Source organism: Opisthocomus hoazin, chromosome 4 (genome assembly GCF_030867145.1).
Source record: "Opisthocomus hoazin isolate bOpiHoa1 chromosome 4, bOpiHoa1.hap1, whole genome shotgun sequence".
Classification (NCBI taxonomy): domain Eukaryota; kingdom Metazoa; phylum Chordata; class Aves; order Opisthocomiformes; family Opisthocomidae; genus Opisthocomus; species Opisthocomus hoazin.
Genome location: NC_134417.1, coordinates 76,438,016 through 76,548,694, shown reverse-complemented (window position 1 = coordinate 76,548,694; position 110,679 = coordinate 76,438,016). Strand labels below are relative to the sequence as shown.

Sequence of the window (110,679 nt, the reverse complement as noted above, 5' to 3'; positions counted from 1 at the left end):
GTATTAATAGCATTGATCAATCAAAGCTGGTAAAAGCAAAAGGTGGTATGAAATATCCTTCAGTCTGGCGAAGTGAGGGACTTCCTAAGTGCTTATTTTTTAATGACAGGTGATGTAAGAAGGCATGACTTCTTGTCATCCAGCAAGACAAGCCTGAACGCAACCAAGGGAATCACCCAGACTTTAACTACCAATGCAGTAACTGCAGTAATGACTTGCTACAGCCAATACGTGTCTGAAAACATTCAAAGGACTACAGAGCACAGAGACTATGAGCAGACAGCAGGAACAGAAACAGTTCGTATCACACAAGGGAACAAGTGAAGAGTTTTGGCACTGAAGAATGCAGTCCGCCCAGCGAGGTGCAGGGCTGGCATGGCAGAATACTTGCATGTGAACAGGCACCACCTGGAAGTCCCCACACCTACAAACTCTGCCCTAGGCTCCCTACCTTCTCATCTGACTTGAAGGAGGTCAGGGGAAGAGTTCATGAGCAGCAAAAGTAATGAGATCTGATTTCTTACAAAATTATGTGCTTTGTCCCTTAATCTTCTGCTGTCCATCTTCTCCATAACACATCCACTGGGCAAGGCTGAGGTTACTCATGTTCTAATCAGCCAGCACGCTACGAACAAAACACTTGGCTGGCTGGTTGCTACAGAACATCATCTGTGGCTCATATGCCTGCCTTTACCTCAGCAAGGGCATTAATTTTGCTTTGCCTTCCATTCAGCTTCCTCAGGTTTTACAAAACTTGTAGGAGCTTAATTATTTCCAAGACCACAACCCTCTGTAAAAAATGATTCAAATTTGCTATCAAGTTCAAAAATTACTTTGGAAAGAGGAAGAAGATGAGGACCAACAGATAAGAGACTGTGTGCTGTAAGTTTTTTTTTTTTTTTCTTTAGAAATAGAGTTTGATCTTGTAAGGGCAAACTGCAATACTATACCCTTAAATCCTGCAGAAAGCTACAACTCATCAGCTGAAAATAAAAGTAAGAATTAAAACTTGCTTGTATTGTTCAATCGCAAGGTGACAACAATCCCTAATACAATCTGAAAAACAAATGTAATCCCAGAATGTAGCAGTTGAGGAACATCCAAAAGATATGAAGACTATTAATGCCATTGTAAAGGGTCCTGGTGAAACGTCCTTAGAAATAGTGTCAAACCTATTTAAGAAAAACAAGCTCAGACTGGAACACAGGCAAATGAAGCATACTAAGATGGTATGAGAAATGAAGAAGCTGCAGGCCGAGACTAGGGGAACTAAACTTGTCTAGCCTAGCAAAATAAAGTCTAAGAGAAAATAATTTAACTCGAAACTGGATGCAAAATCTAAGGAGGAAAAGTAGCCACTGAAAATAAGGTAAAGGACCAGTGTTGGTGCAAGAACAACAGACAAACTATTCACACAAACTAAGGTTAGATATTAAATCAGATGGTTTCTAGTCTTTAGAAGTGTCAGAGCAGTCTTCCTATGAGTACAGCTGAGCTACAAACTCAGTATTTGCCCATCTCAAAGAAGAAAGGCAAAAGGCACCTCCAACCTCTAGACCATTCATAGTCCTTTAGCTTCTAATACGAGATTCCAGCACCATTCCTTACTGCTGGCTTGCAGTACATGTTCTGCTTTTTTGTTCTTTGATTTACCTGTCCCCATAGAAAGCTCCACTGGTAACTAAGTCTAAGCTACTTAAGCTCCTTTTTTGGAGCTTCATAATCCTTGCAGATGCATACTCTTTGAGGGCAAATCATCCCATTTATCTTCACTACTGAAATATCTTCCCTTCTTGCTGTTCAGTGGAACAGAGTGATCTCATTTAGGAATTCTATTTCTTACTCCACCGACTTCTTGCTTAAAATACTCAGCTCTGTGTGAAAACTCACTGTCTTCGCTCCGTATCACCCATGGTGGGGATACTTTTACTCCCTTTCACATATTGCTGTTTGCACCTTCTGCTCATCAAATTCAACTTTTTAATAGTCATTATTTCAGTTAAAAAGAAGATATTTAATCCTTTCTGGAAATGCCTTTATACATAGTATTCCATAAAGAAAAGAAATTGCATTAAGTCTTTAGCCAGAATGCTCTTTCATTTTCACCTAATCAAATGATTCATTTTCTATCCTCTCAAAGTTATGCAGTGAAACAAGAAAAGCCAATGCTATTCGTAAATCATTATTGTGCAGACTGCATGTACTTATCTGTAGTTACTGCTTGAAAGTTTCAGTAAGTAAAATGCATATGGACAATCATCTCAAAGAAAAAAAATGTATTAATGCCACACTGTTATTCTTTAAGATACACCCCACATATATTCCATGACCTTCCTCGTTATTACAGGTTTCTCACATAGCTGAGCTCTGAGTTGATAAAATAACTCTTGGCTATGTCAACTCTGTTGTTGCGACAGCTGATTACTTCTGTTGGACTGTCCTTGCAAGTATCATTTTTGCAAGGCTTCAAAGGACACAAACACAGCTTCCTAATCTCAGCTAGCGTACAACATGCAACCATTCCTTCCTACATGAAACCTGAGCCCATTTTTGTTAACTGGTAGGTATTTTGGTGGACCCAGGTAATGAAACTAGGGGTGATTTACAGCTGAGAAGGGAAATTGGGGAAAAGAGTTCTTATCTGCCCAGTGGGACAAAGGAGGAGACAGACAGGTGGGGGTGGAGTAGTAGCACCTTTGTAACCTAAAAATGTATCCAGAGTGATAGCTCACTCACATTATGGATCTAGAATACAGCTGGGGAAATAATACTACTTTCCATTCCATGCTTGGGGTGCTTATTTGCATGTTTATAGCATTGTGCTGTCCTCAGTACATGAGAGGACTTTATTCACTGGCACCACCCATCCATACTTCCTTTACTTCTTTCAAGAAACACTAGTCTCACATTGTATTTTCTTGAACAAAAACCATTTCCAGCATCCTCTGTCACACTGCCTTGAGAACTAAAAGCGATCAATGTTACCCTTATTAATTGAAGTTGTTTTCTTGTAATGGCTGAAAGCTAGGGAAAGGTTTAAGCTGTACTGGCTGAAATTCAAGTGAAAAAAGAAAACCGTGGTCTTCATTTAAACTCTTGTAGAAGGTAACTCTAACCAACCACGTTATTTAATTCCACATCAAAATCCTTCCGCTCCTCTCACCTTGTAAGGAGCGACGCCCTACCCCCCCAGCCCAGCTCCACCGGCCGCCCAGGCCGCCGCCCTGCCCCGGAGCAGCGCTGGCCCCCAGCCCCCCTTTTCCAGTCAGAAGCGTGCGCTTTGCACAGCGCAAGCCCTGCCGAGGTGCCCCTACCTCGGCACCGCCGGACTCTGAGGCACGCTGCGGACAGCGGCCGCCGCAGCAGCCACCCCGCAGTCCTCCTCCCGCTCTCCCGGCTCGCGGCCTTCCCCTCGGGGTACGGCCCGCCGGGGCACGCCTCCCGGCCCTTCCCCGCCGCCGGCAGCCGCTCCTGTTTACCCGGTGCTCCCGGTAGCGGCTGCCGCTGGGCCCCGTCCCCATAGCAACGCCGCCGCCTCGGCCGCGGCCCGAGCGGCGATAGCGGGAGCCGGCGCGGCTCACCCGGGGCAAGGTATGGGGGCAGGCGGTGAGGGGCGCCCATCCGCCCGGCTCCTTGCGCCCTCGGGGGGCTCCACGCTGCGCCGGGCTGCGGGATCCCTCCCACAGCAGCCCTGGACCCCAGCGGGAGGGCAGGGTGGGCACCCCGAGCTCTCCTCAGGGGCGAGGGCGGCCGGCAGCTGTCTCCCTTCGGTGGCTCTCGGCCCCTTCAGGCCGCACGGGCAGGTCTGACACCCCTTCTTCCCTCCATTTAAAGAAAATGTCGGGCGGGGGTATGTGTCTGTCCCCCTGTGCCTACGGGTTTTAACAGCGGCATCAGCTCGACGAGGAGCACCTGAGAGCCTTTTGTTAGCAGCTGTGAGAGAGACCTAATGCTGTCAGCTCCCTGAGTTTCTAATAGCACCGGGAATTAATTAACCGAGAGGAAGCAAGCTGTGCTTTCACCATATTTCCCTATTTCTTTAAAGATATTAATGGATTCTCTTTTTCAATTCTCCCTTCCCTACTTTGGGGACTTCAATGAGTTAAAAGAATCTAATCATTCATTGATAAGTTTATTTCAAATTACAACATTCGCAGCATATTGCATTTGTAATCCGAGGGCTCAGTTTGGTTTCTTCGCCCAGGTGCGCGTCTCTGAGGCGAGCCGAGGCCATGGGAGCAGCACTGGCGAGAGCGGCTCAGTGGACTGCTGCTGGCTCTGGAACTGGCACACTCGAAATCACCCCCTTGAACGAATCTCTTTTAAACCAAATTATCAAGTTTGCGGAGGACTTCAGCAGCAGACATCCTCAGGAAGCGGCGTTTGTCTTCAGAGAGCCCCTTGAGTGGAAAACGCGCTTGGGCCGTTCCGGGTTTGGAGAGGGTTATGAGATCGAGTAAGTCTGAGCTGCGGCATGTTTTGAAAGGTTGAAGGTGAACCATGAAGCAAAATTGTGTTCATTTAGCGTAAAGAAAGCCTTAGCGTATTTGGGAGGCTGAAATGGGTGGGGTTTTTATTGATGTATATTGAAAATTTTGAGTTAAAATCTGTAGGGTTTTTTGAGAGTTTGAGACTATTCTGTCTTGGTTGTGATACAGACCTGTTTAATTAGTGATTTATACAACCTGCACTGTCTATTGCTAAGACTTTTTTCAATGTGCATCTAACAGCGATTAACCCAGTGATTTCTGTCAGTGTTAGGAGTGGCTCCTGTGTGGTGGGTTGACCCTGACTGGCAACCAGGTGCCCACCGAAGCTCTGTTGCTCCCCCTGCTCAGCTGGACAGGGGGAGAAAAATACGATGAAGGACTCATGCGTCAAGATAAGGACAGGGAGATCACTCACCTGTTACTGTCATGGGCAAAACAGACTTGACTCATGGAGATTAATTTAATTTATTGCCAATCAAAAGTCAGAGTAGGATAGTGAGAAAGCAAACCAAATCTTAAAACACCTTAACCCCATCCCTCGCCTTCCTGGGCTCAATGTCACTCCCAAATTCTCTACCTCCTCCCCCCTCAAGTGGCACAGCGGGATGGGGAATGGGGGTTGCGGTCAGTCCATCACACGTTGTCTCTGCCGCTCCTTCCTCCTCAGGGGGAGGACTCCTCACACTCTGCCCCTCCTCCAATGTGGGGTCCCTCCCACGGGACACTGTTCGCTGTGAACTTCTCTAGCGTGCGTCATTCCCATGGGCTGCTGTTCTCCACAAACTGCTCCAGCGTGCATCTGTTCCACGTGGTGCAGTCCTTCAGGAACAGACTGCTTCAGCGTGGGTCCTCCACGGGGTCACAGGTCCTGCCAGGTGCCTGCTCCAGTGCGGCTCTCCACGGGGGCATGGCCTCCTTTGGGCACATCCACCTACTGATTTGCAGTGAATGAATTGATTTACCTCAGAAGTTTTCTGAAAGAAGTTTAAAGAAATTGTATGTGCTGTATCATGTGAAGCTTGAATAACAATCAAGATTCTTCTCTAAAATTTGCTGTTTGTTGAAGTTCTTATTTTGAAAACGTATAATTTAAATTTTCTAGTGGAGCAACTGTTCAGTCTGAAGCCAAAGATAAAGATGGCCAACCATTGCTTCTCCTCATGGCATCAACCCTGAGAGTTCGCAGTTTTGACCAGCTGTCCCGTATACTACAAACCGCTACAGAAAAAAAGCTAAAGGAAGCACAGGCATGCCTTGAAGGTTTCCATTCTTCTTTTTTATAATCATTCCTCTCTCTTAAAAAGTATGTATTCTCCTTCGACTCATGTTTATGAATTGTGAAGAGAGAAAGGTGTGCCTTCGTTTTAAGTGTGTGGGAAGGTGTTGATTCATGAAAGTGGCTAAAGGTGCTGATCCAGAACTTAAGGAAGTTTCTATTTCTTCTTTTGTTTTCACAGAAATCAATAACAAGGAAATCTGGAATAAAGTTAAAATAAAACTGTTGAATCTCATATACAAATTCACACATACTGAGTAATACCCCAGCTATTGTATCAGACAGTAGGTTTAAATTTCTGAAAAACAATGTGTTACTGGAGGCTAATAGCAGTTTTTCCTGCGTTTGTAGTTTAATCCTCTTTTAAAATGTTGCATCCTTAAAAAACAGCCAAAATTACATGCTTAAGACATTCTTACCTGCACAAGGTTCACAGTGAGCACTGCCAAGTCCTTCTCACAATGGCTTTTAAAATGAGTACAAGTACTTCTACTATGTTGTATTTCAAACTGAGAAGACCCTTGATATATTAAGCTGGATATCCTCTTCTCATTGAGGGTAGAAGAGATCAGTGATATTCTTTGGTAATATTGGTAAAAATTGCATCTGCAATACTAAAATATAAGTCACAGAATCACAGTTGTAGGGGTTGGAAGGGACCTCTGTGGGTCATCTAGTCCAACCCCCCTGCCGAAGCAGGGTCGCCTACAGCAGGCAAATGCTCATACTGGATCAAACATCAAATCCATTTAATCCAGGGTCCTGTCACTGACAGTGATCAACTGTGAATAATAGGGAAGAATAATATGGACAGGGTATCATGCAGAGGCATTCACAGATGCCTGAGGCGTCATTTGCAGGAACAAAGCAAAATGTTTTTGTAAAACCCATTGACATGCAGTTATGTCACTGTTTGCGGAAAAGAACAGCTGGCATAGCTGTGGAAGTAATGGGGCCATTGGGAATGCTGCTAGAAAACTTTAAAGATGCTCTTCAACATGAAATCATATTTCCAAAATGATCTCTTTTCAGTGAGTTAAACCCATTGATTTCCTGTTTTTGTGATCAGCCAGGCATATTTTCTGGAAAGGAGGCTGGCTGTTGATAAAGGGAAGTATTTAGTATTCCCTTCTTGGTTGTGAAGAACAATTTTGTTTGTTACGAAAAATTTCTTTTTTCTGCTTAACATTTTCATATTTTTAAAAGTGCGTTTCAAATTAGCACAGAGGGATATGAAAGAATACATCATCCAGTAATATTTGATGAATAGCTGCACATTATTGAAGTTCTTATTGTAAATTATTAGCATCAAAATTATTCAGCAATTGAGATTAAAAGTGTTTGTCTTGCCTAATCATTTTTAACATAATATCTTGTTACATGATTCTGTTTCATATTGACAGCTAACAGAGATCCTATAGTAAAAATTCTCGGCCCTGAATATGGGACTGTCGAAGGAGAAGATATGTCCATGTTACATTTACTTGACAAAGTGAAAAAAGATGATGACCCTGAAACAGAGATGAAAATGAAAATCAATCTTCTTCTTCATCAGCTGGATTTGCAACTGCTTAATAGTGCTCTAAAACACATTTCACAGTAAGTGCATTTCAAATGCAAGCTAAGCCTATCAGCCAGTGCATTTTTTTGTTTCACTGTTAAACCAGATTGGCTTCAACCCACAACATGTGCTTTTGATGTGACATAAAGAAATCTATTGAAATAACTTTCCCTGTTCACTAAGTTATTGAAAAAACATTTTTTTTCCGAAGATTTTGCTGTAGGTGTGGATATGCAAGTGTGTGCCTGTGAATGTGGTTTTTTTTGTTGCAGATGTTTTGCGTTTTGGTAGCAAATTGAATTTGTACAAACAACAATGTTACAATTACATATTTTCAAGGAAATGTTTATTTCTTCATGGAAGCATATTGGGTATTACATTGAGTCTGTTTTGTAGTTATAAGGACTTCATATTAGCTATGGAACTAAAATTTCACTAAACTAACCAATAAAATTAAGAAAAACATCGGAAGGTGACCCATTTCCAGATTTCTGTTGCTACTACTAAGATTCAATGTAAAAGAAAAAAATCGTGTAATATTATCTTCATTTCTCTGAGTACATCCTTTTGATGAATAGATTTTAGGCCCTTTTTTATTTAATTGCAGAGATGTAAGACTAAGTCCAGCTGCTGTAAATAATGAAGTGAATCTCCTCAAGAATGTCTCTGGGAAAGGAGAAGATACAGTACTGGAATCACTGGAATATACATCAGGTCCAGATCTGATCATATCTCACTTTTATATATACCCTTATGAAAGTACTTGACTTCTATGTGAAATTTGCTAAGTTAATTTCAGTAATGAATTTAAAGTACTTATTTCTTCTTTAAAGTTATAAAGTAAAATAAAACATTTTCAGATAGGGAATGCTGTTCTTCAGCCTTTAGTTATAGAAATAATCTCCAATCATATGAATTTCTTCAGTGGGAGGAGAGGAAGTAAACTGAGTCCCTGATGCTGAAAAGTACTAAGCACAGTTGCAGTTCTTAGCTGGGTTGGGCCACAGTTCACAGAGCTTTGCAAGATTAATCCCTGAGTATGAATTCTTAAGAGTAAGATATTGTTTTAGGAATTTTATTTGTATACATGTTATATTAATCATCAAACATAACCATTAAAAAATACTTTTAAACTGGATGAAAACATTAATGCTAATTGGTTACAGATTACACGTTCTCTAATGGATGCCGAGCTCCTCCCTGGAGGCAAGTGCATGGAGAAATTTGTTATTTAGTCATCAAACCACACGACACCGATCCTTTGTCTGTCACTTGCAGCACAGCAGGAGTGTTTTTAAATGGAGTAAGTAATAATAAAGGATTCCATGGAGTAATGAATATTTTTATGGGCTAAAATGAAAAATCCATCAGGTTTAGGGTAGTGGTGTTGAGGCTGTAGGAACCGCAGAGTTAGTTTATTGGTACAGAAGGAGAAGACACCGTAATAAATGTATCCTAGTTTTCCCATATTCTTTGAGTGTTTTTTCTGTGATTTTTATACTAGGAGTGTATTCTGCACGTTTTGCTAGCAGTGTTTGTTTAGTCTTTAAACATGTCCTAATAGTCCTTCACACCATTCTGTATTTAAAGGTACTGTGGGACTAGATGCCTCTCTAGTGCCTCATTGTGCTTGATCTAGTGTGTAATATTATTGTGTGTGGCTAATATAGCTTACTGTTGTCTTTTTATAAATGATAAGCAGTTTCTCGTTTCAGTGGAAGCTTTTTAGAAATTATTTATCTCTTTTCTTCTTCTTTTAATTTTGGTTACCTCTTTTCTTACGGATAGGTTTTATTCAGGCATGACAGTCACTTATGTGTGTTAAGCAATGACCAGAGCTCTTACATTCATTTTGAGGAGAGTCTGATGTCTGTCAGGCATAACTCCACAAAATGATTTCCTGAGAGTTAAAAAATCCAGGGAAATTTTGACTTAGCACTTTTTTAATGGATGAAGCTTATAAAGCTTCGGCTAGTCAGGTCACATTATTTTCTGATCCTTTTAGACATCTGCCATTCTGCACTGGAAGCTTGTATTGGCTTGGTTGTTTGCCATAAGCCATAAATTCTTTTCAGTGGAACTGCACACAGTACAATTAACTGATAGTAATTACTTGCCGAATTCTATGTAAGATCTTGATTATCTGTTGGGATCCATGCATGAGATGACCCATGCATCTTTACAAAGCATTATTGAAGTTTGATGGGCTCTGCTGAGCATGAGACCTCTGTACCCAATTCATTACGGTATGACCTCTGTGCACTTTAGCCCTATTTTATGATGCAGATTTTCCAACCCCGAACATTCTGTGATTCTGTGATTAAATTATCTGTGTAAAGCAATGCTGTTAATAATTTTAATGCTGTTCCTTTTTTAAGGGTCAGCTAAAGGCTAAAGATGACATTGACTATGAAAGAAAAAGTGATGTATATAAAGATATTGTGACATTTTTAAGGGAGAAATCAGATAGATTTGTAGAAAATATGGCTAAACAGGTATGTATTTACTGATACTGTGTGTATATTGTACTTTGTACAAATGTACATTGTACATTGGTAAGAAGTTCATTATAAACCTGTCTGAATGTTTGTGTTCTTTATCAAAGATAGATCTGTGATTAAATGAAGAATATTAAAGACTCTCGAAATGCATTTATTATTTTTCTTTGGGTTTGTTTCTACTAAATATGTTCCTTTCATAAACAGCAAATAATACACTATTTCACGTATTGTTCTATCATACCTTATTATGAGGTTTGATCCAACGTGTGAGGTCAGCTTCTTGCATTAAAAGTTTTGCTCATCTTCTGGTGTTATTCTTTATGGAGCACTGGAAATGTTAAAGCAGGAAAATACGATATCCTTATGGAAAAGGTCAACTTTTTATGACAGTATTTTTCTGTGATCAAAACCACTTGAATTTTTATCTGCATCCTTTCTAACCCAAATACAAATAATAGCCCAACTTTTTTTACGAGAATTGCCTGATTTAAATATCAGAGCTGAGAGTTAAGCATCCACCGTACACACTGTGTTGCTTCAGCTGCTGTAAAATGGAAGTGGTTTGGCTTTTATTTAGAGCTCTGTATTAGCTAGAATCACACAGTGCCACTACAATTTTAGTTGTTTCATCATTCCTGATAAAACCTCTTTTTTCAGATTTCTAGTGTGGTTATAACAGAATAATAACTTGGTGGTAAAATTCATTACAGGCTAAAACCTGTCAAAAGTTTTATTGTGGTTATTTATATGCAAATTAAGTTGTTGCAAGAAGGAAGTCATTAACCGGGATTTTTCTCATCCTTTAGTTCTGATCTTCTGGAATGTAGGGCTGAGGGTTTTTTTGGAGATACAGATATTTGACAGTTCTGAAAGAAAAGATCATTTCAAGTTGTACACATAAATACAGTAGATTATATTAACAGTAATGGAATTCAGTTTGTAAATTGTTCTGCTTGAAAGTGCAATACATTCCAAAATATGTTTCATTTATCCCATATGTAAGTATTTTTTTAATGTTATATCTATTGGTTTACATTTCATAAGTGTGACAATATATGAATGGTTTTAGACATAATTACTGGTTTAATGTATTTTCAAAGGGATTTGGCTTCATTTGATGGTCAGGTAAGGTAAAATATGGTAATATTTTAATTTTTTTTCAGTTTTAATCCTAAATGTTAATATAGATTAGTGTTAGTATTGATAATAGAGATGATACACATGTCTTTATTGGTTTTCTGCCCTTATGAAGATACTGTAGCTATTTGAGAAATGTGTGCACTTATTAAATAAGAGTAAATAGATAGAATTTATCCTATTTTCCTTCAGTTGTCATATTAATCACTTAGTATTCCCTGACTGTGTAAATAAGTTAAGAGTATAAATTATACCATTTTATTGGTTTAGGAATATCGTATCGTGTTGCCTTGCTGAAGAGCTGATTTAGTACATTCTGCATTCTAAAACTAGAATTCAAACAAGTTCATACAGTAGAGCTGCAGAGTATTTATATTTGAGGGACAATCTTCCCTCCTGTAGAACCCTGAAAAGCAGAGAAAAGCTGTATTTCCAAGGTTGCCTACATGAAATAAATTATGACTGGCAATTGTTCTGATTTATTTTCTGAGGAGTGGAGTGCTTCAAAAAGCTCATTACATACACATATATTGCAAACGCAATAAACTTTTGTAGTATCTTCTTGACCTTGTTTAAGCTAACATACAGAATTGCTGCATTGGCGTATAGTGCTGTAGGAAACATACTTTTTAACGCGCTTAGCTGGTCAAGCTACAGCATCAATTCCCCAGTGGTTTGTCTAGTTTGTCATGTGTTAAATGGTCTTGTCTAGAGTACATTTTCAGAATGAGAGAATTAGCATGAGTTAGTTTATGATTAGACAGTTGGGTCAGCAAGACTGGAGCAGCCAATTCACATTAGGGACTAGTCAAAAACAGACCATACTGTGACAGTCTCCTTAAAACTGCCTTGAATTAGATACATGACGGAATGTCTTCACCTATCCGGTAGTGACAGCTGCAATAATAAAAATAAGTAATGATCGTATGCAGTCTTTCCTGTAAAAATTGAATATATTCCAATAGAGAATAAGAGTTGACAAGAAGTCCTTTCTGTTCTGGATATTTTTGATCAGCCATGGTACTAGACACAGACAGCTGAAGAATTGGTAGGTGCCACTCATCTTGTATGTGACTTGTTCAACGATGTTTTGTTCTGAGAGACAGAAGAAGTAAAAACTGAAATGGAATGTGTTTATATTAGTTCCAAACTATATGAAATTAAGATACTTGGAACTGAAGTCTAGCAGTTTATCATATCCTATTTCCAGGTTTATGTTCATTATTTTTTGTGGGGATTTTTTGTTAGTCCTTTAAGTAGGGAAATAGTTTTTATATAAATGATCCATTGAAAGAAGAATGACTGACTTTGCAATTCTAGATCCTAAAACTCATTTGGAATTAGGTGCTATAAAAGTGCTTGTGTCACGAATTATTTCACATATTAGAAACTGAACAACCCCCAATATTCTTGTATGTTCAGGAAGTTCCAAATTTAGCTAGGTTATTTGTTTTAAAAACTTTAATATGGACACAGTAACAGCTACTTTCCAGATTAATGTTTCATTCTTTTCAAGGCAATCTGATTTTATCCTTGTAATCTAATTCTACATTTAATAAATACAATTTTTAAGCACAACATCCTGGAATTGTGCTTATAGGTTATTGTTTTAATATGCATTATTTATATAGCAATATGACTGACAAACCATGTCTTCTTCTTTTATTAGGAATATAATTTTTTTAATGAACCAGCGTATCAGAAGAATTATCAGCATATGGAAGTAGTTGATGCTAAGGTCTCTGGCCAATCCCAGAACCTTTATGATGTTACAGAAAAGGATGTATGTGAGAAAGTGAAAAGTTCTGCAGCAAGAAGGAGATCCGTTGACAGGAAGAAAATGGAACCATCTATAAAGTGGAAGAATACTAGACTTTCTGCTTCCCACAGATAAGTAGTTATCTTTATAAATGAACTTTCCTATAGATCTCTCTAAACTGTGCTAACAATTGGACTGCATATTACAGGTTTGCATTATTACCTTAAGTTAGAAGCAATAAAACAAAATGTATTACATGTTACTTTCTAAGAAGATAGTATGGACTTCTAAAGCGATTTCTCAGTTTTCGTCTGTTGTGCAACAACTTTGGTGATGTTATGTCATTTCCACAGCAAGGCAAAGAAATATCTTGCAACCATCTGCAGTACTGGTCCCCCAGGACTGTGATATTGTCATATTTTTGGTGTAAAATGCCCTTTAATGCAAGACAGAGTAGCCAGTCTAATTTAAACCACGCTTTCTGAGGGAGGCAAAAGAGATCCAGGATGGAAAATCAGGATGACTCTTACTTATGCTACCAATTTTTAATGCTTTCATAATATATGAGGCACTTTTCTAGCTCTGCTTAGCAGCAGTCTTCACTAATGAGATTATCTCAAAGTTTGGACACCCAAAAATAGAGTATATGTATATTGGATATTGTTGGGTATGTCTTCTGAAATCAGAACTCCATTCTGATATCAAGTTTCCTGATTTTGTGTTAATGGAGGAAGAAGAATGTCTGAAGGAAAGGCTTTGATTGTGATCCTACAAAAAAATGTCAGTATCTTCTCAAGTCTGCCAATTTGACATGTTGCAAGAAACAGTTGAAGTGATTTTGGATGTGACCTACAAGCATCAGTTAAAAAAAAAAATGTGGTTTTCCAGAGGCAAGAGCTTATCTTTTTCCTCAGTCATTGTTAGAATCTATATGTAGTGAAATTGGCTGAAATCATGAGTGGTATTCTCTTTTATTGTTGTGACTGTGATAGTATGACCAGCCCAGGCTCAAAAGAACATTTCGTTTTCACAACATCATTGTTAGTTAGGGATAAAAAAGCACAAGACACTGTGCCCAGCTAGGCCTAGGAATCTTCTTGGAATATGAGGAAAGCAAGATATATTGTATTCAGCATGATCAAAGCTATGGAACAGCTCAGTCAGTGTGTGGAAGAACTAGGCAGACCAGAGCTCTTGTGCCAGGAAAAAAGATGACCAGGGGACAATAAGACTGATACAAAAAATCATGACTGGATACGGTAAATAAGGAACAGATAGTCACTGTCCATTCCAATACAAGAATGAAGGGCATCAGATGAAAATGAGCCAGTGAGACCAGTTCAGAACAAAGCGAGAGACTTCTGCATAGAGCCCATGGCTAAGCTCTAAAATTCTTTGCAACAGGGTGGTAGAGGCCATTTGTTTATGTGAGTTCAAAAAGCAACCAGACACATTCATGGAAGAGATGTCCATCCAAAACTGTTAATGCAGGGATCATCAGGAGTTCCCTGAATCACAATTTGCTGAAGAATATTCTGGAAAAAATAATTTCCGTCTTCTTCCATTGTTCTTCTACTGTTACCTAGATAGCTGCTATTGGTCATGGTTGGAGATGGTATCCTAGGATAAATGGACCTGTGGTCTGTCTGCATATACTCATTCTTTGTTCTTGTATCACATACAGGTCAGCATAATATAATTTTTCTAATATTCCACTATTTTATTAAAGCAAAATGAGTCACTTAAGACACAGCATGCTTTCTGTTTAATGCAGTTTATTGTGCAGGTTCATAAGCTTATATGTACTGACATAATATGTGTCCAACCATAGCTTTTTCATTCTATGTATATATAACAATTTTTTTTTTAATAAAAACAAGTATTTTAGTGACAAGGCCACAAAAAAAGATGCTGAAGAAGAAGGAGGAAGTAATAGTATGTCTCTGAAAATCAAAAAGAAAGCCCATGGCATTGGTTCTGAATCTGTTAAAATACAACCAGCTTCAAAATGGTATGGGTTACGTATTTTTCTTCCTTCAATTTTTAAATTTTGATTTTTCATATCTACAGTAGTTATCACCATACTTAGTATTTGACAATGTCATTTATATTTTCCTTATTCTGTTGTTAGGCAGTGTTGTCATACCTGTTTAAAATGTGCTTGTTCATTTTAGTTTATAGCTGTTTAAAATGGGTGATGTTGTTTGTTTATTTTTAGTAAAACCTCAGGCAGGTTTGAAGACGTCAGTGAAAGTTCCTCGGACACTGAGGAAGATGAAGAACAACCTGTACGTCATCAGGAAGGAATCACCGATTTGCCATCAGAATACTGGGGAATTCAGAAACTTGCAAAATATTTAAAGGTAAATAAGAAGCATTGATAAATTTTATTTTAAAAAAAGCAACTTTTTACCTTCTACATCTGAGGACACCAGGCCAGCTCCTCATCCTTTCCACCTTCCGTATATTTTAGGATAGCCTTGCTATGTAGTAAGTTCAAATCCTAGAACTGTGGACTTTCCTGTTGTACACCCATTTTTCCTGCATTTTTTTTAATCTGCTGTTCTTGGCTTGTATAGACCCTTAGATTAAACCATCTGTTCAGTGTTAGTTAAAACTTAAGATGGTATAATTTCTTTATTAATTATTGAGTTTCTGTTTTGCTTTTTTGGGTGAAACTTTCCAAAAGATTTCTTTATGTGCATAGTAACTTTCAAGAGTTTTATTAAAACTGAATACTTGCCTAAAGTCTTTCATCAACTATGATTAATGCATGACTGAAGTAATTCTAACATGGTCTTGTGACTGGATAGATGCTGCTAGTGGACAAGAAAATGTATGATAAACAGGCATCCTCCAAAACAACAAAAAAAGTTTTTTACACAGACTTGTTGAAAATTTTTTGGAACCTATTAATATAGACGTTTAGAATTCTGTGTATGTCTGAAACACATAAAATAACCAACAACCCTCTACTATTCTGGAAAACTCTATGTTTTTCCCTCAGGAGAAATTACTTTACAAGTTTGTACTGGAATTTATGTACTGTAAGTTACTAATAAAAGCTCTGGTTTATTTGGTTTTTTGAGTAAAGCTACAGAGTGTACACATCTGACTGATAAAATGGTGGTGCTGGCATTTGATACAGCAGAAATACTTGTGAGGAATACACAGAGCTTTGGCTCCTTCTAGTCCTTTAACCATTGTAGAAGAGTAACTTAGTCTTTTAAACAGTTTTTATTGCACTCACACTGCTTATTCTCAGTTCCTGTATGTGGGACCTATGCTAGAGTTTGTAGCCAGAGACACAGAAAAGCGTGGATAATACAAGTCTCTCTGCAATTCTCTTTGCCTTACGTTTTCTAGGTTGGACCTCTTTATAATATTCTCGTCATTTTGGCTATGCTAAAATAACCGTTTGCAAGTGTAATTTGGTGTCACATTCAGCATGTAACTTGTGCAGCTATCTGCTAATGCTAAACACACTGTATAGACATTTTGCATGATATGATTGTTTCTGTTGTCATATAATTACAGTTCAACGTGTTGTTTTCGAATCTTTCAGTCTACTGATAGCTTGCTTCTGTCTGTCTTATGGACCACCTCTTTGTACTTCTCTGAGAGCTCAGAGAAATAACCATGCTACATTTTAGCGAGGACCCAAGATCCTCCTGGAGAGGATACTTGAAAATTCATTACTGTTGATGAACTCCCAGAAATCTTTTCATTAGCTCATTTATGAGCCACCCTCTCTACTGACAAGGCTCCTCTCTCCTCTTTACATAATTCTCAAGCTCCCTTTCCTCTCTAGATGCTTCATGTAGTCATGTTTAGATTTTAGTATTGGACTTGATTGAATACTGAATCATATCTATGCTTGCATGAAACCATTCTTAACAAAGAGTGAGAATGGCAAATAGAAAAATATATTTTTCATGCTCCTCTGTTTTAGAAATGGGTATATTTTGTTCCAACTGTCAACAAGCAAAATTACTTAATGGCTCAGAACTAGAAAAAGAAAGGGCAGCATTTCTGATCAAATTGTGAGTACCTGTTAGGAACTGTTTATAATACAAAATTCCATAATGTGAAGATATTTTGTTATGAAAATTCAAATGTATACTCGTTTATGTATGCATACACACCCGAGTCTTCCAATAGTTCTTTAAATTAGATAGATACCAATAGTTCTTTAAATTAGATAGATATAAATTAAACAAAGTACTAGAAGAGAGAATAGTTCTCTGTTGATTCTTAGCTACGTAAAGCAAGAAATCCCTAGTGTCAGATAAAGCTGAAAAGAGATGCCGCAGTGCCATACCACAGACAGTGGTTGAAATTTTTATTGATGGAGTGCTACTTTAGCTTGCACATGGAATTAATTTTAATTCAGCATAAATATTGCACTTCTGGCCAGACTTAGGAGATTTTTTGGCATTCTTATTGTTCATGTAGGCAAGTGCTCATGACACATGCAACATAAGGAAAAATAAATTTGTGACTGCAATATTTAAGTATCTACAAGCATATATATATAGAGGCACAAATTTGAGAGCGTTTGTGTGTCTTTAAAGGTTGTATACATTGTTTGCACATCTTAAAAATGTAATAAAATGCCTTAAATAATAGAAGTTTGAGATACCAAGTTAGAAAATATAAAAATCTGTATGTGGAATCATTTTTTGAATGTCTGCTAAAGTAGATGAATCAGAGCTCAGCAAGACTCTACAAAAGATTAATTGCAAATGCAAAACTTTTGTAAAACCAGAAAAATGCCTAGTTTTTATATCAATGTTAGATTGTTGTTGAAACTTAAAAAGGTGGTTGCTACCTGTATAAAGCAAACTTGCCAGATCCTGTGAATTGTGCCTGTAGACTACGTATTTGGATACCTCTTCATGTAGAGAAATTTCCAGTGCAGGGGAAACTCCCTTCTGACTTTTTGCCCTTCTCCATTCCCCCTCCTTTCTGGGAAAGAGCATCCATGTTGGAATTGCTCCACTGGGAAGCAGCTGCCTCTGTGGTCTGGCTCCTTGTCCTACCTTCAAGCTTCCCAGGGCTGTGGAACAGAAGGCACAGCATGTGTGCTCTTGCCATGTCTCCCCATTGACTTAAGAACAGGCAGCGAAAACAGAGCAGTGAGCTTGGTGATCACATCGCGTTAGGCATCTTTGGAGATAGAGGAGATAAAATTGGAATAAAGCGCTCTGATGTTCACGGTGAGATTAACTCAGGAGAGCGTGCTTCAGATCTCACATTATTTGTTAAAGTAGTACTTCTGAAGTATTACATTTCTAGGGGAAGGACTACATTTTATATGTAAAAAGTTTTAGGAATAGGGTGAAGTGGTCACATTTTACAATGATCTTTTTACTAGAAATGAGGAACATCAGGTAGAAATGCAGAATCTTCTCTGTGGCAGAACTGGGGCTGTTCACTGGAAAAAAAAAAAGGAAGAGAAAAAAAAGGTGATTGCTGGGCACAATGCTTTGTGCTGCTTGCCATTAAGCCCTGATTATTGCCAGTTTTAAGGTAAAATTGAGATGTTGAGAGATGAATTGGGCTGGTGACTGCGCCAGGAGTAACTCCAATCTCTAGAATAAGTCTTTAATCCCTTAAGCCCTTGTGCTGTTCAGTTTTGGTTCCCTGTAAGGGTGTAATTTATGTGTACACCTATGCCAGGGTGAGCTCTGGATAGATTTCTGCAGGACCGTATCAGTTACAGAATTCTTCCTTCAGTTTCTTACCCAGAAAGTCATTCTACTTTTGGCTATACTTCAGCGGTACACTAGTGAAACCAGTCAAGTTGCACACTTCATGTAAAATATCCGCTAATTTCGTACCCGTTTTGAATTGCTGCAGTTCAAACTACCTCATTCATAGAACAGCAGTGTGGTTTTTTTCTACTTTGGAAGCATAGGTGGACAAACCTGCTGTTTCTCCCCAGCTGTTTGCATCTTGTGCCAGGTCCAGGAGCTGGAGAAAGGCTGTGGTGCTGCACAGGAGCTAGGGTGGATGTACACTGGGTATGGCCTTGAGCACCAGCTCCTGGGTACCCATGTGTGCTGGTGCTCCATTGCAGTGGATGGCTGGGAAGGAAGGACATCTGTCACATGGATGAGGGAAATCTCCTTGACTGGACAAGGAAAAGGTTGAAAGAACTGCAGGATGCACTGGGTGTATTCAGGTCTGCTCCACAGCTGCACTTTGGCAGGACCTTTGGAAGACTGTTGCATTTGAGCAATATTTCTGTAGCTGGCAGGAGGCCCCTCTGTATAGGGCTTACATTGCATAAAGATGGCAAACAGACCAGGGAGGCAGGAATGTACAGGAATATTCCTTCTGGTCTTTGCCTTCTCCCTTTTCTTTCTGTCCAACTCCCTCTAAAAGTCTTTGCTTATTTCTAGGCAATTGGGTCAAGGAAATGAAAGTCTTAAGAGATCAAAGCTATGGGTCTGGTTCTTACGGGGTGTGTGTTGCAGTGAGTATTGGCTGGGCAAGACCTACTGCCCATGACTTCTGCTTCCCCTTTGCAGCTCGAGCTGAGCTGAGCCAGGAGGATGTAGTGTGGCAGCTGCACCACAGGCAGAGTTCATTTCCTCTTCTCAGGAAGCTCAACTTTATCAGTTAGGAAAATGCAGCTGTGTGTTGGCTTGCAGGAAGGAATAGTGGATTTCCAGCTGAGCTGTTTGTACGTGGAAGGCACTGGCATTCTTGGGGAAGAAAGGTACAAGTTAGAAATGCAGAAAGTTAAATAGACAGTGAAAAGATGCAGGGAGGCTCTGCCTGGAGCTAAGATGCAGAATCTGAAATGAGACGTTCATGTAGATACTGTTGATAGACAGTATGGGATAGTTTTATTCCCCAGGAAAAGACAGGGAGACATCTGGAGGCTGGACTTCGGGGGCCTGGGGCAAACCAGGGTGCAGGAAAGCCATGTATGCATGACAGATAGCAATGCAGACAAGGAAAGTCCAAACTATTACAGAAACAGGGACCCTGTTTCAGAACATTTGAGCACCAAATCTTAAATGGCAGCTGTGTGTGTGCAGGGAGTTCTTTTGCACTCTATATACAAGGTATGCAATGTGACATTTCTCTGCTTGGAGGAGGAAGAAGGAGGCAGTCAACAACTGCTTGCGCACTTCCCTGGTATGCATAAAGTCAGTCACAGTTTATCTCTAAGATGAGACTTGTCATATCTGTCTAAATTTTTAGATATCTGAAAAATAGGTATTTTCCTCATAATATTTTCTGATAGCAAACATCCAGCCTTTCAAAAGAAATTGTTACTTTCTTGTGCAAATGACAATTTTTTAGCAGTCCCAACCCTCCTGTGGTTTAATAGGTGGTATATACAGCAACTCTTTCATATGAACCAATGAAAATTTATGGCATTTGCGAAGACATTGGTGGGGCTTGTAGATTTTTCTCAAAATGTGTATGAAATAGAGGATAGACACAGTATTTTTTAATTACATAATGGAAGAGTATAGCTTTCCTAAGTTACAACAGTATTGAAATTGTTCCAAATTATTAAGATCACAGTAGTACTCATTATAAAAATTTAAATCAGCTTCCTAAACTATGCATGGATTAAGAAATCAATTGTATTTTGGGATTAGCAGAAAAGTTATTATTCTGTTTTATTCTAAAATGCAGAAACTCAAAAGAGACACAAACATATTAGCCTAAGGAATAAAATGGGTCTTTCGGTACTAATTCATTGAAAGTGAAACTACACATAAAGTAACTTTAAATTTTGTAAGACAAGAATAAGTAGTATTAGTGTTACAGTGTACCCAGTAGAGTACCATTTATTTTGTTTACTTATTTTACACACTGTAATACTGCTCAAAAGTTTTGTAGTAGTCATAGAAAAAGTCTAAAATCTCTGGTGTTTATGGCTATCCCTGAACAACGAACTACACAGAGAACTGCAAATACAAATTCTGAGGAACTCTCTGTTTCTTGACTCTGCTTCCATTTTCCCTGGAAGAGTTACTGGTGGGTAGAACTTTACAACTATAATTGGATACTTAGATGATTAACATAGAAGTTATGCATTTGGTCAGACATGTAACAAACTTAGAAATTATTTTGTGTGCAAAATTATCAAAGAAATTTGTCTGTAATCTTGAAATCTGGCCCTAGATGTGGAATAGAGGCAAATATTAGAATCTAATAACAGGAGTAAAAGTATCTAATCTATGCAGGAAATATATTGCACAGTACATTATTTTTTCCACAATCTGTGGATCAGAGTTAACTGTTTTTTTCTTTTTAATATCACGTTAGCAAAACTTGCCTGAGATCATATTTTAGCTACTAAGTACAGAGGAAGTATATATAAATGCACGTAAAATGTTTTTGTATATAAAATAATTTTGCCACTGGCTTTTCAGGACTGGCTAACTTTGCAGATACTTTATCTAACCTTATTAGTCGAGTGTCCAACAATAAAACTTTTCTCTTATGAAAGTATATGGTGGGGTAATAGAAGGAGCTTATGCAACTGAACTGAAAAATCAAGATGAAAAATAAATTCTGCTGTAGTTTGGCTAAGTGGTAGACTGTTGTTTTTCAGAAAATACCAAATGTATGAGACATAATCATGTGCCACCTGCTAGTGTTTCTAGGCACATGTTTGGCTAACCTGTCAGCCTTGGAAAGTAATCTCTTCATATCACTCTCTTCTCTGCTGTTCATGAACATCTCTTGTTCCCGTCTTCCAGTTTTAGCCAAGATTTTTTTTTTAAATTTCAGTAAAGAATGTGATTACTGAAAAAAAAAGGATTAAATTGTGGGAAAAATGCATTTTGAAGTTAAGATGTGTATTTTTTAACAACCTAGCCAGTGCTGATCATGAAAAAGAAACCTTTTTATGATAAATTTACTGGGTAGGAAATATTGGCAAATCATGAACTCTCAAATTATTGTTATAATTGGCAACTCTGAAGCACTTGCATTGCTCTCTCCTCAAAATACTGTACAAACAATCATTCCTCATCACAAGAGACATATAAAATTCATAACAGCCAGTTGATTTTTGACCATTAACACCAACTCTGATGAATTTCTGTGTAGTGGAGGTTTAATTAATGTCCAGAGGGTCACCCATTCCTAAGAGTTTCATAGCTGATTAGATGAAAGACAAGATAAAAATATAAGAAAAAAAAGGTAAAAAAAGGTAGAATTCGACAGAAAACAAGAAAGAAGAGATGATATGTCAAAAATGAAGGGCTGAGGAAAATGTAAAATAACTGGTGTTTGATTCTCACTGCAGGTTTGTGTTCTATTGTAGAAGCAGGTAATTAAATTAATGAACTACCTTTTGACAGCGTAACTACTGTACATCTAAAATAACTGTAAATTGCCACAGCTCTCTCAGTTTGACTTACAGTTTTACAATTTTTAAGATAATCAAATTGTTGGCTTTCTTAAGGAATTAGAACATGATTGTGACTGAAAGCTACCAAGAGTTTTAAGAAGCGAGAACATAATTCATCGTTGGTTTTAAGTGTTCCACATTGGATCTAGGCTCAGTTTAATCACAGCTTACTATACACACAGCTATTTCAGAAGCATGCCTGTGCTTCAGCCGTATCTTTGTCTGTGTTTAGTTTTCCTATGCTCTCACTAAGCTGAGTTTTGAAGTTTGTTTTATTTCTCCAGAGAACATTTTTCTCTTAGTTTTTCATAAGCTATTGGTATAATTTTGGGTTTATTTGCAAAATCTTTTTTTGGCTGGTTTCAAATCACACTGTCTTTTCTGTCTGCTCAATGCTTATGAAACTTCAGCAGCGTGCTAGCTCACCAGTAGTCTATACAGGCACAGGTCCTTCCTAGTTCAACCTCATTAACTTTTCTCCACAGATTCACTTCCACTGGTTTCCCAAATGAGTTGGAGCCATAAAAATAAAATATCTGTAATAACATTAAGGCTTTTATTCTCTTTTTGAGCCAAGTGCTAGGCAAAATCAAAATTGCTTAGGCAGGTCTGACACTGTCACACAAAGTCAGTAGTAAATCTGTATTATGGGCAGCACATGTCACATCTCCAAGTCTACAGTCAGAATTTAAAGTATCAATGTTAAATTACAAAACAGTAGTGCTGTTTGTGTAGGGGGTTTTAGTTAATTTAATCCTAGACCCTTTTCTTTTTCTCATTCAGTCCTCATTTCCTGCTAATTTCTGCATGTTCTTTTTAAAAATATATATGCTTTATTTTGCTTAGATGAAGTGGCCAAAGGCAGAGAGGGGGCTATGTACTTACTCTAGTGCTAAGACATAAAAGGCTATACCTAGATTGGGGTTCATCTCACCTAGCTCTAAATGTAAGCAGAGTAGATATGTGTAGCTGAGCTGGGCATTCAAGGCTAGCTTTATGATCAGTGGAAATAACAGCCATTTTTAGGATGTGATTCATCTGATATTTTAAGCATCTAATTCAGAGTGAGATGGATCACGTTTTCAACTTCGTTGTTGACTTGAATGTAGGGTGGCTGTAGATGACTCGGTCTTAATTATTAGGAATGTAGGATGTCTGTAGATTAGTGAATTTAGAGAGATGATTCCCATCCCCACAGTCTTGTGAATTTGAAGTCATCAGTGAGTGTAATGTAAGCAGATTTCTGAAGGCCTACTCTTATTCCACATTCTTTGGGTATTTGGAAATAGGGGTTTCCATGCTTTCTGGCCTTTTTTCCTTGGAGTGTTTTGTAAAGATCCGCCTTTTTGGTAACAGCCTTAGGAACTACTTGACAGTCCTCAGTTAATGGGAGAATTAATTGATGGGCATAGAATCACAGAATAGTTTGGGTTGGAATGGACCTTTAAAGGTCATCTAGTCCAACCTCCTCTGCAATGAACAGGAACATCTTCAACTAGATTAGGTTGCTCAGAGCCCCATTCAACCTGACCTTGAATGTTTTCAGGGATGTGTTCCATCCCTCTGATCATTTTTGTGGCCCTTCTCTGGACCCTGTCCAACAGGTCCATGTGTTTCCTGTGCTGGGGACTCCAGAGCTCCAGGTAGGTTCTCATCAGAGCAGAGTAGAGAGGCAGAATCACCTCCCTTGACCTGCTGGTCACGCTTCTCTTGATGCAGCCCAGGATACAGCTGGCCTTCTGGGCTGTGAGCGCACATTGCCAGCTCATGTCCATCTTTTCATCCACCAGTACCCCCAAGTCTTTCTTGGTAGGGCTGCTCTCAAGCCCTTCATGCCCCATCCTGTATTGATACTGGGGGTTGCCCCAACCCATGTACAGGACCTTGCACGTGACCTTGTTGAACCTCATGAGGTTCACACGTGCCTGCTTCTCAAACTTGTCCAGGTATCTGCTATATACCTATGCTCTAACTTTGGCCTAGCCAGCTTGGTGACTGTACTTGAGCTTTGTTTACATAGACAGTAGGCTTGTGATCAGCATCCTGTAGGTTTGTCTGCTTCTAGTTCTTCAGAAGGGTTTCAGTAGACCAGACCTACTGGCTTTGTACAGCTCTTTACCTTCTTATCACCATATGCTGCACTGTCTTTGGGGCTCTTCAGGGAGTGGGCTGCAAAGTATTGTCACATTTTTAGAACAGTTCTTCTGACACTATGTTAGTGAACAAAGAGAGACACTATCTGGATTCTGGAGAAAAGCAGGAGTAAATAAAGATTTGGAAGGAATTTGTAAGAATTAGCTGTCCGAAGAACAGGCAACATGTGGCGATTTTGTGAAATCTGACTGAGCTTAATGTTGACTGAGCAATGAGAAAAGCAAAGTAAAAAATCCAATATTTTCTACACAGATGAGAAGGACCTTATGTGCCTTCTAGTCACTAAAACATTCATATGTCCTTTCTTGGAGGAATCATATGAATCTAAGCTGCTTACTTACTGTTCTTTGAGAAACAGCATTTTTTTTCTCTTTACCAAGAATCAGTTTTATATCTTGGCCTTCTGAGTTACTTTGGTCTATATTAGCCCAACTAGCTGTTCTCACCTATCTGTATTGACACATAATACATCTGAGAGCTTGTTTGCTTGTTTTTCTTGCAAAACAAATTTAGCTATATTTAGCAGTTTTCCTGGAAGAACATATTTTGTTTAGTTAGTATCATTTAGCTAGTTGGTATCTTTTAGGAGGGAGATTGCACAGGCAGCATAAAGGGCATCTTTATGGATGGGAGGGAATTGGGAAAGAAGCTTAGCTCAGGGACACCATGGGCCCTAAATGTTTACTTCTCATGCCAAAGGGACATTTTGAAGGCTGTTGAAGATTAGTGTAGGGTAAGTTTGTCTTAGGGCTTGTGATTCGTGTACCATCATATATGACTTCAGCCAGACACTGAAGGCAGAATTGGAGGAAAGAAAGTGGATGAAGACCAACATCAGGTGGAAGAGTATACAAAAAACAATGTGCGCAGGTGACTGGGCTCAAATGTTTACATTTGAGGAGACAGCCCACTTGCAACAGGACAATATAGGACAGCAGCAATTTTATATTGCATAGAGTTAGTCCTGAATGCCATGGCCTGCTTGCCTTAAGCTTGATAAAAGGGCTCTTTGCTGGCCTTGCAGAAGTTTTCAAGTCTGCAACCAGATCTGTTCAGGACACAAAATATCCAGATACTTCTACATAATCAGTCATCTCAGGATGAAATGTCTGGACATAACTCTAATCAGCCTTCAAGAGCTGAAGGCATTGTATTGTTTTTATAGACACTACAGACTCACGACAGTATAGGGTATTCAGGCTTACCAACAATACAGGTATACTGCCAGCATTGATGTCTTCTATGCCTGAAGAAGACACAAATGCTGAAGACTTTGGTGTGGTGCACACACTCATTATATCCTATCTCAGTGTCCACGATGATCCTCCAGGCTCTGGGTTATTACAAAGAGGCTAGTCTTTTTATGTACATAGTTACTATCCCTTTAGAGCAGGCAGCAAGATGGAATATGAATATTTTCTTCAACCACACAGCTGAAAATGTTTTGTCAAGCTGTGAGTGGTATTGGCCATGTTTCTCATGCTCATCCGGCAGGCTGAGTACATGTATGATGATGCTGCACACTACTAATGCAGTTACTGTGGCAATGGAGTTCACATCCCAAAATGATTCATTACTTGATGGTAGAAGTTAGCATGACCAGTTTTATAGGGACTTGTCTGGCCTTTTGGCCACAGATGTAGGCATGCAGAAAGCTTTGCAAATCAATACCAGAGAGTGTTGAATGGAACAACTCACCAAGTGTGTAAGTCTCTGTTCTCCAGAGCAACCTCTTCTGAAAGCGAGGAGAGGGCAGGACAGTGACCAAGATACAGTATGTCATGATCCAAACAAACAAGTGAGCAATCTTCCTTCAGTTTAGGCTGAAGAAATGTGTGGCCTGTCACTTTCAAAACCATGGTCCTGTCATCAAGGATGCTGATGCAAATCACCTTTTCAGGGTCTCTGTCTGTGTTGGTGATAGTGGCAGTGTACTGGTAGAGAGCTAAGGTGGTACCAAGGAGAGTGGCTTCTCTTACAAAGAATGGTGGAAGATCATGGTTTGTGCATTAAATAAAGCAATGTGCATATTCTAAAAGAGCCTGTCATGGTGGGCAGAGAAGTCTAGCATGGCTGCTGAAGCTGAGTTCATTCATGCCGGAGTGTCAGTGGGAGACTATGGTGTGAGTTGGAGACAATCTAAGACTTATTGTAAATACAGTTACCTCAAGCCACTTTGCCAGATGAGCTGAAGTCTGAACTCTGGTACGGCTACCAAAGGTACTACAGGTGGCCTGTGGTAGCTAAAACCTAAACAAGACCTAAATTCAGAATGGCCTCAGTGCTCACACATTCTCTTGAATGGTGACGTTTTGTAGTAATAGTAATTTTTAGTGGATCAGTTAGATTAAATCCCAAATTAACACCCTTTGCAGTGATCTGATCTAGAAATCACAATGGGATTGTGGGTTTGTTGCCCACATTACAAACTTTTTCTCCCAAAATTTATCTAGGATTGAAAAGAGCGTAGTCTGTTGTCTTTACAGAATAGTTCAGATGCAACCGGAGAACAAATACACTCCTAAAATGAAAATTTCACAAATGAGCAGAAGATAAACTTGCACTGTTAAGATATTATATATTACCTTGGCCAGGTTTTCTGTGGTTTTTGGGTCAGCATTTCACTTCTCTCCAAGTTTGAGGATTGAGAAGGTACCGGGAAAAACATTCTACTATTCCTAGTCCACTAAAGTAAAAGTTCATATGTTTGTGCATAAACTACATTGACTCTTACCTCATCTGTAGTAGAATCCAATTATTGTGAATCAGAAAAGGAAAGCTAACGGAATACATGCATGTCTTGGGAGACTTCTCAAGAGGGAATCACCACTTGCCTAACAAACCCTTATGGTTCACTCTGAAAATAATAGACTTATTCTTTTGTTTAGAAACTCATTTCTTTTCAATTTCATAAAATATAGTGACAATTTAAATTCACTGTGTCTGGGTCATAAAGTATATGTCACTTCTGCCACTGTGAAGGGTCGGGGTCAAGGTATTAATCTGCAACTAAAACTGCAACTTCTGTGCATGGTTTTAGTCCAATGTCAACATTATGGATTTTGTGATTTTGTGATTTTATGATGCCTGTGATTTTCCACTGGCTTTAGTTATATTAATCTGTATGGTTTACATACTGCCAAGCTGTAGCCAAAGAATGCCAGAAGATTCAGGAAATGGGGCAGGGAATTATTCCATAACTCAGTTATACTTGTCCATAACTCATCTCTTAACAAGTTGCAGCTTGTATGTTTTATAAACTGAAATGAAACATTGGAACTAGTATTTAAACCAAAACAAAACTGAGCATTTAGAGGCTCACTAGCATAGAAAAATTGCCTTGCTGAAGCATGTTATGCTGCAGTACTCAGTATTTCATTAAGCTTTATCAAAATTTATTTGAATTTTATTTTCCGGCAGAAAATTACAAAATAGTCTGTGATTTGAGAGAGTCAAATTCAACAGAAAATCAAGAAGTCACAAAAGTGTGAATGAAGAATTCTATTTTATATTTTACTATTTATTTTTGCCTTCTTCTTTTATAAAAATGGCAATATTTTAATAATTTTTTGGGCTGGTATTCCAGCTAAACAATGTTTTTGTTCTAGGATTTTTTTCATTCTGTTAATGAATTTTAATTAAATAATTTCTGGTATGACAATAAATATTTCTATAATTTGACCTACTTTCTTTTGGATATCACATAAGAAAATTTTTGTTTGTTCAGTATTTTCTAAAAATACATTGACTTAGTATGTTCAGTCCTAATTTGTTCAAGTACATTGTAATTGCAATTCAGATTATATATATTCATAATCAAAAGCAGGGTGTTATTATGCATAAGAATGACAAAACTGCCCACAAGCAGCATTTTTCTTTCCTGTTAGTCATAGGCATACTGTCACACACATACACATTAAGGTATCTATCCAGGACTTACTTAATACAGTTAAATAAAATGAATTTTTACTATGGCAAAATAAGTTTCAGCCATAGGTCTAAACAGAAAAAAACCCCAACAAATTGACATTGCCATGCAAAGTAAAGCAATATTTCATTTTCTAGTCACATTCACTCATATTCACTCTAAATCCAAATCCAAATTAAATAAATTAATAAACTCCAAATAGGTACCATATTTATAGAGATGTTTGTGAGCCAAAAGCTGTATAATTTTCATTTTATTTAATCTTGCTTTTTCTCAGGAAACTGAAATGCACTATAACTTTATTGTAATGTTTATATTTTTCCCATGCATATATGTGCGTTTTATTACAAATTGGGCAACACATTTGGAATCATCTTCTTCATAGTCTTGTTAGTATTTTTATTACTTGTGCTCCAATAATGCCTTTAGATTTCACTTGAAAGTGGGGAACAAAGATACTGGGAAAAGGTATCTGGCCAGTAGCAGGCAGGAATTTTGTAAAAGAACACAGGAACCACTGGTTTCCTGAGTCCAGATATGGTGCCTTTCCCGTAAAACCATCCTTTCTCTGGTGTTAATTGTGACAATTCTGAACTCTGATATAGGTCTTTGCTGTAGGAAGATCAGTCAAAGTGGCATAATTATGCCACAGATGATGTCAGAGGGTTCAAGCAAAAGGAACAGGGTAATGCATGCCATAAAGTGGACTGTCCAGGTTAGGTATTCCATAGGTCTCCTGTACAGTCTCAGCTATCTGAAAAGCTGAGATTTCCTCCTGCTGGCCGATCATCTGCAAAAACTCTAGCAGAGTTTACACTTTCCAGAGATGAGGAAATTTTGTATCTTTCAGTCCCAGTCTACTGAACTAAGATCATAGTTTCAAAATTTAAAGCTTTATATTTGCTAGGAAGGGTTTTAATTAGGGTGGGAAATGTGATATTGAAATCTTAAGCCTGTATATTTTATTACCTATTATCTGTATCTATGATCTTATTATCTATTTTGGGTCAATCATCTTTTTTTTTAAAGAAGAGAAGGAAATATCTAATCAAAACCATTTAATACTTACAAAATTTCATGCTAATAAAAGTTGACAAAAATAAATAATAGAATATAGGGCTAGAGCAGGATTCAGGAGGTCATTTCATCCATCTGCTTGCCTCCAAAACAGCATCAATTCTGTGTGTGTCTTCTGGACAAATATTTCTTTAACTTTTCTATCCTGTGATGGAGATTTTATAACTGCGGTAAGCAATATATTCCAAAATTCAAATATTCTTGCCATTAAAAATGCTTTTCTAATAACTAGCATAAATCAGTCCTGATGTGATTTAACTTCATTATTTCATGTCCTACCCACAATGGACCTGGACAACAGATGACTGTATAGCTGTTCTTTAAACTCCCTTGTTATTCTCTTTATCTCTAGGTAAATAGCTCCAGTTCCTTCAGTTTTTCTGTGTAGATCGTACTTTTGAGATGCTTTGCTGTCCTTCTATGGTCTTTGTCAAGTTGTTCAGTGTCTTTTCTGAAGTATGATACCTAGAAAGGATGTGGTACTTAAACTGTGGTTTTATCAGTGCCACACTGAAAAGGATGATTTCTCCTATCTTACAGGTTACAAATCTCGTTATAAGCCTCTCTGTAAAGTTTGCTTTTATTTCTGAGAACGTTGTGATATTGATAGGTAATACCTATGCTGTATTCCGTTGTGAACACCAGATTTTTTCTGCGGTTCTGCCAACTAATATCTTTGACATCAGCCAGTTCTCTCAGCACTGTAGAGCGGATTCCATGAAGTTCAGCTGGTATGAAAACATCAAAGTTATCTATGTCCGTAGCATAAACAGTGTTTACTACATCATCACTGACATTAAGTGTACATTGCTAAAGCATAGTAAAGACTAATGCATAAAAAAGACCCATTAATGCTTTTGGCCTTCTTGGTTGCATTTGTCGAAAGCTGGATTTCGACTAACAGTTTTCTTCCTCTTGATTATCGTGGAAGTATCAAACAAAATGGTGGTTTCAACTTGTTTGTCCCTTGGTAGTTTTATTTTGGTTTGTGTCCTTATATGCTTGTGTTATTCTTTTGTTTTTATTCTTAGTTATTTGATCTTGTTCTCAGTCTCTGTATGCTTCCTGAGTTTCAGCCAACTGAAGAGCTCATGATTTTGCCTGATTAATCTCTTTCTACACTTCCTGTTCTTCACCCTCAATGAGATTTTTGCTTTTGTACTCTTCATGTAGTTCTTTTAAGGCACTGATGACTCTTCTGAACTTCCTGTTTGCTCCTTTCCCATAACATCATGCCTTCAGGTTTCCTGAATTTACATAACAACAATGGAAGAATTTCTGGCCTCCTACTAGCTTTTATTTAATTGCTATTGGATACACTGGCATTTACAAACATTCCTCTACCTGTGCAATGTGCTGGGCAACCAGCCTTCAAATGCCCTGACTTACGTTTGGAAACAAGATGATTTCAGCTGCTTTAGGAGGTAATGGCTGAAAAATAAGCACAAATCCACCTTTGCCAGTTCTTTTCACTGTAAAATTCATTTAATAAACTTACAGAGAAAAAAGTGAAATGCCTAAGAGTATTAAAATACATCCCTGCTGCTAATTTTGTTTTCTTTTCACCACTGGAACTCTCTTGTGGCTTAAGAGGCCCTAGGATGACCTTAAATACTAATTTTAACAAACATTAGCACCAGCAGCTGAGTAGGTAGCTATTTTCTACATTTTTCTGTTGTTGAGGAGCCACCATTACTTGAGATCTTTGACCACTGGAGCGGAGGAGAGGCATGCTGTATTTGAATGCGTTTCTGTCAGAAGATGTCAGAAAGTACTTGAATACTTCAGAAGCAGAGTCCAGCATTCCGCAACATCCTAATGACGAATTTCTGAAGGCCACAGAATTTTTAAATGGAGAAAGATAGGACATTAAACAAGCCAGTGAAAAGGGGTCCTGGATGGAGCCAAATGTTTATGCGTCTTGCTGTGCCTTCAGAATGGACTAACCAGTGTATACAGTCATACTTGGAGAAACATCACCGAATAAGGATGTTTCTAGTATAGTGGTGACTAAACCTAGCACTGTTCAACAGTTCTGTCAGAGTTCTGTGTGTGAATATGAAGTCACTCTTGAAAACCAGAAATGGCGAAGTATGTGCAATAACAGGGCAGGCTCTCAAAGGCAGATCTGAATTGCTTGGCAGGGTGTCTCCATTCAGATTGAATGTGCTTCACAATGCCCAGGTGCAAAATTAAGTAGATGAGAACACAAAATTCAGAACGTGCCTGTACAGTGGAGAGGCTGTCTTCTGGAAAGAGTTACTCTAAAAATCTTAAAAGTTAGCATGCAAGCAACTGAACAGTTGCTCAGTATGTCTGTGGCAAAGACAATGAATGCTCTTTTTTATAATCAGGAGCAGTGTGTAGGCTTAGGGAAGTAAGGTGACCTTGTTATACAGCACTGGTAAGACTGATTTTGGAGGCAGTGAGTCTTGTTCTAGTGCCCAAATTTTCCAAATACATTGAAAAGAAGTGGTGAAGTCAGGCAAGCTCATTATTTTAACAGTAAAGATGGTTAGCCTTTAGAATTCCCATTTCTTGACATCTTTAAATCAAGACTGAAGTCATGGCCCAGACAGATGCAAAGTATGCGTTAGTGAGATGCTAGTTTTTGTGGTACACAAACAGAAATAGGTGAAAGTGTAATGACCTATATTATGAAGGCAGTCAAACTATCTGGGCTAATCCTTTTTACATTAAATCTTGATTTATGTTTTGAAGAATGAAAAGATACTTCAGCAACCTTTGCATGACACTGCTATAGCTTTCACCATTCCTCAAATGCCCTTTTCAGTTGTGGAAAGAATATCAAGACAGGCTCCGCACCCTGCCCTACTGTAATGGAGAAATTTTATGGGCAGGATCTCCTATCTTTTTCTTTTCTTCCTCCCATCACAGAAGGTGAGATTGGACTCACAGAAACCAAATTTGTGTACAGTCTTATCATCATCTAAAACAGCTTTTTATATGTACATTAAAAATTTTAACTAGATTAATCTGTGAATTATTGTATTATAAAAGTGGTCTGTTAAACACCTTAAAATTAAAAACAGAAGACAAGCTTTGCTACCTTACAGTTCTGTAATTCTCAGTTGTAAGCTCTGAGTGTCATATTAGAAGTGTTATACATACATTGCACAGAAGATGTTTTACTGATAGTGTAGTAGTGATACTGTTCTATTTTCATTTAATTTGTGGATATATACGTTATACTGTATACGAAGAGAGGCACATTTTTAAATAAAGCTGTGTTTAATTTCAAGCTTTAAAATTGATTGTTGATCTGCCAGTAGAGTTTATTTTGCATCGAGCATATCCAATTTCAGATGGTATAAAAACATGATGCAGATTTTCTGTCAACTTAATGGAGAAGTAACTATTTCCATGCATGTTAAAATCTATGATGTAAGTACTGCAAAACTAAATTTAATGATAACTTCAAGAAACAGAAAATAATTGTTGAAACCATCAGTAATATTTCTTATTTCGTAGAACTGATGCTTCAGCACATATGAAAAATATTTTGTTGTGGTTTTACTTTAAAAACAATTGAAGTGGTATGTGCATTTTTGAAGCCAAAAAAATAAAAGATATGTCTATATTTTATATACAGTTCTATTTTTTATTTAATGTAAGAGAATTATAAGTTGTTTATTTTTTAAAAACCTGCTCCATATTAAATGTCATATGCCAACCATTATGCATGTAAGATAAGTGACTTTCTAATTACTACGTTGTGTGTAAATGTAGTTTCACTGCAGGAGAAGGACTCCTCAAAAGAAGAGACTTTGCTTGTCGGGTTAGCAGTATACTTCTTACATTCATGTAAAATAATAAAACAATGTTTTCTCTTTAAACACCAGTTGCAAAATTTTTATAATACAAAATAAAGTAAATCTCAAAGTCTAAGCTATATGAAAAGACCACAAACTTCTTAAAAGGACAGCTGTGTGTCCTTTTGAGCTACAGAATATTCTGTGTAGTTCTGGGATTGTATCTTACAGGTTTTTTTAAAAATCGTTTAGACTTTGATATGTGTGGTTAAACTGATTTCTCTAGGAAAATATTTGAGAAATTGCTGTGATATTTTATTCCTTAGGACATATTTTACAAAATATATCAAAATATGTTCTTAAAGCTAGACATGTTTCATTTTCTTCTGAAGTCGAGATGATAATGATGAAGATTATAAGAAGGTAAAATGAAAAAAATTGAGACTCTTCCTTTAGGACACTATATGTTACAGAGGTTAAAAAATTACCTTTATATTTAAACAGTCTAATGTGGGGAAGTTCTGTGGATATCTGTTGTTACAATAATTTACATAGAAATTAGCTATGAAACTCCATCCTTAGTGATGCTAATCACTTCATTGATTAGCAGAAGTGTTTTGTCTGATGTAAATTACTGATCTGAAACTTTGTCAAGTATTTTTCTCATATTCCTTTTGGATGTATTTTCTCACTTGTGATGCTCTACTACATTTATGGTATCTGTTGAAGAGCATGTTAAATTTGAAGACTTTTTTCTGTGTTTGTCTTAATGTTAACGTTTACATTTAAGACATATGCTGCAAAATGATATGTTTTTGTTAGACCTACTTGTTTATTAGCAAAGATTACTCAGTTTTTCAATATTGTGTATTTCAGTGTGATACACACAGTTGAGCAAAATATTTTCCTCTGGAAAGGGTTGGCTCAAAGTCCTTTACAGTTTCAAAAGTGTACTTTGAAAACGATGGGCTTGGGCAGCATAGTTCAGATCTGGATGAGAGCCAAAGCTTCCCTGGAATTCAGAGGCATGTGGGAGGTGGATAGTATAGTTTGATTTACTGTGTGCTCTGAGTTGTAACTTCCATATTAGCACCAGTTGGCATTGCTCATGCACTCCAGCTTCTGTTGCCGCTACATAGTAGCTCAGCACTCCTAATTTCTGTGCAGCTGGGTTCATACCTGATATGATTAATAGTAAATCTATATTATAAGTTCAAAAGAATCCATTGTTATCATATGGTTTAACTTTCTGCATACCACAGGGTGCATTCTTTGATCTGTTTTGTGCTTTTATTCGAGTAGCTGTGACTGAAATGGAGCTTATCTTTTAGAAAGACATGCAATCTTGACTGAAAAATTGCCACTGCTGGAAACTTATCATCACTCTGAGTAATTTCTTCCAAAGGATAATTAACCACACAATGGAGAACTTGCACTTTACGCATGGTCTAAATTTTAGTACCTTTAACTTCGGCTCGTCAAACCTCTGTGCTAGACTGTAGAGCTCTCTGTGATCACATTTCTCTTCCTCATAGATTTATTTATTCACTATGAATAAACCATACCTTGATTAACTTTTAAATAAGCTGAATAGTGCTTCTCATGTCTGTCTTAATGCAACTATTTTCCAGGCCTTTGATTGTTTTTATTTCTCTTCTCTGAATCATCTCCATATTTTCCCTTGCCTTCTAGAACTGTGAAAAGGAAAATTAGACACAATTTCAGCAGTAGTTGCACAAGTGCCTAAAAAGAGATAATAGTTATGTCCTCTTCAGTACTTTCACTTATACATCCCAAAATTCATCCTTTTAATCAAATGTTACACTGTAATCTCAAATTCATGTTCAATATCCCAAGTCTTTTTGTATGCTCTGATTTCCAGGACAGAACTCCTATATTGAGCTATATCCTGTTTTCATTATTTGTAAGTGTATGACCTTAAATTTAGACATAAAAGAAACTGTATTGGGTAGATCAAAAGACAATGTATCCCAATAACCTGACTGCAACAGGAGGGGAGACACGATAATCGGCAGTTTTCTGTGGTTAAAGCTCATCTTTTGCACTCCAGATGTCCTGACCTCTGATTTCCACAAATGTGGGAAACTCGACTGCCTAATTTATAGTAGTGTGAAACTCTGTTTATATTTTACCAAGGCAAAAGAAACCCAGGACCCTAAATGAATGCCCAGGGCGAAGTAAGAACAGGGCAGACACACAGCTTTCTAATACTCTCCAAGCCCTCACTTGTTTTTAGCTCAGGAAGTTGAGAATTGAATGAGATAATTATGTTTTTACAGACCTTCAATGAAATCTTTTAGCTTTCACAAAATGTTTTCATAACTAGGTCCACTAGTCTGTTGCCGCATTTCAAGAAACAACTCACTTTATTTCTTTTTAACCTGAATCCTATTATATTATATACCTCATTATTATAAGAGATTATATCTGCATTAAAAGAGACATTGGAAAGTCAATCCTCATCTATCCTGCTCAATGCCATCCCTATCATTGTAGACCTCTTCAGGCATCCTTCTTGTAGGCTGAAAAAACCTTGAATTATCTTTGCTGCTCTTCTCTGAAACTTTTCCAGTGCTGTAGTAACCTTCCTGAAACTGAGGCTGTGGAACTGCATGAAGATTTTAGGGTGAATGTGAACCATGGATTTATACAGTGGTATAGTGACACTCTTTGTTCACTATTCCTTTCCAAATAAGTCCTAATATTCCATTTGTTTTTCGATTGCCATCTACCCTAACCCCATGATATCATTTCTAATTTTTAATGGTTAGCTGAAAACCTATCATTTTATCTGCAGAGTTAGGATTTTTTCTTCTGATGGGCTTCTCATTTTGTCATTTGCAATTTTATTGCCCTCTTAGTAAGTTCTTCAGCATTTTGTCACAACTGACCCTGAATCATGATATCATCAACAAACTTTGTCACATAAGTAGTCCTTTCTGTTTTTCCGTGTTTACGAGTATGTTGAATTGTGCAACTTAAACACACATCCATGGAGCTCCCCTAAATCACATCCCTTTATTAAACTGACTATGTGCTCTTGTCCCCAGTTTCTATCTTTTAGTCATTCTTTTCAATCCATGCAATGACCTTTCCTCTTATAATATAGTGGTTTAGTTTCTTTAAAAGGTATCAGGGAGGGACTTTTTCAAAATCCTGAAGGAGTCCAGTTAGACATATCAACTAGATCACCACTGCCTCAAGCCTGGTAAGTTTTGTAAGGTAGGACTTCTCTTAACAGATCCATGGTGATGCTAAGTATATCATATTGTTGCAAGAATATCGTATTCAGAGAGCTGTCTGCTAATTCTGTTCTTTATTGCAATCTACCAGTTTGTCCAGCACAGAGATTTGGCTAAAAGGCCTTGGATAAGCCTTGAACTCTTTTCAAAGTTGACATCACTTTCGTTGTTTCCTAGGACGTTAGTAACAGGGCAGTTTGAATCAAGAGGATACATGCCACTTCCACTGAATCAAATATTTTACCCCATTTGCTTTATATCTTAGTTGAATACTATCTAATAATGGCAATTTATCGTTGTTCACAATGTCAGGATTTTTTTATAAAAACTTTCTACAGTGACTTCAGTTTCAGAAAAATCCTCTGAAATGACCTCCATAGTGGCCTATGGCCATACCACCCTGAGAACTCCCCATCTCGGAAGCTAAGCAGGATCGGGCACGGTTAGTACTTGGATGGGAGACCGCCTGGGAAAACCGGTAGCTGTAGGCTTAAAATTAAGGAAGAAATTCTTTACAATGAGGGTTGTGAAACACTGGAACAGGTTGCCCAGAGAGGTAGTGGAGGCTCCATCCCTGGAAACATTCAAGACCAGGCTGGACAGGGCTCTGAGCAACCTGATCTTGTTAGCAGTGTCCCTGCTCGCTGCGGGCGGGTTGGACTAGATGACCTCTAGGGGTCCCTTCCGACCCAAAACTTTCTATGATTCTATAATGGAAGATTCCAGTTGGAATCTCTTTGATTTCTTCCAGAGTGAACATCAATGCAAAGAATGCAGATAGCTTCTCTGAAATATCTGCATCTTCACTGTGTGTTCTTTTGCTATCAGCATGCACTCATACAAAACTCACAATAATCGACTGCCTGATTTGCTAGCCCATTCACAGGAACCCATATCAGTAATTTGTCACCTGTGCTATTCACTCTCATTTCAATCTATATGCCATTTGCAGACTTTATGAAGAATTTAATTTCTTACTATGTCTGTGTTATTTAACATCATAGAATCAAAATAATTTAACATGTTTCTTCATTAGTACTACTAGTAGAAGAGATTTTTATATTAAATGCACTTCACACATTTTGTTAATTATTTACTTTATTTTAGAGAGCTAATCCAACAGCTACTGTAATCGCATTGTGTTCAATGAGAGATTTCAATCTGGCTCAAGAAACTTGTCAGCTGGCCATCAGAGACGTTGGATGTCTTGAAGTGTTAATTAATTTACTTGATACAGAAGAAATTAAATGTCAGGTAAGTAGCTTTGTCGAATAGAGCCATGAATATGCCTTTTCTACTAGAATATTTTTTCAATTTTTGAATTTATAGAGTATAAAGAGAATTTATTTCTTTTCTCATTTCTGTATTTTCTTGAGTTCAAGGATTTTTAGGAAAAAATCAAATTCTTTGACTTTCAGTTTTGTTCTTCTGATTCCATTTATAAGATAAAATGTTTTCAATAACCCAGCATTTTAAATAATTTTTCTGTTTATGTATACTTAAATAATGTTGAACTTCTGTTACCTTCCATTATTTAGATTGGTTCATTAAAAATCCTGAAGGAAATTAGTCAAAATACACAGATCAGACATGCAATTGCAGATCTGGGAGGCTTACAGATCATGGTGAAAATATTGGACTCTCCAGATAAAGATCTGAAATGTTTGGCAGCTGAAACAATTGCTAATGTTGCTAGATTTAAAGGAGCACGAAGGACAGTAAGGCAACATGGAGGAATCAAGAAATTGGTGAGCAGACATTGTAATTTGTACCCTTGTCATATGCATATTTTTGTCAAAAAAATGTGTCCTGCATTGTATATGTGATTCTACCATCATTAAAAAGCAGTGTAATATCAAAGTTCCCTGTACATAATTAAAAAAAAAAAATGGGTTTTTTTAGGTTGGGCTGTTGGAAAGTATTTCAGTGGGATCAACTGGTCCAACACTACACCAAGCAAAAGATACTGAAATAGCACGCTGTGGGGCTTTGGCACTCTGGAGCTGCAGCAAAAGCACCAAAAATAAAGAAGCAATCCGTAAAGCTGGTGGCATTCCATTATTAGCTAGATGGCTCAGATGTTCACATATGAACATCTTAACCCCAGTAGTGGGGACGCTACAAGAATGTGCCTCAGAGGTAAGTAAACACATATAGCAAATTTCTAGTCATTAAAACAATTGGCTACTAAATGGAAGCATTACGTTTTCCTGTCATTTAAACCAGGGTAGTTATCCCATCGAGAAGTAGATGCTTTGTGTGGTCAAAGTATTTTTGAGAAGATCACAGCTTCTAATGAAGTAAAGAGCACATGTTTTTTATTTGAAAGTGTAGCAGTAGTTTGTGAAAGAAAATATATAGACATTAAATCCTTAATCATTTTCTTTTTTTTTCTCATTTTTTTCACTATACCTGACAAATCTGGCAAATGAAGATGCTATATTCTGGTTAATCAGTACATTTAAATTCTACAAAGCTAACCTGCAGGTGTGACCAAGATGATCCAATGAAGTGTAGGGCAGTGTGATTTACAATGTCCTTGTGAATTGGGTGAGATGGTGTATGATCAATTGCAAAAAGAAGAAGGGAATATGTGTGATTTCCTTGGCAGGTGTCACAACTTTGAGTATATTCAGTTTTTAAATTTGAATACAAGTATTCTTTGCCATTGCCATATAAGATGAGTGGTTATTTCTCTATTTGTGGAATCATATTTGAAATTAAGGTGCATTTCACTGAAGGTCAAAAATATACATAGATTCTCCTGGTGAATTTGAGACCTGGAAGACATGATTTTTCAGAAAATTTTACATCATAAAACACATTGTATTTTCAAAATTAGCTTCTTGAACTACACAGGTTTATGCATGCTCCACAAGACAGCAACCTGCCTGATTTTAGCTTCAGTAAGTCTTTCTTGAGAAGGTGAAGTTTTTGAGGATTTCTTACCTGGCAAATTTGGAAATAACACTAAATGCATCTCTGAGACAGAAGTTTCCCCTTTGTTAAATAGTAGTCCGCTGTTACAACGTGTGTGGGTTAAAATTTGGAAGAAAAGATCACTAAAATTTTTAATTCTAAGAACATGTTTTTCTAACCTTGTCCTAGGACTAGTTCTCTTTTTTTGGCTGTTGGCTCTCGATAAAATGAGTGGGTACTTCTTGATCCTATTCTGAAGCATCTGTTTCTTGGCTATGAGTAGGGAGTCTAGACACCTTTCAGAAGATTCTGAATTCTGTTTAAGCCAGGTGACTACAAAATAGGCATTTCAGCACCTGGTTTTACAGGTGATTTGAAGAGCACTGTAGAGAATTTATGCATTTGATTAACTTTGAGAACATGAATAGTATTTTCAAGGAAATGCAGGTGACTGGTGCTTAAAATAAAGTACAAGGCTTCTCAATATCAAAATGTACAATTGTAGCACTGTATTATTATTGTAACTAGTGTTATTAACTGTTAATATACAGGATTTAAAAGATGCAGTTTATCTTTTTAGCCAAGTTACAGACTTGCAATAAGGACAGAAGGAATGATTGAGAACCTTGTGAAATATCTGAGTAGTGAGGATGAGGAGCTTCAGATGCATTGTGCAAGTGCCATATTTAAGGTAATTTTATTATTATAATCAGTAGATCAGAGCCAGGATTAGCCCTTTGTTTTCATGTGTTTGTCAGTTTTAATATTTCTTAGTTTTACTATTTGTCTAATGTGTAAGAAATTACTGTATAAAAATGTTGGTGGTCTTTGGATAATTCTTATTAGACTATTTTAGCTGCATATTTAATAATATAATGAAGTTCCTACTTGCTTTTCTTGTGTGCAAGCCCTGCAGTGCACAGGTAGCCAGTGGAGAGAGGCAGGGCACACTGTGCAAAGAGCTGCTTTGCTTTCTTATGTTTGTTTGCCCACAAGGTAGACAATGTGACAGTATAAGCACTGCTGCATATACGGTAGCAGTTTGCTGTCAAACTCTCTTAGTGAGTCATTAGCATATTCAGATACTTTAATAAAATGTTTATGTTTTCTTCTGTATTAGTTTTTACGAGTTATAATACACTTGATTTTTGAAGACTTTCACTTTTTTTTTTAAATAGTGTGCAGAAGATAAAGAAACACGTGACCTGGTCAGACAGTATGGAGGTCTACAACCACTATCTGTTCTGCTTGGTAACTCTGAAAACAAACAACTTTTATCAGCTGTGACAGGAGCAATCTGGAAATGTGCAATCAGTGGAGAAAATGTGTCAAAGTAACAATTTAATTTTACAAACATTTATTACATTATCATGTTTTGATTTTATGGGCCTCTATTGTTTTCAAATTTGTTATGTCATGATTCTTCAAAACCCTGTTTTATAATCAGTTGGGCTTTCAACTTAGGTTTTATAGTACTGAAAAAATTACCACTTGACCTCATCAGGGTACAGTGGAAACAGTGCTGAGTTCCTAGAATCTTAAGAGTCAGTGGGGACAACTGGTACCTCTAAAGAATAGTTAAGAGATAGGACACTGAGTCTGGAGGCATACTGGCACATAGTAGACATTTGACGTGGGTGTATCTGAGATCCCCACTCTTCTCTGTAGCTTACAAACTGGAATCACTGCTGCATGGTAGAGAGACTAGTTAGCACACTTAGCTTTAATGTCTTAAGTCAAGAGCAACAGAGAGCAAATTACCTTATTCTAGGGTACATATCTAATACACATTAGTCCACCTACTTCAGAAATATACTGGAATCTAGGATAATTAGCCTAGATCCCTCTCTCCTTGACTACAGAAGGAGCTCAGAGAAGTAGCTCAGTCTGGACACCCAGCTTCTAAATGAGTGATATTGACTGATGAGAATTGGACCATATGTGCCTACAACCACTTGGTACTGGGGTCCTGAGTGATTATCTGAGAATGTGACAGAAGTTAAAACCTTCCATCTTTCATGGAACAGCTTAATGATGAGAATACTTAACCCCTCATCTAAAATCCATTTATCAGATTCGTGCACCGTACCGCAAAAAAAAAAGCCTGCTCCACTGGAGTAAGTGCTAGGCTTCCTGCTGAATTTATGCTGCTCTGTACAGAGGAATGTAAGACTCATAGGCTGGAAGAAGTATCAGTAGCGGGTAACCTCTTTCTGCAGCCCTAATTTTAGTGTACTTTGCTGGACAAGTAGACACAATAGATAACTGCTGGAAAAAATCAGAAGGAATGCCAGTAATAAGGGTTTTCAGTCTGGCTTTTTACTGTCCTAAATGAGTTCCCAAACTCTTGATATACAGAGCCATGGTCTTTCTGTAGTCTACTGCTGTCCTACTGCTTTTGCATTCTTGGTTGCACAGTAACCTGCTTTTCAAAAGGGTATATCCTTCTTTTCTGTGGGCTTTGGGTTTCTGCACAGAGGCATCCTGGTTCTGAATCAGTCAGTGATGAGATGGACAGAATGGCGCTCTCTATACTAGTAAACTAAACAGGGCCAAACCTTTCAGGGTGCAAGCAGTATGTTGTGAGTATCCATACTGTTTAACTGCTAGCACAGTCCCTTATAGAGTTTGGCCTGTGTCAGCAAGCGCTCTCCCAGACAATGCCCACACACTCCTTGGGAACAGTGCAGGCCAGAGATTGTTTCTATTAGGCAGAATGGGTGAGGCCACCCTGAACAGTGAGGATAAGAGATTTTACCTATATGGATGCTATGTTGTGCCTCTTGTCCTCAGGGCTAGAGAATGAGCCCTCGCCTGTATTATTTGTTACTGTAGCTGTAGCCAATAATTCTGTCCAAACGCAAAGAGGTTTTTACTGGGCTACTCACATATCTTTGGCAAGTGCTTGACACTCCACAAAGGTTACTAGCCAGGCGCAGCTCCAGGCTTGAGCTGAATTCATGTATTATGTAGTGCTGAGTCCGAAGCAGTAAACCCTATCAAGATGGGAGGGCACAACAACAGGGAGGGAGGATAATATGAAAACACGTGAGTAGATCTGGATGAATGAGCTTGAGTCTGGCATGAAGCTAGAACTAACAAACCCTGCTGATTCCTGCAGGGCCACTTAATTATCTCCGAACTATGCCACAGTATTTCCTATACCTGAAGTACATTGCTGAGATGTTGTGCTGACTCAGCAATGAGCCGATGCAGGTGCCTGGGCCTGACCAGCTCAGGTTCCAGATGGACGCAAACAGCCGTACTGCTTCTGGACACAAGATGGCCCGAGCCAACAACTCTGTCAGTGTGGCCTGCCAGTTGCAGAGCCAGCTCTTATCGTTCCATTTGTGAAGCAGTTGATATGCAACACAGCTAAAGTAGCCAGAGAAAATCAGGGTTTTTCTTTAAATTGTTTGCTTGCTTCGTTGCTCCTTTTCCATGCTGTTGATTTATCTTGAAAAAAAATTACAGGGATACTTCCAAATTGTAGTGAACAAGGAGAGGAAGGTTCCTCTTTAAGCAAAGGCTTGAATGATGAAAAATGACAGTTTCTCACTTCTCAGTTACTTTAATTGCTATACTGATAAACCAGCTTTGAAAGATTAACTTTTATCAAAACAGTTCTAGTTCTGCCATCAAAATCTCAAAAATACTATTTTTTTTGTACAAAAGAAAAGCCACATCTGCAACTGGTTCCTGGAAAATACAGAGTATTTATAGCTCAAGTAGACACTTCCAGAAGCTAAGGGCCATGGGGGAAGCACCAATGAGGACTCTCTACCCTCAGAGAAATTATCTCTTTAGGGGAGGAACTACATGTATTTACACAAAGGTATAAATCAAAGCATAATTATTAGTTAATATGCAGGCTATATCTGGCTTGATACACCAAGTGGAATTGTCAAGGTGTATCATAGAAAATGTATGAGAGGGAGATACAGTGTTTGTTAAGTATTAAGAATCCTCTGAGTTCTGAACAAAATGAACTGAGAAGATGACCCCAGTACTGAGGAATAAAGTCCTGTTCTGAAAGATGAACGTTTTGTATGCATCTGTTTGTAGGACAGGACCTCCAGGATTTTTGAAAACATATTTTTGATTTTTGGTACCAAAAGTGCAATGAAGAATGAGGGAAGTATTAATACAACAGTCAACTTAAATTTCTGTCAACTTATTTCTTAATTTCAAAATGGAATCTAACATAGTACAATAGAAGTGTACTAGAACTATAGGTCTGACCTTAGGAAAATGCACATATTAGACCTGAAGTAAGTATAGAATGGGTCAGGGCAAACTTTCTAAAGTCTAACATTTAGTGAAAAGTAAGGGTGATCCCTTGGTCCGGAGGGGTGGAGGAGGGTCTGATACGCTGCTACCCTAGCTATTGGTAACATGGCAGGAAGAAGTACTGGAAGTTCAGATGCCACAGTACTTGCCAGTCTTCCAGTATGTTTTCAGCTATTTGTAAGTGTTGCATCCACATTTTAAGTTTTATTCCTAGATAGCTAAATTAGAGAAATGTATTTAAAAAGGTAGTGTAAGAGATTATGCTGTATGTCACACTTTCAAGAACTGGTTGGAGTGGTTTACCTGTATTGTGGGTTCTTCAACAAGATCATTTACATACAGCAATTAAACATTGTACTTGAATTATAATGATACTTTAATTATAAAATTAAACTTATAATAGTAACATACTGAAAATAACAACTTTGGCTTTATTGCTCTCTTTCAGATTTCGGGAATATAAAGCCGTAGAAGCTTTGGTAGGACTGCTTACTGATCAGCCTGAAGAAGTCCTTGTAAATATCGTTGGAGCACTGGGAGAATGTTGCCAAGAGCCAGTAAATCGAACAATTATCCGAAAATGTGATGGAATACCACTTCTGGTGAAGTTACTTACTGGAACTGATCAGGCACTACTTGTGAATGTCACCAAAGCAGTGGGAGCTTGTGCAACAGAACCTGAAAATATGATGTAAGCTATTCATATTCATAGCATTTTAATATAGAAAAAAATAATTTTTTAGTAATTCAAGCACAAATATAGTCAGTTCTAATCTGACTTTAAAAGTATATTTTACTTTTTGTTTTCCACAGGCCTATGTGGTTTAGTTACATCCTACTGTAAAATGTGCTGTATGTATAAAAAAAAATCATTAAGGAATTATATAGAACATAAGGCTTTTGCACTTTGGGGAAAATCAGATAAACCTTTAGTAAATTAATTTTTATTAAAGTTAAAATTCAAAGTTATAGAACACCATTTTAAAGTGCTGTTTAATAGGTACCTGTTTTGCCTTCTCCTTTTACATCTGTTCAAAAATCATAAATAGTAGCCTAAATTAGAGAAAGTAATTCTAAAAAGCAATGTGTACATTTACTGTCATGAAAAATAATTTTAATTTTTTCAAAGTAGAGTATTATTTGTATTTTATCTGTTTTTTCCCTCTCCATCATTCCTTTTATGAACTCAGACTTTTTTTGGATGCTTTTCTCCCCTCTTATTCCTTTGCAAAACCAAAGAAAAAGACTGTCTTTTTACAGAGAGTGTTTCTACTCTCTTTGGTTTTGTGATGCAGATTTCTGTAGCTTACAAAGATCCTTGAGGTTTATGATTAAGTGTTCCTGTTAAAATTTGAGGTTGGCATTTACTGTGCTTACTGTTCCCTTACAGAGATATTTACCTCAAGATTCTCAGCATATTTCCCTCTTTATACATAAGGAAGGTCCGAAAGAGAGTTTTATTAAGCCCCTCCTGTTCTGATTTGCATAATTCACTTGATATTCATACAGCAGCGCAGGGAATTCTTTTCCTGAATAGGGCTTTTGTTTTCATGCTTTGGCTGTCACCCAGTGGCAAAAGGCTAGATGGTACACAACTGTAAACATGGCTTGTATGAACAGTTAGTCATGTAGCATAAAAGCATAAATAAATGAAATCACTTTCACGACATGTATCACTAAAAATCAGTCTTTAGAGGAATGTATTAACTGAACAGAATTGACATTGTAAATCAACTGAAATTGAATGCTAATAAATATAAATCGGTATGTATAAAACCTCAGACATACTCCAGTACTCTGGTCTGTCACTTGTAGTATCCAGTATGGATAGCTTCGTACTGGAAAGTGGTCAGTATAAGCACAAAAAATAACACAAGTTGCTGCTAAAATTGTGATAGAACAGAGTCCATCTTGTTTTTAAGAAGGAGAGAGTACAGGTTGTTTGGGGCAAAATTGTATAGACTATGTGACGAGTGGACAAAGGAATCAAATGTCGAATTTGGTTCACATGAAATTCTCTGTTGAAGGTTCTCAACTTTTAAAATGTTTTTTAAAGATATTTTAAAACAATAGCAAGTAAGCAAAATCTTAGATCAGGAGTAGAATATACTTTTTACTACTATAAAAAAAATGTTACACAGAAAGTATTATTATTAGCAAGCCTGTGACATGTACCTGATGTATTGTGCTAGTTAGACTTACAGTACTAGAAGAGATAATGCTGCTGTCTTTTCCAAAGGCATAATTCATCCAGGTGCGGGTAAGTTTGATACCAATCCAGCAAAATATTTGAAAACAATGATTAGTTAAAACATTGACACCAGGCAACTGCTCAAGTGTTTAAATGATTTGCTTGGTTGAGTGCTCTGCCTCCCACAGGGTTACGAGCACTTCAGAGCACACAGACCCACACACACCCATCCTGGGACATCCATTCCTCTCCCTTCTCCTCATCTCAGACCAGTACAGCAGGAATTGAAATACTATCTCCTCATCCAAACTGTTCTCCTCCTTTTTGGGAAGAGTGAGTCACAAAAGACATGAAGGATACATAGTCTGTAGTACTACTTTGTTCCGTTTACAGAATTTGGGACTAAGACAAGAATTAGCCTTGTTAGAAACTACTGTGGAGTTCATTCTCTTTCTGTAAACATTTTCTGAAGTTCTTAACCAAAAGGACATATCTTAACAAGGATGTGGAGATGTGCCAAGATTGTCTTCTGGAAAGAAGCAAAGCAAAGCCACTTGTAGCCTATAAATAAACACAGATGATAAGAACTTCCGCTTGTAGGTTGATACTTAGATGTTTCTGGTCTTCCTGGTTCATCTGGCTGGATCCCTATTACATTCCTTATTTCATAATCACTTATTCCTCAGAATGGCTTGAAAGGTTCTAGGAGATCAGTTGTTCTCTACTGTTAGCTTTTCTCCTGACAAATTCTACTGGCAGGTCTTCAGGCTTATTATATCTTGTATAGGCAAGCACTGTTTAAAGAGTTACTTTTTTAGTTTGGTACTACAGAAGCTGAAAGCTATGATGATTTTTCTGGATTCTGCTATAGTTGGCTTTCATATGTACTAGAAACCCAGAACAAAACAGGAAAATTTAAAGGGAGTATCAAGCCCTCATAAGGATTGAGAATTTTCAGGTATATTCTTACATTTCAACAGCTGCATGTTTGTTTAACAAAGTGTGGCTTAGAGACTAAATATTCAGTTGAGCAGTCTTCTATTTTGAATGTGGTTATACCTGCAGCAGTAGGTATGTGGAAACTATACAGATTGAGAGTGGAGCGACTGTAGTTTCTGTGAATGATTCAAGGGTATGTAATGTAGAGGGTGGGATTAATATAAGAAGTAAAATATTATTATGGATTATAAAAACCTGAGAGTGTTCTATGAAGTAGTGCATTTAACTTCTGAGGGAAATATTGTAGATTTATCATATGTTCCATGGAGGAAGCCTGCACTGACGAAGAGACTAGTAGAATGGCATAGGTGAATCTACAGCTTCTGTATGTCTTTCATATATTTTATCTCTGCCATTTTTGCTAGTAGACACTTTAACTTCTACAGCTACTGAGTGGAAGGTACAACAGAGTTGCTTTTGTGCACCAAGCCTTTAAGGCAACTTCAGGCAATGAAGTAATTCTTATTGACTCTATTGAGCTATGTAAAATAAAGAGCAGCAGACAGCTTCTCTCACAGAAAAGAATAACTTGACTTATCTTAAAAAAAGCATAACTATGTGACTGAACTTTCTTACCATTATGCGGACAGCATGAAGCTGTTCTACATACTCAGTCTCCTTCACGACCACTGACAGAGATGCTGCTGCCTGTCTTTTATGTAAATTTGTCATTCTGAGGAACTTGTTACAAGTTATTCTTTTTCGCTTACTAAAATCAGAGGACTAGTGCTTAATCTTTAACTGTCACTAGATTTTCATTTGAAAACCCATAGACTTCATCTCTAGCATTCAAAACCAGGGGTTGAGAATCTTATAAACGAAAATGTACAGTTTAGCCAAACAGATGGAGTTTGAGTCATTGGTGTATAATACTATTTATCAAAGCAGTCTGCAACAACTAGTGAAAGTTTTAAGAAACATGCTAAATTGTGGTTTCAAAAGAGATGAGATTACATTCTGCCAGAATTAAACCCTGTAATCTTACCAGTGAGCACAGTACAGAGTCAGTATAACTTTGTTTATTTACATTTGTATTTGTGGTCTAAATTGGCAGGCAATTAAACTAGACTTCTCAAAAGTTCTGGCAAGTAACACTGTAACAGAGAAAGATGATAGATATGACAAACAGATGTCTAGGCTGTGTGTTTGCATGTGTGTTTAAGCAATACATGTTGAAGTTTCTGCTGGAAATGTTCAATATTAAGTTTGAATTTGAAAGAGAAATACTATTTCAGAGTAAAAGCTTTGCTAGTTTCAGATATATAAAAAAAAGCAAAGAAAATTTCTAGAATTGTGACCCATGTCTTGCACAGACATCTCATGATGTTCAGTGATGTCATGATATCAAGGTTCTTCAATGAAGTAATGGGAAAAGTCTTTATTAAGCAAGTGTTGACTATAAAGAGCCAACAAAAGTAATTAAAAAAAATTATCTTGTTAAATTATGCGTTAGCCACACCGCCCAAGTCACAGATGGCAGAGGCAGGGACTGGGAGAATGAAGAACCGCCCACTGTAGGAGAAGATCAGATTCGAGACCATCTAAGGAACCTGAAGGTGCAGAGGTCCATGGAACCTGATGAGGTCCATCCACGGGTCCTGAGGGAACTGGCGGATGAAGTTGCTAAGCCACTATCCATTGTAGGCGTGGGTTACGGACCCGTTGTAACGATGTGACCCCAATATGAGTATGATCGTACACCTTTATTAGTCAGCAAAACAAGGTTTATATAGCAAAACTATTACAGCATCCGAATGGTTAAACCCCCAATCCATATATAGGCAAAACTACTGCAACTCGTTGTGATTGGTGCAGAGCTGCATCTCGAAGTGAAAACAGTACTGTGGCAGGAAACAACAACGTGGCAGGAAGGAAGTGACAGTGTGGCAGGAAACGGTGATGTTCCCCCTGCTCCAGTGTCCTGAGCTCGTCGCTCTGCCTTCCCAGCAGGGTTCCGTGTCAGCCGCTCCCGAGGCTCACTTCCGGATCGGAACCTGGGTTGCTCAACAGCACCAAACTACGTCCCCTCTCGTCCAGCCAGGACTCCACAATCCATCACATTTGAGAAGTTTTGGCACTCCGGTGAAGTTCCCACTGATTGGAAAAGGGGAAACATAATACCTATTTTTAAAAAGGGTAAAAACAAGAACTGGTGAACTACAGGCCAGTCAGTCTCACCTCTGTGCCTGGCAAGATCGTGGAGCAGATCCTCCTGGAAACTGTGCTAAGGCACATGGAAAATAAGAAGATGATTCGAGACAGCTGACGTGGCTTCACTAAGGGCAAATCATGCCTGACAAATTTGGTGGCCTTCTACTACAGTGTTACAGCATTAGTGGATACGGGAAGAGCAACTGACGTCATCTACCTGGACTTGAGCAAAGCGTTTGACACTGTCCCACACTGCATCCTTGTCTCTAAATTGGAGAGACGTAGATTCAATGGATGGGCCACTCAGTGAAGAAGGAATTGGCTGGATGGTTGCACTCAAAGAGTTGTGGTTAATGGCTCGATGTCCAAGTGGAGATGAGTGGTGTTCCTCAGGGCTTGGTATTGGGACCAGTGCTGTTTAATGTCTTTGTCAGTGACATGGACAGTGGGATTGCGTGCACCCTCAGCAAGTTTGTCAACGACCTCAAGCTGAGTGGTGCGATCGACACACTGGAGGGAAGGGAGGGACCTTGATAGGCTTGAGAGGAGAGCCTGTGTGAACCTCTTGAGGTTTAAAAAGGCCAAGTGCAAGGTCCTGCACATGGGTTGGGGCAATCCCAAGCACAAATATAGGCTGGGTGGAGAATGGATTGAGAGCAGCTCTGAGGAGGAGGACTTCGGGGTGCTGGTTGACGAGAAGCTCAACATGACCCAACAATGTGCGCTCACAGCCCAGAAAGCCGACCGTATCCTGGGCTGCATCAAAAGCAGAGTGGCCAGCAGGTTGTAAGATATATTCTGTATTCTTGCATGTAAGATGTATTCTATATACACCGTACATCAGCTGTTCTCTGTGAAAATCAGGAAGATGTTTTGCTCATACACCTTGCAGCTGTCGTTTTGTAGGAGTCACATCAGCTGCATACCTCTTCACCTCTGCTCTAATCGTGTCTGGCTAGCACAGGAGTGCACAGTAGGAGTGGCTTTTCACCCCAGCTATTTCTAACTGCCGATACAAGTACTTTTAGCTATTTTGAGGAGCAGAGTAATCTACAGCTTGTTCTAAATTGTGTTAGTGATCAGATAAGAAGAGTCTACAACAAGACACAGAGCTTTGAATCAGAAAAGGTGGCCACTGGCCATGTTGGTCCACATCTCTTGTGAGATGCCTCTGCTGTGTTATGGTACAGAGTCACAGTAGTTCACAATCTGGACTCTTGCTTCTGAACTCTGCATATTTACATTATGTTATGTACTTACAGTGAAGCAACATACAGTACTTACTTAGAATAAAGTTTACATTTCTGCTTTGGGTGGCTTCCATACCTGTTAAAATTTTGACTGTTAATAGTGTTCTGTACATTAATTTTATCATCATAATGTCAACAAATTATTAGAAAATAGATCATTTAAGTGACTAACCACAGAATGACTATTGTACTAGCTATGGAGGAATACAGAATTGAATGCCAACCAAAGTAAATTTTAAGGTATGTTTGCTTGTATTTATTGTGGTAAGCAGCTTTGTTACAGCATCCTGCTAATAATGTTATAATAAATTTTGGGAAGAAAATTAGATACGAAAGCTACATACAAAGGCAAATCAAAATATTGTTTAGCATTATGCCATCAGGGCTGAAATTTTTAAGATTATGAGTGTGGGTTTTTTTGCTTATTTGTAAAAAAGCCTAGTTGTATATTTTTTGTCCACTTTAAAATGGAATTTCCACGTAAAAAGGAAACTAATGTCTAAGCACTTTTATAGAGGAAACATTTTTCAGGGCCATTTATTTTAGTGTTCCCCTTGCTTTTATAGCAGATACGCTCGTTTAACACCCAGTTTCTTCATCTGCTACATAGTGAAGTGAAACCATAGCAAGATAAAGAATTGAACTGTTTAGCAGCTTTTTCTTAATTGACAAATATATGTTCTCAGCAAGATGAAAATAAAATGGTTTGTGCTTGTATGGTGATTACACAGCTTCTTCCAGTATGAGAATTTAAGAGCATCCTTCTTGTATGCAGAGTTCTTTTCGTTCAAGTTAATCTAGTGTAACTGAGAGAAAGCAGTAATCAGTGATGAACAATGCAATTTGGAGATTTGTTTGTTTAGTCCATACTGGTTTTTAGTTTGGTTTTACACATGTTGAACATACAGAGGGCTACACTTTCAGATATTCTGAGTTGTTCTGTTGGGTCTAAGACAACCAGTCTTTCTGGTCTTCAAGCAAAAGGCAAAACTCTTTAGAAAAATAAACCATAGAGTGAGGCTAGTTTACCTTGAAAAGCTGAAGAGAAACCAAGAAAACTGAAAAGAAAATGAAGGTAAACTTTAAATTGTAAAGGAAGCTTTCAAAAAAATAAAAAGGAAGGATAAATCAGCCTAGAGGTTGTTTTGTTAAGTGTGGTGGAAAAATCTGAGCTCAGTGTTTGGCTTCTATCGCTTGATTTTTATATACTGGTTGGAGCTGGGTCATTTATATTTAGCCCCTCTTGGGAGGAAGTACCTCATGTTGGTAAAGGGTCAGTACTCTGCTTGACTAGAAGAAAGATGCATGGGTTCTTTTTTAATTAATTCAAATATAGGAAAAAATTCCTTGTGCTTTCTGAAATGACAGGAAAGTAATGTTAAAATTGCTTGAAAGTGTTTGGGGTTTGGAGGGATTTAAAAGCCTGTTTTGAAGGTTTTACTTAAGTCGTTTACTATGAACATACATATGTAATTGTGTAGTTTGTGATCACGCAGTTTTATTTTGTGTCATTGACTTCTAAATTTGTCCTTTGAATGATGATTTTCTTGCAGTTGATTTTGAGCCAAGTGTGTAAAATAAGCTGTATTAAAATTAGCAGATCTTAAAAGACTTACAGTGTCTTAGCTTAACCATAGCTTTGTGCAAAAAGTATTATTCTGAAAAACATAGTTGTTTAACCAGTTTGCATACAAGTGTTATGAATAAAATCCCTGGTTATTTCAGATAGAATTCATGTCCTTAATTATTTTTTCTGCTTCAAATGATGCTAGGATTACATACAAAGCTGATTTTTTAACATTTTCCTAGCAAACCTATATGCAGTTAACACAAATGAGATATTTTATCTGATGTTTTTAAGCACAGTCTGTATTTAGATTTCTCTTGTATTTACAATTAAAGATGTAGACTAATTTTATACAATTGAATTTGTACTTTTGAGGTTAGAAAATGAAGGTGCACTTGCTTTTCTTTCTATTCAGCTCATTTGCTTTGGGTTTAATATATCTTTTTGAAAAAAGGCATGTTTGTAAAGACTATCAAGTTTTGTTTGACCTTCTTTTCCATTTAAGGTATTCACTGAACCACAATGTGAAGTTAGGATCCCCAAGCCTGACTGATATGTAAACATAACACAGATGGTGTAGAGATGATTCTGATGATAGTTCATTTTTCAGATAGTCACAAAGATACTTTGATTACAGTGTGTTCAAGTAATTATAACATAGTGTTCAGTGTTAGACTCGTTGGTAAGGAACACATGGGAAACAAGTTACACGTTATTCGTACTGAACAAAGGATGCACTGTGGTGTGACCATTTTAATTTCTAATGCTGGATTAGAAACATAGTATTTTAAAATATGTCATAGAGTAAGGTAAATACATTAAGCATAGACTGAATAAAAAGTTAAGTACATAGTTTTGGGCATAAATATTTGTATTGGAAAGTATTTGTTACTAAATGAAAGAAGCCAGTATGCTTCAATTCAGATTTCACTTTGCATGCAGATCGTTAAAAAGTATGCTTTTTTTCACATTTATATGAATTCTCGTTATAATGTAGTTTACTTTATCTTCTATAAGCATTTTGAATGACAGTGCTGAGAAAAAAGTAAACATCATAAAAGATTTAGTTAGAAAACATATTCTGTCTCTACATCATTTGCTCACACTCATCTGTTATAATAAGTAATGTTTACTGAATATGTTGATGGTGATCAGCTGACAATAAAACACAAGCACTTAAATAAAGCAAGAAGTATGTTAAAGAAAATCGTATCAATATTTATTAAAGAAGTGTTCCAAAGAAACTGATATAATTTAAAATTTAACATTGTTTGCTCCATAATTAATTATATCTCTTTTTTGGTCTGTTTCTGCAATAGGATAATTGACCGTCTAGATGGAGTTCGTTTGTTATGGTCATTGTTGAAAAACCCTAATCCAGATGTTCAAGCAAGTGCAGCTTGGGCTATTTGTCCTTGCATTAAAAATGCTAAGGTAAGAAAGTATTTGAAGTAATAATTTGGTTATATATATACTCACATAGAATTTTTATATTTGGATGATTTCCAGCAATACTTTACTGTTTTCTATTTACACTCTTTTTATCTCATTCTGTTAACAGCTTAAAAAAATGTTGTATTCACTTTTCGACAGTGAACAGTCCTCCATCTAGCACTCATTATAGCATTGTGTTTTGCCTTTACAGTGTTTAGTGTATTTGGAAAATATATTTTAATAACTTATCAGGACCTGAATTTACTGTTCCAAAATAAAACATGCTGAAAATCCGACAATTCTGAAAACAGAAAGCTTCTGCTCACAAGCTATGAACAGCACAGGTAGTTGTAGTTGTTCTCCGCTATGAGGTACTTTAGCTATGTTCTCAAGAGACCATCATTTGGTTTCAGAGCGTATTTCAGACTCGGTGCCAATGTAATCCTCAGATTTTCTGCTGAGACTGCCAACAAAAAGTGCCAGTTGTGAATAGCGGTTGTTGTGCAGGTCAGTTGTGCACAGAAGACAGAGCTATTCATTTATTTCATGTCAGTTCCCAAGTAGAGATAAAATGGTAAGTATAAGCTGTAAGTCGTCTTCAATGAATTCTTACCACTGACCTGTGTTAAAATAAATGAGATAAGTTTTGGTTCCCATTAGAAGTTTCCTAGAATACTAAGTATACTTTTATCCTTAATCCTTGTACCGTAATACCTTCCGTTTCTAATTTACCTCCATATTCAATGCAACTTTTGCATCTTCTCTCTACTGTACCGCAAATATCTATCCTTCTACATATCATTTGAGATCCTGACTATGTAGAGAATGGAAATTCCTTCAAAGTGCTAGATATCCTTAGCATCCTTTGCGGGCAGTGTTTCCTTTATGAAATTGAGCACTGTATGATTGCTACTAATTTATATAGATGGATGGATGTAGATACAGATATAGAAATGAAAGTATTGTGAGAACATATGGTCTTCATTTTTATAACTTTAGCATTTTCTATTTCTTCACGATGGTTTCTGCAATAGCAGCTAGATTGCCATGTCTCAGACATGCTGGTTATCCTGAATTATCTTTCCATCTTTTTTTTTTTTTTAAATGTGCACTCTAGTATAGTAAAATTTTTCGTTATCTAGTGGTGGGGTGTATACATGTCTCCTCTGTCAAGATATGACTATACCTACCTCTCTTTTGAACAATATTGGTGTAACTGAATGTTAAAATATGACTTTATCTGAATACTGAGGTAACACTTATTATGTGTAACATTCTGTGACCTGTAGTGCCAGAGTAGAACTGCACATTGCTAGAGCTTCCATTAAAAGCACTTTTTCAGAAATTAAGGGGATAGAAGACAGCTACTGAAATTATAGACTACATGGATTTTTTTCTTGGGTTTTTTTTTTTTGCCGGGGTATTTGATGAGTGTAAGCTATGTACATCCTTGGTGTAGCTATCCTTCTTTCATCTCTCTTGGCTGCCTGCCCACATGCTGATCTGTGACCCCACAAAGAGTTCTTTGTGTGAGACTGAGGCAGAGTGGCACACTGAAACAAATCTACCAATAATACCCTTGCCTCTGACACTGAATGGAAAGAAATATGTATAAAGCACCGATTATAGCCACACTGTGGAAGTGCAGTAACTATTTCTGTCTAAACAACATTTTGATTTTTTTTTTATTCAAAGTTAATAGTATTCAACAATTTACACTATCTTCCAAGAAGCACAGTTTGGTTTATGCAATGCTTGATTCAAAAGCAGTAAGAAGTATATGACTTTAAAAGTATTATGTGCATTCTGGCTTTTCCAAGCCTGTATTTGGGACTGCAAACCATGTTCACATAGCTGTGAGCTTGGAATCTGGATTTGTTTTCTTTTTGTGTTCTTTTCTGGAAGCTATAGTAGTTCTCTTCTGTAGTGTAGAGGTTCAAGGATGAAATAGAACTTGTTAATAGTATCAGAAATGAGTTTTTATATCAATGTACTGCAACATCCATTTTTCTGCACAGACATTTTCTGTACATACAACTTAAAGGTTATTTTCTGTGATATTTGTGAAATGTTAGAAGCTAATCTATCATACTGATAAGGCTGCTATTGTCAAGGTATGTGAGTACATGATGCTGTCTCGTGCACTTACTCTCACCATAATCTGTTTAAGATTGGAAAGTCTACCATTTCTGTTTTACCATTAGCGGGGTAAGAGTCACAAAAGGCCAAGACTTGAATTCTTGAGATGTTTAGGTGCTAACCAGTTTTGAGCTTTTGGGTCTAACTAGTTTGCCTGCTGTTAGACAGGAAGTTAGTTTCCAGGGAGCAGAGCCTAAATTCCTGTAACCCTAGATTATATGTGTCGACAGTTACATTATGGTAGCTGATTCAGAGTACTTCCCATGGAACAGAATTGTATCAGTATGATATAGCTACGTAATGTCATTTGTTACAGCAATATGATACAGGTCAGTGATATTTGGTCCATGACAGATCAAAGTCTTTTTAAATAGAGGATGTAAACTGTACAATGTAGTATATAAGCTGTTACAGATCTGACAGCTGTAATATTGGTTAGGTATCAGTTATTACTTCTGTATGCCAGCATTAGTTCCAAATGTTTTTAACCTTAAGAATTTCTTGTAGAGTGAGGATCTTACAAGTAGGCTGGCAGTGGTATAATTTGGGTGGTAGAACTCTCCTGAGAAATTTTGCACAGCACCCGGTGAGGGCTACTTGTGAGTCTTAGACGAGTATCTCATGATTTTGGATAAATTAGTTCATACATTTCTTTAAAATATAAGACTTAAAGAGTCAAGAATGTCATTTATTCAAAGGAATTATCTTAAAATAAGCAGATTCTTATTAATTAGTTCCTTACTTCCAAAAAGAAAAGTACTGCAGGCACTATGGTAATGACAAAGTGTACATGCACTGTCCAAGAAACACAAATGATTATGAAAAATGGCTAAGAAAAATCTACTTGACTCTGTTGATGTTGGAACAGCAATATTTGCTTATGATGCTTCTTTGAAAAACAGCGTTTGTAGTGTTCTCCTGATGTACATTAGCTCAAACAGAAAAATTTAGAGAAACTCTACAAAGATGTTATTTGGGCTATTATAAAATTCATCCAAAGGCATTGTGCCAACAAGAGGAACACTGCCAGCTTGAGTTTTTATGAAACTACCTGTTTCCCCACAAAGTAACCTTTAAATAGTATGTCTTGAAATAAAAAAAAAAAAAAAAAAGTTGTAGAGGTCATTTTCCATCCCCATATTTAATAGAGTTTTGAGTGCAAACGTTAGAATAGGAATGGTAATACCAGACATCATCCTTTCCTCTGTCCTTTGTCTGTGCTTGCGTATCAGCTTTCAACTTTCAAAGTTTCGGTTTTAGGCTTTGTTATAGCTACAACTATACAGGCTTTCTTAAAGAGCTTCAGGAAGGCAGCTACGTATAAGGTCTGTCAAAATAATTTAAGTAAACAGTCTGAGACTGGAGATCTGAGGGAAGAGAGTGGAAAGTTACTCTATTTTCTTAAAAAGTACTTGTAAAATGACATCTCACACTTTTTCTAATAAAGTGTGATTTTTCTCCCCCCAAGTTATTGCATCCCTTTCAGCTCTGCAGTGGAACTTCATGGGTGTGATGGAGGATGATCAGCCATCTAAAGTGGTGTGTGTATTTCCTATGTATGGGGAAAGAGAATGTCCATGCTGACTCAAAAAAAAAACCAGATCAAAATTAAATCAAGTTTAAAAGGGAAAGGTCATGAAATTGATGTTTGTGAAGGTCAAGCAGTCTTCACTCTTGCAAAAGTATTATATACTGAGGAAGTGACTTCTACTGGAGCCAGCAGTCTGGAGTTAACCTGTGGGTGGAAAATATGCTGCTGCTGACCCATGCTATTTAGGATTCTTACACAGATTTTGCTTGTTATGGAAATTTTAATGTAACCATATGTATAAAACCACAGAGAAAATTTCTTTACTAAAAGTAACAAAGAAAGGTAGTTGAACTTGGAAATTTTTCTGATATTTAACAAATAGTAAAATTGTTTGCTGTTTTAAGTGATTTAAGATGCTTTGTTTACACATTTGACTAATTTAAAAATGTAGTGTATAAAGATCAGTCATGCTCTATAATGCACACTGTTGTTCATTTGTTTTATATTTTAAAAATTTTACTTAAGTAGTACCAATGAATTTTTGTTTATGTACCATTCTTTGGTTAAGTCTATAATGTGAAAATTCCCTGCCTGAGTATGTACAATGTTTTCCAGTTTCTTTGTTTTCCTTGCTATGCTTCTTGCAATTCTATACAGAAACTTTGGCAGTTAAAACTTCATGCTCTTACTGCTGTCTTTCCATTTTCCTATTTCTTTTCTCTAGACATTGTCATTTTTAACGTCAATCATACCTACTTCTCTGTATTTGATCTCATTTTAGTGCAGTTTTTAATCCCTGATATCTGGATGTAGACTTACAAAATATTTAAGTGTTTGTTATGAGCTAAACTTCAAAAGAGTACTATAAGAGAGACAAAAAGGAATTTTTGGATTGCCCCTGAGGCCCTCCAGAGCATCAGGGTCCTTGGAGATTTAGGAAGCCCAAGAAGTCAGACCTGGCTTGGTGAATCCGTAGCTGGATGCCATGCTTGCCAGGGTGCATGCAGAACCAGCCTGCCCAATGATTCTTGAAACAGGCTGCCTAGAAATTTAGTGAACCAACTATCACATGTTGTTTGGGCCTCTTATAGACATGTTATCCTGGCAATCCCGAATGGACTGACATAAATTGCCCTGAGGTCCTTTGACGTCTAGAAATATAGGAGTCCTTTTCCAGTAAAACACATAACCTGAAAGCTGGGAAGCAAAGGGAAACTTAAAGAGTCTAACCCACATCACCCTCACTGGGGACCCTCCGGTCCTAAGTTCCATGCAAAGAAGCTGCCTGAGAGCTTGGAGTCCATATGAAGCAAAAACGCTTAGGAGCTCTTGGAGACCTGGCTTTCCAGCTGTTTGGCAGGCCATCAGGCAAGAAGTCAGGCATTCTGTGAAAACCAGAAGCCAAGGAGCCTGGCAGGCTACTCACCAGCCATCTGGCTGACAAGAGAAGAGATGAAGAGGCACGTTGGTAATGTAGCCTGCCTTTCTGCCTGGTTTCTGTCAAAACTTTTCAAGAAGTTGTTGTGTTCTTATGGAAGGTTTTGGTTCCATTCCATTAGCATTTTCTGATGGAATACTGTTACACTGGAAAATATTTGACCAGCTTTCCTTGTATCTTAGTTTATAATAGCTACACATGCTAGTCAACAGCTTGTCATGTAGCTTCTGTACTTTTAAATTATACTTGCTAATTGGATTTTAAAAATCTATAAAAAGTCTAAACCCCATGCTCCATACATTTTTTCTCTTTCATCTCTTCTTTGTTTTTCCTTCTTGTCCATCTCGCTTTTTTCCTATCTTTACCCTCTCACTTGACACATGGGATTTCCATAGATTTTAAGGCAAGAAAGAGTACCGAGATCATTGTGTCTCATTTGCTACATAATATAAACCAGAAAATTTCAAGCAATCATTTTATCTAGTGCAGAAGCTGTTGATTGAACTATAACGTATTTTATACTTCATGCTTGTTGTTCAGATTCTCAGTGGTCTGTAATGGTAAGTGGTACAGTACGATATGATTGCCTTCTTATACACTACTCTAATTTATGGAACCATGCCAGAGTTGCAAAGGCACAAACAGTAATTGTTACAACAGTTTATTAGTTTGCGTTGTCACTGCATTGATCGTTTAGCTAGACTGTCCTCAGAACATTCCAATATGTCTATCTCATAAATACATTAATAATTATACGAAGTTTGCGAAGACACTTATTTGGATTCAGCTCAATCCAGATCCAATAGAAACAATGTTTAGTTTTTCTACTTATTTAGTGTTATCCATTTCTCATACTTCCATTATTAAAATGCTTTTTCAAAATAATCTGAAGCAAGTCATGACGTTTTCTCTCGTGTGGCCCCAAAGGACTTTGATATTAGTAGCTTCCCTTTTGCAGTGATAAAAAATATGATTTTGGCATTTACCCAGGACTGAGCTTCAGCAAGAGTTGTGAGGAGGGGGAGGAAGAGCAGGTGTAGTCCACCAGACTGAAAAGTAAGGAAAACAATAGACAAAAGGACTACTATAAGTTGCATGAGTGACTATGTAGACTTTTCTTCCCCGCCACTATCTTTTAGAGAACATGCATTGCGTGCTTTCTTGGGCTATATGCTTGGCTAGTGGACTTTGCTTTTGCTTTTTGAAGCTATCAATGGCAATATACTTGCCAAATATTTAACTGTGTGGTAATCAAATCCCTGAAGAGCCAGGAGTAAGGAATTCTGTGCTTCCAGGCTATAGAGTATCATTGGAGCCGTGTTAAAGCTGCTCTGCTTTGCTGCTCTGGCTTTAGCTGATTCAGTGAGGTGACGAGGACGGGAAAATCCATGTTGATTGTCTCCTGTTGTTTTCCCAACACATTGCATTTTCCCAACACAGAAGAAGAGTTGTGAGATGTAGTGAAGTAATCTTGTCTCACATTGTGTTTCTTCATCATTTCTGCTACAGTGGAAGCCTCCAAAGCTGTATAGACAGGAAAAAAATTAGCCTTTAAATATAATTTGATTAATATTACCATTGAGATGTTTAATTAAAAAAATGAATAGAAACTTCATGATATAAATTGTGTGTTTCCCTTTTTCACTCAACAGCTATAATATGGAAATTTGTCTGTTGCATTTCTTTATTTTGAACTTTAAATTGGGTTGTGCATTGGGATGATAAGTTATTCAGTTGGCAATAGGGAATGGAAATGGGCAGCTTCCTTCACTAAAGAAAAGGTAGTTTAAAGAAGACTCTTGATAACTGAAGTTTATTTGCACAGCCATACCATCACTTTTTCTGGGCAAAAGCAATTCAATTTGACAAATCAGCTTTGACACATTAAGCTTTTTAAGATGTTCTAAGAGTGAAATACTACTTGTTTTTAGTGGAGAAACTTTTATCTTTCAAGTGGAGTATTTTTAAAGATGAACACAATATGTTTTTTGTAATACAGTGTTTAGCTTTAAATCTTTCAAATAAAGAAACCAGTATATGCTTTGGAAGAAATAAGAAAGGAATTTAGTTACAAAAGAATTCAGAAGTTCTTTTACAAGAACTGTATGTCTCAACTTAAGGCTGATGAACTTTATTTACTTAATGAAAATAACCACAAAAAACATAGAATATGATGACAAGAGAACTCAAAAATCCCAAGTGTTCTTCTTGTATGAATACTGCAACAATCAAGTGATTTTTCCAAATCTGTCTTTCTGCAAATACCATAATGCTTTCTGCTCCTAATTAAAAAAAAAATGTGTAAAGCTGGTCTATCTCACAGTATTTCTGCTCTTGCAGAAGCCAATGTAGAAATAAGTGAAAAGGGCAAGTTAACTATATTTTGTTAATATTCATGCAGTTCAGCAAGATGAAAATATGTGATTAAAGAGTAGCAGAATGAGGCTCTTATTAGCACATCAGGTAACTTTGCTGGCCTCAGCATCTATGCCAGATAGGGGTTTTTTTTACTGCTTGAGATTGCAGACTCTTCCCTTGAATCCAATTTTTAAATAGTATTTATCATACTTTCTAAGGTTAAAAACTTTGCTGCCCACTAGTTAGAAGATGTAGTCATGTAAAGTCATGAAAAATCCTGTTACCTCTTCCCATCTTCTTCAGCCACTTAAAAGGTAGTTTAACAATCCATATTTTTTCATACCTGTCACCTCAGGTTAAATATTACATTATGTTATAATAAGGATGAAGATTTAAAATGAAGATATTTCCTGTTAATACAGTAATACATTCTCTCCCCCCCCCAAATTTTTTTAAACATTTTTGTTGCTTCTTTAAATGTCTTTATGTTTGGTCTCTTACTTTTTTCAGCTAAGGGAATATTATTGTTAAAACAGAAGCATTCAACCTATCATTAACACATACATCTGAGTATCTATTTTATTGCTTGTCAGTGATTTTATCAATATTTTTATCTATAAAGGCTGTTTCTTAGGCATTATTCTTACCATACCATTTTTTTTACCTGCCTAACTTGAACTGAGTAGCCTTGTTAGGACAACCAAGAGGTAAGATTTTGTCACAATAGGTAAGGGGGGAGTAAATTACCTAAATTCACTTAAATGCCTTTTGCTTTTCTTTCAAGTTGTTTTTTGTATAGCTGTATCCTAAGATGTTCTCTAAGCTTTTCAAAATACTTGAAGTCTGTTGAATAACTTCATACGTAACATTAAAGCAGGTAAATACAGTTTAATGGCTATATTAATAGATTAGAGTTCACAATATGTAAATGTTAATGTGTAAATGTAGTCTTGGGCTGGAAATGGAACAGATTCCATTTCAAGATCAGTGTCAAAATCATGTTATTACCGAACACTAAACCACCCAGACTCTGAAACAATGCTATTTACATATCTGCAATGAGGTTTGAGGACTACAGGTAAATATGAAAGCTTAACACACACTAATAGCTGGAAATTACAAACTCCTTTAGGTTAAGTCTCACAAAAAAAGCTCTGTGTCAATTAATTTAGAAGGTGGAATTTAAAGATTGCATTTTTTTCCTATATGAAACAAAAAGTAAAATAAGATTTCCAAAGATGTTATATATGAATTTTCTTCTTGTATGTTACAAAAATAAGTATAGATGAAAGTGCCTGGGAGTATTTGAAAACTAAAATCACAGAAATTACTTTAGACTTTATAGTTTGAGTAGCTATCTGGTCATTAGTACAAGTATACTCAAAGAACATAGATTCAAAAGAATTAAATCCAGACCTCTGCAATCACAGGCACAACTTCATATAATTTCTTTAAATATCTTTAAAGTATGGCAATTGTATATAATAAATACACCTTTCAGTAAAAAAAAAAAAAAAAAGAAATTTGCTGTACAAAGTAAGTATGTCATTTTGCTAAACGATACAAAAAAGATTGCATTTGCTGTTTAAATTTCTTTGGAAAAAAAAGATCGTGTATGTAGCATAATGGATTTTAAAGCTCTCATTTCAGTCCTTCTTTCTGCTCATTGTTCTTCAAATTTCTTACTTCTTTGCTTTTCTCTTTGTCTTGCACAGACCACCAGACTACACCCACAATCACATTTGGGAAACTTTCCTGACATGTGGTTTCTGCAGTTTCCCTCTGCTTTTTATCACTGGTAGAAGATTCTGTCCTTGTGTTTAGCTGGTTGTACGGATCATTATTGAAACTCTTTCCTTCTACTTACTGCTGGATTGTTTATGTGTTATTCCATCAGTTTAATTGAACCATACTCCTTTACAAAATGTGGAAAGTGTAGCTTGTCAGAATAGAAATTTAACAAGCAGGGTTATAATCACCCGGAAAGAAAATACATACAGGTAGGGAAATATAAAATGTCCATACTATTTCATGAAGATGGGGTGCAGATTATCTTGTTTCTTCATGAAACATCTTTCAAGAGCATGAATGATAATACACAGATATCTGAACCATGCAGAAAAGTAGAAACATTCTCATGTATGGCAGGGCCCCTTTCAAAGCTTAGATACTTTACTGTAGAGTTTACCTGTTGAATGGAAGCCTTTCTCATTTGTTGAGCCAATGTTTAGAAACAAGATAATGCACACTTCTGTAGTAAGTCTCAAGAAATTGAAGTAAATGTAAAATCTCTCATTTTTTTCTCCTCCTGTGTCTGGTCATTTAGCTGTCCAGCCCTCTAGTACGTATAGGTAAGAAATTTCTGTGTGGAAGTCTTTCTCTGTAGCCCACTATCTACTGCCTTTGGTCAAATTTTAAAATTTCCAGACAGACATGAAAACTGATGCTAAGTATTGTTTTTATTCAGGTGATCATCTGTAGATACATTTACAGTGTGGTATGCATACACTAACAGTGGTAGCGAAATGTTTATGCTAGCATATCCGTGGGAAGCACTCTGTAAGCCCACCTCCCTTTACAAGGTAATAGAAGTGGCAGAGCACTGCCCTTCCTCCTCTGTTACTCTCAGTTGCTTTTCTGAGTCACAAACCTGTATTGTCCTTCTTCTGCATAAACATTTAGGTCCTCTTTTAGTTTCTGTAAAGACTTCTGTTATTTGTTCATTCTGTTTTTTTCAGGACTTCAACACCAAGTTTGCTCTTCGAGACTACCCTTTTTCCACATACTGTGGCTTCTGGTTTTCACCCTCATGCTGTATGGCTTTAACCTCTCCCTTGCACTGCCTGTGGTGGACTATGTTTCATTCCTGATGGGCCTACCCACTGCTGTTACTTCCTGTGGGAAGGAAACATCACAGCTAAGAGTTCTATTTAGCATTTAGACCCAGAACGAAAAAAGATGAACTGCAGCATGTTCTGGATTTTTATTTACCAAGTCCAGGAGCACTTTGATGGATTTGCTCAGCGCAGCCAACACAATACAACTGGACCCTACTCTGTTCATAAATAAGCCCCCCAAAAGAAATAAATATAATCAAAACCATTCTTGGTCTCAGGGTCACTCCCTAGCACTTGGAAAGTTCATACTATCCATGTTTACACTTTCATGAAGTCCTAAGACCTTTCAATCCAAAAGGATTTCAGGAGAGTGTCTGGTAGTTTTTATTCAAAAGTGCCCTATTGACCTGTTCGAAGGAAGCAAATGAAAGAAATTCCAGTTGCAGACCTTTCTTTCCATCACTGCACGTTTACCATCCCTGCAGTGCACAGGCTAAAATTCCTTTGATAGAAAGTTACTGCTGACCATTTGGCCAGTCACTTTTACTGTCTTTGCAGCATAATAACGGTTTGATACCAGGCCATCCAATACCAGCTGCAGAGGTGCCGCCACGATGTCACCAAGAATCTCCTCTGACCTATTTTGAGTTCCTGTTTTCAGTACTCTTCTTGAAGGGTGCGATTTGGGCACTAACGGCATTCTTTTAGTAAGTAGTTCCATAAAAATTAGAGGACCATCAAAACCCACCTGAAGTTCTTGCCCACAATGGTCTCCGACGTATCTATTTTGTAATCAGTAGTTCACGTGCTTTTTGTAAGTCTTATGTTTCTACGGAAATCTATAAGTTAGCCATAATTAAGTCATTTGCTAGTTTCTGTATTCATTGGACAAAGAACTTTAAGAGAACCACTCGTCTTTCCAGATCCACATCTGAAAGGTTGAAAATCTAACACAAAATGTTGGGCTGGATTATAGACTGTATAAAGAAGTCCTGATAAAACACAAATATCTATGCTTAGTATAGAAGTCCACTTAACTAAAGTAACTGATGGGCCCATTCCAGTCGAAATGATGATTTCTCCAGATTACATTGCAATTCTTGATATCCTCAGGTTAGGCACCTTAAGTTCCATCCACCCCTTTGATAATTATTATGTTTACAATGAAGTTTCTGAAAATGCTGTTGCATTTTGCAATGTTGCTCTGTATACCCAGGCATCCTGAGAACCCCTTCTAGATGGTTGTTGACAAAATGTTGCTTGGAGTTACCCACAGATTGAACATGTAAAAATTCATTCAAAGAAGTAGATGTTTTTCTGCTCTGGCATTGTTTCTGTCCACAAGGAAACTGAAAAGAGATTGTCTAAAATAATGTGACCTTACATGGTGGAGCATCTTACCAAAAAAGGAGATATATTTCTTTTCAAGTATCTCAGTTTAACAGAGTGCAATGAATCTTAGTGTACAGCGTTGGTTAGTGACTATGTAACTTAATCAGTTAAGAATTTGTGCTTAAACAATATTTAGATTTATACCCTGTGTGCTTTTAAGGGTACATGAGGTACTCTATGCTGCATGGCACTTAATCAGAAACTGCCAGTTCCCCTTTGCTTGAGGCAACCAAGTGAATTCCATACCTGTTAGTTCAGTCTCACAGTGCCAAAACTGCTGATTTTTTGTGTTTTACACATTGACATGTAAACATATGCTTGATAATTAGAGTTGACTAATAAACACAAGAGTGTGAGAACAACCAATGCTGTGTCAGACCAAAGATTTGCTGGCATAGCATTCTGCTTCACATACCAGCCTACAAGGGATGCCTAAGAAAGGTAGAAGAACAGGGCAAACTTGTAGCTGTGGTTCCCCTCCCCAGAATGCTCTCCCACCTGCAAGAAATCTGTGGCTCAGGACCTTTCTAAATCAGAGGGAATACTTTTATACTGAATAACCCTTAATGGATTTTTTTATTCCTGTGAACTTGTCTAGTTAATTTCTAACATATAAACTTCTAATAACCACTGCAATCCTGCTCCAAGGACTTCCAATATCTTAACTACGCTTTGTTTAAAAATCACTTCACTTTATTCTGAACCTTCCATCTGCTAATTTCATCTAATGTTCCCAGGTCTGCTCCTAGAAGAGAGATCCCTGTGTGCCCTTTCCATTGTACTCAAGATTCTATACACCTATCACACCACTCCTCGGTTTTCTCTTTTATAGCGTTGAGTGTCCTAGTTGGTTTGTCATCCCTCCTACAGAGCAGTTCCCTACCCTTGATTATTCTTCTTGTCTTTCTCCAAACCTTTCTAATTTTACTATAACTTTTTAAAAATGGAAAAGATGGACCAGATCTGCATATTGCGTTCAAGATTAAGGCACACTGTTTAGTTTTCCATTTCTTTTCTAAGTGCATACTTAGACATTTTTCCAGTCATGTTTGTGTCCTTTAGTCATATTTTACATTGATTGTTCATACTCAGACATGCACTATGGATGTCCCACAGTTGCTGTCATGACTTGCATTAACCTCCCCTCTTAAATACTCCTGAATACTCATTTGCATTGATACAAGAAAATAATGTTACCACTCATTTGTCTTAGCTGTCAGACTTAATGTAGGAAATAGAAGACACTATGAGAACCTAAGCAGGGGCGTCTGTTGCTGTTTTAGATGCCTTAAGGTTTGTGAGGCACCCACCTGGCAAATACGATACAGCAGATAAGGGAGACTTCCACCCTTCTGGAGTGACAGCCGGAGGCCATAAAGAATACCTTGTGGTATCTAAAAAGACACTCGATACCTTTATTTAGACATTGAATTTCTGCCTAGACAGTGGTATGTAAAACAGTCTAACTCTCATATGTCAATCAAGAGAGCTCTGAGTTCCAAATTAGCCGTATTTCTTGGTGACGGCAACACATCAATACTGCAGTTTTGAATAATTATGTTATGCCAATCTCTTTTTTTTAATATTTCCGTATAAATACTGATTAAATATTTAAAAATAATGTTTCTTTGGTTCTTATTTAGGATTCCGGGGAAATGGTTCGATCCTTTGTTGGTGGCTTGGAACTGGTAGTCAATTTGCTAAAATCGAAGAATAAAGAAGTTTTAGCAAGTGTATGTGCAGCCATTACAAATATAGCTAAAGATGAAGAAAATTTAGCTGTTATAACAGATCATGGAGTCGTCCCTCTGTTATCCAAACTAGCAAACACAGTAAGTAACATCTAAACATACCATACCAAATATCTGAATTTCTTATGTCAGAGTGCATTATACCCAACTAAGAGGTTGTGACAAGAGCAGTAGATTTTCCAGCAGCTACAAGGAAGAACTGTAGAATCCTTCCTCTGTGAGATGGATATTGGACATGAAAACACTCTGGCTGGTACTAAAGTTGCTGTGGAAGATGAGCTTCATTTTAATAGTCACTGTCACTGAATATTGCTTTTGAGAGATGCAGCTGCCATATGAAAAAAGCACAAAGGGTCAAGAGAGCAATAAACCTGAACCATGCAGAGGATGCCAGTAATGGGGCTATATGTCACATTTTAATTCTAATCTGATCGAATTTCCACTCAGTCTAAAAGCACCTTCAAAATAATACAAAAATTCACAGCACTTCCTACAAAGAGAATAATAAGGGACAATTAAGTCCATGCCAGGTCTTTCCAGTTTTTAATTGAACTGTAGTTAAGCTGGGATACCTTGAAGATGTTTGAAAATAGAATTCTGATTTCCTATGAAATTTTTATTGTATTATGTTGTCTTTAATTTATTATGTTTTTGCCTTCAGAGCAATGATAAACTAAGACGTCACTTAGCAGAGGCTGTTTCCCACTGTTGCCTGTGGGGGAGCAATAGAGTTGCCTTTGGAGAGACCAAGGCTGTAGCTCCTTTAGTACGTTACTTGAAGTCAAATGATCCATCAGTTCATAGAGCTACAGCTCAAGCATTATATCAACTTTCAGAGGATCCTAACAACTGTATCACGATGCATGAAAATGGAGCAGTGAAGGTGAGGTGGATGGTTTTTGATATTTGGAGTTTAAATTACTGAAGGGGTTTGGCATGATCGAAAAAAGGGATCTTTCATTTGAAATAGTTCTTGAATACTGCTGTGTACCAAAGATCTTCTGAACTTTATGCTAAAAATGTTTGGTTAAGTATTGAATTAAGGAACTGTATTTCAGTGCTAAAGATATTGGATGGCTGTTAGGTAGGTGGTTGTTGGGAATGGAGATAGGATGTGGACACTCACCTCTAGAGTACTTGACTTGACTCTGGCTTAGGCTGGTAGTGATGTTACATCAGCATTTCATTATTCTCAAGTGACTTTTGCAAAAGAAGCTGGATTATCTTAATGGATGGTTACCTAGTATGGCAGAAAGTCATCTAGGAACTAAGTGTAGCTGCATTTGGGGAGAAATTAAGACAGAATAATACAAAGGCTTAGTTTACCTGGAACTGTTTCAGTGAATTCTGCATTTACTTATAAAAATTCTTATTTTAGGAATGAAGTATAAACACATTCTGCAAAGACCTTATTCTAGAAAGAATTTTTCTCTCAAAAAGATTTTTCTAGCAAAGTTTTATCTCACTAGTTGAAGCCAGAAGAGTTATTCCTTTGGTACAGGAGACATGAGGAGTATGGCCTTAGAGGTGGAGATAGTAGGAATTACCAATTTTCATAAATATCCTGAAAGATTCACTCCTTGCAGACTTTTCATTTTACTTCATGTACAGGTAAACGTGTTGAAAGTAGGAGTTGAGTTATCACACAGTGTTATTATTAATGTTGATTTTATGCTTGCACTAATGATCGTGTACTTTATTGAGAGCAGTTTCAACTCTGGCATGATCTAATGGTCCTGCGTTATCATACGTTTGTCTGTGGTTGGCTGTATCTGTAGTCGGGTTAAAAAGATCCACTGGCCAAAAATGTTTAACGACTCAGTTTAAATGCCAGTACTTGAACTGACTCAAATCGAAGCTGCCCTTTTAGTGCTGGAAAATAGCATCTTGCCGTCACAGTTGCATTATACTGGCTATACAGCACAGAGGAGTGTATCCTGTACTACAGCTCAATTTGAAACTAGCGTCTGATGACTTTTTAAAGTTGCTTATCTTTCCATTCAGCTGACACAATGCATTTTCTGCCCTCTTGTTATCTGTTACTTTCATTCATTTTATTATGCAGGTTTTAGGTTTTGTAAGTTGTAGCACACTGGACATACTGTATACAGCTGACTGATGATAAACCTTTATAATAATTCTATCTCGGTCTAGGTTCATCTTTATTTTTCAGTCCTAGTTAAAATATTTAGATTAATTAAAAACATTTATTTGCACTTGCAGATGAATAAGGATGTACAAAAAATATCACAGGTGTTTAATTTTTTTATTGTTCACAATATTCTGGAATGACTAATATGTTAAGGGAGAGGAAAGAGAACTGATAAAAAGAAGAGTGAAACTACAAAGTAAAAGAACTTGGGTTATGTTTGTTGCATCTAACTTTTTTGTCTAGGGTGCACTACTCGTATATAAGAAACTTGTATTTTTGTAATGCAGTGGACGAGGGTTTGTATGTGGGTCCATCACAGAACCAAAGCTGGTGGGTGGCCTGAACATATGAGAGGATATACGACCAATTCTCATCATGTGTGCCAGCAGACACATGTATTTGTATCATATAAGCAGATGTACATTAGTAATATGACAGAAAGCAGCTGTATTTGGTCCATGTTGAGACTAACAGCTGGGGTAGCGGTTCTGCTGAAAAGGACCTGGAGAGTAGGTTCAGCTGGTGGAACGTGAGCCAGTAGGCTGCCCTGGGAGTGATGATGAGCAACAGGATCCTGGGTTGTGTTAGCGGGGGTGTAGCCAGCAGGTCAGGTGTGGTGACTTACCACTTACTAAATCACACTAGGAGTACTATGTTCAGTTTGGGCTCCAAGTCCAGCGGAGGGCCGCGAAGATGGTTGAGGACTGAAGCACGTGACTTGTGAGGGAACTGAGCTTGTCTAGCTTTGAGAAAGGAGGCCTTTGGTCAGCGGTGTCTAATAGCAGCCTACCAGTATCTAAAAGAAATTTATTGAGGGGACAAAGGCAGGCTCTTGACTGAAGTGTATGGTAGGAGGACAAGAGACAGTGGTCATAAATTGAATCTGATGTGTTCCATCTAGATATAAGGAAAATAATTCCACCATAAGGGTAACGAAACACTGGAACAGTTCCCTGGAGAGGCTGTGGAATCTCCGTCCAAGGGAATTTAGACTTGACTTGACAAAGCCATCAGCAACCTGGTCTGAATTCAGTGTTGACCCTGCATTGACTAGGAGGTTGGGCTAAATGACCTTTTGAGATACCTCCTGACCCAAATGATTCTGTGATTCAGATCATCTGACTTCTATTGAAAAAATAGGAAATATGGAAAATAATTACTCATCTTTGCAAACCACTTCTTCACTACCTTTTGATAATTAAGCAGTGTTCTCGAACTTCTCAATGGATTTTATTGAGCCATACCTACGGCATATTCAATTTGGGTAGGCAGCCATAGTTGTGATAATGAGCTTTCCCATTCAGTATGCAGAAACAGTCACTCTGTCTAATGTGGCAGAAAGCTACTTAGTCAGATGGGTATCGCAAAAGAGATGCTGTCAGAGGAACAGATTCTGTCACTCTATTGTTCAAATACTTAGGGAGCTGTGTAAGATAAAGTATCTGAATTCCACTGTGTGTCATTCAGAAATAAAATATTCATTCCATGAACAGAACGTTCCTTTGAATTTTCAGTCAGGGCTACAAATGTACGTGACAAAGAGATGCAGTGCTATCCCACATATCTTGAAGTATTTCAAAATTCCATGAGGTTTGACTAATCTTCCTCTACAGTTCAAGATCTGTTTTTTGGGGGAAAGCAGTCTGACTGCAAAGAAAACTGGTTCCGTAATGAATCTTTAAAATGCAGCCAAACCTGATCAAGAATTAAGAGGTAAGAGTGTTAAGATAAAAACACCTGTGACTGCACATTACCATGAAGGACCTGGAATAATTCTTCGTACCTGCTAAGTATCACAATATGCACAAGTCTTGGGAAGGATTTCTGGAAGTGATTCAGAATAGCAGTGAAATCACCTCTAACCTTAAAAGACTGCACTGTTGATTCATACCAAAAACTGTTCAGTTTGGTAGACTGGAATCTCTTCGTAGTCAGGAGGTGACTGTGAACCAAATACATAGCCGGGAAAATAAACATTTTGATTCCTTACTGTTCATTTTTCTTACTGGCAGTAAAAAATGAAATGTCCTTGGAAGACACTAATTTATCTGAAGGAGTAGTTCTTACTAGTCCCCCAAAAAGCAAAAATAATGGAAGTTTGGTGGAGTGTGTTTCCAGATAAACTAAATCAAACTAGTCAAACTGGTTTGATTGCAGTTATCCTGCTGTGATGTTTCCAGCCTGCTTATATGTTATGTTATACATAGAAAGGCAAAGCAGCAAAGCAAAGTGAAGCAACAAATAGGCCTTTTTGGAAGATGTATCAGACCATTGAGACATAGTGGTTCCTGTCCAGTGAGAATGCCCATATAATCAGTGAAGCATGGTGGGCAGTCTGAGAACATATGTTCTGTTGGGCCTGTGATACTTTCTCCAGATGTACTAGTCCAAGTGCTTTTATTCTGTGTTGCCAGAGCTGAGCAGATCATGAAGCAAAGCAACACGCGCACCATGACAACTCAGGGGGTGCAGCTGGCCAATCCACCACCACGTATGAGCTTGACTTCTATGCTGGTACTGTTGGAGCTGCCATCAAGAATCAATTCCCTGAGTTTCAGAAAGGCTAAAGAGGCATTCCCAGATGGCAGGGAGAGAGGGTGAAGGAGATTTAGTTGCTCAAATGCAAGAGTCAGTACAGTGCTGAATTTTGCCTGGTCTGTTCCGTTGGTCTGCCCAACACAGGTGAGACAGTAGTTGCAGCGCTGTGTCTGTGCTATTGGGTATCTTTGCACCATGCTTCTCAGTGACCACAGAATGTCTGGGTGCTTTTATTCTTCTAGCCTCTCCAGTGAACAGCTGACTGAAAGCATACTTTGTATTTATGTAGGTGGTTTTACGTACAGAATTTTCCAGGACCAATCATATTTTTGCTTCTGGAAAATTTGTCTGGGTTCTTTTGACATTTTTTCACCCTCTTACCAGTTACCTGGTGTTTCAGTAATCATACCTAGCTGGATTAATGTCACAGGTGCTGTAGTTCTGACTAAATTGCAATAAATGCATAATCCCAGGTGTTCTTCAGCACATGTTCAGGTGCTGTGTTCACATGCACAGAAAGTCTGATGCTTCTGGAAAACATTTACTCTGCATGAATGACACGGTTGCTGAGTGCTTGAATAGTTGGTCAGTGACTCTCTCAAAGCATCAGACTTTCTGACCATTCACTACACAATATGTATATACATGTTTCTGTCCAGGAAATGAGGAGTAAACATATATAGGGAAAGTAATTTCAGCCAGATTCTCATATTTCACATTTTGCCACTGCTGCAAACAACATTTGCTAATCATAAAGCAACAGGTATGTGCACACGGTTGTGAGCGAAAACCAGTATTCCAAGTTTTCACCTATTTGTAACTGCGCCCAAAATACATTCAGTTTTCTCAAGCAAGGCTATGTGATAAAAAGCCTGGGAAACACTGGTGTATGTCAGCTGCCATGTGAAGTTCTGAGTAGACAAAGAGGGTGATTTTGGAGGAAGTTTAGAAAGGCAGTTTATGAAGTTTTTCTTTTATGTTCAGTTCCACACTCAATATTCTTATGACTGGGAATGGAACAATGATTATGACCTGTGACAGATGAATCAATGCTTGCTTTTTACCAAACACCAGAAAATATTTCCTCTTTCTGAAGTAAAAATTCATGACTCTGCTGGAAAAGAGATTTGTATTTTCAAAGACCCAGTAATGACACGTGGGACACTAGAAAGCAGGAGACATTTTTAGACATTAGACTAAGGAACAGGCATCCACCTGAATTCCAGATTGGACATAGCTATCCACAAACCAAGCAAGAAGAGAAATCCAGTGGGGGACTGGCAGTTTATAGCCAAGATAAGCAGTGCCAGGCAATGTTCTTCACACTTGAAGTCTGTCACAGTTAGAGAGGAGAGAAATAGGAAAAGTCACTGACAACTGGAAGAATCCAGCCATCATCACATTCTTCATGGAAACAGCAGAAAATCTCCCTTAAAATGTTGCAAAGGAACAAAGATGTCTACCTATAGTTGACTGCTGCTGAAACCTTAGAACAATCAAGCTTGTTCATGAAAAGATCTCAAACTGTACACTAAAGAGTACAAGATTTTTGTAGGGATGCTTTTTTAAGGTGAATTGTAGAAAGATTGTTCTGCAAGGCACAAGCAGATGAGGAAGGGCAACTACTTTAGTAGTGAGAAGATTAGTCTAAACATGTTGTAAAAGAAGAATTCAAGTCGTCTGAAGATCCTGAAAGAATATTTAAATCATTCTCCCGGAGACCATGTCACCATGTCAAATTAATACAATGTTTCTCTGTGGTTAGTCACACTTTTTCTTGGTTAAGTTGGCAAGCTGTAGATTGGGATATGCTTCTAAAGTGAGTGAGTGAGGATGGTGGTGTGTGTAGGCACTTATGAAACTGCTCATAATATAACTTATAAAAGACTTCAGATATTTCGAAAGATTTGAAGTATATACAAGTGAAAAACATGTAACTGGTTATTTCTGGTCAGTCTTACTTTGCAAATGAAGAATGATAAAAGGTGATCTACTGTGGAATTTAATTTCTGCTATTGTGGAAGTTAATTTCTGACTTTGTAAGTTATATAAAGGGTTTGTTTTTGTGGAATATCATTATTATTTCTGTGTAAAGAAGAGCTAGGAGGTTTGAATGACCTCATCAGCTACAGAATTGGGGCCAGTTTTTTATAATGAGGCTAATGAGACCTCTGAGAAGATTATTAAAGTAAAGAAATAAAGTAAGAACAAGGGAAGATAAGCACACAAAATCAGGCTGTGGAAAAACAAAATTTATCAAAGTCATCATTCATCTTAACTTTAAATGTTTACATTGTGGACATGTCCATCTGAATTAGTTACCCAAATTCTTATAATAGTTAAAGAAGAGAAGTAGATTCTTTATTGTGTTGAATCTCCCTTAATTTAGACATTTATGCAAAGATAAGGCACCTCAGTCTCTACTGGCAGTATTTTCTGGTGTCCTTTGGTTATAAGGGGAGTGCAGGTTCAAAGCTGAGATCTACTCATCTGCACTGTAGGTAATTGTGCTTAATGGGGTGAATCCCATCCCAAGGCAATGGAGAGCTTGTTTAAATTACTGTACAGTCCAGTTCATTATTAGATAGGAAGGACAGAATTCTGAATAATAGTGCAATAATAAAGTGCTATTAAAAAATAATTTATTCTCTTCCTAGAAAAATACAGATGAGGTGCATTTATATGTTATGATGGTGATGAAACACTATCTGCCCAGCAGTAGCGGAAGCACACTTTGAACATGATCTAACAAAGCCAGATGTATTGAATTAGTAGATCTAACTAACTTGAATCGAGGGATTTTGCAAAAGATCTTTGGAGTATTACAGTTGGATTCCTTTCATCTAACTTTGGCCATTTTTAGGTCTGGAGCTTAAAGTAGTCTAAATGAAGACACCTTCCATTGTCAATGGAAAGAGAGAGAGGAACCTGCAGTCTTGTGCTAACCGAAAATAGATGCCCAAGATACCTGAAAGGAATAGACTCATGAAAGTGCCTAGTTTTCTCCACTGAGTATAGAAAGGACCTAGGTTACTAGCTCAGACTAAACAGCTAGCTTTCAGACAGCTGAATTTAAATTAATATCCTCCTGAATGTTGATTTTCAACAAGCCTTGCAGTACAGGGGAAGTTGCAGGGCTGGAAGAAAGGTAATGTGCCAATACTTAAAAAGCCTAAATAGGATTATAGTCCTGTAAACTGGACATTATTCTCATGTTAAATAATCATAAGTGCATACATTGTAATACTAGAAGGGATCATTTTAATGATCTAGTCTGACTAGCCTTGATCATACAAACCAGAGACATTGCTTCAATTTTTTTCTGTTTGGAATAGAGTATATCTTTTAGAAAAACACTGACTCTTTACTTAAAAAATTCCAGTGATGGAAAATCCACTAGAGCCATCATAACTTGTTCCAGTAGTTAAATACCTTCCCCATAAAAACATTTGCACCTTATTTGTAACCTAAGGTTTTTCTAGCTTTATCTTATGCAATTACCTGTATGATACTGTTGCGTCATAAACTGAAAAGCTTTACATAGCTTCTTTTCTCATATACATTCTTTTTGAGTAAGATCAAATTACTTGTCACACTGTCATCTTTTTAATTAGCTAAGCAAATGTAATCTCTGATAGAATTTCATCTTTTTAATTCTTTAATTATATTTGTGTGACAGTTCTGAATTTTTTTCTCTTTTGGACTGAATTTCAACATTCTTCAGAACAGAATTCAGTATCCTAGTAATATCTGTGTGAATACTTAAAACAAGTAAAATAGCTTCCCTGTTTCTATGTAAGCTCTGTGTGAACATCAGAGATTTTCATTATTCTGTTTGGCCACAGTATTGCCCTCGAAGTTCAGATTCGGCCAATTTTCTACTTTGATTTCCATGTCTTCTTGGAAACAGTTCCCCAGGTTAGACCTTCACATGCTATAATGTTGGCCTTCATGCGCAGGAGTAAAAAGTAGGTAATATTGTTAGTGTAAATAACCAGTGAATTTAGACCTTGTGATAGAAGTTGATTTTTCTTTTCAGGAGATTAAATCAGATTTGAATTGTTGTCAATACACTTTGAAAATGTCAGATGAGTTAGCTCTCATTTTTTTAAGAATAATTCACAATTTAAAAGCAGCCACAAAATGTATTTAAGTGTTTTATTGGTTTAGAGAGGAAAATTTTAAGAGATCAACATATTGACTCTTCTTGTCATGCCTTTAAAACAAAATATTGCCTTTCCACAACGGAAGATTCCAGGTTTGGCAGAGATATGATTAATTAGAAAACTGAAGGAGTTCACTGGCTGAGGAAGTATACTTTTGAGCTGCAACTCAATCATTGTAAGTAAAACATAAATACCAAATGCTGACTATTACCTTTTTGTGGAAACTGAGGAAACAGGACCACTGGATAGTAGCCAGTCACCCAGACTTTAAGGCACTTGCACCATATGGGAACCATAACTAGTGCTGTTGGCAGTTTTTTGCATGTGTGCGTCTGTGCTGAAGGCTACACGAAGTTAGAATAAATTAGCCTCTGTTGAGGTCTGCATTGTTCTGAGCAGCTTTTATTATCCGAACAAGTTTATTTAAATATAGTGTTGCTGTGCTGCACTATGAACAACTCTATTTTCTTCAGTTCTTATTCCATTGTACATACAGGACTAATTGGTTTTGGGCTGAAGGAACCATTAACTTACTGATTACAGTACGTATCTGAAATGCAGAAGATCAGACTTTCCATTCATGTTCTGGCATTTTTTAAATATTGAAAGTGTATAGCCAACCTACCAGTGCATAGAACTAATCTTTAGCCTTAGTCTGTGGTCTGGTTTATTGAATTATTTGCACACGTGGAAGTACTCTGTTTTCTTAATATTACAAAATATAAATAGATGCCTTCTAGAAGATCAATTATTGTAGCTTATAGGAACTTCACCAGGGATGCTGAAAACCTATTTTCAAGTGCTTGGTACAATAAGACAGGCAAAGCAGAGACTCATGCTCCTAAGACTGGGACTTGTTTTGCATATTCATACATTTGAAGATGTATTTTTCAATTAGTGCATCATATTTGTTCCTATCTTCTCATCAGACTATAGCCTCAAGAGATGAGTGGGATTTTCTTCAGTTAGTTTTTTGGGGGTTTTTTTTGCAAAGAAGGTGTAACTGCTATAATGTATTTTCTGAATTCTGTGATGAATTCATACATAAAAGGTATTTGTGTTTTTTGAGTTCTATTCTTAATGGTAGAAAGATTAATCATACACAGGCTCTTCCATTCCCTTGTAGTAATAAAAGATGTAAAAACACTTGGTTTAACCATGATTTATGAATGTTATTGTGAAATACAGATTTAATGCTTGGTGAATTCTTTTATACTTTGTTATAATGACTGTATTAAAAAATGCATTTTGTGTATTTTATTGTACAGAGCTTCCAGAATATTGGTCATTGTTTGCTAAAGTCGTAAATCCCTACAAGAAGTTTTGGCTAACCATTTTATGTGAAAAGACTTTCATAAGACTATCTCTGTGAAATAAATAGATGTGAATTACAAAATATGGAAGACAATTGCTAGTAATTTCTGCTGAAAACATTCTAAAAACAACTTTTTGCCACAAACCATATATATCTGAAGTTTAGAAAATGAAATGCAAAAGCCCTGACACCTACTTCTTTAGGATTATTTGGCTATGGTGTTGGTTGTTTTTTGTGGGGGACCTTTGCATTTGGTGAGAACACTGAATACAGAATATAGAGTTTTACATTATTAAGCAAGGCTGAAGAGAAGATCTTTATAAATCAATCAAAAATATTTCCTATAATATCTACACAATAATATTATCAGGGTAGAACAGTATGTGTTTGCATCTTTACAGATGTATATTTTTATTTTAAGTTTAGAAGAACCCACTTTTTAGCCATCACGGTTGGCTCTATGCAGGCTCCACAGTTCAGGCTGGAGATACAGTGCGTTTGGCACATAGTCCAAGCTGATGCCTGTTGCTTTTTAGAAATTAGTTGTTACAGTTCTTGGACATCAAGAAAGAGGGCACTAGATGGCAAAATTTCTGTATGTCTCAGCTACAGAAAGCATGCCCAGTCCCTTCACCCACAAATGCGTTGATCACATCACACTTTAAAATTTCAGGTATAAGAGGTTCCATAAACTAAGTCCAATACTGGCATATTTTGTTTCATTTCAGAAGGATTAATGAAAATTGACAGTGTTACACTACTTCAATTTCTATTGTCTTAGCAACTGCCAGGTGTGAACATTTTTCTTACAATTTCAGCTCCAGGAAACAGAAGTGAGTAAGTCTTTGCTTTCATAATAAAGGTAATTAATAAAATTTCACCATTCATAAGGTAGGGGTACTTACATGTAAAAGATTTTGCTTTTGCACCTTGCCCAAGGTAGAGAAGTTTGGCTTCAGTGTAGATTAAGCCTCAGATTTTAGATGATTTTTCAAAATTTCACATTACTAAAGTTTGTGATGCATAGCATGTATTCTGTTAAAATCTGGCTGATCTCAGATGGGAAAAACCAGCAGACTCAGGGAGATCAGCTTATCTTTGCCCAAACTCTGTGCTTCAGCAGACCTCTAATTTAGCAACATTTGGATAGCAAACCTAGAGGCTGGCATAAAGCTCCTCTTGGCACATTTTAAACATCTTTTAGTCTTATAAAAAGAAGCTTGTCCCACTAAGCTGTAGGTTTTTTGGAGCTGTTTAACAGTAGCTGTGCCCTGCAGCTCTTTTAGTGATAAATGAGCCGCTTCAAATAAGTGTAATTGCAGCCAACTGTGCAGAAGGAATCATTAAAAAAAAATTTAAATAGACATTTTTGAAGCTTAAAAATGCACAAACAAAGTATGTTAAACCAAAATATATGCTGCTCTTTAATGGAAAAGATTGCTACTGGCTAAGTCTGCCAGCTTCAATAGGTGTGCCAAAAAGCCAAGGAATCTGGCAGACTCCATTGATAGCAGTTCCATCTTTCATCTATATTTCTTTTCTGTATTTATCTTGCTTTAGAAAATGCAGAGAATGTCTTTTCCTTCCGACTTGGCACTATTTCCAAACCACAGAAATACACAGAGCAGCTTCTTGCAATTGTTTAGCTCCCTGCACCAGTCTTATCCTTGTGACTGAATGAAATGTTTCTTTCTAATTTGACAATAATAAGAAAGAAGAATATTAAAATATTTTAATGGTTGTGGAATGATATCTTATCTAAATTGACAGATATTAAAATTAGTTTTCTTAATTGTGAGATACTGGGCTTAATGTGCAAGGGCAGAATGCCAGGCGATTATTTTTGGCATTCAGCTCATCAAAAATAATTTCCTTGTATATAAGGATCTATTCAAAAAAGCCAAACATAAGAAATATGAATAACAACATAGATATATATATACACATACATATGTGTAAATTGAGGCTGAATCATCACTCAGGAGTCCTTAATGTACTGAACTATGCATTCATTATTGTCATCTATGAAAACTTCTTTTTTTTTCTCCTTCTTCCTGTAGAATCTATCACTCAGTTCAAATTGACTTAAAGCCCCAGTCACTGTAATCTCTTTTATGTTGCCATTTTATAGAATCATAGAACCATAGAATGGTTTGGAACAGAAGCGACCTTAAAGCTCATCTTGTTCCAGCCCCCCAGCGGTGGACAGGGACACCTTCCACTAGACCAAGTTGCTTAAAGCCCCATCCAACCTGGCCTTGAACAATTCCAGGGAGGGGTCAGACACAGCTTCTCTGGGCAACCTGTGCCAGTGCCTCACAACCCTCATAGTAAGGAATTTCTTTCTTATATCTAATCTCTGTGGTATCTTTTAAGTAATATGGCAGACCTTATTGCTGTCACTTTCAAGGCATAGATGCTAAGGAAAAGTCCTTTTGCAGTGTGTCGATTATGGCTCTAGTGTTCCTCATCAGTGTTCTGTACTTTGCCATAAAATTTAAAGGCCTAATGAGGCTGCCAGGGGACAGGAGGCTGATGAGATTTCTGTCACCAACTTCAGTGGGGGACTGGATCATGTTATGATGCAATGGGCATTATATAACAATCAATTGTATCTAATAGCTAAAATGTATCTTCTAGACTAGGAGTGAAGGTTCATACAATTTCATTTTATTGGAAATCTTATTTTATTTAATTTTGCATTTATCTCCAAGGATGTTAATTGGTTTTATTTACCAGCTTCTAATCAGTACAGGATTTCTTGTAACAGTTTATGAGAATTTTAAATCTCTAAAAGTTTTGAAGAAAAAATTAAGGTTGAAGTAAAATAATAGGGGTCAATATTGCTAGTTAATTACCAAAGGAGTCCGATTTGCTGCAGATTATACATTATCTTTGGATCTGGGGAAACTGGAAAGCTTCCACTACAAGAAAGGCATAGAGGTGCTGGAGCATGTCCAAAAAAGAACAATGAACTGATGAAGGGTGTAGAGCACAAGTGTTTTGAGGAGCAGCTGAGGGAACTGGGGTTTTTTAGTCTGGAGAAGATGAGGCTGAGGGGAGACCTTATCACCCTCTAAAACTACCTGAAAGGAGGTTGTAGCGAGGTGGGTGTCGGTCTCTTCTCCCAAGTAACAAATGGTAGGACAGGAGGAAACAGCCTCAAGTTGCACCAGGGGACGTTTAGATTGGATATTAGGAAAAATTTCTTCACAAAAAGGGTTATCAAGCATTGGAACAAGCTGCCCAGGGAAGTGGCTGAGTCACCATCCCTGGAGGTGAGGAGCCTCCCTGAGGGAGCTGGGCTTGTTCAGCCTGAAGAAGAGAAGGCTGCGAGGGGACCTAATAAATGCTTATAAATATCTGAAGGGTGGGTGTCATGAGGATGGGACCAAGCTCTTTTCAGTGGTGCCCAGTGACAGGACAAGGGGCAATGGGCACAAACTGAAGCAGAGGAAGTTCCGTCTGAACATGAGGAAGAACTTCTTCCCTCTGAGGGTGACGGAGCACTGGAACAGGCTGCCCAGGGAGGTGGTGGAGTCTCCTTCTCTGGAGATATTCAAGACCCGCCTGGACAAGGTCCTGTGCAGCCTGCTGTATGTGACCCTGCTTCAGCAGGAGGGTTGGACTAGATGACCCCCAGAGGTCCCTTCCAACCCCTACTATTCTGTGATTCTGTGATTCTGTGAGGTATTTAATAGATGTGTAGACGCAGTGCTCAGGGACATGGTTTAGTGGTGGACTTGGCAGTGTTAGGTTTACAGTTGGACTCGATGATCTTAAAGGTCTTTTCCAACCTAAATGATTCTATTCTAGTTAGAAAGTGAATTGAAGTTGTATCATCTAGTCTACCCATTGCATTTCTGCTGAAGATAAAGATAAAAATAAAAAAACCTCTCCATGACATAGGATTGAGAAAGCAAACACTCATAAAGGTGCTTCCATACTGCCATACAGATACGACAGTTACAGAATCACAGAATCACAGAATAGTAGGGGTTGGAAGGGACCTCTGTGGGTCATCTAGTCCAACCCTCCTGCCGAAGCAGGGTCACCTACAGTAGGCTGCACAGGATCTTGTCCAGGCGGGTCTTGAATATCTCCAGAGAAGGAGACTCCACAACCTCCCTGGGCAGCCTGTTCCAGTGCTCCGTCACCCTCAGAGGGAAGAAGTTCTTCCTCATGTTCAGACGGAAAAAATACTGGGTTCAGGCTAAGATACATAAATTAGAGTCTGTGACAATACAGAAAGATTAAAAATCTCCAGCAGGTATTTAGAACACCTAAAATCAGAATTGTCCTCTGGAGGTCCTGTCCTTCACCAATTCTTGCCTATTGCTTACCTTGTCAACAGATATGTGGGATGAATCCAAGTTTATTTGCTGTTTTTATCTCTTTACATTGTATCTGTGAAATCTGCACAAATCCAACAATCCTAAGATTGGATTGGCTCCTTTGCAGAATTCCAAAGAGAGGTAATTGCTGGACTCCAGAGGCATTATAGGCTACTGGAGTGTGTATATATCTAAAGAAGGTCTGTCATACTTTCATACTGGATTTGCTGGACATTCACTGTATAGAGAATACTTCATTAGTCTTTTGCTTCTCAAAGCATTTTGCCTTCTCATGAGTTGTATAGTGTATTCATGTGCAATAATGTTCTCGCTATTTGGAAGTTTTGAATTGACTTGGATTTTAAGAGAGCATTCAACAGCACTCTTCACCACAGGCTCTCAACAAAGTTAAACTGCTATGCGATGAGAAGGCAAAGTCCTGGAAAGGACAAATAATTGGTTAAAAATGAGGAAACAAAGTGTAGGAATTAGGATCAAGTTTTGCAGCCAAGAGATCTTGCCATTTGGTATTTCATAAATGATAATGGGAACTGGTGAATGGTGAGGTTGCAAACTTTTCTGACAATATGAAGTTCTGCAAGGTAGTAGAGATGAGAGCCAATTGCAAACTGCAGTTCATAGTGCTGAGCCATGGAGGTCACATCTCCTGTGCAAGTACATCACAGCTCAGTGCAAAGTTTTTACCTTTCATGAAAGCATTGGATTTACGACATGGGACAGTATGGCACACTACACATACAGCAGATGCAAAGGGACTGCCAATAACTATCTGTTAGAACTGAAAAGATGTCCATATATTTGGACAAGGCAATAAAGTCCTTGCAAATAATTTGGACAGAAAAATTTTCAGTGTAATGTACAGCTAGGGACACCCTGAAGCCCTGACTTGGATCTTCGGTTTGCTTCTGCTTGATCAGGCTGGTTTTGTTAATCTTTCTGCTCTTCCTCTTGTAATCCAAGAATTCTCATAAAATTTGCAGTTAAATGTAAGATTTACTTATCTTTAAATTTGTGTTGACTTCCTGGGGAGTGGGGGGGAAAAATGGTATTCTATTTAATCCTTCATCATCACGAACGCATACAAGGGAACTGTATTTTGAGAAACCTCTCTTTGTCAAATGCCAATATTGTGTGTAAATATGCTCCTGTTCAAGTAAGGATGTTAAGTTCCTTACTTTTGACATGATTCAAGCATGTGATGCAATGTTTTGATGAAAAAGTAGCCTCTCTGAGTTGGGAACTGAGTTTGAGTTGCTCATTGCAGGGGGGTTGGACTAGATGACCTTGAAAGGTCCCTTCCAGCCCAAACTATTCTATGACTCTGTGTTTCTGTGAAAAAGAGAGTACATTCCCCATGTAGGAGTAGTGCTTTGTCTTACACCAGCTTCCCTGTGTTGTTATAATTAGGTGGCAGTGTGCCCCAAGTATACTGCCCCAAGAATGTCCAACATGCTGTTAATAATGTTCTTCTGCTAACATTAGTGTTGTGAAATAATATTTTTGGTAGATATTTAACTAACCTTTCCAACCATTTCATCTTACCTGAGATACAAAGCAACCACCATACTGAGTTTTAAGTATTAATCATGATTCTTTTTACCTTTTGCAGTGCTAGCATTTGGCTGTAAGACCCACCTGATTTTTTTCTTTCTATATTAAAGCATAGATTTGCATGGTTTGGGGAAATTGATTTTCACGTCTTCCCCCACATGCTTTAACCAGCTTTAGCATAGTTTTTATACACGTGCTACAACCTCCACTCGCCCAAGCATAACTACAAGTTTCTTTTTATAAAACTAAAAAAGCCCAAGCATATGAATAACCCAAAAACATCCCCAAAACTCAAAGCTTGGAATTAAAGTTGAGCAATTACTCAATAAAATAGTTGAGGAACAAGTTTTTGCTCTAATCAGAGGGAATTTTTACATTTAACTTCTATAAGTGAATTTTTCATTCCTTACTTCATAGTTACATCTTTAGAGAGGGAAGGAAGCAGTGCAAGGCCTCTAGTATTTCCTGGCTGACATACACAAGTCAGGCAGGCAGGTATTATTGCTTGCTTGCAGACTACACAATGTCTTTAAAAATCTCTGATCTCACAAAGCTTCCAAAATCCAGCAGCCACTCGAGCAGTTTGTGGCCAGAGTGAGTCCTTGAGTGGTTTTGGGGGGATGTTTTGCTTCTTTTGAAAATAATATCTGTCTAACTCCGCTCTAGAGAACTATATGCAAATCACAAATACTTTGGTTGAATATGACCTGAATGGGGTGCTAATTCAAGCCACTTCTTACGTTTTAATCACCAAAAAACCAAAGTATTTATCTGTCACAATGTGTGCATGGTAATGGTTTTCCACAGCACAGACTTTAGGAAAGCATATAAATTTCCAGTGCTAGTAATATGTTTTGTGATCACTATATCACGCTCTGTTCATAAAGCAATGCTCAAGTGATTCAGAAATTTGGGTTGATTATAGGAAGTTGACTCCTCAGTATAAAATAATTTATTCCTTATGTTTTTCTCTAATAACAAAAAAGCAGTTTGATAATCTTGAGAAGTAACTTCCACTCTATATTCATTGTTGCTCTCAGTTTTTTCTGATATCATGCATTTAACTCTACAGATATGAATGAATATGTGGACTATACATGGACCTTCACCTATGAACAGCCTCAGCTCATTTCTTGCTTCATCACATTCATTTTCATATTTGTGTGAATAAAGCTGAGCTGTGTTCATACCATCTATACAATTACTTATGCTGTGTTCTAATTGAACATTTTCTGGCACATTTACTAGTCTAAAACCAGACTATAAGTTGAACAATACGACTCATCTTCCAGTTTATGTAAATGTATGCACTGTTGCCACCCACACATCTAAAAACATGAGATTATAGATCAGTCTTCTTGCATGCCACAATAGAAACAGCTTTAAAATATCCTAGCTTGTTATACGAAATAAATGCTATTGTATGGATCTACAGTGAGAACATCCTGCTTTTATCCCCAGGCTTTCATATGTAAAGTTTACTGGCAGAAGCACCTCACTGGTTTTGATTATAATTATCGTGTATAGACAGAGAGACAGACACTTAAACCATTGGACCTAGAGCTGTATTAACTTTAGAGATCAAAATCAATACTTGGAATTGAATACAGAAGTGAGTTGGAGGTCAGTTCACGCATACCAGTAGATCTAACATACTTTTAAAATGCTACTACAGTCAGGTTTTGTACCCTGTTCTCAGGATAAGATGCAACTGAAGATAAAACATTGCAAAATTTGCCACTAGTCTGGGAACTGTGGTGTCTGCAGTTCCATGTTGTCTTCAAAGACAGACTAGTTACAGTGCACTTCAGGAATACCAGACAAGCTAGAGAAAAAAAAACCACCATATTTTCAGAGTATAGCTGAGAAGTCAGGCAGAACCCTTCGCTGTGTGAGGGTTAATGGACAGCTTAAACCTCCTTTTTTCCCTCTGACTTGCTGCTGATAGTTTATTTGCAACTGCCCCCTCTTAACTTTCGTATAATCTTTGTATGACTGTTAGAGATAGACTGACAAAATGACAGTATTCATATGGACAGTAATGTTAACATATTTGGAAAACCAAAACTGAATTGGCAGTTCTTTCTCAATTTCCTATACCACCTCCTCAGGCAAGGTAAAAGTCATGGTCTTGTAAAATGAAAAGGGAAACAAAGTGTGAAAAAGCAGGTAAGTATGGAAAAGGAGCAGGAAATACGAAGAAGAAAGATTGATGAGGCTGGCAGCAGTGTAAGGGAAGGGTAGTCCCCAACATGTTGCTGAGCCAAACTAAATTATGGAAGGAAAGTAACTCTGTGACAGAATTTTACTGTTTTGAATGTCCGTTACGTAGTAAGTAAGCAGGCTCCTGTTTTAATCTTAATGAAATGAATTTGCAGTGAATTGAGAAAAGCTTTTTTAAAATGTCACTCTGTTGAGATTATGAAAAAGTTCTTTATTCTCTCTGTCCCACCGAAAGCCTTTTATATGTTAATCTTCTCTTGAAAACTACAATGAAGTAAAAATAAAATAGAGAAAGTGGTTCAAATAAAAATATGCTGCAAGACCCTGGGCTTCATCACTTCTGGATTATCAGATCTGCCTGTTGCTTTTTGTGGGATGAATTTCATATCCCATAAGGCTCTTTGTACATTGGAATGTTCATGAGGGTTGAATTCTTTCTTAATATTGCACCTAACTTCTTACAGCTGAATGTAGATTGAAACTATCTGCCTTTAAGGACTCCAATTGGTTAGATGTAATCGTACCTTTTAAACAAAGATTAGAAATCATTTTTATTACCAGCTATGTTTAGCTACATTACCTTTGCATGGTATGTTTATATGTAGTTAGACTTGCATCTGAAATTGTTGGAAATATCCCTCTGAAGTCCTACAGGTAACAACCTGAGATGGGAAAACATTTAAACTTCGTGTATTTTGAAGTGGCCTGCACGTCTACAGTTTTTAAATTATTTTACATTTCACAGTTTTGCATTTTGTTCACTTTCTCCTTGTCACTGATATTCAGAGTTCTTTGCCCGTTTATTATGTCTTTGCATAGAAGGGGGGCATCCTTGTCTAAATAATTATAGAAGAAATAGACAATTAATACAGATGAGGTGGAGAGAGAGCTGTAGGGTTTATTCATGTTTTGTAGATATATAAAAACTTGCAAGAATGCATGTGTACTTAAAGTGTGTACCGAACTGTATTTTTTTCTTGTATTTTATTAGTGTGTGCTTAAGAGGATTTTGTTTCAGGAGTGCTGTCCCCATTGTAGTAAGCACAATTCAGATGTGTTGGAGAAATAAGGTCCTTGTCCCAAATATCCTTCAGTTTAGTTGTAATACAGGAGGTGACTAAACAAAAGAAATAGATAGACAGATAGTAGGTAGGAAAAACAAAAAAATTAAGCTGTACCCAGAAGAACGTTAAATTTCAAATCTATCATGGTGTAAAATCAGTTGAAGTTCACTGGAGATGTGCATTATAAAGAAATAGTAAACGTGTCATGGTAGGGTACCAATAATCAGATGTTCAGAATACTTCACTGAGTCTATCAAGCCCTACTCTTCTTTCTGCCTAGTTTCCCAGAATTTTGTGGGATTCAGCTTACCAACAGCTGTTTTGTCACAGGCAGTCACACAGGAAAAAGTGACAACTTGCAGAGGACAAGTCACCTTTCAGAAGTCCTGAGATAGGTGAAATGGTTTAATATCTGGAAGTGCACCACAAACTGCAGACAAGTTTGTTCTGATCCCAACATGTCCTGCATGTGGAAAACTGCCAGGCGGAAAAGGACCTTGGGGTGTTGGTTGACAGCCGGCTGAACATGAGCCAACAGTGTGTCCAGGTGGCCAAGAAGGCCAATGGCATCCTGGCTTGTGTCAGGAATAGTGTGGCCAGCAGGAGTAGGGAGGTGATCGTGCCCCTGTACTCAGCACTGGTGAGGCCGCACCTGGAGTACTGTTTCAGTTTTGGACCCCTCACTACAAGAAGGACATTGAGGTGCTGGAGCGTGTCCAGAGAAGGGCAATGAGGCTGTTGAGGGGTCTAGAGAGCGTCTTATGAGGAGCAGCTGAGAGAACTGGGGCTGTTTAGTCTGGAGAAGAGGAGGCTGAGGGGGCACCTTATTGCTCTCTACAACTACCTGAAAGGAGGCTGTAGTGAGGCAGGTGTTGGTCTCTTCTCCCAGGTAACTAGTGATAAGACAAGAGGCAGTGGCCAGAAGTCTCATCAGGGGAGGTATAGATTGGATATCAGGAAAAATTTCTTTACTGAAAGAGTGGTGAGACATTGGAACAGGCTGCCCAGGGAAGTGGTGGAGTCCCCATCCCTGGAGGTGTTCAAATTACGTGTAGATGTGGCACTTCGGGATGTGGTTTAGTAGGCATGGTGGTGATGGGTTGATGGTTGTACTTCATCTTAGAGGTCTTTTCCAACCTATGATTCTATATTTGCAGAAAGTGCACAGGTTTGTCTGTCCCTGTACTCTTTCACTGGTTTTCTGAGGGAGGAAGGGAAAGATGAGAAAGAAGAGACAGCTCCTGGCCAGCCCGCTGACCACCACCACATTCAGGTGTACCTTAGCCCAAGCTGCATCCTTTGGACCTCCTCATCCCCCCAGCCATGCCTGAGTGACTCCCAGCATTTGTTATCCTTTTTCCATGGCTGCCAGAATGGAGATGTGTTTCGTGGGAGAGAGCAGAGGAAAGACAGGAGTAAGAGGAAGGGCAAAGAAGACAGATGCAATCTACCTAGAATTTCTCCCACCCCAGCCAGAGAGCTTCAGTTCCCACCTCTCTACGTTCAAAGTGAGTGAACTGGGCTACACTAGGGGCTGCTATGACTTTACTGCCAGAGAGCAGAGACCTTGTACGAGGGGAGTCAGCACAGTAGTTGTCTGCCCTGCCCATCTTTTGCTTTTACTGGAATTTCTTGATACTGGATTTTGTATGTTTGCTAGCTCAGGGTGTTCCCTGGCACACAGGACTTTAAGTCTGAAACCTATTATCTTTGTGCCACCTGAGAAAAACAAAATTAACAGAAAACACTGCAGAACTTACGTGAGTGGCTTCTTAGGGGGCTGTGCATGCTACATGTTGTCTTACCCTTTCGCTCAGCTGAAAGAGGAAATCAGGAAATCGGCCTGAATTTTAGTTTAGGAACAGTGACTTAGATTAACCTTCATTATGCTTTGATTGTGGAGCATGTTTTATTATTTATAATTTAATTTTATGAGAAGTATTTTCATAGGAATATGTGTAACGTAACACTCAACTAGGTGCTTTAATATTTTCCAGTGTGCAATATGGTGTTGAAAGTTAGCAAAATGCTGGCTGGATCTAGACGGATACTTTCTTGGATAAGCTTCTACCATATGCTTTTATTTAAAATATTTTTTCCTTTTAGGTTAGATTCATTAAAAGATGTGAGAAATGTCTTTTTTGGAAAACAAGTGTTATGCAATTAGAAAATCAGAGTGCTAGAAATTTAGCATCCTTTAGGAAATATGGCATGTAAAAGAAGTCTGGTACTAAATCTGAATCTAAAAAAAAATGGCAAGTCCTACCACCAACTGGAAACGCTATGTCAATCTACAAGATGTCATCACCAGCACAGCAGTTAGAAGCAGCAGTTGTATTGAAGTAAATGTCTTTAGTTCCAGGAATGTTAAGCTCTACATGAACTCTGACTAGCTTCCCAGTGTAGATATGAATCTTGTTGAAGGAGTTTGTCCATATTTCCTTCTGATGAGAAAAAATTAAATAAAATTGTTTTTACAGGGCAGAAAACATAAAGAGGCTAGGAAAACAAAGGGCATCAAATATTCTTTTAATAGTTATTCTTTATTCATTGTTTGCATTCGTGTTCACAGGACTCCAGAGTATTGAATAGGCTGATCTTTTGTCTGTTTTCTATGAGCAAGGGAACTTTTTTCCAGCAGTATTGTTCTACACTTTCCCCTGTTTTGAAAAACTTTTTGTAGAAACATCACATGGCCAACCCCTTATTTGAAGATTAATACATGCAAAACTGTATACTTTCTGAATTCACCACTTCCTATGTTTCCTGCTTCCCACCTCTGAGCCTGGAAGCTGCAATGACTGTCACCAAAGGAAACTCAGTACTTATAAATTATTGTACCCATACGTGGAGCATCACTACCATCTGAGATTTTGTCAGATTCAGGATTTATTGTTGCCAAACTTGTCTACACTTTTTCTACTTTAAAATCCCCTTGAGCTATTTCTTTTGTAGAAGGGGAAAAGTTCTAGAAAGACATCTTCACAGAAAAGAGAATTACTAGCCCATTTTTATTACTGTCTTACTCATCCAGAGATCTATACTTATTTGGAATGACACTTTTACAACTTCTTACGTTGACGCTTACGTTATCTTGTTGCAAATAATTGTTTTTCATTTGGTTATTTTGTGGTTGTAGAGATAGCTTCTTAAGGAAGCTGTGCTATCAGACAGTGGAAGGTGACATCATTCATAATGTGTGAACATCCAAGCAAATATTATGGCTTACCCCTTTACCTCTTACTATCGCCCTGAGGAACAAAAGACCATTCTTATTATCCCTTTGGTATGTCAGAAAGCGTAAGACCCAACAATAAGAGTCTGCAAAGCATGTCTTCAGAGCAACAATTCCTCCTCCCAGTCTGGGGCAGTACAGACTGGTCAGCCTCACATTGGTCTCTGGGGAAATTATGTAGGGAGTCTTCTTGGAATACATTTCTGTGCTCAAGGAGGAGAAGATGTGGAACAGGCAACATAGATTTGCCAAAGGTAAACCTGATTGCCCTCTATGGTCTAAGTTTTTAGATGAGAGGAGAGCAGTGGATGTCATCTACCTTGGCTTTAGCAAGGTTTTCAACACTGTTTCCCACAGCGTACTTCTGTCCAAGTTAGGATGCATTACATTCCAGATGTGTGAACAACCAAATGGATTAAAAACAGTTGGATAATCCAGCTCAGAGGGTCGTAGTTAATGGGTTGTACTGTACCCGGAGGCTGGTGACTAGGGGAGTGTCGAAGGGCTCTTTCTGTTGGGACCTGTCCCCTGTCCCATTTAACATGTTTGTCAGTGACCTGGGGAAGGCAGTGGACTGCTTACTCATAAAGTTTGCGATGACACCTATCACCAGTTGGGCCGGGGGACAGTTTCGGTCTTCTTTCAGTCTTTTCAGTTTTCCCTTTCAGGGAAAGGCTGCCATTCAGAGCTACATAGGCAGGGCTGGAGCCAGCCAACAGGAATGTTGTGAAATTCAGGAAGGAGCAATGCAAAGTCCTGCCCCTGAGAAGGGCTTGCACTTGCAGTGATACAGGCTAGGGACTGACTGGCTGACGAGCAGTTTTACTGAAAAGGGCATAGAGATTTTGGTAGGGGGCAAGTGGAACGTTCGCTAGCAGTGTTTCCTAATAGCAAAGAAGACACAATACTGGGCTGTTTGAGCAGGAGCGCAGCCAGGAGATTGAGGGAAGTGATTGTTCCCCTTAGTACTCCGTAGATCACACCTAGAATGCTGTACCCAGCTTTGACACTCCAGTATGGGAAAGACATGGATAAACTATAACAGGTTCAGCAGAGGACCACCAGGATGGTCAAGAGCCGGAGCACTTACCCTGTGAGGAGAAACTAAGGAAGCTAGGCTTTTTCAGCCTGGAGAAGAGAGAGCTTCAAGCAGAGTTAATAGCAGCCTTCCAGTACCTACAAGGTCAGTCATCAAAAAGATGGAGCTGGGCTTTTCACAGGAGTGCGTGGCAAGAGGATGAGAGACAACAGGCATGAGCTGAAACAAGAGTGACTGAATGTAGGGAGAACCTTTTTCTCTATGAGAACAGTCAAGCACCACATTGCCCAAAGAGGCTGCGCTGTCTCCGTCACTGGAGGTTTTCAAGATCAGGCGGGATAAAACGCATAGCAACCTGGTCTAACCTTGTAGCTGACTCTGCTTTGAGCATGATGTTGGACTAGAGACCTCCTGAGATCCCTTCCATTCTGAATTATTCTATGATTGTGCAATCCTAATATAGTATCACAATTCTGTGCTATTTTAAAGCTGGGATAGTAGTAGCAAAATCTTAATTGTTCTGAATATTTAAATGATTTGGCTGTGCATTGCACTTGCTTTTGGAACTCAAAAATGCTACATATGCTCTGTACGTTCTCCAAACAGCTTGTATTTGTGCTTATTTGCTGGTATGACGTGCTAACTGTGCAAAAAATTCTGGACTCTCGCCTTAAAACATAGATACCTGCCAACAGAAAATGAAGGCTACATAGTGCTGCAAATGCTTTCTCTGTCTATGGAAAGTGCCTCTTATGTGCCAGAAAGAAGCATTTATACCGCATGCTTTTTTACTGCTTCTCACATCTGTTAACATTTACATGTGTCAGAAAACAATACCTGAACAGTAAAGGGAAGGGATACATGAAGTTCAAGGGCATTGCGTCAAGAAAAAGGACATGTTATATTGCACTAGTGTATTGGAATAAAAAAAAGTTTTCCTGGACTTGTCAAATATATCTAATATGTGGGTATGATCTGTGTGTACTAGCTATGAATACATTTCCATACCTGAACTGGACGACCCAAATTGCCAGTAAATTGAACTGAACCCATGAAAGGGTCAAAGAGTGGCAGTCAGGAAGTGAAAGAATTATAACTTTCTTGGTACATACAAAAAGAATAAAATTTTATTTCATTTAAGGCCAGATTTATATTAAAATCTTCAAAGGTATATTCCTAAATACGGAATTACCTACTTACATTGAAATATTTTGCATTTTCGATAATCTTCTCTTCAGCTGCCTTTCTGTTAGCACAAAAGGAGTAGGCTGGCTGACAAATGTTGCTGTATATCCTCAGTCCTCAGAGGCAGCTACTGTATTAGACTGTGTTTCCAAGAATGTTCTTTGAAGTCTTGCTGTGAAAATCCTGAGGCACAGTGTAGTACAGGATTTTGTATAACGCGGCAGTTCTTACGGATGTTACCACTGGCAAGTGATTTAGAAGAACAACAAATTGGAGAGGATCTGATCCTTGGTGTCCCGAACAAAGGAGGAGAAAAAAAATCAATATTTGATACCTTTATAAGAAATCCTTTTTGCATTGGTTATATTCATACCACTAATTCTTTAGACATCTATTTGAGTACTTTTAAACAGGGTCATGTAGTAGGCTGTTCTTTGATACGTAACCGTGATTTTCTAAAATGCACCTGCAATAAAGAGCACAGTTCCCTCCTCTACTACTATTGTTATTGCTTAATACTGAGCTCTGCATGGAAAGTGGCTGAAAAATGTTCTATTTTCCTAAGTTTTCTGAGCCTAGAAATAAGTGTTGGCTAAAAGAAATAAATAACCTTGAATTGAGTCCTACCTAACATGTAGTCATAATAAAGGCAAAGGTCTATATTTGCTTTTTGTTATATTTCTACTAGATAACGTATCTCAAAAACATTATTTTTGTGATGAACTTCTGCTCTTACAGACTGATAACAAATCTTATGCTGAAATTATTATGAAAGTTTGAGTTCCACACTCACTACGCTGAAAAAGCCTTCCACTAGGTCTGTGAAGATGCAGTGAATAATCACATAAGGCACATAGCTCCTTTCCCCCAAATTTGAAACTTATGGCTTTACCAGACCCACCATATGAATGGTATGTGCATACATATTTTTGGTTTTGAGTCAGGGATACGAAGGATCTATACCAGTTTTCCTCTGTAAGTTATACAAGAAAGTTGTGAGGCACCCAAAGAAACACTTTATAGTTTAAGCTGATGAGAAATCAGCTGGTGGAAAATAGCAAGGAAGAAAGATCTTAATCCAGCAATATTTCTTAAGAAAAAAAAAGAAGTGGAGCATCTGACAAGACTTGCATTCAGGCCTTTGTGCTTTGTCGAGCAGCTGTATCGCCACACGGAGATGTGCTGCTTGCGTCTTCCTGCCGGGTGAAGTCAGTGGGGAACCTTCCACTGACGTCTCTGGTTGCTGCCCCTGACCCAAGATTTGCATACAAATAAGGTGTAAGAATATAAAGCTTTCTCATATCATTTCTTCTCATGTCATTTTAACTCCGGCATATGCTTTTAGGAGTGTTCACATTTTAAGAATTCTTATCTAGCTATTTGTACGTAGGTGTCTGATTACATTAATGGAAATCATAGGGAGAACCGCTGGAAAAAAAAATCATTGATGCTTAATATACATAATACTCTTTTTTGACATAATTCAGGCCCATCACAGGCACCCTTACAAGTTACATGTGGGGGTCAAAGGGTGAAAGGGGACAGGCAAGATGCTTGTTTTGTACATTTGGCTAACACAAATACTTCCTCAAGTATAAAATGCTTTGATCTCTGCAAGCAAATGCCATATGTGTGCAGCTGTGGCTCATGCCTCATGATCGCTGGAAGGTTAGAAAAAGGTAGCATAGGAACTTGGTCTGCATTCAATTTATGCTTTTATATTTAGCAGTTCATAATTTTGTGTAATATTTTAGCTGTATGAAAAATATGCACCAGAGTTGAGTGATAACAGATTTCTCTGTGGTTTGACTCAACATTGTTTGGGTGAACACAGAATCCTAAGTATTGCAGACTGAAAATACAGGTTTTAATTAGAGCTGTCTGAGCTTCAAAATACCTGAACGCCCATTAAGCTTGGCAGATTTTCAGAAATCTGAGGATTGCATGGAGCTGCTTTAAGCTAAGCAAGAGTCTTCTGTTTTCCAGCATATATTGCATTTGCAGTTGCATCACTGACTTGTAACACACCGAGGAAGTGAGATCCAAACCCATTATTAATGGTTTTCTGATATGTAAAAAGTTTTATCATGAAGGCTTCTCTTATGTCTTACTTGTGTTGAACAATACCTTACTCCGAGGGAGTTTCCACTGAAAAAATTGAATGACTTCCAGTGTAAAGGATCTACTCCACAAGACCGAAAAGCTGAATCAGCTCCAAAAGTTTGGCGCCTTTTTCAAGCTTTTGTTTTTTACTTCTGTGTGCAAATGGTTGCAAATTGTATGCCCAGATCTGTATCCCTCAAACAGTTTGACCTGTGTGGTTTGCTGTGACAATAAAGAAGCCTGCTGCAGACGGTGGGACATGAGGGTCTATTCACATGGATCCAGTTTCATGATCACGGCCAAAAAAATAAAAAAAATATGGCTTTGTTTGTTAAAAATCTTGAGCGTGTACAAGTATACTAGTGTACCTGGGAGGGAAACCATGACTGCAATTAAAGCATATGCAATTTCTACTTACAAGAAAAAATCCAAGTCACAACCAATAGACAGGTGTGATACAATAAACAGAAAATTAGACATGAAAATATCAAATTATAGGTATGAACATGATAAAATATAAAGCGGTGTACTCTATGTGTATGTTAATACATATAGGTGTACAGAAGTATACATACATATGTAATATAGTGTTGTTAATATGATTTTTAATATTTTATTTATTATGCATGTGAGCAAATTCAGGCAATTGTTGTAGATATTATTTAAGTATTATTTAAATAATAGCATTCTTAATTGTTTTTCTTATGCTGTTTCTTTTTTGTATTTTCACTAGCTCCTGCTGGCTATGGTAGGCTCTACAGATGAAACTCTGCAGGAGGCAGCAGCTGGTTGCATAGCAAACATTCGCAGATTGGCTCTGGCAGCAGAAAAAGCGAAGTATGGCTGATGCTGTAGCAGCTTTTAGGAACACACTTGTTTTGCAATACAGCTACATTTAAATACATCATTACTCCTTCTAGCATCTGTATTTCGTAGCAGAGCTCATTTATATGAGGATAATTTAGTAACAAAAATAAATCTGTGGAAAATTATGTTTGTTTTTACATTATCTGTTTGTTGTGTCCAGGTTTTATAAAACACTCGCACCTAGTTTTATGTGACTTTTAATATTACATCTTTCAAAAGACTCTCAGTTAAGGTATGTCAAAGACTTTATCCACAATTAATACCCTTGTATTTGAAATTCATTGTAGATATAAATGGTTTTGCACATCTGTGACGTTACAGTAGATTTCCCTTCATGGAGTGTGTGGTTGTGCAGTGATTTATGAATGTCTTGAACAATTCTCTTCGTGCTAAACTTGTCCAATCATCCTGTCATTATGTTTTTGCCTGTTTGATCACTTGCAGTTCACAGGAGAGGACAAAATACAGATACATCAATCTCACATCTGTTGTTATGTGGGGACTGCAAACAGCTGTAGCAGTAGACATCACTCCAAATTTCCTGTTTTTACTGACATCAAACAAAAGAGTGCTTAATTTTATAAGTAGCTGGTGAAATGTGTTTTAATTAACATGTGTTGAACTGAAATTTAAATTTACCAGCTGTAAATAAAAAGTGTAGAACCACATTTACATTTACACATTATCTTAGTGGGTTGTTTTTGTTTTTAAACTGGCAACATTGTATTGATTTAGTTACATTATTTTTCTGTATAAAATTATATTCAGAATTAGATTTGCTTTCAATAACTACATAAAAAATGATTGATATTATAGACTACAGACCCACTGTATGTACCATGCTCAACAAATAATACTAAAGCATTTCCCTGAGAGGAGTAATGTCTTAATTACAAGCACAGACTGCTGACAAAACTGAAAAAAACCCCAATGTTTAAATAACTTGTGTTTGTCAAGTAGTCACTTCTGAATGATTTTTTTACTGCCCTTTATAATAATTTTCTTATTTTGGAGGCAGTTTATATTTTCATTATTTTTCTTCTAATGAGCATGGCTACTCAAGGCAACTAATTTTACTGATAACAGAAGCTTCTAAGGAGGACATAACGCAAATCCAACCTTTTATTTGTGTTTTCTCTGAAGCAGACATGGAGGCTCATTTAAAATTTAATTTTAGAATGATGCAATTCTGAAAAAGGAGGATTGCACTGGACTCTTCGGGACGGTGTAGAGAGTATTTTAAGGGAAACAAACTATGGAAAGGTGCTGACAGTGTGGAGAGCAAAATATTAATCCAAGTAAAATTTTTTAATCAATGCAAACACCAACATGGTTGTGGGGTTGTCACAAGTTCCATCAGCAACCGGTGACCAAGCAAATGCTATTTTAGGTTTTTTCCAGCCCTCATAGGCCTGGCATGTTATTTTGAATAGATATATCCATATTATTATACTGATGTCACAGCTGTAGTACTATCATATGCTTCATCGCTATACCCAAAAGTATTTCTCAAATCAATGCTAATTGCCAAATTCATTTGGAAGAGAGGCTTGATTTTATTTTTGTCTTTTCTGTAAGAGGAGCTGTAGATACAAATAGTTTATCACAGTCTTGCTTATGAAAAATGCATTAAATGGTGGCTTATTTTTCTAACTGTTGAGGGGAAGAAAACTCCCTGACAATAACTGTTGTCCTTAATATGACCTCTCAAGGCACTCTTGGCTGTTTGGCATGGATTTCAAATGGAATAAGTTCTAAAGTAAGCCTAACTTTATGATACAGGTGTCAGGGCAATAAATGTCACATTCCTGACAATGAAATGGCCTCAGCTTGCCACCCTCACTCACGCTGGTAGTCCTTACGCCTCTGAGTAGTTGATCTGAAGTCTTTATTTTAAGACCTCAGACAGTTAATCCCAGACTTAAGCTGACTTATTTGTGCTATTTTCTTTTCCTTTACCATGCCTGCAATTTTTAAGTTCTGTACAAGGAGAAGAAATGCTGAAATCAATACAGATCACCACACAGGCAAAAGATCAGTATTGGGAAATACATCTGGTTTTGCTGAAACTGGTGGATTCCGTGTAATTGGTGCAAAGAGACTGAGTTGTTGGAAAATGAATAAATGAATGTGATCCCTGGCCTCTCCGAGCGGTGCAGTACAGCGTGAACATTTGAAAAGCTTCCACGTTCTCCGCAGGGCTGTGTTGAGTTTCGCAGCACTGCAGCCCTCTGAAAAGAGATCCTCACAAAGCTGGGTCCCCTTTTGCTGCTCACACTCCCCTCCTGGCAGTGCCCGCCAGGCTGTTCAAGCCCTGGCACCGACTCGAGCAGCCGCAGCCACAGCCGCCCGGGCCTGGCATTCCCACCATGTGTAACCAGGGTCCAGCCGGCTCCCACTCCCCGGCTCCTGCAACTGGAAGGGAAATGCCTTCACTCTTTTCGCTTTCCGCCAGCTGGTACTTGTCCACGTAAACCGGTAGCCTTCTAGAAAATATGGCTATAGCAAGCACAGGAGCTCAATGTTATATTCAGCGCAGAGCAATTTGATGTACAAATTCAGGACAGAGTCCTATTTTAGCTGCAAAAATTAAGTGACTTAAAAAGGAGGCTTGGCTTCTGTCCTGTTCACTTGCCATCATCGGCTCCCACTGCTCCCTCCTTGTTTTCTCTATGCGATTCCTGGATTTTCACAGTCTTGTAATAGAGGGGTTTATTTCCATTTATGTACATTGATGTCACCATCAGCAGGGAGCATCCGCTACTTTTCACAATTTTGGGAGCAGCTCCCGGCTCTGCACAGAGCCCCATGCTCCAACTGGCAGCCGTAGAGCCAGGCCTGCTTTTCACCGGCTGCTCACTTCCAGCTTCGTTCCTCATTTTCATTAAAATGTCAGAGAAACATACAGGCCAAGTAACAAAAGTTGTCACGAGAAAGTGTTGTTTTGAGTATGGAAATACTATAGTTGATGAGAAAAAAAGCAAAAGAAGAAATCTTTCACCTTTATGTAATTATTTCTGGAACCTTAAAGGCCCACCACATCTTTCAGTCTGCACGTCTGTCAGCAGCAAGATAGCTTTTCTTCTACCACTCCCTGACTTTATGATTTATTGCTTGGTGACAGATAACCATTATCAATAATTTAATTGTCCCAGGATGCTCAAACTACACATTAGAATCTGGGATTTATGTTCATTTCCTCTTAATGTTCATGCTAATGACAAGTACATGTGCTCTGACACACGATATTGTTTCCAAGTTGTTAGGGAAATATAAACTTCACGGCCTGGGTGCAATGGATCTGCGATATATTAGGGGCTTTGTTATTCTGCTCCGTCACTGAAACTTTTCTTTGGCGAGTAAATGAGCTTGAGATTCACAGGGCCATCTGGAGATTTGACTCACTAATTTGCTTTAGGCTAACTGATCACTTTCTGTGAAAGCACGGTACCTCTTTCATTCCATGTCTCCTAAAATAAGTCGAATGAGCTGCTGATGCTGGGGATCAGACGTGAATCGTCCCAGGAGGCCGAACTAGATAGTATGTTAGTTTAAGAATTTCATCTCATAATAAATTAAATGGTTGCTCCTTGCACATTTCCACCGTAATACTTGTTGTTTTACACATGACAGCAGGATGACTGCAATGGAAACATGTAATGTGTTTCTTCAGCCGTGGTATTCAAGTTTCCATGCAGGCTGTTTGCAGAGATATTTCCAGAGTCAGAAGCTGATGGCTCCCCAACTGTAAATTGTGGTTTGTCTCTTCTTTAGCCACTTAAGCTTTGCCACACACTGCTCAGGATCCAGAACAACAGAATGAAGCAATGCTGCGTTTGGCCAGTTCTCAGTTCAGACAACCTAATCTTCTGCTGTTCGGTGACGTGGCAGAGCCCGGACCAGCATGTCTGCAGCCATAGCCGTTGCAGCGGGAAGTTAGATTGCACCTTTTCAGAAGCAATTAATTTTACCAATTATTGTTCCCTCCCCTCCTTAAACATAGATATTCCTCAGTGCTCAATATCGTGCTGCTTTGGCTGTTGAAGCCAGCCAAAAGTCATCCATTTTCACAAGTTTTTTCCTTGAGTGCTATTTTACATTGCAACGTGTGCTTTTCATCCTCTTACTTAGTTGTCAGTTCAGTAATACTCATGACTTCCTGGGAAGGATTTCCATGGGCAGCATCACCATGGCTTGTGTTTGTCCTCTCAACTTCTTTGTGTGCTGTCTGCCAGACACCTTTCAGTTGGCAAATTGCTCTGTATTTTCCAGTTGTTGTCATTGGCAGGTTGTGTGTTTTATCCTAGTCTACATGGAGCACAGTGCCCTTCAGCTGCTTGATCTTTCTTCTACACCAACTCTAATCAATTCTACTTTGAACACAAATGTTTTCTTTCTGAAAGGTTCATAAACAGATGTAAGAAAGCTTGGACTTTGGCTACCAAATTATATGATAGGGCCTAATCCTATCACCTTTGCAGTTCTCTGGTGGCACAAAACCATCTTCACTAACGTCATGTGTTTTCTTCCATCATTTGGGAATCCTGATGTGGTGAGAAGATAGTAGCTGGCCAGTCACGACTTTTGCTTGTTGTCATTTTGAGTGTGTATTGGAGAAAGGCCAGAAGGACATTATACTAATGCTGAGCCATGAAACAATAGCTCATAAACCAGCAGTTTTCAGTCATGTCTCCATTGTGTCAGGATCCTGGACTGCCTTTACAGCTTCTCCACCCTTCATTAGGTGAGAAGCTGTCTAGGATCTTGAGGGGGTGGGGGGGGGAGGGGGGAGGGCAAAATCGTTCATCACAATCTTGGTGGCAAGTTTTTGTCCAGCCGTGCTGTGACACACCTCATTTCTCTGAGAGGCTTGGTGAATGCAGGAGAGCAACACAGAGCACCTGGGATTCTGTGGGTGCCTCTGACAGCAGAATTTTGCTCCAATGGCCAACCCTGAAATGGCATCTTCTAATACCCAGATAAAATAACCGGGGATTTGTGTACTGCTTCTGCAAAAAGAAAAGTCTTTAATAAAAATTTTAATTAAAAAGTTACAGATGCTGATAAAATTAAAAACATATGATATGGAATTGAAATGATTTAGTGTTGAAAAATGTTGGTTGATTCAGTAGTAGTTAAATTTCCAAATAACTTGTCTTGAACAAGCAAATAGTTTTAAGCATTTGGCTATGAGTCTTCTTTCAAAAAAATGTGAACACAGATCATGTTGCTGGTTCCCTCTACCACAGACTGGTAAAGGCTGCGCTGTAAAATTAGTGCAGTAAACCGCTCAACTTTCCAGTTGCCGCATGCTCTTCTCCAGTCGACAGCCTTTTGGGGCCTCCTTGGCTCTTCAGCAAAAATCACCAAGTGCAGTTCTGTTGCTCTAATGAAAAAATAACAACAACGTCTGGGAAGCCATAGAATGATGCAATAACCATGCTGCTCTGCTTTCTTTAATGTGATGAAGCTTGCATATTTGCCTGGCCCCAGTGTTTTACTCCTGCCAGTATTGTACTGTAAAGGGACTTGGCAGAACACGTTCAAAGGCTGTTCGTGGTTTTTCACTCAGCATTAAACCTTCCAGTGACGGAAGGGTGGGGGAACCCATATTGGGACAAACAGACACTCAAGAAGTCAAAAAAGAGAGGAGAGGGAGGCTGGTGGTAGCTGGCCAGCAGTTTAGCACATCTTGGTTATGGGTCTGGGGTTGATAGCGCCAAGCTGAGACCCACTGGAGGGCGATACCGTGTGTTAAGCCAGTGGGTCTTTGCCCACTTTCCAGGGGGCAACCAGCCCAAAGAAAAAACAGCTCCTAATGTTCTGGGACAAGAGGTCAGTGTTGCTTCGGTCTGATAACCAAAGTCACGCCATCCTTGATGACTGCGTGCGGTCACAAGGGGTGCGATAGTCCTGAGGCTCTAGGATTGCCACTTTGTGCTGTGTTGCCTAGTATATGGAAAATTCCTGTCCCCATGGCTGCCAGTCTGGCTCTGTAGACCTTCACTGAACTAACTTATGGCTGACTTTATTTTTTGATTACACCATTTGGAAAGCAGACTACCTAGGTCTGAGCCCTGCATGAGGTTAGGCACAAAAATATTCAAAGTGGAGCTGGAGCAACTCTTGGAGAGAAATATTCCATGTGCACTTGCAGATGAGGGGCAAAATATGTTCAGAAGCAGAAGTTATGGTCAGATTGATGCCTCTTTCCAACCTGTTCCACAACTGTCTGTGGTGGAGTGTCATGTAAAAGGAAAAATATTTGGAGAAGCGGACGTCTGTGGGCCAGCGTTGGTATGCTTCCCAGAATGTAGTGACTAGGTGAATGTTTTTTAGCGCAGCAGCTAAGGAATATAGGTGACTGCCAACCACTGGATCTGATGTGGTGTGCAGAGGTACAAAACAAAGAGAAGTGATTTCTCTGAAGAAACTGAGGCCTAATTCTTTCTGAACTCATCATTAGAAAAACAGAAAACAAACCAGAACTCTTTTCAGTCACCCTGCATTGCTTTTCACATTTTTGCATATCTTTAAGACACTTCCATTGCACGGACGTGCTCATTTTCACCAGTCTTAGGGCTCTACAGATACCAGCGTAGTCTCATTATTGTCGACGTTTCTAAATCAACACAGTTATTGAGGTCTATGTTATGATTTTAATTCCACTGGCAATTACTGATATCTAATTACCACTTAATCTGTTTCGAACTTTGTAGGAATGTGTAATAGAAACCATTTTAACTTCTGCTAGAACTGAATTTGAATCATGTGGCTCCTCTCCTACGTGACTGCCACATCCACACCCACCAGTCCAAAGAACTGAAATATATTTCAGCTTCAAGAGGACAGTACTTTGTACTCTACCATGTACATCCTTGCTCTGGGAGATGGGAAATGCAGGCTGAAGTGCCCCTCAGCACCCTCAGACACTTTGCAAGTCTCAGAGAGTCTCCATCAGGGAAAGCCAACGTGAGAGAGGATCGTCGCAGCCTGGGAACAGCTATTCCATATCGTGGACAACCATTACAACTAGGACAAAATGCAGCTGTGGTGCTGGGACCTCAGAAAGTGCTGACCAAAATGCTCAACTTCAGAAGGAGCTTTAGGTCTGTGAAGCATCTCTTTGCAACCTAAAGGAAGTGTCTACGGCCCTGAGAGGGCTGAGATCGAGTACAGAGCTTCTCCACAGGGTTTCCTGGTGCCACAGGCCCCGCTGGAGATCTGTAAGCATCCTACAGAGCCGGGCAGGGACTTGATGAGGAGCCTGGGCTCAGGGCTTCCACTGTGCGCCTGGCAGGGTGTGCACGGGACGCACAGAGGCATGTATTTTTTTATCAAATCCAAGTGGCAGTTTAGAAACGCTGACCCAGCCAAAGAAAATGCTGGAAAACCCCGCAGAATGAAACAATAAAACTGTCTAAGAATTTAATTCAATGAGAAAGTTAGTAATTGTGAGAAGTCCACCAGATTTACATTTCTAAAATGAAACAGGCCAGCGAGGTAACAAGCTTGTGCTTCTATAATCAGCTAGTAGCAGTTTTACAATAAAATAAGCATGTGGAGGGAATTCAGTTACAAAAAGTGGCTGCCACCTGCAGGTACCCCTTCAAGGTTTTAATCAGTAAGGTCTGCAGGAAAAATAGGTGAAACCTTACTTTGCTGGGGCAGGTAGCGTTTTGCTCTGGCCAGTAGGAAGAGTGATTTGGGCAGACATGTCTTGAATAACTGCAAACGAAATGATGGCAAAACAGCGGAATGAGAGCCAAAGGGGGCTGCAGGCTGCCCCTGGAGAGCTCCCAGCAGCTATGGATGCGCCGCAAACCCACCCTGCTGTGAGCAGGAGCAGCTCCCTTGGGCAGCTCTGGGTGACAGGTAACGAAATCCGAAGACTAATCGTAGTATATCACTCCTGCCCAAGGAAAATCCAAAGGGAGGGATGCGGGAGCCACTCCCAGCGATTCCCGCGTCTGCCACTGCTGCGCAGGTATCTGATGTGCTCCAGCCCTGGGAGCACCAGGGCAGCGTGGCTGCGCTCATGCACTCTGTTTCTCACCATGCTCTTTGCTGCAGGGCCCATACGAGTGCAGCTGCATCCTCAGCTGCAGGGAGCGGTGCTGGTCTGTCACATCACTGTGTGGAAGGAAGCGAGGTGGAAAGATTTATTAAGGAAGGACTTTGTTAAGAAGCAAAGAGAGATGATTTAGTTTCTTAGCTCAATAAACGCCGCTTTTGGGATGCTGCTAGTGGGATGGCAACCCAGAATACCAGGATCCAAAGGCAACCCCTCCTTCAGGAAATCATTCCAGCCAATGAGGCGTATGAAACAGTGCTGCTTCTACTCAGGAAAAGGGCATGTGCTCAATATACCATATACTACCCTCATGCTGCTCCCCTTTCCGTAAAGACTTGAAATTATATGGCGATGCAGATTACCCTCCTCGCTCTGCTATGAGAAGGGAGTGCCAAAAAACCTTACAGAAATTTTTCTTGCAGTGGGAGATTCCAACATGATCTGTGAGTCCAATGCCCTCCTCGTGTCACGGCATTCACTGAAGTTTGTGGGCATGCAACCTCAGGAGGGCATCCCTTCAGCCTGTCCAGACCCCGCTGCAGCGAGGCCCTGGGTTTGCCAGCCCTGACGGACAGCGGAGCCACAGGGCACGCAAGAGGACTTGCAGAATGAAAGCACACGCTTAGCTCCATGGGCTGCCTTGCCTCCAGCTCAGACGATTTCCTGCTGTCTCAGTCTGATAAATGCGCAGTCTCCCAAAACCTTCTCTGATGGCTGCTGTCCTGCAGATCCCAACAGAAGCAGGGTGAAAGAAAGCTTACAAAAGGCTCGCTATCTCTCCAAGCAGTCTCGGTCTCTGGTAGATTAGCAATGCAAACAAATGAAGGCTTCTTGGAACTAGCCAGAGACTTCTGGCAAACCCGTGTGTTTGTGACTGCTACCTTCACTGGAGACGATTGACATGACTGTGTCCTTTCCAGGCATTTTCAGCATTTCTGTATTATCAGCCACCTGGTCCAGGGCTGCGGAGTCCATCCAGTGGAGGACTGAGGCACGAGGACTGCTTGAAGCAGCCCCATGGGTAAGAACCTTAAAAGGCTGGATCTTTTGTGCAAGAAATCATATTCCTTGGCCAGTTTGTAAATGTTCATTGCAAACTATCTACTGCTGCTGCCAGACAGAATTACCTTAACTGGGACCTTATGGCTCAGTCCGTGGAGAGTCTCCCACATAAACACAGGCACGAATCAAAGTGCCTTTTTTTTGGAGAGAGTGCTCCAAGCGGGTGCAGGCACCTCAGTCACAGCCTTTTACAGGACAGTGGCTGTGTCAACATTGGAAAAGGTCTCACAGTTGAGTTCACTGAACTACAGGAGGCCCAGCAGCTACTGAGGGTGTGTTCCTCAAGGGCTTCGTAAATACGACCAGCAGTGTGTCACCTGTGCACTGCAAAAGGTCATGTGTTCCTCCCCAGATATCCGCACCCCTATGCATGGAGGCAGATATTATAGGCCCCTGAAAGAGGGTCAACAAATGTTGAGAAGGAGGTCGATTTTCAACTCCAGTAGTTTGCAGCCGGGTGGTTTTAGCCCTGCTATTGTCTGGAAAGAGGTGAACAGCAAACCCCTCTGCTAGGGTTCGGCTGTTCCTGAAATTCCCTCTCAGTCTGAGATCCTGAGATTCGTAATCCCAGGGCTGGATCCACAAACCCCAAACTGCCTGGCATTTGGTGGCTTGCCAGGCAGTTATTTTCACGCTGTGACTCACCCATCTTCAGTAAGACACTGATACCTCAGCTGTCCTCGGGGCGAGTCTCAGCACAAATGTAGAGGTCTCCTCTCTATATGTAACCATGCCTTGACCCACTCCACCCAGGACCTGATGGGGTGACAGCATTCCTAAGAAGACCGAGTGCTTGAGCCAACCACCTGGTTGTACATGGTGATCTGGGGTTAGCAGCCAGTGAAGAGGTCAGTTGAGGAGATCTGGACTTTCACTGCTGTCCTGGTCAGTCCAACGTGCTGTTCACTTTCCCTCTGGTTGGAGAACCTAGTTTGTGGGTGAGGTGCCTGGTGGAGAAGCCAGCCGGTGGCAGCAGTATACCGCTGCAGACACTGTGTGAACAAGCTGCTGACCAAGTCCTTACGTTTCTTTCCTGACTGAACTGAGGAAGAGGAAACACAGGCAAGCAAGTGTTGCCCCAATCGATTAAAACAGGCAGCCTTGCTTCAGCCTGATGGAGAATGTGAAGTCCAATAAGGCTTTGCTGACCTCCGCTGTGCCCTGGGAAGCACCCATGTTCAGAGATCTGGAAAGATCTCTGCAGAGACGACCATAACCCTGGCTGATGCCACCACAGCTCCGGTGCAGATGGAGACCCTCTCTCCAGGAAGGGCCAAGCCACTACCTGGGCAGAGCACGTGTTTAGACTATTGCTCTGAAGACAGGCAGGAGCATGTCACAACGGTGCCATAAGTACCAGTACGGGCACTGCCGGGATGGGGCAGGGACAGCACCGAGACCTGCCCTGGCCCTGCCAGGGCTGCCTGCCCCGGGCACAGCCCGCACCAGAGGAGCACATGGGAGCGGGCTGAGACCCGCCTTTGTGCTTGCACTTACTCCCAGTATTTACCCTGGCAGCTGAAGCAGGTAACTCTATACCGTTTTGCTACTTTGTGGAAATGCTGTGAGGTGATGGGCACCTGAATTTGTTGACAGCTTTGAAGGAAACAATTTAATTATGCAAAGCTGAAACAGATTCTGTCCTTATGCCCTGGGGCACGTCCCCACTGGTGGAGGCTGCGGTCCCGCCCTGAGCATCTGAGGGCAGCTTCTGTCCCAGTCCAGCAAACACTTACTGGATGCCTAATATCACACAAATGAGGAACGCCTGCAAAGCCAATGGGATAGCCAGTGCGATAGCCAACATTTATGCACACAATCAAATGTGCAATTTAGGTCTGAGCACTTTGTCGTATTCTTGGCCAGTGTTTAAAAAAAAAAGAAAAAAAGATTAAAACCCACAGATCACATTTAAGTTAGCAGAATGATTTATTAAGAAAAAACACTGAAGGATTTTTGAAGTACTGAAAGGGTTGAAATAGTCTGAATAGAATAAAAATCGACACAAATTTTTACTACAATGCGAAAGGAACTTGAACTGTTCTAATAAGAGTTTGCTTTAATGTTCATGCATGTCTTCACATCCTGCTTTTGGCAATGGCCAGAAAAGAACTACCGAAATACTGTGAGAAAAGCTGTTCTCATGTTATTTCTGGCCCTGCTGTAATGCATGAAATCAGGACATCTCATGAGAGAGACTGATATTCAAGCTTTTCTGTCTATTTTTCAGACAAAAAAAGTCTGAATATATATCTCAACTTCTGGTTTTAGTCATGGCTAGATCTCAAAGCCACAAGAAAAGTACCCCTCAGGTCACAAGTCAAATAGTGACAATACAGAAGAAAATATAATAGTTATACTCAAATAACTTGGAGGAAAAAAACCTGCAAAGCCAATATTCACTTGCCACGCTAAGGTGGATGGCTCCTCATTCTCAAAGTAACCCTTAATGCCGTTGGGGAATTTCTGAAGCTTATTCATAAGGTGGGTGGGTGTTATGATGAGACCTAAAGTGCCTGAAGACACAGCAAGTGTCACAGGACTGATCCCATGTACGTGTGCGTGGCTCTAATGTGTCTAAAAATCATTTTTGATAAACACCTTCAGAGTCCAAAGAAACGAGGGCTCTGTGAACTGTATGGTTTCTGGTGCCCCTGCCAACTCCAAATAAATGTGCTGTGTGTGTAGCCAAGGTCTTGGAGAATTATTTCCTGAAAACTACTTTAGAACCAGAAGGAATTAATGAAGATGTGCCAGCTATTTCCTTCTGTGGCTTGAATGCCTCAGCCTCACCAATAATAAATAGTAATGGTTTGTACATGAGTTATGCAGCTACACCTCATGTTTTGCACCCTGCAGAACCCATCTATTCTGTACACAGAAGGAAAACACAGACAGAGTGTGAGTTTGTTGCTTTTCCTCAGGTATTGACGTTCAAGGCTGGCTATAGCTGTGAAAGCCAAACTGAATTTTGAGTCTTTGGCTTTAGCCTCTGCTAGAGTAGCGTTTGTGCATTTCCAAACTGTTTACAGAGCTTTAACTTCAGTTCTACTGAAAATGAGATAATACAGCTATCAGCAACGGTTAAACAGATTAATATGATCTGCCTGACTTTTTAATCTGCTTGAACAAACGTGTATTTATTATTACTGGAAAACTTTAAGAAATCTTCTAAGTCATTAGAGATTTATAAATTCTCAACTTTGTAAAAGCTAGAGCAACTAGGGAGACGTTTTTATATGACTGCAAGCAATAAGGAAGGAGATTTTCAAACTCAGGCCAAAAACATTTATCGCAAGTCATCTTTAGAAAATCTTTCTGCAACCTTGTTTTATCCTCAGACTTTCTCAGGCTTTCTCTGCAGGAAACCAACCTGCTCCTGGGTGACTCCCGAGCAGAGCTGGAGAGAGCAGGATCCCGTGTCCCGCGTGGAGCTCTCCCCAGGCAGCTCCGGGTGCCTGATCCCGTACCGCTTTTACAGAAACTGGCATTAACTTTGGGGTTTTCCTTCAAGACACAAAATCCCCTCAATTACATCTGTGTTGCCAAGGCAACGTGCTCCAACTCTGCCTTTCCTATCCAGGACCCAGGGTCTACCGGGAGAGCTTCTAGACAGAAAATCATCGAAACCCTGACTCAATCACACAAGGTTTTATGCCGTGCGAGCAGCCAAGAGGCTGAGGATATTTCAGAGGGTTTTTTATGCAAGAACTGGAGGGCCATCAAACTGAAGCATGTTATGACTACTTCTCCCTGTTTAAGATCCTAAAAGTCAGTCTGAATCTTGTATCCTCTCTGTCTCGTCTCCGGAAAATGCCTCAGATTTGGGGTTGAAAGTGAATACGTTTTGGGCTGACGTGTTGGGAGCTGCTACCCCGCGCAGAGCTTTGTCAGTGCGAAGGAAAGAGGAAACGTTTCTGCTGGTATTATTAACATGTCAGTAGCACTGATAGATTCCAACTGAGATCAAGCCCTCTTGTATTCGCCATGTGCCAAAAGCAGAGTAGGAAGCAGAAAAAGGGGAGGCAGCGTTATTATTCCCGTGTTACAGCTGCAGAAGAGAGGCACGGGGATTATGAAATCCCCGAGGCCACACAAAACCGCTTGTGGCTCAAGTGGAGAACAAAGTCAGCCCCTCGCAGCTGCCCCTTCCATCCCCTCAGCCCACGTGCATCGCCCCGCTCTGCCAGGTTGGTTCACATTTTGGGGTATCTGGAGATACTCAAGAGCTGAGGCTGGTAGAGTAAATCCCAGGTGACAGGTCCCAGGCAGACACTGTGAATCACAGCGTCCCCGTGCGCTACTGCATCGCCTTCACTCACACACATCCTCCTCCCTCCCGGCCAAGAAAAGACAGACTTGAGCAAAAATTCCTCACCGTTTGAATCATTCTGCAAATAATTATTTCAAATGATGGGTTGACCTCTATATCTGTAATATGGAAGAATATTGGTAGTAAAAATGCCTGACTTCATGCTTTCCGGTGGTGCTAGATGGGAAAACAGAAATAAATAGCAGGGAATGCAATAACACAGCGTGTGGTGTTTATTTTTGCACAGGTGGCTGAAGAAAAATTAGAATTATAATTATTATTGTTATCTGTTGAACGTTTATCCTTAACTTTTTAAAGCAGTGATTTCTGCAATGTAACCTGTAACCATTAACGTTAAATCAAAACAAACCCACACCCATTTTTCAAATGCAGCGCAGACGTCAGCCATCTGAGATACTACGTTAAATGGAACCGAAGCGTTCCTGACCAGTAAAAGCACTGAAGGTGTGAATTTTCTCAGAGAATATTAAACATGTATTTTAAAACACGGTTAAAAGGAATGTGGTTATGAAAAGGATAAAATATACAAACCAGCAAAATTATTAAGGTTGATTATATTGATATATTATCATATAATTAGGAAAATCAGCCTCTCTTCGGGTGTCTCAGCTCCTGTTTGTACAGAAAAAAGGGTTCATGTACATATGTGAAGCTTGAGTCTCTGGCTTTGTATTCTTTGGGGTTAAAAGAAAATGAGCAGCAGAGGAGGGATGGTGCAGACTGGAGCAACCCACACAGATTGACTCGAAGGAGGGCAGAGAACTGGAGAAACTGGGTGGGCCGTAAGAGCCGTGAGTGGTGTCTTTGGTGAGGCAGACATGGATCCCACCTGGGTCCAAAGAACACCAAATGGAGAACAGCTTGCACACGTGAATGAAGCTGAATAACCAAGAGGCCTGGTCTTCAGCCGCTGACTCTGGCTCAGACCAAACCACAGAACTTCTCCTGCTGACCATGCTTCCCCCTAATTAACACTGCGTTACACACCATTCTCCTTCCCGGGAAAAGCAACTGGCCACTCTCAAGAGCCTTTCTGCCCTCGTGGCTGGCCACAGAGCCCCAGCAGAGCTTGAGTTAAGGGGTGCCGGGAAAACATGGCTCCTGCAAACACCATGGCCCTGTGCGGTAGAGGCCCTGTGGAAGGTGCTTTGTTTTACATGGCCCAGGGGATGGAAATCTAAAAAATGCAATGAAAAATGGAGGTGGAACCAAGCGGTGAGAAAAAATAAAGCCCCTGAGTCCCAGTCAGCAGCTTGTTCTTCTGACTCTTTTGGGGGGAAACACATGAAAGTAGAAAGAACTAAGATCTAGTCCTTGGTTGGAGATCTTTTATGGTTTTATTCATTCTCAGGACAAAACATATCACGAAGACGCAGAACAGAAACAGGTCTTCCACCCTCCTAGATGAAGCAACAGCTAGGGGCTGGGGATCTTTTGGTCTGTGGTTTGTCTGGGGCTTTTGCTGCTGCTAACCGCAGTGCTTTTTCCAGAGTTCGCGGGTGTCACCAGGGTTGCCATCCCACAGGGTCTCCTGCTCCTCAGCAGAAACAGGGGACAGCACTGCCTGCTGCAGCTCCCGAAGAGGCGCCTGCCCCCTCCTCATGTTTGCTAGACCAGCTGCCTGCCTCCAGAGCGGCCTCGCTACCCCCACGCCTGGCAGCTGTGTGTAAGGCCAGGTTCAAGACAGGGCTTCATGGTTAACCTCTTGCCCTTGGCCCCTTCCCCTTGCCATGCCATAACTCAGGCTCTGGGTTTCATCGCTGAGCTGAGCTAGAAGCTCACTTATTACGTGTCGTAGCACGTAAGTCCGCACTACAACCCAGCCCAGGCCCTCAATCCGCTCTTCTGAACACAAACAGCGTGCAAGCCTTCCTGTTTTGTGGAAGACCAAGAACTGGTCATTCACACAAGGTCGCGTCCTGCATTTGTACAGAGTCTGGTGCAGGTCCTGGTGTTGGCTTTCTCGTCACACAAAGTCTGGTCCACCTTTCTGCAGCGTCCAGCTCCCTTAATGAACACCTTCCCTGGATGTAATTGGTAAGGAAATATCTGACTTGTGCTGAGTGCTGCACTGGAGCTACAGCCTATAATTTTGTCTCAGTCTAGTCTTGCTGGACCTGGAAGTGAAATCAGAGTTTGGTTAATGGTCACATCTGACAGGCTTCAGGACAATCCTCTCGATAACGTCTCCATTTCACCTTCTTGCTGTCGTTGCCCTCCTTGCTCCCTGCAGTCTTTGGCCCTGCGGTTTGACAGTATTACCTGCCACAGCAGCACCAGCAAAGCTACTTTAGGGATGGTCACACGTGACGTTGGTGTGTTTGCTCCCTGCATATGTGTTTCCATTTCAGTACACCCTCTTACCGATTCCTCCAAACCAAATACCCATAAAGAAGAAAAACAAGCACACATTTTATCTTTCAGGTGCTCCTTCACTGCTGTTGAGAAACCTTCCAAAGCTCATTTCTCCACAGCTCTTTGCATGCAAAAAGGCCTGTAATTAGGTGGCAACCTCAGAGACTATCTTTGCTTTTTAGTAGACCAACGTAACTATCTCCTCCCTTAGATATTATATGCCCAGTGTGATGGCCCCGCTGCTCCCAAGGATGGAGCACTGAGCCAGCCGCCCTTGCTCTAAGCCAGGGGCTCTTCTAGGCATTGGTCTTTCGAAATGTTCAAAGGGGACAGTTCTTCCTTCCTTCGGGCTATATTTAACAACACTCCCCCCACATTACGAGATTAACCCCAGTGCTTTGGGGGCTGCCAGGCTGAGCAGGAAAACCTCGTGCTAAGGCTGCGGCTCTGCCAGCTCTGGCTGCCTGCAGAAGACAGAGACACCATTTCAGTCAACTTGGTTAAG

General features: G+C 38.8%; 1 protein-coding gene and 1 pseudogene across 1 annotated transcript; both read left to right on the top strand.

The window, feature by feature from the left end:
• The first annotated feature begins 3,512 nt into the window (after positions 1-3,512).
• Positions 3,513-94,366, top strand: ODAD2 (outer dynein arm docking complex subunit 2). Its single transcript, XM_075417486.1, is given in 20 exon segments — positions 3,513-3,591; positions 4,205-4,456; positions 5,593-5,750; positions 7,170-7,365; positions 7,935-8,041; positions 8,494-8,630; positions 9,706-9,822; positions 12,635-12,862; positions 14,605-14,735; positions 14,943-15,087; positions 37,418-37,564; positions 37,849-38,058; positions 38,213-38,449; positions 39,810-39,920; positions 40,408-40,562; positions 43,968-44,210; positions 52,997-53,111; positions 66,450-66,638; positions 67,219-67,440; positions 94,217-94,366. Coding segments are annotated over 19 exon segments (3,186 nt in total). The 5' UTR covers positions 3,513-3,591; positions 4,205-4,232; the 3' UTR covers positions 94,331-94,366.
• Positions 36,693-36,801, top strand: LOC142361261 (5S ribosomal RNA; annotated as a pseudogene).
• Positions 94,367-110,679: the final 16,313 nt, after the last annotated feature.